The 140,173-nt window shown below is 52.0% G+C and overlaps 5 protein-coding genes and 1 long non-coding RNA gene across 14 annotated transcripts; 1 reads left to right on the top strand and 5 right to left on the bottom strand.

Moving 5' to 3' along the window:
- Nucleotides 1-7,402: 7,402 nt before the first annotated feature.
- IL1F10 (interleukin 1 family member 10) lies at nt 7,403-12,987 on the bottom strand. The gene is made up of 5 exons (XM_037807630.1): nt 12,847-12,987; nt 9,877-9,941; nt 8,314-8,399; nt 7,937-8,064; nt 7,403-7,709 (listed from the first exon to the last, which is right to left on the bottom strand). Exons 1-5 carry the CDS (start codon nt 12,955-12,957, stop codon nt 7,497-7,499), a joined length of 603 nt encoding a protein of 200 aa, XP_037663558.1. The 5' UTR covers nt 12,958-12,987; the 3' UTR covers nt 7,403-7,496.
- A 5,888-nt stretch (nt 12,988-18,875) lies between these two features.
- Nucleotides 18,876-21,867, bottom strand: IL36RN (interleukin 36 receptor antagonist). 9 transcript variants are annotated; one of them, XM_037807200.1, is made up of 5 exons: nt 21,386-21,867; nt 20,518-21,173; nt 20,292-20,377; nt 19,460-19,587; nt 18,876-19,217 (listed from the first exon to the last, which is right to left on the bottom strand). In XM_037807200.1, exons 3-5 carry the CDS (start codon nt 20,374-20,376, stop codon nt 18,993-18,995), a joined length of 438 nt encoding a protein of 145 aa, XP_037663128.1. In that variant the 5' UTR covers nt 20,377; nt 20,518-21,173; nt 21,386-21,867; the 3' UTR covers nt 18,876-18,992. The 9 variants fall into 9 exon arrangements, with proteins under 9 accessions (XP_037663128.1, XP_037663131.1, XP_037663134.1 ...); XM_037807203.1 differs by having other exon boundaries at nt 20,518-20,616; XM_037807206.1 differs by having other exon boundaries at nt 20,518-20,550.
- A 16,635-nt stretch (nt 21,868-38,502) lies between these two features.
- Nucleotides 38,503-44,261, top strand: IL36B (interleukin 36 beta). Its single transcript, XM_037807195.1, has 5 exons — nt 38,503-38,839; nt 39,523-39,604; nt 40,071-40,178; nt 42,579-42,712; nt 43,410-44,261. Exons 1-5 carry the CDS (start codon nt 38,684-38,686, stop codon nt 43,620-43,622), a joined length of 693 nt encoding a protein of 230 aa, XP_037663123.1. The 5' UTR covers nt 38,503-38,683; the 3' UTR covers nt 43,623-44,261.
- A 12,745-nt stretch (nt 44,262-57,006) lies between these two features.
- LOC119512494 (interleukin-36 gamma-like) lies at nt 57,007-97,241 on the bottom strand. The gene is made up of 5 exons (XM_037807196.1): nt 97,155-97,241; nt 62,150-62,217; nt 61,701-61,811; nt 60,959-61,098; nt 57,007-57,562 (listed from the first exon to the last, which is right to left on the bottom strand). The coding sequence occupies exons 1-5, from the start codon at nt 97,157-97,159 to the stop codon at nt 57,353-57,355; spliced, it is 534 nt and encodes a 177-aa protein (XP_037663124.1). The 5' UTR covers nt 97,160-97,241; the 3' UTR covers nt 57,007-57,352.
- Nucleotides 97,242-110,548: 13,307 nt separating this feature from the next.
- Nucleotides 110,549-119,103, bottom strand: IL1B (interleukin 1 beta). The gene is made up of 9 exons (XM_037806877.1): nt 118,991-119,103; nt 117,628-117,744; nt 116,107-116,201; nt 115,616-115,677; nt 115,047-115,098; nt 113,555-113,759; nt 112,976-113,131; nt 111,799-111,929; nt 110,549-111,188 (listed from the first exon to the last, which is right to left on the bottom strand). The coding sequence occupies exons 1-9, from the start codon at nt 119,031-119,033 to the stop codon at nt 110,976-110,978; spliced, it is 1,074 nt and encodes a 357-aa protein (XP_037662805.1). The 5' UTR covers nt 119,034-119,103; the 3' UTR covers nt 110,549-110,975.
- Nucleotides 119,104-119,806: 703 nt separating this feature from the next.
- LOC119512295 lies at nt 119,807-121,986 on the bottom strand. The gene is made up of 4 exons (XR_005212357.1): nt 121,814-121,986; nt 120,863-121,231; nt 120,613-120,765; nt 119,807-119,906 (listed from the first exon to the last, which is right to left on the bottom strand). It is a non-coding gene; the product is annotated as an uncharacterized LOC119512295 (long non-coding RNA).
- Between the last annotated feature and the right edge of the window lie 18,187 nt (nt 121,987-140,173).

Genomic DNA, 140,173 nt, shown 5'->3' with positions numbered 1-140,173 from the left:
GTCCACGACAGAGGACAAGCTGCCCCAAGGACCATGGCAGCAAGAGGGGCCCAGGCTCATGAATGGGGAAGGGGGCGGCTTCAACCGTAAGGCCCCCTCCATGGAACTGTGAGACCCCACCCCACACAGCTCCTGACAGCCCCACACAGCCCTGGGCCCAGCGTTCTGCTCCACGGGCCAAAACCCTAGGTTTTCCAGTCTTCTGCGTGGGGTGGGGGGTGAATCTCAGAGCCAAGCCCCCCTGCATTCCCGGGCCAGGCTCCCACTTCTCTCTCGGGGGTGCATGGGGAAGCAGTGCCTGGAGGAGCTGCCCACCATGAGGGTGATTTTCCGTGACCGTCTATGACTAATGCGCCGAGGCAGAGAATGACACACTGGGCCACAGTTGTGGCGAGAGGTTCTGCACGGGCAAGTTGTGTTTTGATTCTCAACTTCCTGTTTCGGTTATTCTCTTTTTTGTCATGGAAACACACACACACAGCATCGTGCCCCGATTGGGATCCAGCCTCCATGGGGTGACTCATGATTTATCACAGGAGGCTCCATTTTTAACCATGAGGCAAACACATGTCAAAGCTGGGGGTGGAAGCGAGAACCCTGTCTAACTGGCATCAGCGGCAAAGCTGCACTCGGAAGAAATGAAGTTCAGTACACAATGGAGAGCCTCCGACTCCAGCAGCTTCCACACTCTTCAGCTCAGACCCACAATTTCACACCAGCCAGTTTGGGACGGGGGCCCCAGAACCGTCATTTTAAACAAGTGTCTCCGCTGATCCTGGCGTGTCAGGAATCCGAGAGCCGCTGGTGCTGAGGGCAAACTCATACTCAGCCCACCGGGCTTGTGAGGGTGCGCTGTCTGCCACGTGAGCAGCACTTTGGAGCTGCGACGTGAAGGTGCGCACTGGAGACGGTCTCGGACCAGCCCTCGACAACGTGCTTGGCTTCCCCCTCGGGTGGCAGCTCGGGCTCACAGCCACTCAAATCCGTTGACTCAGCTCTCGCTGTGTGTCGGGGCTTTGAAGGGCACGAAGCAGCCGTGAGATGGCGACAGAGGGGAAGGCAAAAGGCAAACCTCACGCACAGCTCCCGGCAGCCAGTCTGAAGCAGGATTCCGCAAACACGTGTGGGCTGTGGGGAGGGAAGACAGAGGAAGGAACGTCAGAAGGGCAGGCGAAGCCCCTTTACATGGAGCTGTTTCCAGGGGAAAACCAGTTCGGGGCCACAAGGGATTTCTCCACTTCAGAACCCATTTCTTGGGTCACAGACCCTTTGCTTTCTCAGATTCCTTCTCCAAAGCGCACAGGACCGTGTCCCTCCAGTCTCCGCGAGCTGCCATCTGTACCTGCCTATGCATCTCCTGGGTGCCCCTGAGCCCGGGGTGCGGCCGTCTCCACTTCCTCTGGGCTTCCCAGTGGGTGTTAAAACCACCAAGCAGGACAAGGAACACCAGGGAGAGCCTGGCCAAGGGGCTCCCCTTGTTCTCAGGAGCACTGAGGGTCCGATCCCCTGTACCAGACAGTCTCGGTAGCTCTCAGGGACTTGCTGAGTAAACCTCGGTGCTCTGAGCGAATGCACGGACTCGCCGGTGAGCAGCTCACGGCCTGCCCAGTCCCTGCCAGAGATCCCCATGACAGTCGCATGACAGGCTGGCCCAGTCAGGGGTGCACCCTGGGCTTGGCACCCTCTTCCTCCCTTGCTGACAGAGACCTGGCCTCAAATTCTTCCCATCACGAAGTCGGATCTTTCTCCATCCTTGCCTTGGACCTGGTGGCCTTGGACTCGCTTTGGCATTAGAATGCAGTGAAAGTGGCTGTGCATGTTCTGGAGCCCCGGCCTCAAGGGTATCACAGTTCTGCCTTCCCTTGCTTGAAATGCTGCCCTAAGGTGGCAACCCAAGGAGGGCACCCCAACCCGACCCGCTGGAGGACGGGGGGCAGCCAGAGCATGGCAGGCACGTGGGTGTGGATGAGGCCGTCTGGAACCCCTGGCCCCACTGACCCTCCAGATGGATAGCGCGAGCCCAGTCCAAGCCAGCACCACCCACAGATTCGTGAGAAGCAGTAAATCAGGACAATAAGTTTCGGGTTGTTTTGTCACACAGCAATAGGTAACTGAGACACCACGTGAAGTATTTCCAACATGGGCTGGGAGCCCCGAGACCCCACCCCACCAGCCCCCCTTTCTCCACCACTCCCACCCACCACCACTCCTGGCCAAATACGGACACAGGTCCAGTGCCCTTCTCCAAACGGTCTGACCCCCAAACAGGACTGCTCAGGAATTCTACTCCAGCTTCCTGGGTCAGACGTCCATGGGGACTGATTATCCAAGTGTTTCCTGAACCACCTTGTGTATTGATTCTTTTATTCATTTGCACGTTACTGAGAGCCTGAGACACGTCATAAGTGGTTTGGCATACCAGTGATATGTAAACAAGCAAAACAGACACAAAACTCTGTCCTGCAGAGTTTGCATTCCAGTGGAGGGAGAGGAAAATAGTACAATAAATTAAAACAACACACTGTGTTGGAATGTGATGGTAGAAGGTTCTGGGGCTGGGGAGGCTTCGTGCTGCAATTTTAAATGGGGCAGCCCGGTCCACCCTCAACAGTTGCTTAAAGGGGGTGAGGAAGTGAGCCTGCCAATGACTGCGGGAAGCACCTTCGAGACAGCAGCCTGGTGCCAAGGCCTGGGGTGGCATCAGGCCTGGAGGGCTTGTGTGTGGAGAACAACGAGGAGGCCAGTGTGACAGTGGGGCCGGGGGCAGGCACGTTGCAAAGTGATCCCAGGTGACCCTTTCCCATGAGCTTGTGAGCTCGCCCTGGAGCCACCCGGCAGGTGTGTAACCAAGCGACACCTCCGTCAGGGGCCCTCCACGGGGACAGCTCACGTGACCACACTGTTTTCCCATCGTGGCTCCTGTGTTCATGTGAAACTTTCCAGTGCAGGGAGCTCACCCTCCCTTGTCCTCCCACCCCCTGGCCAGAGCCGGGAGAAAAGGTCTGAGGGAGCTGGAGGGGACGGTGGGAGGCGACAGTTCACCGCACCTCTGGCTCCGGGGATTTTTATTTTATAAGGTGCATGGGGAGAAGCGACCGGGCCTGCTGTTTTGTTCCTTGGCATACACACACAAAACAAAAAGTGCGCGTGTGTCCCCCTGTCCGGGGTGGCTCCAAACAGAAAAACCTACTCCGACGGCTCAGGGGGCAGGGGTTGCAGTAAGGGTCGGCAGGCTCGGCGGGGTTCTGCTCCCAGCTCTTCCCTGGCCGTCCCGGTTGCTGCCAACCCTCGGCACCCTGCGCTTGTGGACACATCTTCACTCTCCCCCATCACCACGTGGCCCTCATACAAGGACCCAGGCACACTGATTTAGGGCTCTCCTGCCCCAGCGGGACCGTCCTAACCTGCTGTGGGCAAAGACCCTATTTCCAAATAAGGTCACTCAAGGTCAGGGCGTGCAGGTCTTTCGGGGGGTGCAATTCACCCACAGCAGTGCGCTGAGTCCTAGAGAAGGGCGGGGCCCTGTGTCAAGAGATGCCAGGGAGGCTGTCAGAGGAAGGAGCAGCTGGGGGAGTGGTCCTGTGGGTGTCCCGGCGGGTGCGCGTGTCCCGCGCGGTGCGGAGTTCGGGGGTGCGGGGGTTCGGGGGTTCGGGGCGGCGCTGGCCCGGAGGGTGCGCGTGTCCCGCCCGCGCGGAGGGTTAGGCCTGGCGGAAACGCCGCGGCTCTCGGGCGCCACCTGCAGCCTGGCGGCGGCGCTGCAGCCCTTGGCCGCGGGAACGGGCGGGGCCCCCCAACGCGGGGCGAGGTGTGGGGGTCGCTGAGGCTGGGCTTTGCTGTGGCAATGGGCAAACTTTGGGGTCGAATCACTAGTGGGCCCTTTTCAGTTACGCAAATGTAAAACCGGATGGGAAATGTCAAGTGAAACCACAGTGTAAGAATTTAGAGTTAATTTATCAAAAGGAGACAATTGGGGCATGCCCCGTGCCAAGGCAAAAGGGCTCCGGTTTTCCCTAACAAAGTTTTCCCTAACAGGGAGGTTATGTGGTAAATACAGTGAGGTTACACAAGAAAGATGTGATTGGCTAAGCACAAACAATAAGGAAAGCAAGCCTTTCAAGTAAGCCTTTTGCAAACCAACGGAAAGTATTTACCCCCCACAAAAGCTGTAATCCTGGTTTCAGGGAAATCAAGACTCAGGTTCAAAAAATGTCTGAATGTGCGGCAGCTGTGCGTGTGGGGGAGTCCCGGGTAGTCACCTCACAGCTCACCCCGGTGTGTGGGGCGAGTTCAGCACACATGGGGGGCAGCTCTGCCCTGGGCTGACGGGCACGCAGCTCCAGATGCCCGCAGGTGCCTGTGGCAGAAGGTCAGCCGAGCAAGCCAAACCCCAGCTCACGTCCACTTCGTTATGCTCATTTATGAAATGGCTGTTTACATTAGCAGAATGAGGTCCAGGAAAATTCGGTTTCCATTCAAATCCTCTTTGTTTTTACTTTTTCCTCTTTAAACCTGGCTTTAGAATTCCTGGCTTTAGAAAACCCCTGTGGAGTTCTGAGCACGGCGTTTTAAGCTGTCGTTCCTGGGCCTGTAGAGCCGGGCAGCTGGAGGATTGCAAGATGAGGATTTGGGAAAAATGGGAAGTGTCAGCATAGAGTCCTGGCTGAGTGACAGACCCTCTTGGAATACAGACGAGGCCTCCATGAGTCCACCCTGCCCAGGTCTGCAGCTTCTTGTGGACACACACAGCACATGTGCGTGCACGCACGGCACACACACTCATGTGCACACACCTCAACCACACTCGGCTTCCTCCAGGGCCTCTGCTGGGCTACCCTCCTCGGCTCCCTTGCTGGTCCCCTGCAGCCTCTGAGCCTCTTCCTGATCCCCTGGAAGGGGCCTCCTGCCCCCATCCCCGCGCGTCACCTCACCGAGCCCCAGCTGCCTGTTTGCTAGTGTCTGGACCCGCCAGTGCCCTCTGAGATGCTCACAGTGCTGGGGCCTGAGGTGGGTCTTTCCCTGGGTATTTACACAACAAGAGCTTTGGTTGCCTCTTGTGGAGTGAAGCCCTTGGTGTGGGCACCAGGGAGGAGGAGGAATTTAAGGTGCAAGCCTTGGAACCCCTGAAATGCGCCCGTCAGAAGCTCAGGCTCAAATCCGCCATACCAGAGTTCCCATCGTCACTCCTAGCAGGGTCCTTCAGAACCGAACTCGAAGGCTCCGGTGCTGTTGCGTGTCTTCTAGCCACTCCATAGAAACCAGCCAAGCAGTCAGCAAGTGTCTCTGTTAGGGGAAGGACCACATCTTCAAGACTCCATGTCCTCTCCTCTCCTGAGCACCTACGTCCAGGGCTGGCACAGCGTGGACACTCGAGGCGTTTTCACCTCAGAGACCTCGCCCGTGGCCCGTGGACGTGGTTCGGGGAGCTGGGCCAGATGCCAGCAGGGCCAGTTACCCTGAGAGCAGGAGCCAGGCGGCCGCAGGGGCCAGGGCTCAGCCGAGCAGGTGAGGGCAGGTGGGGCGAGGGGAAGGTGAGGCCCAGCCCCACCTGGTGGGTCCAACACTGGTGTCAGGGGTCCTTCTTGGCATGCTGGGAGATTCCGCAGGCCTCACCCATCTTCCCACCCGAATTTTCGGCAACTCCTCAGCCTCAAGCCCTGGGCCTTGGCCGAGCTGATGGCACCCATCCCCGCCGCGCCTCCTTCCACCTTTCTGAGCTGTTCTCCACCTGGAAGGCCCGTGCCCACCTTCTCTGCCTGGAAAGCTCCTACTTTTCCTCTGAGGCCCAGATAAAACCTCCCTCCCTGCCGGGCCCCACCTCCACACAGCTGTGGAGTCTGTCCACACGGCTTCCAGGACACTCCGTCCATTGTCTCCCCAAAGTCCAAACGAACCCAGTGACCCTCTGCTCACTTGTTCAAGATTTTGCTGCCTGTCCAGCGCCTTCCGACTACTAGGAGCTGCTCGGGGCCTGTGGTGCACAGCCGGACGGCGCAAGCCCTCAGAAAGCTCAGTCTCAACAAAACCATCGTAGCAGGTGTGAGTCTCTCTCAAGGCACAGCAGGCCGTGGACAGCAGCGTCGGGGGGAGCCTAAGTATTTAACCCGTGCAGCCGCTGTGTGCCCCTCTGCTTAGAGCCCTCCCTATGCTTCCCTTCACGTTTACAAGAAAATCAAAGCCCTTACTTGGCCTTCAAGGCCCCTGCTGGCCTCTCCGGCCTCCTCCTCGCCCTCCAGCCCGTCCCAGCCCCCGGCCTTCGGGGCGACTGGAACACGCCCAGCAACTTTCTGTCTCGGGCCTGTGCCTCTGCAGTTCCCTGGCCCGGCCTCTTTGTCCTTCAGCCTCCACTCAGGTACAATCTGCTCAGAAAAGCTGCCCTGACCACCTGGCCCGCGAGTACCCACTGCCACCACCCTCTAGCACATTGTCCCTGCTGTGTGTCCATTTGCTGCTCCTGAACCGTAAGCTCCATGGAAGCTTGGTTTTCTTTGCCGTTCTATCCCCAGCTCCTAGAGTAAGAGAGGAATGAAAATTTGTGCAAAGACTTTCGAGTCAGGTGGGCCAGTTTTGTCTTGAGCTCCAACATTTGTAGCCTGTGTGACTTTCAGCAAGTCGCCTCACTTTTCTCAGCTCCAGGTTCCTCACCTAGCACACGAGGGTGAGGACGCACAGCTCACCGGTGACTCTGGGGACGAAGACAGTGGTCAGGACTCAGCACATGGTGGGTGGGTGCTGAGTAGCTGCACACAGGGGACGGGGCCTGCAGCCGGGCTCTCCCCGAGCCCTGATGCCAGGGGCTGCTCCAGCACAAACCCAGCCGCAGCGTCCCCAGGGAGTGGACAGGGACTGGCTCCAGACTCTGAGAACACGTGTCCGTTCCAGCCACAGCTCTCAGCCGAGTCCCAGGCCTGTGTTTCCAGTTACAACAAGTCACCGCAACTCAGAGGTTCCACTGCAACCCCACACACGACAGGCCTGGACAGGCATTGCCCCCCCGGCCGCCCATTCTCCCCCTTCTCCTCCCACATCAAAACCAGCAGCCAGCGTGCGGCACCACCCAGCAGTTAAACGACCGATTCACGGGGAAGCATCTGACAGAAGATCACAAGCTGGAGCTAGAGCTGGAATGGAAAGCAGCCCCAGGCACTGTCTTGGACCAGGAGAGACCAGGCTGCCCGAGACCCTCCTGGCTTTCTAGAGGCTCCAAGGGCCTGGAGGAGGACCGGGCACCAGGCTTCCAGGGAGAACATGCCCAGCTCCTGTCCCTGCTGAAAAAGTCACCGCGAGCACAGCAGCTGACAACACACATTTATTCCCTCAAAGTCCCCTCCGGAGGCCCCTTCGCCCCTTTCCAGGGCCAGCGCATCCTCCCCGTCCTACCAGGACCCCCAGGGGTAACCCAGGGTCTTCTCCGTGTCGCCGGCCTCGGCGTGGTCGCCTCCGTGTGGACCACCCAGCTCTGAGCGGCTCTGGGCACCGGGCGGGACCCTGGCCCTGCCCTACCGACTCTGCTCGAAGTGGAACTCGGTGCAGGCCGAGGGCTCGGGCTCCCAGCTGAGCCGCACGGGCTGGTGGGCCGAGGCCGGGCTGCAGAGGAACCAGCCGGGCCAGGCGGCTGCCTCCAGCCGGAAGGCGCAGCCCGCGCTGCTCTGCAGGAAGGTGAAGCGCTCGGCCTGCTCGCCGCCCCGGTACAGGTCCTCGATGCTCACGTCCTGCAGGGACAGGGCGGGTGGAGCCAGCGGTCAGCCCTCGAGGCCGGGCTGGGCGGCCCTGGCAGGTCTTTCCAGAGGGAGCTGGGGGGTCAGGGCCCCGGTGCTGGGCCCAGAGGGAGACAAGAGGAGCCTGGGCCGGGGAGGTGTGGCCTCGGGGGCGTCTGCAGGTGGACACAGATGGACGCAGAGGGCCCAGGGCACCTGGGGGCCAGGATGGGTTCCCTCACCTCCAGCTGCAGGGAAGGCCCCTCCTCGGTCTCCACGCATGCCAGGCAGCGGCTCCCCCCCTGGACTCCCAGGAGGATGGGGAACTTGGCTCGGTCCAGGGCCCTCTTGGGGAGTACACAGATCTTCTCTAGGAGGGAGAGAGGAGAGAGCCAGGAGATGGGGGGCCTGGGTTTCAGGCTCCAGGTGAGGGGAGACAGGCAGGGGGCCTCAGCCTGTGCCCACCTGCCGGGCCCTTAGATGGACAGGACCTCAGCAGCTCCCGCCCCTCCCTGTCCCTGCAGGTGGCCAGTGCACCTCTGTTAGGGGCAGTGCGGTGAAGCAGAGGCCTGTGCAGGTGGGGATGGGTCAGCCCCAGGGGCTGGGGCCCAGAGCTCACCCGCACAGCCACCGTCGGCTCTGGGGTCTCCCGCCAGGAGCTGGCCATCTCTCGTGTAGAGCGCCTTCTGGTCTGCATCCTTAACTCTGCAATGGAGGGCAGTGCCGACAGCCTGCACCCTGCAGCCCGGGCCCCTCCACCCCACACTCCGAGTCACCAGACGGAGCATCTGGGGGAGTCTCCTCCCTTCTCCGGGTGAGGAGTAGGGGCGCTGCTCCACCCACAGGTCAAGGCCACGTGAACCCAAGGCCAGAGAAGGGCTTCTGGGGTCCTGGGGGCGTGAGGGGAGCCTTCGCCCTGAGGGTAGAGAACGTTTTCCCGGCTGTGCAGACTCTCCCACCCCTTCCCAAGTAATCCCCAGGGAGGCCCAAGTTCTCCGGGAGCCTCATCCAGGTTTTCTGGGCCTGCCTCAATTCTTACAGATGTTTATACTCTTCAGTAAAGGAAATAATTGCATGTATAATGAAATGCAATTTGCTTTTCAGGCAATTTAAAGGCCTTTTATAGAAGAAAATGCACAAAAAGAAAAAAAATAGCTGTGTCGCATTAAGTGTGCCAATGTGGCTCCCACACTCGGGGCGGGGGGCAGGGTGTGGCCTGAGGTGAGCCCGGGGCCCAGAGGTGGGAGGTCATCAGAGGTGATCCGAGCTGGAGCCGGGCCTGCACCCCGTCACCGTGGTTGGCTGCAGCTCCAGCCTCCGCCGGGAAGAGGGCAGGCGCCTGGGGCCTCGACTCTCTCCAGGAGCTCAGTCACCTGCGAGAGCTGAACCTCTGAGCAGACACCACGCCTCCGGGGTTAGCTCTGTCAGTAGCAGCTAATTATAATGCCCTTAGCTAATGACTACCTGTTTAAAGCCGGTTCACCTGTGCAATAAAGACAAAGGTCCGCATTCTCTCTCAAAGCCTGACAGCCACGAGGGCACGTAGGACGAGAAAACTCACCTGCTGGAAGCGGGCGATTGGAAAATGCTGGCAGCATTCTGTTTGGGGACCAGCCCCCAACGTGAGGGCCCCAGACACTGACGTCTGTTTTGCCTCGTGCTTGCTCCAGGACTCCCTGGAGACCCAGCCGGCCCCAGAGGACAAGCTTATCTTATTCATTTTTCCCCACCTCATTCCTCGACGGGCTGAGGACAGCGTCACAGACAATGAGACGGTAAAGTACAAGTAAGGACCCAGATCTCAGATGAGGTAAAACACAAGTGAGGTGAGAAACCCAGGCTGGGTGGGGAGGAGTGCAGACGTCGCCACTTAAAGGTGCGGCCCCGGATAGTCCCTGCTTCCGGCTCCGCCTTTGGGAGTTCGTGACATCGGGGATCCTAGTAACCCCTCTGAGCCTCGTGTCCAGGCCTGGGACGAGGGATGGGAAGGCTCCCCTCGCGGTTTCTCAAGACACAGGTGAGTCTGATGCTCAGGAAGGAGAGCTGTCGCCACCGTGATGATGAAACTTAATTACAGGGACCCAGATTTCCACAGTGAGAAGGAGCCTCATCCCTCTGACTCAGGCTTCCCATGCAACCCCGGGCACCCCTGATGAGAAAGCGGGGACACGGGGAGACTTACATGTAGTATCTTGCCATGGGGAGGGAGCACATTCCTGGTCCTTGCTGAGGGGAAGGAGAGCAGGCCTGTTGGCGAAGGAGGGCAGGTGAGCTCCAGGTGGGTTCCAGATCACCTGGGTCCCACCAGACCACTCATTAGCAATGTGTCTGGGGAATCCAGCAGGGTCTCCCCAGGAAGCCCGGCATCTCCCTCATTTGGAGCCACCAGGAAATGAGGCCAGTTGTCAGGGGTGTATGCCCTGGCGTCAGCTCTGGGAAACTGAGAACAGGTTCCCCCTAATAGCTTGGCCAGAGGCCACTTCCCAGCCTGGCCCAGGGTTACCCCAACCCCAGCAATTGGTTAGATGCTCCGAGCCCAGAGCTGGGGACAGACCTGCTCTGAGGCAGGGTTAGGGTCCCAGGACTGCACTCACTTTAGCATCACAGAGAGGCCATCCAACTCCCCCGTTCTGTTCCAGATGGAAAACAGGACAGGCGTGAGGCACAGGGACTTGGGTTTTTGAGGGTGAGGAATCTAAACCGAAGTCAGTGCCCCATATAAGCCCCAGGCCACAGTTTCACATGACTCTGCCCCTTCCCATTGGATCATCCTGTCCCTGAGCCTGTTGCTAAAGTGACCGCACTCCAGAAGGGCCAGTCTAGAATCTAGAATGGACAAGAGGAGTAAGAAAATAGCCCAGAAAAGTAAAGCGCAGGGATGGCTCGGGTTGAGGTTTTCCAAGGAGATGTGATCCTCACTGAGCACGGAGGGAAAAAAGAAGAGAAAACGTTAAGAAGGCAAAAAACTAGAGGAGAGAAAGAAAGAAGGAGGTGGGAAGAAAAGAGGACAGCTCAGCGGGATGGAGCGCCCAGGACACTTTGGAAGACGGTAGGAGGGGCTGGTTGGCGCCGCGGGCAGGACTCCAGGCTCCACGGCGGGCGCGAGAGGACCCCGGGCCCCGCGGCGGGCACGAGAGGACCCCGGGCTCCGTGTTGGGCGCGAGAGGACCCCGGGCCCCGCGGCGGGCACGAGAGGACCCCGGGCCCCGTGTTGGGCGCGAGAGGACCCCGGGCCCCGCGGCGGGCGCGAGAGGACCCCGGGCCCCGTGGCGGGCGCGAGAGGACCCCGGGCCCGTGGCAGTGGCAGCTGGTGCTGGACCTGCCACCCTGGATGGAGACTCTGCGTCCCTGGCCTTGAGGTGGGCGTGGAAGGGCCAGCAAGAGGGAAGGGTAAAGGGCACCGGTAACAGTGTAAATCGGTGCATTTCTGGATGGACGTTAGTGACGCGACTTGAAAGCCTAAAGCACTGGATTTACTTTGATCCTGTAATTTCACGTGCCATCCTTGTTCTAAGGAAACCTAATGAGCTGCCCAAATATTTAATTATAATTTAATGAGCTGCATCATTTTTTACAAGAGAGGGAAGTAAGAAATAATCTAAATGTCCAATGATAGGCAAATGGTTAAAGAATTATGGCAAATTCAGCAAATAAATTATTTGTACTAAAAAGGATATTGGCAAAGAATATTTTATGACATAAAATTTTTCCAAATATATTAAGTGAAAAAAACGGGATAAATAATATGAGCGTCAGTATTGCGCTTAAATCCCCACGTAAACGGACACGCATCCGTGGAAACAAAGGCCACGGGCTCTGAGCAACATGGTAACGGCAGCCGTCTGTGGCTGGTAGGGCACAAGTGATTTCATTTTCTTTTAACATCTGTGAAAAATCTGTCGCAATGAACATTTCTTCTTCTGTAGTATAAAGAAAGTTTTAATTTTTTAAGTGAAATGTTCAGCTAAAATCATGGGCTCCCAAGAGTTCCTGCCCATCGCAGCGCGGCCCGGGGCTGCAGGCCTGTGGTGAGGACGTGCCCACCGGGCCTGGGCGCCTGAGCCAGCTCAGCTCTCGGCCCTCTCCAGTGAGCAAACGAATCAACTGCTGCTAAAACCCAGGCTCTGACTCCCGAGCTCTAGGGGCCCAGGACTGCATTTCAAAGTGCACCCCAGGGTGCTGGCTCTGGACGGAGCTTCGGTAGCAATTTCCAGAAGAACCGCGGCCTGGGCCCGGGGCAAAGCGGCCTGAAGCCGGCTCCTCCTGGAAACCCTGGGGGCCCTTTGGTGGGGCCTGCCTGGGAGCCCTGCCTGGGGGTGGGCTGCACAGAGCAGGGCAGGGCCCGGGTGGAGCTGTCGGGCAGGGTGGGCTCGAAGCACATTGGAAACATCCCAGCTGACTCCCCTGGGCCCTAGAAGCTTCCATCCTGGGGTAGACAAAACTCCCGGCTTCTACCCCGAAGACCCCACCTGGGCCTGGCAGGATGGTGATGGGGTGAGCCGGAGTGAGGAGCTCCTGGTCATCAGAGCTGGGGTCCTGGTGCCGAGGCCACCCTGCCTTCCCACCTCCCTTCGAGGCCGCTGGCCCTGGCTCCCGCCTCTCCTCACTCCCTGGACCGTCCTGGCCCCGCAGCCCTCAGGTCTCCAGACAGCTCTGGCCTCTCCACACTCCTCGGCTGTCACACTCGTCCGTCCTCTCCCGCTGTCTGCGAGACCAGCATTCACTCCTGAGGGACAAGCCTACAGACTCCTTGGCCCCCTTGACGCGGACCCCCTTCACACCCCGCAAGCCCTCCTCACCAGGCCCTTCGCAGACACCCCCTTCCTCCGAGGTGTCTCCAGCACAGGGGCCCCACGCACGTCTCTCTCCGCATCCCGGGCAGCCGCAGGTCATCGTTCCCCAGCTGCAAGGGGGGTCTTGTTCTGAAGCCTCCCGAGCCCAGACCCAGCCTGTGCCCCTGGTTTCTCCACTTCAGTCCCCCCGGGCTGCACCAGGCCTGGGCCCACACCCCTGCTGCTGTCACCACATCTCCACCCAGCTCGGGGATCGACAGACACCGCCAGGCCCTGGCCTACTTGTGCGACGGCTTCGCACCCCCTGCTGACACTACAGCCCCTTCCAGGCAGCGTGCACCTCTTCTCTTCACACTCACGCGCTCGGAGCTGTCTCTGACGTCCTGCCTTGAAGACCTTCCCTCCCCATCCTCTGGCATCAGGGTCACCGGCACAGCACCGGTGTCTGGTTCTAGCAAATTAATTCTCATCTTGAGTCACGTCGCAGAGACACAGGATTAGGCCCCTGACCGCGATCCTCAGTTCCAACGCCCGTAAAATCACAGGATTAGATTATGGGCTATTAGGTTTCTTTCCAGATCAACATACTGATGACCCATGACTCGGGGTTTGCTGAAGCCCTCCCTTCCTGGTGCGGCTCTACCCCGAGCTCCTGTTAACTTGCGCTGCATTGCTCACTGCTCTCCATGAAAGCTTCTGCTTCCTTGTAGGAGGTGGGGAGACCTGGACGTCGTGAAGCTTGCCGGCAGCTGCCAGTTGTCTCTCTCCAGCCGCCCTCCCTGGCACACTCCCAGCGGGCGTAGAAACAGACGGCGGACTGAGTGGCAAAGCCGGGTGTGGTCCTAACTCTTCCTCCAGTTGCTCTACACCTTGGGGCGCCCCTCTGCTCCCGCGGCCTCCACTTTATCACCGTAGGCAAGGTGAGAGGGCGGGCAAGATTAGCATCTTTCAAAACTTCTGAAGTTTCACAGTGAAATTTTACACCAACTCCTGATACATGAAATGCATAGAGGAGGCCGAGAAGGGTGGAGACCCAGGGCCCTGCCCACAAGCGTTCTCCTTGTCCACTGGAGCGAGCATTTCTAGGGAACCCCAAGTGTTACCAAATACTGTTTGAATATCACTGGTCTAGATGGTTACCTCTGGGATTAATTTCTAAAATCTGTGGTTATAAGTATTTTTAAATCTTTATTTGACTAAACACATAGCTTTTCTTCAAATCCTTCCCACACACCCCTGGACTATTTACCATCCCATTGCTCTCCGCGGAAGGGGTGCCTGGCCTTCTAGAGAGCTTGCCAGGAGGACAGAGTGGGGAGCGTCATTTCAGAAACATCGCCAGAAGGAGAGCAGAGTGAGAGAGAGCACAGCCCACTGACCTGCCGCCGGTGCCTGGGGCCTGCCGCCTGGAGCCTGGGACTGGGTTCTCGGGGCGTCTGCTGCGTTTATGTCGTGAGCCAGGGCGGGTCAGGCCCTCGGAACCTCCGTGATTGGCTCCAGGATGGGGAGGAAGAGCCTGGGATTTCACAATGTCTTCGGCACAGTTTGGGTAATGAGGAGGTGGGACACTAATGAGTATTTGCTGAAGGGGAGTGAGTCCCCCATAAAGCCTTGGCAGAGGCCGGGCACTGGGCCCTTGCAGTAGCTACTGTCATTGACTCTGTTATTGGAGGTTTGGGCAGCAACATAAACAGGGCTGGTGGCTGACATCCCCCAAGGAGCTCCACCCCGGACGTTCAGAAACAGAGGAGGCAAGTGTGTGTCTGAGGAGCCCAAGGTCCAAAAGACCCCTGATCCCTGCAGCCAGGCGCAGCTAGGGAAGCAGAGGGGGAGGGGGAGAGCAGCACGAGCGTGGACCCGCTGGGGAAGATGAGGGGAGTCTCTGCTTTTCTAGGGGTTCCAGTGGTTGGCAGCAGCTTCATGAGGCAGAGCTTCCAAGGAAACCCAGCTGCAGAGGAGCCACTTGCCCCGGTCTACTAAACACACACATCTTGAGACAGCAGCGTGAGCCAGGCAGGGATAAAGAGCACCCAGACCTCTAATTGATATTACTCCACTCAGCCCCTCCACTCCTCCGTCCCTCCACCCATCCATCCATCCAACCATCCCTCCATCCCTCCCCCCATTGTCCATCCATCCATCCATCCAACTATCCACCATCTCTCCATCCCTCCCACCATCATCCCTCCCACCATCATCCCTTCCACCATCATCCCTCCCACCATCATCCCTCCATCCCTCCACCCATCCATCCAACCATCCACCGTCTCTCCATTCCTCCCAGCATCATCCCTCCCACCATCATCCCTCCATCCTTCCACCCATCCATCCATCCACCATCTCTCCATCTCTCCCACCATCAACCCTCCCACCGTCATCCCTTCCACCATCATCTCTCCCACTATCATCCCTTCCACCATCATCCCTCCCACCATCATCCCTCCATCACTCCACCCATCCATCCAACCATCCACCGTCTCTCCATTCCTCCCACCATCATCCCTCCCATCATCCCTCCCACCATCATCCCTCCATCCCTCCACCCATCCATCCAACCATCCACCGTCTCTCCATCCCTCCCACCATCATCCCTCCTGCCATCATCCCTCCATCACTCCACCCATCCATCCAACCATCCACCATCTCTCCATCCCTCCCACCATCATCCCTCCCGCCATCAACCCTCCCATCGTCCCTCCATCCTTCCACCCAACCATCGCTCCATCCCTCTCATCATTCCTCCATCTGTCCATCCATCCGTCCATCTGTTCTTAAGAGGCAGAGAAGCTGACTGTCGTGTTCTCCAGGCAGCGACTGCCTTGCTGCAATTCCCACACCTGGTCATTTTCAAAGCCCCATGACAGGCTCCAGCAGAGGTCAGTCAAAGTCTCACATACCTGCTGAGTGAGAGATGGGAAAGGCTGGTCCCCAGGATTGGACCCAATTTCTGCTTTTTAAGGTCACTGATCTCTCTTCATGCCCTCTCTGGGAAGCTAAAGTGTGCTATGAGACCATTCAGTCACTAAGTTTTGCTGGGCATTCGCACTGATGTGACAAAGACGGGCACTACCTGGGCCCTGTTGTTCTGCACTTTTATGGTCCAGCTGGGGAGCAAGGTCACAAACATGAAAAGATCATAAAGAAGACCAGCTATCAAAGCCTGGGGCCAGGGGCATGTTGGAGGAAATAAATGGCACGAAGCTCCTTGGGTAAAAAGTTCTTGGAATCCAAGGGCCTTAGACATGACACCGTAGTCTCTTTCCAACATGGAGAAGTCTGCTGTGGCCACCCTGGGAAATGGGCTAATCAGGCTCTGCTTCCATACCCCTGGGGCCAAGGACCTCACCACCTCGCCGGAGGCCCTAACCGTGTTTGTGGTCCTCGTGGTTAAAATTTTGGTCACTCGGGAGAAACCGCCTCCATGTAATTTCTATCCATTGGTCCTGGCTGTGCTTTCTAGAATTTCACGAGGCACATAAATTCCGCTCGGCAGGCCCTCCGGTGCCTCGAGGGGGCTCCCTGTGCGCTGCTTCTTCAGGATAAAGACCCTCACCTCTTCCTTCCTGACCTGCTCTTGGCACACTCTCTGCCCTTCAGGACACCCAAGTCCTCAGTGTCTACAACTGCACAAAGCCTGCATGACATGGGTACCACGCTGCTGTAAACAGAGGAGCGCCTGGTGGCTTCCACCAAAACTGCAGAAATCTAAAGCCACCAGGTCTTCTCGACGTGAACAGTTGCAATGTCAGGCTCCCTGCCCATAATTTCGTAAAGGTAGCAGTTTCCATCCCTCCTTATTCTACTGACTTGTGTCATCAGCTCATCCCTGACGAAGGCCTTTCAGTGTATCACCCCACAGTTGATGAAGCAATCGCTTCAGGCTGGAGAAACTCTAATGATGGGTGGAATCTGAGCTGCTCCCTTCAGGGTGGACCTGTTTAGATGGGTGGAAGAGGTGGAGAGAATATTCCAGGGTGGAGAAATCATTTCCACATCCTCGACTCACTGGGTTCCAACTATCTCCCAATAACTACACTAGGTGCTAGGAAACGAAATGATGCAGCCTTGACCTTGAGCTCATCCCAGGGGCACGGACTAAGTCAACTAACTAACGCACAGAGGTGGGCACAAAGCACGGTCAGAGCAGGTGACCAACGGCTCAACTCAGCAAAGGCTTCTCGAGGTGGCATCTTAGCAGGGTCTTTGAGGGTGAGATACTTCTCTAGGTGGAGAGGACAGGAGCAGCACCTGAAGCAGAGGGAGCAGTAGGGACCGTGTCTGGACCTGCAGACAAAGAGAGGGTGCGACTGGGTCTGCAGAAACACAGCCTGGTGCCTGGGTCCGTGTGGTCCGAGCCCGAGAGGCCCGAAAGGAGCCTGCTGCCTGCTGCCCGAGAACCTGAGCCACCTCCCAGCTGGGGCTGCGGGGCCCGCGGCTTGGCCAGCACCTCGCCAGGCCCAAAGCCAGCTCCAAACCTGCCAGTCCAGTCCGCTGGGGCACGTGGAACAGCTAGGGCTCAGACTCGGCTGCTGCTCTCTGCTCCTAGTTTAGACAGAGACCCTGGGTTCACAGTCCTGGTGGGTATGGCTGAAGGGGTCGAGCAAGATCTAAACCTCCTGGGAAGAGAGGACACTCAACAAACTCAATATGATTGGCTTGAAAGGAGAACATTTGATCATCTGAGAAGGGAAACAAAACTCTCGGAGAAAAATGTAATTAAAAAATAAATGAATTTATTGCTCTTTCCTTGCCTATTTTTCTATTGCTGCATAACAAGTGACTTGAAAGCAACAACACTTATTATCGCACATAGTTTCTGAGGGTCGGGAGTGTGGGAGCAGCTCTGCTGGCTGGTTCCGGCTCAGCGTCCCTCGTGAGCCAAGGCCGGAGCCGCAGACCAGGGAACGCTTGAGGAGCTCGAGGGCCTGCTGCCAAGCTGGCTCACGGGGCTGCTCCGGAGGCTTCGTTTCCTCGCCATGGGGTCTCCCCACGGGGTCTCTCCACACACAGCAGCGGGAGGGCAGGACAGAGGCCGCAGTGTCTTCCAGAGCTCGTTCCGGACGTGGCACCCACACTGGCACGGCAAGGGAGGTGCGGGGCCCCCGGCAACCGTCAGGATTCCAGGGGCTGCTGCCGCCCCGGGTCAGAGTGCAAGGCTTCGTCCTGCCCTGGAGGTCCCTCATGCACGAGACTCCACCACCCCAGCCCGCCATGTCCCCTTTCTCAGCGGCCGTGCAGGAGCTCTGCTGACCAGCACGCAGGGCCGATTCAACTTGAACTCTGCTCGGGGAAGTGGAGGCCCAGGTCAATCAGAAACACCGTGCCGCCCCGCTGGCTTTTATATTACACAACAGTCCATCTCCATGGTAGAGAAATTAGAAAATACAGACAAATAAAAGAAAAACACTTCTAATACCACCACCCTGACACTGTTAAAATTTAAACACACCCTTCTGGAAGTTTTTCTATGCAGAACATATAGATAGGTGGTTTTGCTTTGTTTTGTTTTTAAATAAAATGGAATTAAAAGATACATTACGTTATAACCTGCTTTTCTCACTTAATGTGCCATGAGCATCTTTCCATGTGAATACAAAGCAGCACCTTGGATTTTAATTGCATCTCAGGTTTCAACAAAGTGTGACATGCCGTGCTCAGCGTCGTGTCCTGAACTGGAGCAGTTTCCTCCGGGACCACCCCTACACCAAGTCCCTCAGGGACCACCCCCCACGCCCGGGTCCCCTGGGACCACCCCCCACACTCGGGTCCCCTGGGACCATCCCCCCCCCACACTCGGGTCCCCTGGGACCACCCCCCACCCCCGGGTCCCCCTGGGACCACCCCGCACCCCAAGTCCCTCAGGGACCACCCCCCACGCCCAGGTCCCCTGGCACCACCCCCCACACCGAGTCCCTCAGGGACCACCCCCCATGCCCAGGTCCCCTGGGACCACCCCTCACACTCAGGTCCCCTGGGACCACCCCCCACACCGAGTCCCTCAGGGACCACCCCCCCATGCCAGGTCCCTCCGGGACCACCCCCCATGCCCAGGTCCCCCTGGGACCATCCCCCACACTCGGGTCCCCTGGGACCACCCCCCACAGAGTCCCTCAGGGACCTCCCCCCACCCCCGGGTCCCCCGGAACCACCACCCACACCCAGGGCTAGAGGACAGGGCGACCGTCCCCTCTGCAGAAACGGAAAGGCACGTGAGGGAGCAGAATTAGGAGGAAGGGGTGGGGGCCGTGCCAAGGACCGACCCCCTCTCCTCCCCAGAGAAGGACAGAACCCGGGGTGGGGCGCTGGGCCCACAAGGCTCTGCTGGGGTCCAGGGGCGCCCAGCAAGTTGCCCTGAAGCACAAATAATCCCCCAGTGCCCCAACCCTGCCCTCCCTGGAAATCCTTTTGGTAGTCCAGTTCCCCTCGTGTGTTTTCAGATCCCCTCCAACAGGGGAACAGGGACTGAGCCCCAATCTCGGGGACTTTACCAGCCGGGGCCCGCGGCCTAGTCGCAATGCTGGAAGTAGAAGTCGGTGATGGGGGCGTCCCAGCTGCCGGGCTCGGGGGGCCGGCTGAGCCGCAGGGGCTGGTCTGCCTCGGGCGCCGTGGACAGGAACCAGCCCGGGTAGGCGGCCGACTCGAAGCTGGACGTGAGCCCCGTGTCCCGCCGGTAGAAGGTGAAGCGCACCCACTCCCCGGCACTGCGATAGAGCTCCATGATGTCCACGGGCTGCGGGCAGAGGGGCAGGGGGGTCAGGTGGGGCCAGAGGGGGCACGGGGTGCAGAGGGGTGTGTTGGCCAGGGAGGGCGGGGCCTGGGCGGGGCTCTCGGGGAGGGGCGGGGCTGCCGTTAACCCCTTCCCTGCTAGGGCCTTCCCCCCGGGTGGGTGTCTCTGGGCTGGGGCTGCCCTGCACCCGGGCACCAGGGTCTCTAACTCTGGGCAGGTGGGGAGGCCGCCTGGACGGGACTCACCTCCAGCTTCAGGGTCGGCTCCTGGCCCGGCCCACACGACAGGCACCGGCTCCCTCCCTGGACACCCAGGATGACTGGGCAGAGCCTGGCGTCCAGCGCGCGATTGGGCACGACGCTGATCTCCTCGCCTAGAGGAGAGGGGCGTCTGCCTCCAGGCCTGGGGAAGGGTGGTCCCCTGCCAGCTGCACACCCTCCCACCCGGCCCCCTGCTCGGGATGGAAGTGACTCAGCCCCCGGCCCTGCGTGTCCTCTCCAGCCCCCAGCCCCAGGGGAACCCTGACTGCCTCCGCAGCTCCCGTGCCTCTGTCTGCCCCTTGCCTTGGTCACCTCCCTTTAGACTTGTCTGGACACCTTTCTACCCAGTGAGGGTCTTGAAGCCAGAGGAGCGCCTCCTCTCTCTACCCACCCCACCCCCAGCACACACACACACACACACACACACACAGGGCCTGGCATTGTGCCACCAAGGGTGTCTGGGTGATCAGGGGTGCACTGCTCCAGAGAGGAGCTGTGGCGGTGAGGGGGGCAGAGCCGGTCATGAAGGATCCCCAAGAGCAGAGGGGCTGGGGGAGGCGGACACCCCCCACGGGGGAGTAAGAGCCCAGAGAGCCCTCAGCACCGTCTCTCCAAGCCCGCCTGTGATGGGCCTCGGAAGCCCTCACCTTGGGACCGGGTCTCACCTGTGCCGAGGCCCGTGCCCACCCCTCCTCCTGCTCAGACCCGGGTTGGTGAAGCCTCTGGGCCGGCTCAGGCTGGGGGCCCACGGCCAGTGCCACCTAGCACACCCCTAAGCCCTCTCCAGCCCGAGAATGAGGGTCCTGCTTCCACCAACCTTGGATGATCTTCCCCGTGTGCAGCCCTCCGGCCAGAAGCTGGTTGTCCTGCAGGTAAAGCACCTTCAGGGCCGCATCCTTCATCCTGAAACACGGTGGAGACCCCTTGGTCACCCGGCCCCCTCCCTTCGGCTGTGCTACAGGCAGGGGCTGGTGGGCTCAGCGCTGCTGGGGTCCTGCCAGACCAGGGGACCCCACAGACCCCTCCGAGGCTGGGGAGTGCACCTTCACGAGCAGTCTGCTGTGCCAAGCTCCTTCCTTGGGGTGTTAGGAAGAGAAACCGGCCGTGAGTCGGAGCCCGGGGGTCTGGGTGGGCTCCTCCCGCTGCTGAGTCAAGACAGACAGGAGGCTGGTCCCCACGGCCTCAGTACCAAGTTGCTGAGCCAGGGCCGTGGGTAGGATGCGCCAGGCCGGCTCCTCGTTAAAATCTGAATGTCCAATATTCAAGGCAGACTCTCTACTAAGGGAGAGGTTTCCTTAAATTTAAAATTCCTTCATTTTACTTTTCAAAGTATTTCCCCCCTATGATCTCAGCTGGTTTTCTGGCATTGGAGGTGAAAGGTGGATCCTAAAGGGGATTTCCCCAGATGTTTTATGGCAAAAGAAGTGTGTTTAGGGACTGGGTCATGGCTCACTAAGCGATTGGACGATCTTCCTCTCTACCTGAGGAAGCCGCAAGGTCACTGACAGGCTGTTTGACCGTGGTCTCCAGTAAGGGGACATGGAGAGCAGCGATTCCCACGCGGGGACCAGGAGCCCCCGGCCGGGAGACGCTTTGGAAAGGCCGCGCCGGGCAGCGAAGGGCAGGTGCCGGCTCCCTCCACGCCGTGGACCGGCCGCCTGAACTGGGTCTGTCTGCTTGTTCCGACCCCGAGGGCAGCCTGGAGGCGGCGGCAGCCGGGGCCGGCGTCGGGGAGGCGGTGCCGCGGGGCTCCGGGGCAGCCTCTGGCTCCGGCCGCCGCCTGTGGGCCGCCGGGCCTCGGCCCGGCCTGGGCGGCTCGCCCGTCCCCCTGGCGTCCGGGCCCCGCGGCAGGAGCGGGGGTGCCCCGAGGAGCGCCTCCCAGCCGCCCGCAGCCCCCGAGGCGCCGCTCACCGGAAGCGCAGCGCCCCGCTCAGGACCATCCTGGCGCCGCCGCCGCTCCTCGGCTCGGGACGCGGAACCGGGTGCGCAGCCTGCCCCGAGGCCCGGTCCGGCTCGGAACAGCCCGGCCCAGCGGGGAGGGGAAGCCCTGCGCCCCCGGGAGCCTCGGAGGGCCGCGCTCTGGTGCGGAGCCCGCGCAGCCTGCTGCGCCTCCAGGAAGGCGCAGCCCTTTTAACTGCGCATTATCAGGGAGGGGCCCCGAGGGTGTCGCGCCACCCGCAGCCTCCCGGGAGCGCCCGGGAGGCGGGAAACCCCCGAGACGGTCCCTGACAGCAGCCCCGCACCCCGGGGGCTCCCCAGGTCCCCCGGAGCCCGGAGCTCCTGCACCCCCGGGGGCTCCCCAGGTCCCCCGGAGCCCGGAGCTCCTGCACCCCCGGGGGCTCGCAGTCCTGGGGGCAGGTGGACAGCAGCTCAGGAGAGGGGCCTGAGCTTGGCCCCTTCCGTCCCTCCTCCCCCTTCCCTCCCTCCCCTCCCTCACCCCTCACCCCTCACCCTCCCTCCCCTCCTTCCTGCCTTAACCACTTAGGCAGATGCTGGAGGTGGGGTTCTCCTGCCCAGGGGAGGTCGGGCCTACAAGTTCATGTCAGAAAAACCTGAAAATCCAGATTAGCGAAAGGAGAAGCGTGGACACGCGCCTTCAGTGAGTGCAGGACCAGGAAGCCCGCGGCAGCACTGTCCTCTGCGTGTGTCACAGGACCACAGATTTCATCGACTGCATCACAGAAACTATGCTCCTTCCAGTCTGCTCTTCTCACGTGGCAAAACTGCAGAATATCTTCCCATATCAAATACGAATAATGATGCCATAGTTTTGAATTGCTGTATCATCTTTCAGTGTATAGGTGCACGTGATTTACTTACACCAATCAATCATTATTGGTCCTTTATGGTGTTCGTTTTCTTTTTTGCTGTTGGAAACCAGACCATGACAAACATCTCTGCATCAGCACCTTTGCTCGTGTGTGATTATTTCCTTAGGAAATAAAATCCAGCTCATGTTGTCTGTGGTTGATCTTTCTCCAACGCCTAAATGATGAAGTAACTTTTTATTGTGAAACAATTTGTGTAGTTTTAATACCTCCATGTACTCTCTGTGATAGATCCAAATTAATTATAAGTGTCAGCATGTAACAATTTATGTCTTGAATACCATGGAAAGCTATTTATTGTTAAAGTACAAATTTTAAAGAAATGTATTCAGACATAGGAGCTAAAAAGGTCTTAAAGTGTTCAAAAATAAATAAAATAAAATATTGATTTTTTTCAAAGTTTCTAAAATAATCCATTATTCACATAATGCCACAAATGTGATAAACACCTTTCAGAAAACCAAAATTAATGTCAATGCTGCCTTACACAAACCATAATTGACCATAAATTGACCAACTAGAAACAACACTGCAACAGTTGCCAAAAAAACAACCGAAACCAAAACCACTCCCAAAAGAGTTGCCTCATAGGCAAAGTGGTTTTTTCAAAGCAGTCTGATTGAGATATAGTCACATGCCATACAGTCCATCCAAAGTGTACAATCAGTGGCTTTAAGTATAATCAGAGAGTTGTGCATTCATCACCACAATCCATTTTAGAACATTTTCATTACTACAGAAAGAAAAACCCCATACCTCTTAGCAGCCACCTCTCAGGCCCTCTACCCTTCCCCAGCCCTACAGAACCAACTCTATAAATTTATTTATATTTGCACTTTTTATAATGGAGACATACAATATATAGTACTTTATGTCTGGTTTGTTTCACTTTGCGTAATGTGTTTTTTTAATTAAAGAAGTTGCAGGTTTACATAAAAGTCATGTGAAAAATACAACATTCCCGCAAACCTCCCTATTGTTGGCACTTAGTGTGGTATCTTCGCTAGACTTGATGAAAGAATATTAAAATATTACTGTTAACTACAGACCATAGTTTACAGTAGGTGTATTTTCTCATGTATCACCCTATTATTAGCACCTTGTAATACTGTCATGCATTTGTTTTAACTGATGAAAGAACATACTTGTACTATTAACCACAGTCATCATCCACAGCAGCTTCACTGTGTTATAAAGTCCCAGGTTTCACCCTTTAACTTTCCTTCTAGTAACAAACACGACCTAAAACTTTCCCTTTCAACCACATTCACAAACAAATTCAGCACTGCTAATCACACACAATAAAATGCTAGTGTCACCGTTGTCCATTTCCAAACATTTACAATCAACCTAAACAAAAATTCTGCACAAATTAAACATAAGCTCCCCTTTCTCTACCCCCTGGTAACCTATATTCTGGATTTTAACTCTATAAATTTGCTTATTATAATTAGAACAATAATAATTATAATATGAATATCAGCGATGTCATACAACATGTGTCCTTCTGTGTCTGACTCATTTTACTCATTTTACTCAAGGTTCATCCAGGTTTTCATGTGCAGCAGGACTTCATTCCTTCTTACAGCTGAATAATATTCCACAGTGCGTATGTTTCACATTTTGTTTATCCATTCATTGGTTGATGGACACTTGGGCTGTTTCCATTTTTGGTAACTGTGAATAATGCTGCTGTGAACATCAGTGTGCAAATAGCTGTTGGAGTCCCTGCTTTCAATTCTTTTGGGTATATACCTAGTAGCGGGATTGCTGGATTACATGCAATTCTGTACCTAGTTTCCTGAGGACCTGTCCAGCTGTCTTCCAGGAGCATTCCCGGCAGCGGGGAATGAGGGTTCCTGTTTCTCTATATCCCCTCCAGCACTTGCAGTTTTCTGATTTTTTTTATTAGTGGCCATTCTAGTAGGTGTGAAATGATATCTCATTGTGGTTTTGATTTGCATTTCCTTAATAGCTAGTGATCTTGAGCATCTTTTCATTTGCTTTCTAGACATTTGTATTTCCTCTTTGGAAAAATGTCTATACAAGTCTTTTGCCCATTTTTAATTGGATTGTTTCTCTTTTTACTGTTAAGTTGTAGGATTTTTTATATATTCTGGATATTATATCCTTATAGGATACGTGGTTTCCAAATATTGTCTCCCATTGAGTAGTTTGCCTTTTCACTTCCTTGACAAAGCCCTGTAGAGCACAAAGGTTTTTAATTTTGAGAAGGTCCCATTTATTTTTTTCCTTTGTTGCTTGTGCTTTGAGTGTAAAGTCGAAGAAACCATTTGCGGGACACTGATTACGTGCTTCAACTTGGCGGGCCTGGGCTGGGGGACCTGATCAGCCCCTGGGGAGGGTGGTGGGCACGGGCGACAGCGCCCTCCGCAGCCCCCCGGGCCTGGGAAAGTGAGGCCGGAGGCAGGCCCCATTTCCTCACCCAAAATAACACTGTTAGGGGAGGCTTGCCGGAGGGAACCGCCTTTTCCCCACCCCCTTATCTTGCCCGGACACTCCCCGTTGCCAGTGCAACTCCCATCACCACCAGTGCGCATACATTGTTGCCAGACACCGTTACCGGAGCAACTCTCGCCCCTTTTCAATCAACCTCCGCGCCCTCTCAGAACCAATCCAAGCCTTTAACCTCTACAGCTACCCCGCCCTCTAAACGCCCGATATAAGCTTGTACTCTCCCCTAATAAAGCTCTCTCTCTCTTGGTTTCTTCACCCTAAAAAGAAACGTGTCCCGCCTGTTCCTTTCTCGCCGCCCTCCATACTTTGCACGCCACCCCGCTGGGGACCTGGCCAAGTCCCCCGCCTTGCCCTCGCCTCCGGGAAAGAGCCCCCGCCGCCGGTACCCTCCAAGCAATCCTGAGAGCCTAGGATTTAGCAACCGGCCGCCACCCCCCCCCCCCAGACGAATCAACTGCGACCGCAACCATTGCCTACCACAAGATCTTGAAGATGCTTCCCTAAATTTTCTCTTAGGAGTTTTATGGTCCTGGTTCTTATATTTAGGTCTTTGATCTATTTTGAGTTATTTTTTTGTATAAGGTGTGAGATATGGGTCCTCTTTCATTCTTTGGCATATGGATATCCAGTTCTCCCAGCACCATTTATTGAAGAGACTCTTCTGTCCCAGTTGAGTGGACTTTGCAGCCTTATCAAATATCAGTTGGACAAAGATGTGAGGGTCTATTTTTAAACTCTCAGTTTGATTCCATTAGGCTAATGTGTTGGTTTGAAACTGTTATGTACCCCAGGAAAGACTATATTATTCTTTAATGCAATCTTGTGGGGGCAGACTTATTAGTTTTTTGATTAGGGAGGGACCTTTTGATTAGGTTGTTTCCATGGAGATGTGACTCACCCAACTGTAGGTGAGACCTTTTGATTAGATCATTTCCGTGGAGATGTGACCCCACCTTAATTAGGTCACTGGAGTCCTGTAAGAGAGCTAATGGGGAGAAGGAGCACAGGGCAGCTGAGAGAGACATTTTGAGAAGAAACTAAAATATATTATCCAGAATTTGCCCCTGGGAGAAGCTAAGAGTCGATACAGACCCAGATGCTTGGAGATGCAGACAGAGACATTTGGAGATATGATGAAACCCAGAGTTTGCCCCCAGAGAAGCTAAGAGAGTACCCCCCCCCCCAGATGGTTGGAGAGAAATGCCCCAAGAGAACGAAGCAAAGAGCTGAGAGATTCTAAGAGACAGAAGCCCAGAGACATTTTGGAGAAAGCCATTTTGAAACCAGAACCCAGGAGCCAAAGGACCAGCAGACACCAGCCACGTGCCTTAGCAGCTGACAGAGGTGTTCCAGATGCCATCAGCCTTTCTTCAGTGAAGGCATCTCTTGTTGTTGCCTTAGTTTGGACACTTTTATTATCTTAGAACTATAAATTTGTAACCAAACAAAACTTCTTCATAAAAGCCGATCCATTTATGGTATTTTGCATAATGGCAGCTCTAGCAAACCAGAAGAGTTAATGTATCTATCTTTATGCCAGTATCATGCTGTTATGACCACTGTAGCTTTGTAATATGCTTCAAAGTCAGGAAGTGTGAATCCTCCAACTTTCTTCTTCTTTTTCAAGGTGTTTTTGGCTACTTGGGGCCCCTTACTCTTCCAAGTAAATTTGATAATTGGCTTTTCCATTTGTGCAAAGTAAGCTTTGGAAATCTTGATTGGGATTGCATTGAACCTGTAAATCAATTTGGGTAGAATTAATATCTTAATGATATTTAGCCTTCCTATTTGTGAACATGGAATGTCCTTCCATTTATTTAGATCTTCTTTGACTTTAGCGATCATTCTGAATAAGGTCCTTTACAACCTTCACTAAATTTATTCCTAGATATTGGATTCTTTTAGTTGCTATTGTAAATGGAACTTTTTTCTTGATTTCCTCCTCAGATTGATCATTACTACTGTATAGAAACACTACTGATTTGTGGGTGTTGATCTTGTACCCCACGACTTTGCTGAACCCATTTTTTAGTGCTAGCAACTTTGCTGTAGATTTTTCAGGACTTTCTAATTATAGGATCATGTCATCTGCAAATAGTGAAAGTTTCACTTCTTCTTTTCTGATTTGTATGCTTTTTATTTCTTTTTCTTGCCTAATTGTTCTAGCTAGAACTTCTAGCACAATTTGAATAACAGTGATGACAGTGGGTAACCTTCTCTTGTTTCCAATCTAAGAGGGAAGGCTTTCAGTCTTTCACCATTGAGTACAATGTTAGCTAGGGGTTTTTCATATATGCCTTTTATCATGTTGAGGAAGTTTCCTTCTATTCCTGTTTTCTATTACTGTTATCAAGAAAGGATGCTGGATCTAGTCAAATGCCTTTTCTGTGTCAGTTGAGATGATTATATGGTTTTCCCCTTTGATTTGTTAATGTGTGGTATTACATTAATTGATTTTCTTGTGTTGAACCACCCTTGCATACCTGGGATAAAACCCACTTTCTCATGGTGTATAATTCTTTTAATGTACTGTTGGATTTGATTTGCAAGTATTTTGTTGAGGATTTTTGCATCTATATTCATTAGAGAAATTGGTCTGTAATTTTCTTTTCTTGTATTATCTTTATCTGGCTTTCATGTTAGGATTATGTTGGCTTCACATAATTAATTAGGTAGTATTCCCTCCTCTTCAATTTTTCAGAAGAGTTTGAGCAGGATTGGTATTAATTCTTCTTGGAATGATTAGTAGAGTTCACCTGGAAGCCAACTAGTCCTGGGCTTTTCTTTGTCAGGAGGTTTTTAATGACTGATTCAATCTCTGTACTTGCAATTGATTTGTTAAGCTCTTCTATTTCACCTAGAGCCAGTATAGGTTGTTCCTCTATTTCTAGGAATTTGTCCATTTAATCTAATTTGTCTAATTTGTTAGCATACAGTTGTTTACAGTATCTTATGTTTCTTTTTATTTCTGTGGGGTCAGTAGTATTGTCTCCCTCTCATTTATGATTTTATTTTTTTGTGTCTTCTCTCTTTTTTCTTTGTCAATCTATCTAAGGGTTTTTCAGTTTTATTGATCTTCTCAAAAAAAACAACTTTTGGTTTTGTTAATTCTCTCTATTATTTTTATTCTCACTTTCATTTATTTCTCCTCTAATCTTTGTTATTTCTTTCCTTCTTGCTTTGGGATTAGTTTGCTGTTTTGTTTGTTTGTTTGTTTGTTTGTTTCTTTGTTTGTTTCCAGTTCTTCCAGGTGTACAATCAGGTCTTTGATTTTATCTCTTCCTTCTTTTTTAATGTAGGTGTTTAGGCTATAAATTTCCCTCTCAGCACTGCTTTCACTGCATCCCATAAGCTTTGATATGTTGTGTTCCTATTTTCATTCATCTCAGTTAAGAGCAGGGAACCAGTGTTCCAATTCTGCCAACCAAAAGCGGAGATCAGTGCTTGGCCATGCCCCTCTCTTCCTGTCCTGGGGAGGAGGGCTTCCACGTCCCTTTCCACTGCAGCTGTCAGCCAGGGGCCAGACTCGAGACAGCTCACCTTGAGAGGTGGGGATGGGTGTGGGCGAGCGAGTTACTCACAGGTCTTTACTGCAGTTTCTCGGCCTCTGCCTCCTGCTCGTCCCTGCTTGCCGTACAGTTTCCTTCTGGTCTCCAGAACCCCAAAACAGTTGTTTCTGACAGTTCCTGTCCACGAGCTGTTTTTGGAGGAAAAGTGAGTCCTGGAGCTCCCTACTCCGCCATCTTCCCACGTCTCTCCTAGAAAAAGACATCTCTCCTTTTCTTTGGTTTTAAGCAAAGCATCTTTCATTTGCAGAAACTGCTGGAGTGAATATTGTTTCACCTCATAAATCTAAAATACGACCTCCCCCAGGCTACCTTCCCTGGCCCCCTGATCCCAGCAGTCACCCACAGTTACTCTGCTTCGGAGCCCCACAACACTCCACATTCTACATAATAGAGTTGGGGTGAGCTTGCTGAGGGCATGAGGGGGTGGACATGGAGAACGGACAGATGGACACATGAATGCACTAAGAAGATGAAAGCGAGAAAAGTAAAACAAGCTCTTGTAAAGAGAAACTCCCTAAACTTGAAAATAAGACAAAATGATGGCTTTATGTGCTTTCAATGTCATATAGGAACATTGTCAAACAGGCCCCACAACACTTATTTAATTCTCCAGAGAAAGTACCTTTGTTTGACTTCCTAATTACTATTGATTAGGTCCCAGACTCTGTGATGTTAGATGTGAACTAAGAGAATATCCATAAACTACAAATTATTTATGATGTATAGAAAAGATAGCCCCAAGGGGTGCAATTTTATTGCATAGAAATCCATTGAGTAGGTTTTTTTGTCTGACTTAGTTAATCCATTTCAGCATTTCTTTCCTAACTGACCATATAGATTTCTGTACCCTGAATTACCCTGTGAATCAGCTTTATTATTTTGCTGGTTCTCTCATTTAAAAATAACAGCACATCTTTGAGATGCACACACTTGTGTTTGTATGAAAGTCATGTTTTGAACTTTTTGAAAGTTGAACTTTGGCACTACCTTTGGACAATATTATTTTGCCCCAAACTCTCACACCAGTGTGGTGGTTATAAACCAAATTCTTCGGTGCCCCATCCTTTAATTCCCATCCGCTTGAGTGTGGACTGGACGTGGTGGTCGCTTCAGTGGCTGTGCTGTGTGGGAGTCCGAGACGGTGGGTCAGCACTGAGACGGGCCGTCAGAAGCATCGCAGCTTCCCCCTGCTGCCTGTAGAGCACTAGCTCCGGGGAGCAGCTGCCACGCCGTGAGGACACGAAGCAGCCGCAGGTGAGGATGGGAGGCTTCCTGTGCAGTCACGAAGAGGTACGTCCCCGGTCCCAGCCAAGTCACCCCAGGGCGGCAGCCTGGCTGACGTCATGACCGACATGGAACGAGAAACTCTGGCCCAGACCTCCCTGCTAGGCCACTTTCAGTATCCTGATTCTCAGAACCTGCGTGAAATAAATGTTGATTGTTTTAAGCTGACAGGTTCTGGTTAATTTGCTATTCAGTAACAGATGACTCATACACATTCTTGTCAGGATTGGTGGTTTCCACTCCTGCTGTTTCTCCATCTCCACAGTCTTCAGCGGATATTTTCCCTTCTTAGAAACATCTTAATTCTTCATGGAGTTTTAGCCCAGGTTGGTGCCCAGAAGCTGTCAGAGGGGCTCTGCTCGCCATGGTGTGTGTCTCCGCTTGGGAGGGCATCAGGGCTGCTGGAGGTGGGTGTGGCTTCTGCTCTTGCTGGAGAGATGCGGGCTCAACAGTGCGAAGGGCACGTCCATGCGAACGGGCAAACACTCAAACTGTTTATCACAATAAAATCATAATTTTTATAAGGGAGATGAATTTAATAATAATTAAAATAAACAATATTCATTCACTGTCCCTTATGTCCCTGGAACCATGTTCAGTGATTTGCCTGAAATTTTTCTGCAACTCTGCAGCTGGATATGAGCCAGAGGCGTGTTTCACTGCTGCCATTACTTGATCCCTGGCTGCCTCCAGGGCTGTGCGCCGGGGGAAGGGCCCGTGCACGGGCCTGGGACTGGGGAGGGTGTGTGGGCACCCCACAGGTGTGTGTCACACCCAGAGGCAGTTTCTCCTGCTGAGTCACCACGGGTGGGGCCAAATCCACCGGCAACCTCTTACCTTGAGGTGCTGGTGAGACCCTCCAGAGCCGCCCAGACACCTCCCTTATCCGTGCCTCCGTGGCCTCCAGAAGCTGGAGGACTTGCCTCCCGTGGACTGTGGGGTTTTGGCTGGGCCGGACCCCTGTGCCCCATGCCGCAGAGCTTGAGCCAGATTCTGGGGCTGGACGTAACATTGGAAATAAGCCAAACATGGAAGGGAAGAGCTCACGTGGGCTCTGGGCTGCCCCTGCTCCCTGCTGGGCTCACCGTGTGGCTGTGACCTCAGGAGAGACGGAAACACAACCGGGCTGGGTCGGGCTGCACGTGGACGCCCCACTTCCGGACACCCAGGGAACAGTCCATGCACAGCCCTTCCCCTCTCTCTGTGTCTTTATACGAGATTTGGGCAGCTCACCCCAGCGCGAGCAGCCACTGCAGGGCGTAGCCAGGGGATCTGCCAGGCGCTCTGCAGGGGCTGCTCGGGGCCGGGGGCTCGGGGTCACTGCCTTCTGGCGCTCTCTTCAAGATTACAGACTATTTCCTTTTCTTTATTAATCTCAATTTATCATAAAGATAGTAAAGCTCATCATAAAAATTGAAAAGCCTATGTAGCAGAGTATTCAGTGATGAAAACTTATTTTACTTCATCTTACCTTATTATGTTTTATTTTATTTCATTTTATTGAGTAAAAGAAACTGCCACTGACAAGTTGGCAACCACTCTTGCTTGTGATGATGAGAAAACTGAGTAACCCTACAGTTTTCTGGATTTCGTTGTTGTTCTGCTTTATTTTAATGCTTAAAGAACCGTTTGACCATTTTTCAGTTGGGTTTTAAAACCATGTTTTGGAAGAAGAGTGCTAGTTTCTAAAAAAGCTTATTTGGCATGACAGATGGTGCCTCTTCTAGTTCCTTTGTTTTTCCAGATGAATTTTAGAATAATTTGTTGCCGGGGAGGGATGGACAAATTTGAAGAGGGGATAGGAAGTCTTCTGAAAGGAAAAAACAACATTTTATTAGAGCAAAACTTAAGGATTTAGGGCAGCTAGCAAAAGCACCACAGCCTCAGGACCTAGAATGTCTTGAGGGTTGGGGCTGGTTCCAGCCTAGCACCACCACTTCCCTCACCTCTGCTGTCACCACCATCTCCTCACCATCACCACCTCCTCACCATCACCACCACCTCCTCACCATCATTATCACCAACTCCACAACTACCTCCTGCATCATCACCACCATCACCACTATTCTAGTTTGCTAATGCTGCTGGGATGCAAACACCAGAGACGGATTGACTTTTATAAAAGGGGGGTTATTTGGTTACACAGTTACAGTCTTAATGCCATAAAGTGTCTGAGGTATCATATCAGCAATTGGGTACCTTCACTGGAGGATGGCCAATGGCGTCCGGAAAACCTCTGTTAGCTGGGAAGGCGCGTGGCTGGCGTCTGCTCCAAAGTTCTGGTTTCAAAATGGCTTTCTCCCAGGACGTTCCTCTCTAGGCTGCAGTTCCTCAAAAATGTCACTCTTAGTTGCACTTGGGGCATTTGTCCTCTCTCAGCTTCTCCGGAGCAAGAGTCTGCTTTCAACGGCCGTCTTCAAACTGTCTCTCATCTGCAGCTCCTGTGCTTTCTTCAAAGTGTCCCTCTTGGCTATTGCTCCTCTTCAAAACATCACTCACAGCTGCACTGAGTTCCCGCTGCCCATCAGCTCATTTATATGGCTCCATTGATCAAGGCCCACCTTAAATGGGTGGGGCCACACCTCCATGGAAATTATCTCATCAGAGTTATCACCTACAGTTGGGTGGGGCACATCTCCAAAGAAACACTCAAAGAAATCTAATCAAAACTGATAACGTTTGCCCACACAAGATTACATCAAAGGTAATGGCGTTTGGGGGACACAGTATATTCAAACTGGCACAACCACCACCATCACCATCACTACCTCCTCACCATCATCACCACCTCCTCACCATCACCATCTCCTCACATCACCACCACCTCCTCACCATCATCATCACCTCCTCACTGTCATCATCACCAACTCCTCAACTACCTCCTCCATCACCATCACACCATGTCTACTAACACTGTCTCCACCATCACCACCAATACAACTAGAGCCTTCACCATAAACACCATCACCACATCCTCCATCATCATCACCACCACCTCCTCACCGTCATCACCACCACCTCCACGACTACCTCCTCCATCATCGCCACCATAACCACCACCATCACCATCACCACATCCTCCACCATCATCATCACCTCCTCCACAACTACTTCCTGCATCATCGCCACCATCACCACCATCATCACGATCACCCCTTCATCCACCATCACTCTCATCACCACAGCCACTGCTGCCACCACCACCACCATCATCATCATCATCACCATCTCCATCATCCTTGTTGTGGCCTTCCTCCTCCTCATTGTCATCATTAATAAGAATAATAAGCTAGCATCTTTAACTACAAATTCAATTTCTTTCACAAACGACTATTTAGGTAATCTATTTCTTCTCATGTAATTTTTGCTGTTTGTCTTACAAAAAAATTGATCCATTTTATCAAAGTTGTCAAATTTATGGTCACAGAATCCTTTCTAGTATTTCCTTATTGTCCTTCCAAAGCATGTGGCATCAGTAGTGAAGTTCCCTCTTTCATTTCTGATATTGGTAATTTGTCTTCTCTTTCTCGGTCAGTCTAGCTAGGGCTTTCTCAACTTCAAAGAACCAGCTTTTAGCTTCATTGATCTATTTGTTTCATGTTTTCAATTTCATTATTTTCTTCTCTAATCTTTTTAATTTCCTTCCCTCTGTTTTGAGTTTATTCTGCTCTTTTTTGCTAGTTTCTTGAGGTGGAAACCTAGATTTTTTATTTCAGAGCTTTATTCTTTTCTAACATAAGCATGTAACACTATGAATTTCCCCCTATGAAAGATTTGGCCGCATCCCACAAGTTTAGATATGCTGGATGGTGGCGGTTGTTCTTCTTGTTTTTTAACTTTCATTTAATTAAAACCATTTTTAAAGTTCTCTAGAGACTTCCTCTTTGACTCATGGATTATTTAGAAGTGTATTATTTAGTTCCAAATATTTGGAGTCTTTCCAGAGGTTGTTTTGTTATTGATTTCCGGTTAATTCATTTGTGGTCTGAGAACACACATTATATAATTTCTATTCTTTAATTTGTTGAGGTTTGTTTTATGGCCCAGAACATGACTTATTTTGGTGAACGTTCCGTGCACACTGAAGAAGAAATGGCTTTCTGCTGTTGTTGGGTGGAGAGGTTTATAAATTTTATTGGCCCAGGCTGGTTGTTAGTGTTGGTAGCACCTGCTACATAGTCTTCCTGATTCTCCATCAGCTTCTTCTATCAACTGGAAAGAGAAGTGTTGGATCTCCAGCTGCAATTGTAGATATCTCTAGTTATCCTTTCAGTTACATCAGTTTTTATTTCACAGTTTTTGGAGCTCTGCTCCTAGGAATCCACACATTTAGGAGCGTTACACCTCAGAAAATTGACCCTTTATCATTATGTAATGTCCCCCTTTATCTGTGATAATAATCTGTGTTCTGAAGTCTGCTTTGTCTGATAGTAATAGAGCTATCCAGCTTCCTTTTGATTGGTATATCTTTCTTCATCATTTTACTTTCAAACTATCTATGAATTCATATTTAAAAAGGGTTTCTTATGGAGAGCATAAAATTAGGTCTTGATTTCCCATCTGCGGGATACTGATTACGTGCTTCGACTTGGCGGGCCTGGGCTGGGGGACCTGATCAGCCCCTGGGGAGGGTGGTGGGCACGGGCGACAGCGCCCTCCACAGCCCCCCAGGCCTGAGAAAGTGAGGCCGGAGGCAGGCCCCATTTCCTCACCCAAAATACCACCATTAGGGGAGGCTTGCCGGAGGGAACCGCCTTTTCCCCACCCCCTTATCTTGCCCGCACACCCCCCGTTGCCAGAGCAACTCCCGCCACCACCAGTGCGCATACACTGTTGCCAGACACCGTTGCCAGAGCAACTCCCGCCCCTTTTCAAACAACCTCCACGCCCTCTTAGAACCAATCCTAACCTCCGCACCCTCTCAGAACCAATCCTAGCCTTTATCCCCTCAGCATTGGCTTGTAACAACCCCCGCCCTCTATGCCAGCCTATATAACCTGTGCTCACCCCTAATAAACGCTCTTGGCTTTACCCTCCTGAAAAAAGCGTCCCGCCTGTTCCTTTCTCGCCGCCCTCCATACCTTGCACGCCACCGCCAGGGACCTGGCCAAGTCCCCCGCCTCGCCCTCGCCTCCGGGAAAGAGCCCCCGCCGCCAGTACCCTCCGAGCAACGCCGAGAGCCGAGGGTTCAGCAACCGGCCGCCATCCCCCCAGACGAGTTAACTGCGACCGCACCCATCTGATCTGACAATATCTGTCTTTTACCTGGTGTGTTTGCAGCACTCACACGTATAGTGATTGTTTGAATCACTGGACACACATCTTTCTAGCTGTTTTCATTTCTTACTTCTCTTCTTTGGCTCTTTTTTCCTTCTTTTTTGTCTTCTCTAGTGTTAATTGAGAAGTTTTTATGATTATTGTATGTCTTTGATTGAGTTAGTATTTATACATTAACAATGTTTATTGATTGCCCTGGGATTTACGATACACTCCCTTAATGAATGAGGGCTTACAGCACTTTAAGTGGAACCCTAACCCTTGTAACTGTAAGCGAGGAAAGAACTATCACCCCCGTGGGGAAAGCCCACAGCTCAGTCCCAGGCGGTCTCCGGGTACAAGCTGGGGCTTCATAACGTTAAAGAGGGGTCCCTGAAGATAACTCTCAACCCGGGTATCTGCCCAACCCAGACCTAGCACGCGGGGGCTGCTTGCTCTCGGGGAAACCCCTCACCGGTCTCCGTGGCAGCTTTCCCGCAATTGTGACCCGCAAAGTGAACTGGAGAAGAAATGCAGAGTCACTCACACAACTCAGTACCAGCCACCCACTCTCTTCAGTGGCTGTGGCTCTCATCAAAGAGGCACATAAGATTTAGTGCAAGGTTTTTGTAAGAATTTAAGGCCAAATGTCGAAAAGGTACTTAATGTGTTGAAATAAATATGAAATACAAAGACAGCCACAGACTGCAGAAAAATCCCATTATTCCTGTGATGATTCAAAGACCAGGCAAACATAGGAAACACGGCCAGCAGGTCTCCCAGGTTCACTGTCCGCGCTCTTCCGGAGACCACAAACACTGAAGACATCTTGCTCGGGCTCGGTCTGGGGGGTCCGCAGGCCCGTGGACATGGAGGACACGCAGCCTCGCGGACGCGGAGACCCCAGAGGCCGCCATCTGCGGTCTTGGAAACACGGACACCGGGCTCCCGTCGCGGACACACGGACACCGGGCTCCCGTCGCGGACACACGGACGCCGGGCGCGCGTCGCGGACAGACGGACACCGGGCTCCCGTCGCGGACAGGGCGGACGGAGACGACACTCGGTTCCCCGGGAGCCCGCGGGAGGCTCCCACCGCCGTCGGAGGGAGGCCGCGTCTCTGCAGTGGCTTCTGCTGGTTGCCGAGAGCTGAGCGCACTCCCCGCGCCGACGCACCGGGGAAGCGCAGCTGTCCGCGGAGGCACCAGTCGCGGGGGCGGTGGGCGCGGGGCTGAGTCAGCGGGTCGGGCCGGGCCGGGCCGGGCTGCGCTCGCCGAACAGGGAGGGACGGCGGTTCCGGCTTGGAGAAAGCAGGACGAGGGCTCGGGACGGATCCGAGCTTCCTCATCCCGAGCCCCGGGGCTCTGAGAGCGGGACTCGGCCCCGGCGCCCGCGGCGGTTCCGCTTCCTCCGGGGAGGCGCCCAGGCCGTCCTCGACCCGCGCCCGAGCCCAGGGCTGGCGGCAGAGCCACGGCCCTCGGCTGCGCTCCTCGGGTGTTTGTGTCCCCTCTGGGAGTGGACTGCGAACGTGCCAAGCTCTATACCTTGGATGAACCATTCTGGGTTCCCCTCAGCCCTTACAGGGACTCAGCCCCCATCTTGGTTAAAAAAAAAAAAAAGCAAGACATTTTCAGATGAGTAAAACAGGTGCACAGTATCAAAGCATTTTAATTGCTGTAAATCCGCCATGTAGTATGTGCGTACTGCCTTAGAAGTCAGATGGAATCAAATACGTCTGCACCCCCACCCGGAGGCCAGCGCCCCCTCTGCGGCCGGACCCTCGGGCTGCGACAGCGTCTCCTGCACTGCCCGCTGAGTCGGCCCCCATCCCCAAGCCCCGGGCTGCTTTCTTCTTGGTTTATGAAAGACACTCAGATAATCTGGGAATAGGCATCCACTATTTTCCTTCCTTTTTTTTCTTTCTCTACAATTACTGCTGTAGATTTGGCTCCACGCACTCGCCTTTCTCACTCGGCTTCCTTCCCTGGCAACATCCCAGTCAGGGAGTCATAACTGTGGGCCGTGTCACCAGGATGAGAGTTGCTCAGAATTGGGGAGGGGTCGTCCTTGGCCCTGAGGGGGCTGTTCCCCTGCTTTTTCCAGCCCTAGTGCCCAGATGTGGGGGCAGAGAACAAGCAGGAAAGACACAGGCTTCAGGTGTACGGCAGGCAGGGGAGAGCCCATTCCCTGGCCCAGGGGGGTGTGGGTTCACTGGGGAGAGTGACCAGAAGCACCCCCAGCCCAGTCCCATTGCTTAGCCCCTCACAGGGGCCTGGAGCATTCACCGGCTCAAACTCTCCAGGGCTGGGTGTGCTCTCCCTTGACCCACTGATCCGGTGAACCACCTCCGTCTTCCTCGTATGCACTCAGGAGAGCTCCTGGGTTCTCGTGCACAGCCCTAAGTTTCTTGCAGTTCTAGGCTGGAGTGGGAGCTGCTGCTGGGAATGTCACCCCACAGTCCTCCAGGCCCGGCTGGTGAGGAGCTCCAGAGACTCTCCTCCTTTGTGTCCAGAACACCCCTCATTCCAGGGGCCCCATCGGGCTTCCCCAGAGCTGCCCTGGCAGTGGGGCCTGGCTGAGCCGCCCAGCTGGCAGCCCCTTCCGGAGCACGTTGGCCTGGTTCTTCTTTGGCATGCTCCCCACTGGTCCCCTGGCCCCATGGACCGGTGTTCTGGGCAGGGGGACAATAAAAAAAAAGCCAGCAGCTCACGACGACGGAGACACATTTGAGTGAGGACTCTTGAGACAGGGCCATCAGAGAAGCCCTCGTTTGGAAGTCCGCTTGGGAACAAGGATCTGGAGAAAGCGAGGAGTGGAGCACGTGCCATCCGGGGTGGCAGGCAAGGGTCCCAGGTGGGCGAGAGGCCCAGCAGCGGGAGGGGGAGGCAGGCAGGGCTGACACGGGGCCCGTGCAGCCCTTGGCAGGGGGTGCTTGCTCTTTTCTGGGTGAGAAGAGGGGCTGCTGGATGGCTCAAGCAGAGAGCGAGACGCCCAAATCGGCGTCCGTGGTCCTGCTCACCACTGGCTGGACACGAAGCTCCAGACGTATAGGACCCAGAGCAGGGACTCCAGGTGGGGGCGACTGGGCTCCCCCAGGGACAGGCGATGGTGGGCTGTGGAGAGCAGGAGCACAGCCAGTTGTCGGGGGCTCGGGGAAGCAAATTTGGGCACAGAATGAGTAGAATTTCTTAACATTCAGGACTGAGCACAACACCAGGTTTCAAAGGTAGCAGTTTCCCTCTGCTGCAGCGTGGGGGCCAAGTCCAGCCCCAGCTCAGGGTTCAGGGGCCTCAGGTCCACTCGACTGTCCCCTGCAGAGACGGAGGCGCCGACGTCACAGCGAAACCCACAGCTCCCGCGTGTCCCAGCCACGCAGGCTGCAAGCGCGTCGCCCGGCGGCCTGAGCAGACAGACGCCTTCTACCTGGGCAACGTCCTACCTGCCGTGGGCTGTGGGTAACATTTCTCATGTGGTCTGTTTTCTCACATGCGAAATAAGGACTACGGGTCCACAAAGGATTGTTGTGAGGGTTAAACAATTACTCGTGCCCTTCAAACTTTCCCGGCCACAGAATAGCCTTTCACCATTCGTACGTGAACGGGGTGCACTGGGGCGTAGCGCCCCGAAGGAGGCCTGTGTCTGCCCAGGCCGGGGCAGGGCTGTGGCACCACGTGGGTGGGTGAGTCACAGAGCCGGGAAGCTCTGCCTGCAACTCGGCGTCCGGACCCAGCGTTTCCTCGTGGCTGTCCCCTGACGCTGCTCTGCCCTGGGGTGGGGGACGACTCGGCACAGGCATGACCGGTCTGGGTTCTGAGAAGCATGGGCAGGCCCCTGGGCCAGAACCCGCCGGAATCTCCTCCCTCCTCCTTCATAAATGGCCGGGTCGGCCGCAGCCCTCGGGTACCTGGAGCCTCTGTGGGACCCCAGGACAGGAGTGCCATTGGGTTCAGGTAACAGCCACTGCCCAGAGCCACACGGGAGGCCTTCCTTCCACACCTGGCCCCAGGTGGGGTGTGAGGGGTGTGGGGGCTGCTTCCCCCCTTGTGGGGTGACTGTGGGGCCAGGCACCCGGGCTCCTGCGGTGGGGCGGGGTGAGCAGGGTTCTCACTGTAGAGTTTGTGATCTTCTTGGCAACCATCCAGGGCCCTAACCAGAAGAGGGGCAGACATCTCCCGACAGTCAGAAACCTCATGGATAGCGTGTGCAGAGCTCTGAACTGCCTCTTGGAGGGGGCACGTGGGAGGACGGGGGTCAGAAGGGCAGGTTTACTGCAGGTATTTGGAGACTGGGTTTGAAGCTGGGATTGGTGATGACTCAGGGTGCGCTGGGGGAAATGGAGACAGAGGCACACTCCCTGCCCCTCCTCTGACCCAGAGGTCTCTGCACCAGGGGGTCCTCGTGATGCCCTGGGACCCCAGCAGTCCCTGATGCAAAGGTGGCGGGAAAGCTGAGCACAGTGCAGCCTCCAGTGGGGCTGAGGAGCCACTGGGCACTTTCCGGCCTCAGAACCTGTGCTTCCCGTCACATCTGGCCTGGGTCTTGGGGTAACAGCCACTGAAGAATCTGTAGCAAACATCTAGTGGGAGGGGAGAGAAATGGATAACCCGTTTTCCCCCTCCCCACGCATGACCAGCTGCTGACAGCGCCCTCTCCACCGTCTGATCCGCTCGCCCTCTCCATGGAAGGACCCGACACTGACACGGCAACCCACCAGTGTAAGTGGTGATGGGCTCCCACAGCTTCACCAAACGCAGTAGAAGCTAGAGGCCCCCGTGGCTGCACGGGTACACGCGCGGTCGCTCTTGCTAAAACACTCAGGTCATTTAGCTATTTTTTATTATCTGTATTTTTAATTATCTGTATTTGAATTTTCATAAACAGATTGAAGAAAACAATAGTTTACTGATAATCAATGTAACTACCTAGTGAGTTTATCAGTCAGGAGAAAGAAGTCACTGATGCCCCTAGAAAAAAGGAAACCTAAATTGCTGTTCGGGCCATGAATGCACCCCATCCTTCCACAGTCTTTGCCCCACAGGCAGCCCCTGTGTTAGCTCATCTCCCGTTTTCCTTACATCCACCCTTTCGACCCGGCCGCCTTCCTCCAGACTTCCACTTGCACCTGAGGCCGGAGGTTGATAGCATCCTCACGTGTGTTTTGTCCACTCTCGTTACCCACAGCAATGCCATTGCCCAGGGTGTTCGGCGTTCGCGACACTCTGCAGATGGTTTGGGTCCTGAAGGGAGAGTCCCTGGTCACTGCCCCGCTCAGCAGCAACGTCCAGCCTGGTGAGTGACAGTCAATGGCATTGCTGCCCCTGAAGGGACACCTGCTCCTCGAGGACGGGTGGAGCCACCGAGCCCTGGGCTGGGTCTCTCCCATTCGTGGGCACCTCCCCAGTGTCCACAGGAGGGACACGAGGGGGCACAGTGGTTCCCTCCAAAAACGAGAACCCGGACCCAGAAATGAGGGTGTGAGGGGCCGGCAGCTCCCCTCACCTAGGCAGAGCACCTCAGAGAAGAGGACTGCCCATTCAGGCAGCACCGGATTTCCTCCTGGAGTTTCTCTCCTCTGAATTCCTGTCATCACCGTCCGTCTCCTCAGATGGAAACTCCCTCCTCTGCCCCCCACGACCCCCCAGCCTGGGATCCTGGGACCCTCCCTGCTAAGGAAAGGGCAGTGTTCCTTCCTTCCATGCGTGTCGGTCCTTTCACCTTCCCCTTCCACCTCTGGTGTGTTCCTCTCCTCTGCATTTTCCACCTTTCGCTGTCTATATCCCTTTCTATCGCCAATATGCTAATCTAAAATTTCCCACCATAAATAATCCCTCTTTCGATGCCCACATTCTACTCTCACTGCTGCTGTATTTCCCGGCTACAATCACCGCTAAACCTCACGCAAAGCCTCCTCCACTTCTCCTATTCAGCTCACGCGCCAAATAATCTGACTTCTAGACGCCTTTAACCCTGTGAAGCTCCTTGTTCCGAGAGCATCCGTGACCTTCAAATAGACACATCCACAGGACGCGCCTCTGTCCTCATTCACTTCATCCGTCAACAGGGGTCAGCACAATCGACAACGGTTTCCTTCTTGAAATGCTCTCCTTCTTCCATAAGAACATGTTCTTGTGGTCGCTCTCCTGTCACATTCTCCTACTGACTGGCTCTGTTACACCCCCAGGTGCGGGGGAGCCTCGAGCTCCGTCTGCGGTCCTTACACAACCCCCAGGAGCTGCGCTCTTGGAGCACGTCAGCTCCATGCTCTGACTCTGCCGTTTGTGCTTGCAGCCTCGCTCTCCTTCTGAAAACTTACCCACCTGCTCGCAGCTTCCTCACGGACACCTGGAATTTAATGTATCCTCTGCGCAGCTACTGCGTTGTCCCTTCAGACCTGCTGACGGACCCACTGTCCGTCTGTTTGCTCGAGCCAGAAACACGGGAGATGTGCTTGGTCCTCCTTCCCTCAGTCTCCAAAATATGTCCCAAAATATGCTTTTTCCGAGAGAATAGCACCTCCCGCCTGGCTTCCTCTTTGCCCGCTCTCCCCTTCGGCCGGGCCGCCTGCCGTCCGTGCTCCGCGGAACGTCGAGGGTCCTCAGCAGTTTCGGTGGGCATCTTTCCCACGGGGGTGGGAGTGGGCGGGCACCTCGGTTCACCATCTTCTTCCAAAGCTTGAATTTGCCAGCTTTTCCCATGTGGGGTCTTCGTGTAAGACCGTCCCTCTTCTGTAACATGCTCCCTCCAAACCTTCTCTCCCACCTTGTTTCCATTTCTTCACATAACTTTAAGATCTTGGTTTGAATTGCACCTCTACAGGGATGTCTTTCTTGATCCCTGTATGTAAAATGGTTTTGTCTATTACCGCCTTGGGCCTTTAGTCATTTCCTCACAAAAGTTTATTGCAATTCACTGTGGTTCTGGTCATTTCTCTGTTTACATGTTTTCATTTCAATTCCCACTAGAGTGTGAGTTCTGTGGGGCAGTGACGTCTCTCTTGTCCTCAACTAAACTTCCAGGCTCCCATAAATAGCTGTGGGTACCTGAATTCCCTCTCTCCCTAGAAGAACAGATGTGAAACACACAGCATCCTGGGAAGCACCTGCTAAATTAGCTGGAGATTGCATTCAGCTGATAGTGACCACTGAGAATTAAACAAGATGAAAGTTTCTTTCTCACGTAAAAGCATCCCAAGGAGGAGACTGAGCTCGTGCTGCATCTCCACGATGCTACCCAAGGCCAGGCTCCCAGCAGCTTGCTTCCTGAACCTCAAGGTCACCCCAAACACAACCTAGTGTTTGAGACTGACTATCAGAGGAGACAGTATCTGAAAGAGGCTTTCCCATTGAGGCAACTATTTTAAGCTTCCTTGGAGTTCTCAAAACACATATCTCGTGGGCCACCCCTTAGGCAGAAGCCAAACTCAGCTACACGGATGGTTGCGAAATTCAGTCTATTCTGAGTGGCAATGTGCCCAGGTGACCACTGGGGTTCTGACATCAGAGAAGAATGAGGAAACAGGTTTCAAGATGGTGACAAAGTTCTCTGCATGTGGCCAGTGGGTGCGGACGAGGTGGGGGACGCGGGACACTCAGCATCCCCGTGGTTGAAGGAGCGGCTTAGCGTCGGCCACTGAGGCCTGCCTGCGCTTTAGAGCCTGACACCTGTTTCCATTTTCCCTTTTGCTTCCAGTCAGCCTTGCAGTATTACCCTGCACAGGACTCCCAGATAAAGAAAAAGGTAACCTGGTCTACCTGGGGATCCATGGCACACACCTCTCCCTGTGCTGCGCAGAAACGCAGGGCCAGCCTGCTCTGCAGGTAAAGGTGAGTGGTTGTGCAGCCGGGAAGGGCCCTGAGCAATGGCCTTATTATCTCATTTAATGTATTACTGAATAAGTAATACTTTAGCATTCCTGGATCATGCACTGTAAGAAATGAAACCAGACCTGGCTAATACCCAAATCCATGTCTTTGGAATGGGAATAATGCTTGTTTTAATGTCAGCACGTGCATCCTCTGAATGCCACGGGACAGACCCACGGGTATGTGTCGGAAAAGCCAAGGAATGGTAGTTTTTTCCATTCTCAGTCTTGAGTAATCTCCCAGAAATCCTCGGCAATGACATAATGCTCCCGCGTAAGCAGAAGCCACCAGCCGGGCTGGGGCGACAAGTGGGGGGCCGTCGTCAGCTCATCAGCTGGGCTTCTCAGGTCCCACGGGGGGGCCGTGTGCTCACAAGTAGGAGCTGCACTTACGATGCTACCCGCCTGCTCTGGGGGAGCTTCAACACATAGTCACGTAGAGATTGTGATTCCGGTGGGACTGGCCTGAACCTGCAGATCGAGACCCACCAAGAGTCCCCGGGGGATAGAGAGGCCTGTGAATTCCCTTATGTCGTGGGGCCCCGGGGTGGGGCCAGCCCGTGACCTGGGCCCGAAGCCGCCCCAGCCCAGCCCCCAGTGCTGTCAGCTCAGCTCCGCCCCCCACCCTCCCCTCTAACAACCCTCTTCCTCGTGCCCAGGAGCAGGAGGTGATGGGCCTCTACCAGATGAACACGGCCCAGAAGCCCTTTCTCTTTTTCCACCACAAGGAGGGCTCCACCTCCTCGTTTGAGTCCTTCTCCTTCCCCGGCTGGTTCATAGGCTCCCCCTCCAAGGAAGGACACCCCATCACCCTCACGCAGGAGAGGGGCAAAGCTGACAACACCGACTTCCATCTGCACCCCGAGGACTAAGTCAGCCTGGGCTAGGGCTGGCGGATCCCAGGACCGAGGACGGAGCGTCCGAGAGCCTCCGGTCACCTCGGCCCCGCACCGCCTTCCTCGCGGCTCAGCCCGCCGCTGCCCCCCAAGAGTCCGGCCTCCAGACTCCAGTCCTGCTCTGCGCCCCCACCCACCCGTCATCGCGGGAAACCCAAGAGGCAGTTTTCACTCCTTCCCGATTTTATCCACTCGGCTCTTAAGTTCAGCTCATTCAACCCCCAAATGCGTCACAAACACGACCCCCTCCTCCGGTCCTTCTGCCGACACCTGCCCGGGAGTCGTGGTCTCCAAACCCTCCTGCCCGGGGAGCAGTCGTGGAACAGCCCAGTGCGTGTCATCCACACGTGGGTGCTGTGCAGTTACGTGCATTTCATTATAAACACGATGTACACCCCAAAGGTGAACTGTAAAGGATGAGATGGCGGTGAAATAAATGTCTTTAAATATCTGGATAATCAGGATGGATTCAAAACATCATTAACTAATATCTTGAGACACAACATATGCTTTAACCACACGTCAAAGACTCTAACAAGTCTGGATTTCCCAACCAGCGTCTCAGAACTGATTCTCTCATCCTTACTTTTGCTATAATATGTGGCTGGAAGTAGAAGTGTCAGTTAAACCGTTTTCCTGTTTTATTAAGTTTTTCTGTTGTTTCGTCATGTACTAAATTTCGTAATGTTTCTTTATGGGGTTGATTTTAAGCCAGTGTCCATTTGGCAGGGGTTGCTTTAGCTGACCTCATAGTGTAATCTGCAAGTCCCCCTGCCCCATCACATGGAGACACAGAGCACCACGGTGCTCAGACACGTGCGGTGCGTGTGCGGCTCTCTTCCATCGGGAGGCCTTGCCCTCTTTGCACAAGAAAGCAAGGCAGCAGGCCTTTCGACGGCTGCCCACTGCTAAGAAAGTTCAAAATTTCTCAAGCGACCATAATCTGTCCTAAAACTGACCCTCAGTTCCCCAGGCACTGCTCCGTAACCCTCACACCCTGTCGGCCCAACTTCCAGTCCAGCCGTGGCCGTGAGACCTGCTGCAGGGTGTCCAGCTGCCCCTGGGGCTCCTCTCACAGACCTCAGAGGGGCCCTTGTGGGAAACTGCACAGCCCTGGGAGGGAGGTGGACACTTGTCCAGCGGGTGATAGCAGAGGGGGGAGGAGAGAGAGCCGTGCTGGGGTGCGCTCTCCGAGGGTCCCCAGAGGCCCGCAGGGTGCAGGCCCACTTGCCCAGCAGGGCTGAGCTCAGGTTTCCTCGGAACGGCTCTCCCTCTTCCCACAGCTCCCTGACTCCCTGGGATCACGCCCCTTCAGTCCTGCCCACAGACCACACTCAGGCAGTTGTGTAGGACACGCTGGTGAATGCCCCCTTAGAAACAGCAAAGAGTGGGCAGAGCCAACTCTCTCAAAGCCCAGGAAGATGGGCGACACCAAAGAACAACTCAACCTCTGCTGCATCAAAAAATAAAACTTTAAAAACTGGAAATGGTAGGACAGAGACCAACATACAGGCCTGGGGTCCTCCACCAGGCTCAGGTCTGAGGGCCGTTTGTGTGGCTCGCGGGGGCTCGTGGGTGGCTTGCGGGGGCTCGGAGGGGTGGTGTGTGGGGGCTCGTGCCCATTCAAGCACACATTCCTGTGCCGGTGGCTCAGCACCGCTGTGCATTCCCCATGTGGTCCCTGGTCACTGGTGCATCTAAATGAAAGCATCCAGCGGCCATGGGCATCGACCCCACCTGGACATACCTGGGCCTGAAGTTACCAGGGGCAGAAAAGGGGAGCTATGGAGCAGACTCAGGGCATAGAGCTTGGGGGCAAGGGTGGACCAGAGTGTGGGAGCTGAGCCAGGAGCTAAACCCGGGGCCTGGGAGGAGAAGCCAGAGCAGGGAAGACCTTTCTTGGAGGGGAAACAGTGGCACATATGGGGGAACTCCTGGAAATTTCTGCAGACACCCAGGCTGAGACCCGAGAAGAACGGAAAGGTCCAGCGCGGCCAGCCCCACGGGCTCAGAGCGAGTGGGCAGGCACTGGGGGGTTCTCCCAGGCACGGCCAAGCGACATGAACTTTAGGCAACAGGGAGACCCTGACTTCCAGAGCTAGCACATGAAAATAATCATCTTCCCAGACTTCAGGAAAAGAGCACAGGAAGAGATGGGCTGTCCAAAGGAAGAAAATAAACCAACAGGAAGCACAGGCATCGGAAAGACTAGGCTTTCCTAAATGAGCTCAGTGAGCCAAAGGAAAACACGGACACGGAGCTAAAGGAAAGCAAGAGGATGGCAACAGACAAGAGGAGCTGGAAATTTTTAAAAGGAACTAGACAGAACTTTGGAAGATAAAAACACAGCAACGAGGTTTTAGAAATAACTAGGGGCATTAAACAGCAGATCTGAACAGGCAGAAGAATCAGCAAAGTAGAAGACAACATAATTGAAATCATTCAGCTTGAAAAACAGATAGAAAAAAGAATAAAACAATGTGAGGAGAGCCTTAAAATATCCCCCAAATAATCTAACCACTAGGAAATTTAGACATGTTCTGCATGAACATAATAAAATAGCCACAAACATAGACTAAAGGGAAATGAATGACAGTTAAAACACTTCGTATCCAAAATGCAGGACTATCCGAAGAGGAAAAGAAAACATGTTCGTTAGAAAACCAAAAGAGAGACTGAAAGTAAAACATCTTGAACAGCTTTTCTGCAGAAACTGTGCGGGCTGTGTTCGAAGCGGCAGATCCCTCCCGCCCTGCACCAGGAGACCCCGAGCCCGGCTGCTCCCAGGTGGCCCCTCGGCGGTTACCTGGGGAGCTGGCTCCGCTCTGGAAAGTGCTCCGGGCAGCCCAGGTCCCTAAGGAAGTCCCCCCCCCCCCCCAGGGAGAGTGACCCGCTGTCCCCCAGGCAGCCCAGGTCCCTAAGGAAGTTCCTCCCCCAGGGAGAGTGACCCGCAGCTCTGCGGGAAGCTGAGCCGGGAGCCCCAGGGCCTGCTGTCCCTGGGCAGGGAGGCGTCTGTCCCACAGGACGCCAGCCCGGGCTGGCAGGAGGGGTCAGGCTGGCGGGGAGGGGGCTGGGACCCTGGGAGTCTCCAAAAATGCCACAGAAAGTAGGAAATCACAGCAGGGCTCCAGGCTAAGTATCTTAGGAGTCACCATGTCACAGGCAATAGCTCCGCCTGAGAGTCTCGGGAAAGGGCCCTCGCGTCACCAGAAGGCAGGGGAGGATGTGCCTCTGGGGAGACGCGCTCTCGGGAAGGGGCCGTGCCCCATGCGGGGTGAGCCTGCTGGGGGGGGAGCTGGCAGCAGCGATCTTTGCCGTGTCCCCGCGTTCCGCCCTGAAACGACACGGAGCGCAGCCCTGAAACGACACGGAGCGCAGCCCTGAAACGACACGGAGCGCACTGCTCTCTGCGAGGCGCCCACGGGGGAGCGGCCTGGGAAACCCGCCGAGAGGGACCCACTTCCCCGGCCGCGCTCCCGTTCTCCTTAGAGATGAGGCTTCACGTCAGCTGCCTTAGGAACTGAGAAACTCTTGGATAAACGTGAGGAATCTGTGTTGTCCCCACGATACTCCAGTGAAGTCATTCCATTCACAGCAGAGTAGCAGCAGATGAAAATTCTATTCCAAACATTTCGTTGTTCCTGAGACCTAGTGATTTGAGGCCAGAGCTTCATAAACAGCCGTTGTTTTTAAGTCCGGGCAGGGAGGGAGGGGAAGCTGCAGGACTTGCCTCTCCCTTGGTCCCATGTTCCCGTCCAGTCTGTGGCCTCAGCAGAGCAGGAGGAAGACGCAGCAGCGAGCAGCGGAGCCGGAGCACCAGGCCCTGGGCCTAGGAGAGCCGCCACCTCCTCTCGTTTGGGACATTGTCAACACAGGGCTTTCTTTCCTTTCCTTTAATCAGCTCCGTGGTCACGCAGAGGCCCTCGGTGGCTCCGGATCCACTCTGGCCTGTGCCCCGCTTGCGCACAGTGGGGCAGCAGGTGTCCCTGGAGTGGAGCCCATAGCAGCCCCCTCCTCGTCTGGCCAAGATTTTACTGCTTTCTCCCCGTCTGACCTGGTTTCCACTTTGGAAAATCAGGAGCACCTGTGACAACGGTCCCTTTGGTGACTGGGTCAGCCAGACAGCATTCGTCTCAGACAACGTCCCCACGCCAGGCTGGGCTCAGTGCAGAAGAGCCAAGCCACGGAGGGTGCCGTGGGTTTCGCGCGGTCCTGGGTATGTGGAGCAGACAGACTCAAAGGTGGGGTTTCTGTTGCGCCGGCGGTGGTGGGAGAGAAGAGGCTTCATGGGTGCGGTTTGGTGGTACGAGCCCATTAGGCTCAACATTCGCCACACTGACGTCCGTGCCCCAGAGAGCCGTCGCCGTCCGTTGCAGCCGGCCGGAGAGCTGTCTTGTGCTGTGGAACCACACATCCTAAGGCCCAGATACCTCTGCAACGTTGACAGCCTGGCTGGAAACCACGCATTTCGATGGCTCTGAATGTGACATCCTAAGGAAGTTGCCGGCATGAAAGATTTTGAGGCTACAAAGCACTGGGTTAGCCATTACCTATTGCTTAGAAATGGAGAAACCTGAAGTGTATCTGAGTAAGGGTTATAATGAGTTTTGAATTAAAGCTACGGTTGTTTTACGTCAGGTTTCTGCAGCCCTGGCACTCACTGTTGACATCTGGGGCTGGTAACTTGGCTGTGCGGCTCCTCGGCAGAGCCCCTGACCTCTTGCCGCCAGATTCCAGCAGCACCTTCCACTCACTTCCGAGCTGTGACAACCAAAGGTGTCCCCAGATGTCACCAGATGTCGGGGCGGGGGGTGAGGTGGAAGAAATCCAGAAAATTCCTGCTTTATGTCATGTCAAAAATTACTGAGTCTCTGTCTGGGCAAACTAAAAAGGGCTAAGATGGAGAACTGGTTTGTTATCCTCCCATAACTTACCGTATTTTTTTAATATAGAAAGCTGACAGTATAGAAGTGTTTGCTACAGAGAATTGTTTGTACTTAAAATTGAAAACCATTTTTTGTCAAAAAATGTTTTAATATGCTCATCCACCCTGTGATGTGTCTTACCCAGCACATCTATGAGTGAGTTAGGTCAGTTTCAAAATAGCCCCTACAATTTTTTCTTATTGTTTCACGATACATATGGCCCAAAAAGAACCAAAACCAAATATGCATGAGACTAATAAATCACGTGTTTTTAAGACTTTCTAAAATCTAGAGTTTCCGTCCAAGGAGCCCTTTGTAAATTAAACGGGCTCTGCTCCCTGCTCAGACGTTGGCAAGATTCTGGCTTCCAGCACTTACCGTGAGCTGTGTTGACTTCAGCCCCAGACAAACGGCCCCTTGTCCGTCTCAAGCTCCAGTGAAGGCGTCTACACAGGGAACTCCAGCCAAAAACGCACAAAAATCAAGCCAGAATGGAAAAGACTCAAAACCATAAACATCAAGATCAAAAAACAAGAAAAAACTCCTAAAACCCTGAAGAACCTAGTTCTGTAGAAGACATTGAAACAAAAATGCAAGCAAGGATAGAAAAAGGTGGTTCTTTTCCCAAAGTGGAACCAAATTCATCAATTACGTGAGGAATCGCTTCCAGACGAGTAACCAGGAGGAGATCAAGGTCTCTGGGATCTAACACCATGCACACTTAAAACCAAGCAGAGGGTGGTGTTCCATCTTTAGAACTAAACAGTGTTAGATCCCAGAAGAAACTAACAGGTAGAAGGAGTTTCTAACCCAGGGGCCCCGCAGCTTATCTCACAGAAAACAGGCGCCCCATGAACTAAAGAACGAGGCTGTTCAAGGCTGTTCAAGGCCGTTCCAGTGACCCTCAAAGGCGGGTAAGGCAAAGTCAGAGACGCCCATAAAATAAACAACCAAAAAGGCCTGCTCTCCCCAGTTAGATAATGCAGCTGCTTTCCTAAAAAGAATATTGTCTCAGAATTCTACCAACCAATCAGCCCAAAACTAGATAAGCACTCGCCCAATCGAGACACAGAACATCCCAGCAGACACCCAACCCAATGTGGGCTCCTTTTGTCGTTAAAGAATGCTGCTCTCAGATAGAGAGCGGGAGCCATTACCTTTTTCTTCTTTTCTGCTGGCTCCCACCTGTTTTCTTCCTCTAATGAATCTTAAACTTCATACTTAAACTTTGACTCGCTGCATTGTGTGGATTCTTGAACGGCTCCGAACATAACACATGGAACTTGCAATAGGACACAGTAGTAGGAGTCACCGGAGAGCAAGGAGAGAGGAGTCTTCTCACCACCTGACGGAAACCGAAACACAAGCCAAGGAGCCCCGAGGCTGTCTGACGGCCAGCACCCAGAGACCGCGGCCCTGGGGGGAAAGCGAGCGGCCAAGAGCTCAGGTGAGACACCTTGCAGCCTTGAAACTGTGAGCCAACAACCCCCTTCGCTTACGCCGGCCCAGGTGCGGCACGTGTCCTTTGCTGACGTGGCACACACCCGTGGCAGGACTGGGTCACACCAGCCTGAAACGAAGGTGGTCACGGCTCCAGGCTGACTGGGCAGGGGATGGCAAACCAACAGGGCGCAGACCTGCCGGTCTCCAGGACCATGGCGTGAGCCGTCGTGCAAACGGGAGCAGGGGACGTGAAGAAAAGAAGGCGCCACTGGAAGGCGTGGCCACGGCCAGGCCCCACGAGGACCTGAACCTTGGGCACACAGCAGGAGTGAGCCAGGTTGGGTCTAGCCAGCGCCTCTAACACACCAGAGAGGAGAAAGCCTCTGCAGACGACGGCAGAACCACCCAAAGTCTTCTCAAGGGCGGCAAGCCAGGAGGAGTCAAAAATGACCAGATACACAAGCAAAAAACTCACATGAACATGATCCCAACAAAGCAAAACAAATAAATACAACAAGTTAGCAGAAACACAGCTACACAGACTTCAGATCTTGCGATTACTATATGTGGAACTTAAACTGTTCTAACCACCTTTGAGAAACGAATGACAATCACGAAAATATTTTCTTAGAGCAGCAAACTATGAAAAGTGACAAATTTGAAAAACAGCCAAACAGAACTTCTAGAAATGGAAAATACAATAAATAAAAGAAACCAATAGCGGTATTTGGCAGCAGACTGGATACAGTAGAAGAGAAAAACTAGTAAATTGGAAAATAAACGGGAAGAATACAGCACAGACCCAGAAAAGATGGAAAACACGTGTGAGGGTGTCAGGCATGTGAGGAGGGAACTGAGAAGCTCTAGGTGAAGAACAGGGAAACGGGTCTGAGGCATTACTTCAAGCAAGAACAGCTAGGGATTTCCTCAAAACCGACAAAGACACCAATTCACAGATTTAAGAAACACAGCAAATCCCAGGTAAGATAAAAAGAAATCCACATCTGGACACATCCAAATGGAACTGCATAAAGCCAAGGTCAAAGATGAAATAGTAAAACCAAAAGAAAATAAGACATCAGCGCCCCCCCCAAAGAAATAAAAATAATTTAAAAATTTTTTTAAAAATCACCTTCAAGGGAGCGAGAGACTCAGAGTTGACTTCTCAACAGCAAAAGCCAGAGGCAGTGGCGTGGTAGCCCGGACAGCCAGTGGAAATCCGTACGTCTTACTCCTCCACAGAGTAAAAGCAAATGACAGACAGACGGAAGCGGAGAGTGTGTCCTCAGAGGGGCCTGCGGCGGGCAGGAGGGAGGTGCGTTCGCAGCGGGATGCGTGGGCTTTTCCAGACACAGCTGTTGGCGTGTTCTGTGCCCAGCGGAGGCTGAGCCTCGACTCTGAGAGGCCAAAGCACAACCCACCAGGAGAACCCATCAGACCTGAGCTCTCCCAGGCATCAAGCTGTCAAGTCGGACAGACCAACAGCTCATTGCAGGACAGAAATGGCACGTCTAGAATTGAGCCCAAGGAGTGCCTGAGGGACGCGCAGGCTGCACGGTGAGACCCCGACCCCAGGCCCCCACGTCACCCACCGCAGATGCACCGGTGCTTTCCTCTCGCACACCTTTGACGTGAGGTTCCACGTGAACGGCCCAAGCTTGGATCACACGGGGGTCGTCCCATAAGAGGGTGCAAGATAAAAATGTGGGGCAGTTGAATGGCAGCCACACTTGGAGGTGACCTTGAGAGACACTACGGAGAGAAAATCTTTCATGGGTGGAGCTGAGAGTGGTGCAACTGGTCTTTCTGTTTGTGTGGGAAGAAAAAGGCCAAAGGAGGTAAAACATCTAGATTCTTGGGTGGTGGCCAATGGCCAGGAGCCAGCAAGGAAAGGGCACATACAAGAGGCCTGTGGATGGACATATGGGAAAGCGACAGCCACAGACAAAATGCCCCTGCCGGTGGAGGCTGCTCAGCCTTTGTCCTCAGCCGCCCCACTGCTGTTTGGGCACATGAGCAAGTCGCCGTGGCAGCAGAGATGGGGCTGGACACAAGGCAAACAGAATGTGCTCCCTCCTACCAAAGATGAAACCTGACAGCCCCAGAGCCCAGGGCTGAGCCTCCGAAGGTGACCGACGGACCGTGGGGGGCAGGGGATGCTTGTCCTCATGGGGACGCATGCTCCAGGCCTGGGATTGCTTTGCCTGATCCACAGTGTTTCCCCAGCTTGATTAATCACCACACTCCTAGGTCCCAACCCGAAGCCTAGTAAGTTGGACATTCAAGGGAAGGGAATGTAATTTGCTGTCTTTTGTGCACACCCCAGGTGATTCTGACTTACAGTCCAGCTCCTGTGAGATTCTATAATGGTATCTGGGTGGCCTGGGTGGCCCCGCCCTGGGGGTCGTCTGCCCAGGAGTGCCCTGGGGCCAGCCGCTGGCACAGTGCCGGGCAGAAGGGGGCAAGCTACCCGTGCTGCGCACAGTCAGCTCACTCTGGGCACTGTTGCAATGTCTCCGACTGCGTTCCATAATATCCCGGCTCCAGGAGTCAGAAAGCAAGAGTGTCGTTACCTCCAGCGTCACCCTCAGCAGCCACGTCCACTCCATGCACCTCCCTTTCCTCGCCCGTAAAATAGGGAGGCTGAAGGGGAGGACGTCGTAGAGAAAAGTCATCCCAAACTGAGAAAAGACAGACTATTGGGTACCTCTTCGAATCATCCACACCAGCGTCTCCGGGGCCTATGGGAGGGCCACCCCATTCTCTGTCGACATGTGACTGTCAATGCATAGAAAACAGACAAAGAGCCCAGGATTTTGGTCCAGTAGAGACACAAATGACAGCTGCCTGGTAGAAGGGATGTCTAAAACTGATAATTCACGGAACAGAAGTAAAAGCATTTACCTAGACACACGGAGGGAAAAAGAAAAGTAGCTAAAAGATAGAAGTAGTTGTCTTGTGGAAATAAGACTGGGACAGGAGAATGTTGGATTTTATTGTTTGTTTGCTTTCTGGGTTTTTTTTTTCCCTTTATTAGAGAAGTCGTGGGTTTACAGAACAATCATGCACAAAATACAAGATTCCCGTACGCCGCTATGATGGCTTGAAGCGGTGCATACCCCAGAAAAGATCAGTTCTTTTCATCCATCCAGTGGGTGTAGAGTTTTGTGGGTGGAGCCTTTTGATCCTCTTACTGTTGTCCTTCATAAGAGGACGAAAGGCAGAAAAAAGCCCGGAGAAGCCGAAAAAGAAGCTGCCGGAGAAGCCAGAAGCAATGGCCCCCGGGAGAGCAGGCCCGGCAGACGCCGCCGTGTGCCTCGCTGCCCGAGAGAGGAGCCCACGCTCGCTGGCAGCCGGTCTTCGGAGTCCAGATGTCGTCCTGCAGATGCCTTAACTTGGACATTTTCATGGCCTCAGAACTGCCAACTTGTAAGTTCAATCCCCACTGTAAAAGCCAACCCACCTCTGGTATCTTGCATTTCATCAGCTTTAGCAAACCAAAGCAGCCACCCATAATTAATACCTTGCATGGGTGTGGAACATTTGTTACAATTGATGAAAGCATATGTTTATAATTGTCCTATTAATTAAAGTCCATGGCTTATCTTAGGGTTCACTGTGTTTGGACAGTTCCATGGATTTTTTAAAATATTTATCCTGGTAACATATATACAACCTAAAATTTCCCCTTTTAACCACATTCAAACATATAATTCAGTGCTGTTTGTTAGGTTCACAACATTGTGCCATCGTCTCCACCATCCATCAGCAAACCACTCCCATCATCCCAAGTAGAAGCTCCGTACGTTTTAAGCCTTAGCTCCCTATTCCCTCTCCCCATCCCATTCCCTGGTAACTTATGTTCTAAATTCTGACTCAGGGAATTTGCTTGTGCTAAATATTTCATATTAGTGAGACCATGTAACATTTGTCCTTTGGAATCTTGGCTTATTTCACTCAACATGATGTCTTCAGGTTCATCCACGTTGTCGCGTATATCAGAACTTATTCCTTTTTACAGCTGTGTGTGTGTACCACATTTTGTTTATCCATTAATTGACTGATAGGCACTTGGGTTGCTTCATCATTTGGCAATTGTGAATAATGCCACTATGAACATCAGTGTGCAAATATCCTTTCGAGTCCTTGCTTCCAATTCTTTTGGGTATATACCTAGTAGCAGAATTGTGGGGTCATATGAATTCTATACTTAGCTTCCTGAGGAACCGCCAAACTGCCTTCTGCAGCAGCCGCACCATTTCACGCTCCCACCAGCAGTGAGTGAGTGTCCGTGTTTCTCCACATCCTCTCCAACACTTGTTATTTTCCGTGTTTGTAAAAGCAGCCGTTCTAGTGGGTGTGAAATGGTATCTCATTATGGCTTTGATTTGCATTGCCGTGATGACTAATGAGAGTTTTGTTTTTACCCTAGGCATATATTATTTTGATAAGAATCTTTTGAAAAACTTTAAAAAGTCTAAGAAATACAAAGCAATCTTTAATTGATGTGAGGAATTACTAATTATAACCCTTGTTCACGGCCCCGGAGCACCACCCACTGTCTGTGGGCAATGGGACAGGGACAATGGGACAGCTTGGGAAGCCGCCGCTGCATTCAGCATCCTGGTGCCAGGAGGTATTAGCTCCAAAGCAGGGCCACAGAGCAACATCCCTCTCGGCTTTCCTTCCCTGCAGTTGTGCTCCCCCACAGCAAGGTTTGGGAGAGCTCCTGGGGCCATTACTCACCCCTGGAATCCAGAGGACCCTCTCTGGGCTTCAGGCCCTCTACGGCAACCAGGTGCCAAAGGTCAAAAGGAACCAAATTCTCCAAGCATGTTGGCCTGGAGCTCATGCTACTCAGGTGCACGAGCATTTGATACAGCAGATGTGTGAAAACCAGGTGTGGAACAGGCCAATCTCCCAAAAACGCAGGTGTACAGACTCGGAGGCTCCCCCTGGTTTCCCAGCCCTGGCTACTGTGGGTTCCCAACGCCAGGTGAGAGCCAGGGGTGTTCTCTGGGTTCCACAGGTGCTCCGTGAGATTATGACTTGACACTTTCATTTTGATTACACACTAAGTGCATAAAAGACCACGTCCTCCAGATGACCACCTCGCCCCCAAGGCCAACCACACGGCGTCAGAGCTCGGATGTGCCGGCTGAGTGGAGCGAGGAGGGGAAAGCTGTGGAGACGGGAGAGCTCAGACCCACAACAGGGCACAACAAAGGCGTTGCCAGGCTCCCAGCTGTCTCCCTAACCACCTGCCGCTGTTTATTAGCAGTGACAATGCTAGTGTATATTCAACGGATGCATCCGCTTAGATTCCCATTTTAATGCTGATTTTAGTTAAAATGCAGTGCTAAAATTATATTCAATTGAAGAAGGAAACCTTAAAGAATTGAGGACATTTAATTAAATCAGTATTTGTGGATTGCTTATTGGTGCTCTTAGTGAAGTATGTCATCTGATTGCCTAAAGTAGAAAACAAATTTCAAGTTACTAGTGCCATTTTGAGAATACACCCAAGCAAACAGGCATTTATTACATCAAAGTCAAAATAGAGAAATCTACTATATACAGAACCAGATCTGAGCTACATCTTTCTACAATTACACCCCAAATCAGTTACATCATTTCATCAGAATACATCATCTGAAGCACAGCCGGTGGGAAAACAAGACTCTCCATTCCAAAAAATGCAACTTGGAGTGGTTTCTAAAGGGAATGTGCAAATGGTGGGTGTGTGTAAAAGACAAGGACCAGAGGAAGCAGACGAAGGCAAAGCTGTGAGACTGCAAAGAGAGTTTTCAGAGTCTGCTCTCTAACACACAGGTTCCCTGCCCTGAGTCCTCACCTCTGACAAAGCCCCTTCACCCCCAGCTGGGCCCCCGCCCCAGGTTCAGCATCATGATGCCCTCATTCAACTACTTTGCTAGTTTCAGTTTACTCTGCTTCCTTTTATTTCATGTCACACTTGTTTTAGCTTGATTACTGCATAAACACATGAAGGTTACAGTTGGCTCTAGTTTATGCATTAGAAGGGGGAAACATAATTCAATTTAGCACAAGAATTATTTTCCTTTAAAAGCTCTCACTACTACCCCACCTCGATGGTTGCTAACATGACCACAAACATAGGGGACTGGTGGTTTGATGGGTTGAGCCCTCTACCATAGGATTTACCCTTGGGAACACGGTTGCTGCAAAGGAGAGGCTAGGCCTCCCTATGGTTGTGCCTAAGAGCCTCCTCCCGAATGCCTCTTTGTTGCTCAGATGTGGCCCTCTCTCTCTAGCTAAGCCAACTTGAAAGGTGAAATCACTGCCCTCCCCACTACGTGGGATCAGACACCCAGGGGAGTGAATCTCCCTGGCAACGTGGAATATGACTCCCGGGGAGGAATGTAGACCTGGCATCGTGGGACGGAGAACATCTTCTTGACCAAAAGGGGGATGTGAAAGGAAATGAAATAAGCTTCAGTGGCAGAGAGATTCTGAAAGGAGCTGAGAGGTCACTCTGGTGGACACTCTTACGCACACTTTAGACAACCCTTTTTAGGTTCTAAAGAATTGGGGTAGCTGGTGTTGGATACCTGAAACTATCAAACTACAACCCAGAACCCATGAATCTCGAAGACAATTGTATAAAAATGTAGCTTATGAGGGATGACAATAGGATTGGGAAAGCCATAAAGACCACACTCCACTTTGCCTAGTTTATGGATGGATGAGTAGAAAAATAGGGGAAGGAAACAAACAGACAAACAGACAAAGGTACCCAGTGTTCTTTTTTACTTCAATTGTTCTTTTTCACTTTAATTATTATTCTTGTTATTTTTGTGTGTGTGCTAATGAAGGTGTCAGGGATTGATTTAGGTGATGAATGTACAACTATGTAATGGTACTGTGAACAATCGAATGTACAATTTGTTTTGTATGACTGTGTGGCATGTGAATATATCTCAATAAAATGAAGATAAAAAAAAAAAGCTCTCACTAAATTATACACATTGAAGGACACGGCAGCATATAAAGATGATGGGATTTAATCCAAACGGTGAAGGAGACAAGACAGAACAGAAACAAACTCAGCTCCACGCAGTCCGACAACCTCGGGTGGCCTTGAGGAGCTCTGAGCTGAGCCCCGTCCAGGCACCTCACGGGCTCGGCCGCTCGGCTCGAGGGAGAGCCATGGATCCCCCATCCCCACGGCCGCTCTTTAGGTAACATGAAGGCGCTGCGTCTCCTCAGCTCTGCTCGCCTCGAGGCACTGGTATGAAAGCAACACTGAGAAAATTTAAGACAAAATCCTTTAACCAGACTGCCTCTGCCGCCCTGAGTTCAAGCCTTTATCTCCAAGTCGAAGGCAGTGTTGAACTTGGTCCCCAGCTCCGAAGTGAGCAGCAGGGGCTGGTCTCTCTCCGAGGAGGCGATAAACCAGCCGGGGAAGGCCACGGACTCGAAGGTGGAGGCCCTGCCAGGCCTGCTGTGGTAGAAGAGGAAGGGCTTCACCGGCTCGGCACGGTGGTACAGATCCATTATCTTCTGCTCCTGGACAGTGAGAGAGAAAACCCAGGAGAAGCAGAAACTGAGGTGTTCAAAGTTACTTGCCTGTATAAAACCAGCACATGTTCCAAAGCTCAAGAAAACCTTATCCATATATTAGAACAGGACTACAAAAACACAGTTCAAAGGAGTCGCAGAGACAGACTGACAAATAAAAAAGAAGAATATGCAAATAACTAAAGTCAGGATGAAAGAGGGGACATTACCACTGACCCCAATGATATGAAAGGATTATAGGTGGATATATGAACAACTGTATGCCAATAAATCAGATCACCTAGATGAAATGGACCAAGTACCCGAAACACACAAACTATCCACACTGACTCAGGAAGAAACAGAACATCTCAACAGATTGAATCAGTATTAAAAAAATTTTTTTTAATTAAAAAAATTTTAAAACCTCCCAACAAAGAAAAGTCTAGGACCAGATAGGACAAAATTCAGCATCCCTTCCTGATTAAAAAAAAATTCAGAAAACTAGGAGTAGAAGGAAATATACTTAGCATGATAAAGGGCATATATGAAAAACCTACAGTTAACATCCTACTCAATGGTGAAAGAATAAAAGCCTCCCCTCTAAAATCTGGAACAAGACAAGGATGCCCACTGTAACCACTGTTACTCAACACTGTACTAGAAGTTCTAGCCAGAGCAATTAGGCAAGAAAAAGAAATAAAAAGCACCCAAATAGGAAAGGAAGAAGTAAAACTTTCCCTGTTTGCAGATGATAAGATCCCATACATAGAGAATTCTGAAAAATCTACAACAAAGCTACTAGAGCTAAATGAATGCAGCAAAGTGGCAAGGTACATGATCAATAAGTAAAAGTTATTGGTGTTTCTATACACTAGTAATGAACAATCCAAAGAGGAAATCAAGAAAAAAATCTCCATTTAGAATAGCAACTAAAATAATAAAATACCTAGGAATAAATTTAACCAAGGATGTAAAGGACCTGTACACAGAAAATTACACAACATTGCTGAAAGAAATCAAAGACCTAAGTAAATGGATTTAAAGACTAAATATTGTTAAGATATCAATTCTACCCAAAGCAATACACAGATCCAATGCAATTCCAATCAAAATTCCAACCAACATTCCAACAGACTTCTTTCCAGAAATGGAAAAGTCAATCATCAAATTCATATGCAAGAGGACCCAAAATAGCCAACACCATCTTGCAAAAGAATGAAGTTGAGGACTCACACTTCCTGATTTCAGGACTTATTACAAAACTACAGTAATCAAAACAACATGGTAAAGGGGTAGTTTTGGGTGAAGATGGGTTGTTTCAGTTTTTTTTACTTTTATTTTTGTGGGTTTTTTTGGAGAAATGAAAATGTTCAAAAATTTTGGTGATGATGCACAACTATATGATGATACTGTGAACAACTGATTGCACACTTTGGTTGATTGTACAGCATGTGACTATATCTCAATAAAATTTCAAGGAAAAAAAAAAACATGGTACTGGCACAAGGATAGACATACAGACCAAAGGAACCAAATTGAGAGTTCAGAAATAAATGCTTCCACCTTTGGCCATTTGATCTTTGACAAAGATGCCAAGTCTGCTTGGGGAAAGAGTTGTTTCTTCAGTAAATGGTGCTGAGAGAGCTGGAAATCATATGCAGAAGAATGAAGGTGGAACCCTACCTCACACCATACACAAAAATTAACTCAAAATGGATCAAAGAGCTAAATATAAGAACCAAAAATATAAAACCCCTAGAAGAAAACATAGGGAAGCATCTCCAGGACTTTGCATTAGGTGATGGTTTCTTATGCTTCACAACACAGGCATGAACAACAAAAGAAAAGACAGATAAATGGGATAATTAAAATGTAAAACTTTATCAGGGACTTCATCAAGAAAGTAAAAAGACAACCTACAGAATGGGAAAAAATAGTTGGAAACCATATATCTGATAAGGGTTTAACACCCAGCACATATAAAGAAATACTACAACTCAACAACAAAAAGACAAGCAACCCAATTTAAAAATGGGCAAAACTTGAATAGACATTTCTCCAAAGAAGATATGCAAATGGCCAATAAATACGTGAAAAGATACACAACATCATAGCCACCAAGGAAATGCAATCAGAACCACGAGATACCATTTCACACCCACTAGAACGGCTACTATTAAAATAACAGAGAATAACAAGTGTTGGAGATGATGTGGAGAAACAGGAACCACATTCGCTGCTGATGAGAATGAAATGGTGCAGCCACTGCGGGAGACAGTCTGGTGGTTCCTCAGAAAGTGAAGAACAGAATCACCATATGACCTGGCAATCCCACTTCTATGTGTCTTCCTGAAAGAATTGAAAGCAGGGACTCTAACTGATATTTGTACACTGATGTTCACTGATTATTCACAATGGAAAATGCCAAAAGATGGAAGCAACCCAAGTGTCCATGAACAGATGAAGGAATCAACAAAATGTGGTCCATGCACACAACGGAATATCATTCAGTTGTGAAACGGAATGAAGTTCTGACACATGCGGCAACATGGATGACGATAAGACCCAAACTCCTTGAAAGCCCGCGGGTCTCCATCAACAGGTCTTGGGAACTGGACGCTCTAACCTCCTACCACCGCCTGCTCGCTCTGCTCCTCTCGTCCTGCTTTCCCTCGGAGCCCGCGGTGTCCCTGCCGAGGGCCCTGCGCGTGCTCCACTGCACCTGCGGTTTCCCGCGGCTGATCCTGCCCATTACTGGGGTCTCGGCTCAAACGTCCCCTCTGCCAAGAGGCTTCACTGGGGTCAGTCTCCTTCTGACACCCAAAGACCCTCTGATTTACCAAGAAAGCTGCTTCCAACTGTGCCCCAAATGGGCCTCAAAGCAGCACCCCACCCCTGCCCCCCAGCAGCTCATCACGGAGTTGTTTTCCACATTAGCACCAATCACTTTCTGAATTAGCATATTTATCTCCCAACTATATAATTACTGTTAGATTTGTGCAATGCTCTGTTCCTCAACACATAGAAGAGCCCCTGGCATTCTACTCAACAAACATTTGTTGACTAATAAATGAAAGAACATCGTCTTATTTCGAACTCCAACACCTCCGCCCCCTCCTCACTGTCAACTGCCTCCCCACTGGGAAGGTGAAGCAACTAGAAGAGAACGTCCGTGGGACGCACGCGCCCAGCTGAGCGGCTCCTGCACCAGCCGCGCTTCGGTCCCCGAGAGGACATAGCCGCTCCCACCTAGAGCCCGTCTCTCCACCTGGGGGGCAGGTGGGGCCGCTCGGAGCTTGGGATAAATATGCTGAGGAAAACAAGCATATTTCTAAAAGAAGATTTGCCACTCAATAAGCATCCTGTAAACTCAATTGTCATTTTTTAGTTTTTCTTGCTCACCTTCAGCTGCAACAAGTGCTGTCCTCCGGCGTCCTCACAACACAGACACATTTCCGGACTCTCTATTCCCAAATAAATGGGGACCCCTTTGCCTTGCTCGAGAGACTGCGGGTACTTGCACGGCAGAATCACGACCGTCGCTGCCAACACAAGGAGAGTGGGGTCAGTCTCCTTCTGATGCCCGAGGACCCTCTGATTTACCAAGAAAGCCGCTTCCAACTGAGGCCAAAAGAGATCTTCCAAGTGTGGTCCCTGCTGCCCAGGCCCCAGCAAACAGCCCCCCACCATATTCATTCATTCATTCATTCATTCGTTCGTTCATTCGCACCATGTGCCAATCACTGTCTTAGAGAACGGAGCAAACGTAAAGCGCTCAGCGGATGGCGTCTCTGCCCCAGGGTTTCCAGACCTGGAGGTGGGACGCTCCCGCCCAGGTGGCCCCCAACCCCTGGCTGAACCCTGTCCATTAGCAAGTCCTGCCTCCTGGGTGCTGAAATCTGCCTTCCTGGGGTACCCACCCTGCCCCCAGCCAGGATGGCCTTCCAGCGCTGAGAGAGCTCTTTCTCCCCAGGGCTCTTCACCCTCCATGATTTCTTTAGGTGAAGACCAACTCTCCCTCATTTCTGTTCCCAGATGGTGGGGAACATTGCCCAGGCCAGGGGGGCCCATCGCAGAGCCCCTTCCACCAAGGCTGGGTGCTGGCACCTGGCCCAGGAGGGGCAGCCGCCGGACGTGCACTCACCTGCAGCCTTGTTGTCACTCCGAGGGATGGCCACGAGCGTCTTACCCTGGAGGGCCCACACCTGCTGGTTCTGGTCTGAGATCTCTCCAAAGTTGGGCTGATCTGCCACCGCTTAAACAGAAAGGCTAACTAAGATTTGGGATGATCCGAGCTGTTTCCCTACCCCGGGAGAGAAAGCACCTTCAGGAAGGCAGGTCCGGCTCAGCCCTGAAGCTCGGCAGCCCAGGCCTCCCTCCACAAAGCCATGGGCCACGGCGGGAGCACAGGGCTCAGGGCATGACCTGCCCCAGTGGGGACATGTGTGATCAGGCCTTTTGGTGGCCTCTTCCGGCCTGGCCCCGGGTGAGCTTTGGTGGGGAGAAGGAATCGGACTCCAAATGCAGAGTCCGGGGTATGCGGAGCTCCAGGAGGGAACAACCACACCGCGGGGAGGGGGGCATCCCACACACCAAGGTCACTGTGTTGGCGGTGCCGGTTGAGATCAGGGGTGTCTTTCATGGCAGGGCTGCTTCGGCACCTGTGGGGACACGGGCGGGAGAGACGGGCCTCAGGAGAGTCCAGGGCTTCCCGGACACCGGCTCCTAAGGCTGCTTTCTTGACAGGGGGCGGACAGCCTGCCCCGAAAGGAAGTCAGAAGCCCTGAGCCCTCCTGGGACAGAACCCCGGGGCAGCCTCAAGGAGGACAGAGCAGGTAGAGCTTCCCTCTGCCCTGGGGTCCAGCCGAGGACAGCATCTCCCAGAGGCCAGGCATGACCTTTGACCTAAATGCCCTGACCCCCTGATGCCTCCTCCTCCCTGCAGCCCCCAACCACCCCCCCCCCCCGTCAGCAGCTGCTTCTGCCGGGTCCCACCAGCTCCCACTGAGAGGCCGTCGGGGTGGCCCGTCCTCCCGCGGAGCCCCGAAGCATGGCACAGAGGGGCAGCTCTCCCGGGAGGGCTCCCCAGCGGACAGCCGCACAGGACAAGGAAGGACCTTCGTGAACGTCCAGGGGACAGAACCGTGGCTCCAGCAGCTCCCAGTTGCTCTGTCAGAACGTGGGGCATTTATCTGCAGAGCACAGAGGGAGGCTCCCACTTCTTTGCTGGGTGTGACACCAAGTGACCTGAAAAGAAGCCAGTCCCGCCTGCCGGGAGGTCCTGTGCGGCTCGGGTGGGGAAGTCACAGCATCAGCACCCACGTGGCATAGCCAGCTCCCTGCAATGCACGGGCTGGGCCAAGTGTCACAAGAGCCACAAGGAAACGGAGATGATGACAGGTTTCTCAGAAAAGGGAGATTGAGGGACTTCCCCGGAGCTCCGTTCCCGGCCTGGGGCTCCACCGGGAATGCCAAGCCCTTCCGACCAGGGCTCCTGGGGCTGGAAGCCTTACCTCTACCGTCAGGCTGGGGAGGTCTCTAAGAGCAAAATGAGAGGTGTGCTCAGGATTCCGGCACCCACCAGCCCCACCCGGCGGCCCCTGGATGGAGGGTGAGGCCCGGAAACTTCCCCACCCTTCACTCTTTCAGCCATTTCCTCGGGGAACCACTGGAACCAGCTGTCACCCCTTAACTGAGGCCCCCAAAATTCAGAGGGCTCCAGAACTGCCTGCACATTCAAGAAAGAGGAAGGGGTTTCTCCAAGCCCCGGACCCCGGCAATGCAGGGTACGCGGTAGGCACTCAGTAAATGGTAGTGGTTATTTTTTCATATCGCTTTTGTTGTACCCCATCCCATCTGTGGTAGTCCGGCGTAAAAGGGTGTTAGGGGCATAAGTTAACTTCACTGACATGAGTGGACAGAATTTCCAGAGACAAACCGGAAATACCTACGGCTTCATTTTCCTCTGTCCAGCTGCGAAAAGAAGAAAGGACTAGCAGTCCTCTGTGCGCACCGCCAGGAGCCGTCTGTGCGCGCCGCCCGGAGCAGGCCGGCTGTGCGCCCTTCCCGGAGCTGTCTGTGCACGCCGCCCGGAGCCGTCTGTGCGCCCTTCCCGGAGGTGTCTGTGCGCCCTTCCCGGAGCCGTCTGTGCGCGCCGCCCGGAGCAGGCCGTCTGTGCGCCCTTCCCGGAGCCGTCTGTGCACGCCGCCCAGAGCCGTCTGTGCACCCTTCCCGGAGCCGTCTGTGCGCCCTTCCCGGAGGGGTCTGTGCGCCCTTCCCGGAGCTGTCTGTGCGCGCCGCCCGGAGCAGGCCGTCTGTGCGCGCCCCCAGGAGCCGTCTTCCCAGCCCCTCACAGTCTCCCTTGTAGACCCCGCGTATCCTTTTTGGCCTTTGGAGCAACATCCCTTCCTGTTGAGCCCCAAACCCGTCGCTTTGGCTTCCAGTTTCTCTGCTGCCCCAGAAGCGAGTGCCTGCCGTGAGGAAGTCGGCGCCGTCTCTCCCGCGTCCCCACTACCTGCAGCGGGCCCCTCCGTCAGGCGCCGCCAGCTCATCCCCATCCATGGGAAGCTCCCTGCAAAAGAGCCGCGAACTCCCCCCCCCCCACCTCCGGCCTGGAGAGCAGAACCCACCCCAGGACTGCAAACAGAGGGCACTGAATTAGCTGATGACACATGTGGAAGCATCTCACAGAGAAGAAAATACAAATGTCCGATAAATGTAAGTAATTACAATTAACCACACTAGTAATTAGCAAAATGCAAATCAAAGTGATAATGAGATGTGGTTTCCACCCATTAAGTAGATGGCAGGTGATGGTCTGAGGAAACAGGTTCACGTATGCTGTAGCTGCCTGTGAGAGTCAGCTCGGCGACTTCGGAAAGCAATCTTGCATGAGCTCTTCAAAGTGTAAATGTGTGGGCCCCTTGACCCAGCAACTCTGCTTTCAAGAATCCAGCCATTACCTTGCCTTCGGCTTTAAAGACTGAGAAATCCAATCCAAAACAGCTAAAACAATAAAAGTATTTCCTGGGTCGCATAATTGGAAGACCTGAAGCAGCACAGGATTGGGGTCTCTGAGCTGATGTCCTCTGATGCCAGCAAGGGCCCGGATTCTTTGTCTCTCTCTGAGCTGACATGCTCATTAAAACAACAGGTCTGCGTGCCTGTCCCAGACGATCCCACTGCTCTCGGTCATTTACATCTCGCAGAAGAAAGAGAACGCCCCTGCATGTCGGGAGCCAAATCGCCACATCCTAAACCTGATGGCAAAGCCTCAGGTTCAACAGAAAACATTACTGTGGATGTGCCGCACAGCGGCGGGCGTGGCCCCTCGACGGATCCTGGCAAAGCCTACCACCGATGGACTATTGCAATGCTGATTCTTTTAATCTTTGTGCTTCTGCTTTCTCTTTTTCTTTGCTAACGTTATTATTTAGGATATACTCTGGATAATAACCAAAGATATGACAAAGTGTTGGGCACCTTCCAATGATTTTACCTTTCGATGAATCCCCTCCTCCACCTATGAGAAAGCAGCCACCCCGTTTAGCCGCCTGAAGCCCCCTTGCCCCTTTCCAGACATCCTCCTTTACACAAGTTCCTCCTTTGACATCCAAAAGTATTCCACTGAGAAAGTGATTAGAAGGCCAAAGCAGAAGCAATGTAAACCACGTAATTCATCACCCAGTTCCTTAACAGGCCCCGTTGTTTGCTGAGGTTACAACTGAATCAGGGTCAACACGCTCCACTACTGCCTTATGGCTGGCCTCGGGCAACCAGAACATACAAGAAATTCTTTGGGCACCCACCCCACGGGCTTATGGTACGAGAGTAGTTCCTCGTATGAGCCCACAGCTAATTTACTTTAGGTACAAAAACAAGCCCTTCTAAATAATTAAAATAGCCAAAACAGAGATCATTACTGAGAACAAGGAAGAATATTATGAGAAACTTGGAAGGTCTGCACCGGAATAGAGTTGTCTTAACATAGGGATGAAAACACACACTGCTCGGTCCCCCCGCCCTGCTCGGACCCCAATGTCCCCTGGAATTGAGTAACAATGGTTTTGTGATTTATATGCTGTGCTTGCCAGCTCTCACCCGCGTGATCCAGGTGCAGAGCTTATGTAACTTTGAGCTATAAAAGAAAATCACTTTTTCATTAAAATTGTCGGAGCCCTGAGCTTCGTCCCAGACACTTTGCGTGTCTGTCTCCTTCCTTGCTGCGCCGACGCCAACCCCCACTTTAGGACCCTGTCATGTTTGCTGAGGCAGAACCTCGGCACCTGCACGGCTTCCAACGCCTTTCCTGGAAGTCTGCCTGGGCCAACCTGGAGCCGAGCTGGGCCAGTCGGTGGGACAAGGAGCAGGAGGCACGTCCGCAGCTGGCGATTCGAGGCCAGCCTAACAGGAACTCCCCCAGAGGTGTACGCAGAGGCCGGGGCCTGCCTGGAGCGGTCACTCTGGGCACATCTCACCAGCCTGGGCCTGGGGGACAGGAGGAGGGAACGGCCACCAGATCCCAATGGAGAGAGCGCGGTGAATGGGCAGCCTGCGGTGACCCAGAGGGGGAAACCAGGGAGGAAATCCCGACCACCTGTTTCATTTCTGGAGACCCTGCCGTGGATGAGCTCAGAGGCTGTGCCCACTCCGTTCAGTGACCTCAGGGCCAGAGACCCCCCACCATCTCCACCTGCATTGGGCGCTACCAGCAGCTCTCCCGGGGTCCTGGCATCCCGGCGCCCCTCCCCAGTGCGTTTCCACCTTGACGGCAGTGGCTCCAGCCTTGGCCAGAGAAGAAAGTCCCTCCGTCTGTAACCCAACCCCGATCAGTTAAAGCAGAACCATGGGGGCAGATCAGCAAGCTGTGAAGCCCTGAGCATGAAAACTGTCACCCGACATTGGCCAGGAGCATGCCCGTGTTTGAGCCCCCCGATCACAGACCTCCCCAAATCTCGGCTTCATCAGTCAGCCCAGCAGGCGGTGACATCACACCCGTGCTCATCTCCTCAAGTCCTCAATGTCTCCTCCCATCACACCACGCAGCCCAGTCAACCCCTGGATTCCATCCTCCTCGGCTCACATTTAGGGTTCACTCCCATGAGCCACCAGATTCCCACCAATGGCTCCTGGACGCCGTGTTCAGCCCTCGTCCTTCAGGGCCCTGCTCTGCTCTCCAGTCAGGGCCGGGGGCGATGGGCCCTGGTCCGGAGCGGCCACAGAGAGGCCCCTGTACAGCCAGCCCCATGTGTGGCAGGGAGGCCCATGTCTGGTCCCAGGACACCGCCCCTTCCCGAAGGAGCCCTCAGCTCGGCAGACAGCACTCGAGCCTGCAGCGTCACCAGGGCCCCGGCTGGGTCTCGGCCGTTTTAAGGTAGGACACGCAGGACTTCTTCGGCCGTTAGGATTGCCCGCTCGCTCTCCGTCTTTCCGTCTGCTGCTTTCAAAGGCCGTCGGAAGAAGCCAGAGGACACCACCCTCTGCCAAACCACCACTGCCTGCAAAGCACTGACTTCCTGACTCCTTGTCACCCCCGTGAGGGGTGACTTCCTGGGTGACCAAAGCACCTCTGCATGTTCAGGCATAAAAAATGCCACATTCACTGACTTATCTAAATGAAACTATGCAAATAATTGACTCATCCAAATCAATGCCAACCACCATACCTTGATGTCGTCCACCCCTCCTGGGATTGGGGAGATGCCGCTTCCCTGGGGCTGGGGCCTGGGGCAGGGCCGTCCGTGGTGGCCAGCGGCCTCCGCGCCTTCTCGCACTCGGCGCTGCTGTGCGGGCACGAGCATCCGCACGCCCGGGCAGAGACGGCCTCACCTCCTCTCTCCGGGCCGCAGGTGCGCCCTGTGCCCCTCACCTTTCCCCACCACGCTCAACACGAGAAAATGAGCTGCAAATATGGCGCTCGGGGACGTGAGGGCGTCTGCGTAAGCTTCGTGAGAAAGGCATTGCTTTTCTATATTACACAATATTCTAAAGGTAAATACAAAGTAGTATCAGAAGCATTAAATATCTAATCTGTATAAATTTTCCAAACAAAATAATTTCAAAATTTTTGGTAAGAAACTTGAGCTTGCTTCTATTTACTGTAATTTTTATGACTAAATTTCCTTAAACGTCTTCTGATTTTTAATGCTTTTTATTTATTTATTTACTTTCATCCTGAGTTTGTTTACTTTGCCATTCACCCCTGTTGTCATCTCTTTGTCTCACCGTCTCTTGCTGTTTTCTTGTCATCCTGCTCAGACATTATCTCTTCATTGTTTTATTATTATTATTATTTTAGTCCAAGGCAAAAGGTTTGGTCAAAAATTTTATGTGGCCAGTGGCAACATTTTTGGGAGGGTGGATGCATGTTCTATGTGTGATGGTGGGTTTTTATGCTTATTTTCTACGTTTTTCCTTCAGTACCCTGTATTGGGAAAGTGCTGGTTACTTTTTCTTGTTTATTATTGAATGAGTTGCATTTTCTTGGGCCGGTTATATCTGGGGAGAGTTCCAGTCACTTTGGCTTCACCGTGAGTCTCCAGGAAGCTTGGCTACCTCCGCTCCGGCGCATGAACTGTTCTGGGAAGGCTGAGCTGCGAGCCGCACTCACCCCTGTTCACAGTGCATTTGTTGCAAACCAAAGATAATGATTTTTGTTTCATGATGATCCAGTCAAGAAAAAATAATGTTTTTGCTGACCCTTCTAGTCAGACCTTCCTTCTGTCGTCTTCACTTCCTCTTGGGCCACCATCCTGGTGTAAATGTGGGGCGAGCCGAGGCTCCCCCTCCTTGCAGTCATGGGCCCTGCTGCAGCCACGTGGGCCTGTGTGCACTCGCTCCTCCACTCACTCGGAAGGACACAGTGGTCAGTTGTTAGAGTCTTACCCATGCTCTTGTCCAAGGCACTGAAAATTGTTGGCATCTTATTTATTCAGCTCTAAACTGTGAGGTTTTGGAGTTTCTAGTTTACATCTAACCTGGCACTCAGGCATACCTGACCAAATAGTAGAAGGATGCGTCCATTTGAGCTTATTTTCAGGAAAGAAGTCAGTCTAAGAGGCTTGGAGAGATTAACTCAGTAGCACTAGCAAAGTTTTTGGAGTATAGAAGTGATTTTGAGCACTCTGTAGTTTGGTCACTTAGATTTGCCTCTGGGCCTGCACCCATTGGACTCATGTTAAAGTCAATGACAAAAAAGGCGGGAATCATTAGGAAAAAAGCCTTTTATCCAAATGCTATATTTGATATTAGGGCACTACAACACTACAGAAAGAACAGAGATTTAAAAACAGTAAGAATATAGTGAAAAACTTCCCTCAAAAATATGAAAGCCTAGATGAAATTAGTAAGTTCACAGAAAATAAAATTCAGAAAAGGCAAAAGAAGAAACAGAAAATTTGAATAAACCAATAAGCATCATAGAAATTGCAATGTCATTCTAGAACCTTCTTTTCCCAAAGTCCTAGACTCAGATAATTTTAGGATTAAATCTTACCTTGCTGTCAAAGAACAGTTAATTCCTATCTTGTACAAATTGTTCCAGAAAATTTTTAAAAAGAACAAAAGTTGCTCAACTCACTTTATGAGAATAGTGTAATTTTGATTCCATAATCAGATAATAATAACAAAATAAATTATGATCCTGTTTCACTATGGATGCCAATGAAAAAACCTAACAATACATTAAAAAATACTTTATGGTCAGGTAGGGCTTATCCAGGGTGCAAAGAAGGTTCAACATCAGAAAATCTCTCTCTCTCTCTTAACTAAATTCAAAAAGTATAGGGTTATCGTAGTAGATGCAGGAAAAGCATTTAATAGTCAACACATTTCTGATTTTTAAAAATTTTTACAAAAACTAGGACTAGTAGGAAGGTACTTCCTTGACCTGTGGAAGCCTAAATATCTCAAATCTGTGTATGCCGGTTTGCATATTTACGTCCCCCAGAAAAAACCCGTATTCTTTAATGCATTCTTGTGGGAGCAGACATATTAGTATGGATTGGGTTGGAACCTAGTTGTTCAGTGTCCTTGGAGATGTGACCCCCCAACTGTGGGTGATGACTCTGATTGGGTAATGTCCATGGAGGTGTGGCCCCGCCCATTCAGCGTGGGCCTTGTTTAGTTCACTGGAGCACTAGATAAGCTCAGACAGGAGCTCATAGCTAGCTGTAGCTGCAACAGACATTTTGAAGAAGTCCACTGAAAGCTGATGCAGACATTTTGGAGAACGCTATTTTGAAACACAACCTAAGAGCAAGCAGACACCAGCCACATGCCTTCCCAGCTAACAGAGGTTTTCCAGATGCCAATGGCCTTTCTCCAGTGAAGGTTCCCTTTGTCGACAGATACTTTATGGCCTTAAGACTATAACTGTGTAACCAGATAAACCCCCTTTATAAAAGCCAATCCATTTCTGGTGTTTTGCAATCTGGCAGCATTAGCAAACTAGAACAGTATATCAAACATAAAACCTAATAGAAAAATTTTAAAATCATTATGTTTAGAATCAGTAACAAGATGAAAGTGCCCACTACTATTTAACATTATAGTGGAGTTTCTGGTCAATATTTTAGAATAAGACGAATTGAGAGATGTAAGCACAGGAAACAAAGATATAAAATTGTCATTATTTGCAGGTGGTACGATCATAGACTAAGATAGATCAATAAAAATTTATTAAAACTAATAAGGGTTAAGCAAGTTTGTTAGATTTGAAATAATTTAGAAAAATTAACATTTCTCTGTAGCAATAACCAACTAGAATATATGATCAAAAAATACCACTCACAATAGCAATAAATATTTCAAATATCTAGGAATTAACAACCAAAAACATGCAAGCCCATGTGGAAAAAAATTTTTTAATCTAATAAAGGATCTAGAAGAGAATCTGAATGCATGGAGAGAGCTGCATTCTTCTGAATTAGACAGCAATATCAGCAAGTAGCCAAATGGCCCCAAAATTAGTTTATAAATTCATTGTAATTCCAGTTGTAGTTTTTGAGAAACTTAATAACCCTACTCTAAAGGTCTACAAATACTTAAGTCAACTTTGAAAAGGAAAAGTAAGTAGAATATGTAATTTAATTAAATCAATTCATTAAGGGGGAACTATTGACCTTTAGGGCTTCAGAATATCTTTTTTTTTTCCAAATTTTTTTCAAAACATTGTCCAAAATGCTACTGCATTTATATCTTGTGAATATTATGTAAATTCAATTGTTGAATAAACTAAATATGTTTACCACATTCTAAATTTATTGAATATTTTATGTGATTTGTTTTGAAATACCTTTAAAGATAAAGATAACCTAAGTTTTAGGAATTAATTCTCCAAAGCCATAAAGGCCTTTGTATACTTGAAATAAATTCACTCTTTTATGGATATTCCTTTTCTGGCCAGCATAATGAATAGCTTGATTAAAGCTAGAAAGTCTCAGATGCACAAGACAAACATTGCTTTTTCCCTAACAAAACAAAAGACACAAAAAAGAAACTAAAAGTTTAAATCACTGATTAGCCAATATATTGAAGATTATCTCAATTTAGATTTGGCTGCCTCAATAATTTTTCCCTTCTTTGTGCATGGAAAAATTATCACCTGAAGCAACAGTGTCGAGGAAACTACTCTAGCAGTTTACCATAATGTATTCATTTTACTTCTTCAAATATTTTATTTTGGAGTAACTATAGACTTACAGAAAAGATGCAAAAATAATACAGAGAGTTCACAGATACCACTCATCCAGAGCCTCCTAATGTTAAAAATTTACATAACCACAGCACAATGATTGAATCCATTAAATTAATGCTGGCACAGTACCGTTCCAGTGTCTTAGAATGAGCCTAGAGCGAGGACAGGCAGAACTCAAACTCACTCCCCCACCTACAGCACCTGGAGAACAGGCGGAAACTGTCCAAAGCAGCAGCTCGGGGCTCAGGGAAGGACCATGGCAACATGTAAGGGAGAGCTGGACGAGAAAGCAGAGAAACCGTGACTGGGGAAACAGGGTGAGTGGACCCAATCATGCCAGCCCCAAGGTCAGTGGATGTGCACCGGCCTGCATCTTGCTGGTCGGCAAAGCATGGTGCAGTCCTGGTCAGCTGCTGGCCAGTGAATTAACCCTCTCGTGCCTGCAGCCTAGAGTCTTTCCATACGGGAGCCCAGGAGCCAGCAGATCCATTACATCCACATACAGAGATTCAACCATGGCTCCCAGTGCCCACTGCATACCCAAGGCTTGAACAGCCCTGCTCTAGCAGCTCACTGGAGAGAGTGACCCTCTGGTGCCTGCAGACGTGAAGCAGAACTTGACCTGTCCAGACCCTGCCCAGTGTCCACTGTGGTCACGGAGATGCAGGGCTGTGGGGAAGAGGTGGCCCAAGAGTGCCATCTGCTGGGAAGGCAAGGAAAGTACAGTCTGGCACGCTGCTTTCCAGCCCACCCCCTAAGAGCCTTCCAAAAGGGGTTGCACCCCTTGCGTGAGACCCAAGCCCTGGATTGGCTGGGACATAAATACCTTCAATGTAAATGCAAGCAACAACAAAATCTTAGACAAGAGAGGGAAACCAACTTTCAAAATAATCTTACCAAGCTAATCAGATGCCCAAAAGCCAGCAAAAAAATCACAAGGCACATCAAGAAGTGTGAAAATATGGTCAAACCAAACAATCAAATCAAAAAGTTGGAGAACAGAATTTGGAACAACTAATCAAAGGTGTTCCAAAAAATCTCCTAAATAACTTCAATGAGATGGTTAAAGAGGTAAAATATAGCAAGAAGACACTAGAAGAACATAAAGAAGAATTGGAAAGAATAAATAGAAAAATAGCAGATCTTATGGAAATGAAAGATACTTTAGATGAAATTAAAAATATACTAGAGACACACAAGAGCAGATGTGAAGAGACAGAAGAAAGGATCAGTGAGCTAGAGGACAGACAACCGAATTCGAATGCACAAAAGAACAAATGCAGAAAAAATGGAAAAATTTGAATGGGATCTCAAGGAAATGACTGACAATGCAAAGCAAACAAACATATAAATCATAGATGTCCCAGAAGGTGAAGAGAAGGGTAAAGGGCCAGGAAGAATATTTGAGGAGATAAATGCAGAAATTTTCCTAACCCTTATAAAAGACACAAATAGGCAATCAAAGAAGCCCAACATACTCCAAATAGAATAAATCTGAATAGACTCTCCAAGACACATACTAATCAGACTGTCAAATGCCAAAGAGAAAGAATCCTGAAAGCAGCAAGAGAAAAGCGATTCACCACATGCAAGGCTAAGTGCTGACTACTCTTCAGGCACCACAGAGGTGAGAAGGCAGTGGCACAATATATTTAAGATTCTGAAAGAGAAATTCAGCCAAGAATTCTTTATCCTGCAAAGCTGTCTTCAAAAGTGAGGGAGAGTTTTAAATATTCACAAATAAGCAAAAGCTGAGAGAATTCGTTAACAAGAGACCTGCCCTGCAAGAAATACTAAAGGGAGCTCTGCTGGCTGAAAAAAAAAGACAGAAGAGAGAGGCTTGGAGGAGAGTATTGAAATGATTAGAAGTAAGGGTAACTAAAAGGATAAAAAGAGAGAAAAGTAATAGATCTGACAAACAAAAGCCAAAGGATAAAATGGTTGAAGAGTGGTTTTTACAGTAATAATATTAAATCTTAATGGATTAAACTCCCCAATCAAAAGACACAGATTGGCAGAATGGATTTTAAAAATATGATTCATCTATATGCTGTTTACAACAGACTCATTTTAGATCCAAAGATATAATTAGGTTGAAAGTGAATCTATGGAAAAAGATATTCCATGCAAGCAATAACACCCCCCCCCAAAAAAAAAGCTGGGTGGCTATACTAATGTCACACAAAATAGACTTTAAATGCAAAAATGTTATAAGTGACAAAGAAGGACACTACATATTAATAAAAGGGGCAATTCACCAAGAAGAAATAACAATCATAAGTATAAAGTAAATGAGGCAAACACTGGCAAAATCGAAAGGAGTAATAGACATCTCTACAATAATAGTGGGAGAGTTCAAACACCACTCTCTTCAATAGATAGAACATCTAGACAGAGGATCCATAAGGAAATAGAGACTCTAAATAATATAAATTTAAATACACCTAACAGACATATATAAATTGTTTCACCCCAAAACAGCAGGATATACATACTTCTCAAGTGCTCATGGAATATTCTCCAGGATAGACCATATGCTGGTATACAAAACAGGTTTTAATAAATTTTAAAAGATTGAAATTATTCAAAGCACTCTCTCTGATCATAATGCTATGAAGCTAGAAATCAATAACCACTGGACAACCAGAAATTTCACAAACATATGAAGGTTAGACAACATGCCCTTAAACAATCATTGGTCAAAGAAGAAATTGCAAGAGAAATCAGTAAATATCTCTAGATGAATGAAAATGATAGCACCATGTATCAAAACTTACGGGATGCAGCAAAGGCAGTGCTGAGAGGGAAATTTATAACCCTAAATGCCTATAATAAAAATGAGGAAACAGCTAAAACCAAAGACCTAACTGAACAACTGAAGAAGTTAGACCCAAAGCAAGCAGAAGGAGAGAAATAACAAAGGTTAGGGTAGAAATAAATGAAATGGAGAATAAATACAATAGAGAGAATCAATAAAACTAAAAGTTGATTCTTTGAGAAGATCCATAAGATTGACAAACCCTTAAGTAGACTGACAAAGTAAAAAAGAGAGATGAAAACAAACAAAATCAGAAATGAGAAGGAGTCATTACCATGGATCCCAAAGAAATAAAATTTATAAGAGGAAACCATGGATAACTATATGCCAACAAACTAGACAAACTAGATGAAATGGGCATTTTCTTAGAAACACACTAAAAACCTCTACTGATTCAAGAAGAGATAAAGACCTCAACAAAGTAAAGCGATTGAAATAGTCATCAAAAACCTCCCAACAAAGAAAAGCCCAGGACCAGATGGCTTCATAGGTGAACTCACCAACCATTCCAAGAAGAATTAGTAACAACCCTGCTCAAATGCTCCCAAAAAACTGAAGAAGAGGGAACCCTACTGAACTCACTCTGAAGCCAACATCACCCTAATACCAAGGCCAGATACAGATACCACAAGAAAAGAAAATGACAAACTTTTGCCTGCTGACGTTAGCACCCACTGATGGATCTTTCCTGCCACAGTGATTAACGTGGTATTTGCCTAATGGTGATTTTGGACTTCCCTAGTTCCTTTTACATTCAATAATTGGAATTCTTCTGCAAGAAAAAGCTGCTCTTTCTTCCCATATTTTTTTTATTTCTATCAGCAGAGACTCATGACTATTTATTTTATTCTATGGGTTATAATATATCACTCCATTTTAATTTTAAGTATTAAGGAAAGATTACAATTTTTTAAAGTGATTGAACTACAAAATATGTCATTTCTTTTTTGAGACTGGTTACCATATTACCAAATTGAGCTAGGACATCGGTTGCAAGTGCCACAACTAACTGTCCAAGGCAGCGTTGCTGGTTCACCAGCCTGTGTGAACCCACAAAGCTGAGGAGAGAAAAGCGGCTGCTTTGCCACAGTGCCCTGTACATTGTCCTGTCAGACAGAAACTGGGGTATGCTTGGTCCCCATATCAGGTGGAAAATGGGGTGTGTGCCTGGTCCCCACCATCACTCAAGCAGAAACGCAGGAGACAAGAGGCAGCCCCTTTGCTGGGGTCCTATTGCTAGCAGGGAAGCCGTCCACAGGTCACTGTCCTTTCCCGTGCCTCGGATTCTCTTTCGGTAATTGAGGAACGGGAGGAGCTCATCTTTAGTTGCTAGAGCTCCAGCTGTCAGTGCTGCTAACGGGCTATCCCAGCCAGGTTCCAACTCTGTTACTGCCACACTGGTTTAGTCTTCATCACCTGGGAGGGGTGGCACCATCAGTGCCCATCACCCCATTTTACTATCGACGCAGTCACCGCCCACTGTACTTAGCCACTGTATCCAGCATTACTTTGGTTTCTGCTGCTGTAATACTACATAAACAAACCCAAACTCTTAGGAACTTACAACAGTTGTTAATCTCACTCAGGTTTCCGTGTAAGCTGCAGTTCCACTGATCTCATCTGGGCTTGTCTGGACTCAGCTGGCCTCCAGGCTTTGCATCAGATTCCGTGGAAACCATCTGCACTCCAGGGCTCCGGCTGAGGGTGCGATCTGGGGGCATTCTCTTCTTGAGGCCGAGGGCAAAAGTCCCAAGGGGGCCAGATAAACTCACTGCACCTCTTAAGTGCTCAGATAAGATGCGCAGTCCCTTCTGCCCACATTCCATTGGCCAAAAAAGTCACATGCCCAAGCCTCATGGCAGCAGGGCAAGGAACTTCACCCACCCACAGGGAAGTGGAGCCATGGATGGGCCAGGAGAGAAGGAAGCAACACGGGCCACCCCATCCCTACCCTCCTTACACACCACTCCTTCCCCAGGGGGCACAGTGGTGAAGAATACTGGGGTTCACCAGGAGCCACCTGACACCCTTGTAAGCCTGTGTAGATTCATGCAGATACAAAAGGGGGATGTAGCTGGAGACCCAGACTAAGTCTAACCTGAGAGTCAGGTATTCCTGGACCCGTCTGGCCCAGTTGTCAGTGCACTCACTGGAGTCAAGAAAGCTTCTAGAAGAAACACCACCCTCAGGGAAGGCAAATCAAAGCTTGGTGTGCTTGACCCAGGGAGAGCATCTTCCCTGTTAGGTGGGAGTTTGAGGTGATGCCTGTGGCTCAGATCTGTCTCCTGGAGCAGCTCACACCAGACCCCTCAAGCCCCCCACTGACTTCACCCGTAGGGCCACCCTGCAGCTCTGGAGGATGCACGTGCCTCAGCCCCGGAGGCTGTCAAATGAGGACAGCTCTTCACAAGGGACTGAAAGGTGACCCCATTGTACCCACAGGCTGCTGAGACCTGAAATGGAATCCCAACGTCCACTCGGAATCCTGGGATCCAAGCACAGTGTGCACCTGCCCGTGGACCAATGAGTATCTCTGGGGTTCCACCCGGGTGACGTGTAGGCAACACAGCCACACTATTGGGAGACAGAAGCAGAGGGCAGGTAGAGACCCCCGGCCTGGGAGCTTCCAATGGACCATGGCCAGCCTGAAGACCCTACAGGTGCATCAGAGTCCTTGGAAGACGTTCAGGAAGAAAAACAAAGGAGTTTGTGTGCGTGCTCAATGTTTGTCTGAGCCTCTACCTTAGACACTAAATTCCCGAAAGAACCAGAGAGTCAGAGGCAATGTCAGAACGACCCTGGGCAGTGGGACAACTGGTTGACCTGGTGTGAAAAACATGCAGGGTGCCAAGCAAGGGCTGTCGTTTCAGTGAGGATTAGGGGCAAGAGGGTGAGCCCATGACTGTTCTGGTCAACAGAATATGGCAGATTGATGCTACGCTTGGGTGCTGTCCCATGCACTGTAGGACATTTGTCACACTAGATGCCCAGGCTGATGGTATGAGGAAAACCACAGCCCCTCCTCCTACAATACAGCACACACACGTACAAAAGCACACGTAGGATTTCAGAGGGTGCACATACACCACGAAACTCAGACGAAGAACAACTGGTCTATGGGCTTCAAAACTGGAGATGCCCCCGGCATTCGCTCTGGGTGGCATGGCCCGACTGGGGGGCTTCTAGAGAACGTGCGGGTGGAGGCAAGGAGGGAGGGACAGGCCTGGGGTGAGGGCACAGCCGGCCCAGCCCAGCCCCACCCAGCCACGGTCAAGAGCGACCAGCCTCCTGCAGCCCAGCTCGGCTCTGCCCTCCCCAGGGCTCCCGGCTGCAGGGTCCGCTCATGGCCCCTCCGCCCTGACCTGGGCCTCGGCACGCTGGGGGTCTCACCCAGCCCCCAGCTTCACGAGCCATCGTTAGCCAGCAAGTTCTGCGTTTCCAGCTCTGGCCCTCACAATTCCCGAGAGATCCAGGCTCATTTATCGAATCACCAACTTGGCATTGGCACGTGCACAGCTAAGAGGTGCCTCCAACTCCAGGGGGTCAGAACCGAACTCCGGACTCTGCAGCCCAAACCAGCGTCCTCCCCGTCTTCACCTGCAGGAACTGGCACCCCGAACCTGTCCCTCGCGTCGGGGGTTCCAGGCGGGAGCTGCTTCAAGTCTTCCGTTTTCCAAACCCCTTTCACAGCGTAGAATGATGAGCGGACAGAGGGCAGCACGGGGAACAGAGGGGCAGAATCAGGCAGCTGGATCGGTTCTTTCCCTCCAGCTGGACCGGAGCCAGTCCTCAGCCCCAAGCAAAACAAGAGCGGTGGTCTCGGGGCGACCCTGCGGAGCGCAGCATCTGTGGAGAGGGCCTTCAACCGGGTGGGCTCAGAGAGAAATCACCAGCTGACGCCTGGGGCTTCCTGGTGCAGCGCTGGGGCAAGTTGTTGAGGCGCGTAGTAGAAGCCAAATCGACAATTAACCGACGGCAGGCCTGAGCGCGCCAGCGCCCGTCTGGAGGCTGTCAAACAGCAGGGCCCACGGCAGCTGGGCAGAACCTCACTCTGCGGACGCCCCCCTGAGGATTTGCAGACCAAGTCCAAACACTCACAAACATGCAAATCAGGGCAGAAAAGAAATTGTGAAAAAGCCTAGAAGACAATGGGGACTTGCAGGTGGTGGGATTTTATTTTTTTCCTTCTAGGCTTCTATGTTTCCAAGTTTCTCAATTGCTTTTAAAGTAAATGGAGGAAACAAGCGTGATATTTAACAGAAATCAATTTCATAAAGACGGAGGGGAAGCCGTCAAGGTATTTTACCAGATACTTGGCTTCCCCGAAATCCGTACTTACGGAAGATGTAGTAACGAGACCAAAACAACACACTTTGTTGCAAAATCACAGAAACCCATTTCACATCCCCCTCAGCCCCCAGGCCAGCGTCACACCTGAAAACACGTGTTGAGGTTGACTGTGTGTCACACATCACAATGATGCGGCAGGAAAGACAAACCAACCCCCTCCGTTTAAGCGCAGTCCTGGGGACCCCGAGGGCTGAGGGGCAGGCGGGGCAGCGGCAGTGACCACAGCTTCGTAAGTGGCATTTCAACTACGCTCCCCGTTTGCAAAGCATTTTCTCACACCTTAGCTCGTCCCGTAAGGAGGCAGGACGGGGGCTATTATATCTGACAAAGGTCATGTATCGGAAATATATAAAGAATAAAGAATAAATGTGGAACTCTTTCAACTCAATGATAAGACAACCAAATTTTATAAATGGGCTAAAGACAACAGACACTTGGCAAAGAAAGATGTATGGATGATCAATAAGCTCACAAATATTGTTCAACACTGTTAGTCAGTGGGGAAAAGCAAATTAAAAGCACAATGAGACGCCACTATACACCCATTTCAATGTTGAAAATTAAACAAAATTAAAAGTATTGGCAGAGCCGTGGACCAACTGGAATGCTCGTTCCCTGCTGTGGGAGTATAAAATGACACACCCAAGGTGAGCTGTCTGGCAGTTTCTTATGAAGTTGAACATACACTTACCTTTTGACCCAGCAATTCCATTCCTGGCTACTTAACCAAGAGAAATGAAAACAGACGTCCACACAAAGACTTGTATGTGCATGTTCCTAGCAGCTTATTCATAATTGTCAAAAACCAGAAACAAATCCAATGTCTGTCAGCCGACAGATAGACACCCAAACAGTGGGCTGTCCGCACAGTGGAAACCGCTTAGCAATAGAAAGGACCCACCACTGACGAGCACAGCATGCGAGCAGAAGAAACCAGATGTGAGACTACACGACGTGATTCCGTTTACACGGACTTCTGGAGGGGCCAAAGGCAGTGACAGAGCTGCTGGGACACATGCAGCCTGGGGGGAGTTTGGGGGTGATGAGGATGGAGTGTGAGTTCTGCAGCCTGAGCATATGTCAGAACACGGAGCTGTGCCCCTAAACGGGTGCTTCTTTTGTATGCAAGTTGTGCATCAATGACATTGATTTTAAAAGGAAATAAAATTATTAACTATGACTCCATTTAGGCAAAGTGTGTATATATATACAACCAAGTAGTGTCTGCTTGTGCACATCCGTGCAAAGGAAAGGGCACGGGCGCCGACCGTGCAGTGGGTGAGGAGGGTGTGATGGGGCCTTAGACCTTCTGCAAACTCTGGCTGCTCAAGTATTGTGAGAAACAACTCCGAGGAAGGAAGAGATGCGACCTGAGCGACTTCCCCAGGAAGCCCCGTGGGAAGCGGGAACTCCAGCCCGAGCTGCCTAACCCCACGTGTGGGGGTGCCCCACGACCTAACGGGGTGCTGAAAGGAAGGCCTTGCCTGGCGTCTGAGGTAAGAGACGGGGGACAGCACGCACAGCCACGTCCGGGTGGGTGTCGGAGAGCCCCTGACTCCGCAAGTGGAACATTCGATGCCGTGGTTTCCGGTTTCAACGGTTAAATATTCGTCTGATTCTGACTCCTCAGAGTGGGGACAGAGCCCCCATGTCCTTCCCCTCTCGCTTAGCACAGGCCTCTCGGCTCTCCCTTCCCACCTGGGGTGGTTCTCGGAGAGCTTTAGAATTGCTAGAATCTAGACGCCCCAAATCCTGCATTTTACCCCCAAAATATGAATCGCAGCAAAGCTCCCTTGAGCCACCTTTTAATAAGCAGAGGCCGGGCACATCTGAAAACGCGCCTTCAGTTCTGGAAGAGGGTTGGCACACGGGCACTATCTGTGTGAACAATGAATCAACATGGAGCTGAAACCCAAAAAATGCTGAATTTCCCTTCCAGCACCTCCGTTTTGGTTTGGCTTGTTTTCCCCTTTTCTGTTTCTTTCTCTGAGTCTAGTTTAGTTTTGACGAAGCGTGTAACAGACCCTAGGCTGTGCGACTCACCACCAAGGGTGCGCTGTGGGCGCGCGGCCACCGGGTGGCGGAGCCTCGCGGCCCCAGGACCGGCTCTGCCAAAGCCCCGGAACCTGCCGGTTTAGCACACCTGAGGAGGAAGCAGGTGAACTCATTTTTAAAGGGATTTCCAACTTTTCTGCAACCTGAGGCCCTGAATGCAGACGCTCCCCAGCAACGCAGCCGCTGCAGCCCTGGGAGCCTTGCTCCACCCTGCGTGCCCGCCCGCGTCCTCAAATCCTGAGCTGAGGGGCATCTCGCTCTCCTCTTGACCACGGGATCCATAGGACGGATTTGGCCTGGACCTGGACGGGTGGATGGCAAAGCCCGATCCATTTAGAAATCTGAGTGCAGACGGACTCGTACGTCACTGCCGGAGCTCGAGGATGCCACAAGCTGTCGAGAGAGCGAGGGCGGCCGAGGCCCGCGGTGCAGACACAGAGCAGTTTCCCGGGGCCAGGAGGGTCCAAGGAGCCTCCGGAAGTTGCCGTATTCCGGGTCTCAACCCTCAGAGAGGCCCAGGGCCCAACGGCTGGTGGCCAGCCGGAGACCAGGGGGCCGAGGGCACCTTATAAAGTGCCCAGCCCCCCGAGGCCCCCCGGGACCAGCTCCCCAGCCCCTGAGGCCCCCCAGGACCGGCTCCCCAGCCCCCCAAGGTCCCCTGGGACCCGGCTCCCCAGCCCCTCAAGGCCCCCGCAGACCTGGCTCCCCAGCCCCCCGAGGTCCCCCTGAACCTGGCTCCCCAGCCCCCCAAGACCCCTGCAGACCTGGCTCCCCAGCCCCCCGAGGTCCCCACAGACCTGGCTCCCCAGCCCCCAAGGCCCCCGCGGACCCGCTGCCACCCCCCACTTCTCAGGTCCCCAAGGCAGGGCCACCCTGACGTGGCTGTTTCAACCTAAAACGACTGTGGAGTCACTGACCTGTCGGAGTGTCCTGGAAAGAGGCTGGGTTACATTCCCAATGCAACACAGAACACAGGCTTCACGCAGGGATTGGGGTGAGTTTTAGAACAGTGGGGGCTGTGTCATGGGCCCCTGGCCCAAGTGAAACGCGGTCATGGCCGGAACCGGGTTCTGACCTTGGACGTGGCGGTTCCTGTTTCTGCCTGGCCCAGGCCTCGGGGTCCGGGCACTTTATAAGGTCCCGTCCCTGTGGGGCAGGGGCTGCACCCCGTGGTGAACGGGAGGAAAACGGGACTCAGACCCACAACGGCCCCACAGCCGCTCAGCCGGGCTGGAGCTGGAGCTCAAGCCCCAGCCGACCCCTAGAGCCCTCCGTCCATTTCACACTGGCACTTCCATGTTTACAATTTTTAACTTTCCTAAATCAAAAAACAACAATGATTTAAGCACAGCCACCAGCATCTGCCCAACTTCTTGCTGATGCTCGATGCCCCGTGCCAGGGCCAACTCTGACTTCTTTGGAGCTCACCTCAGCGTTGACACCCGACAACCACCTTCCAGAAAAGTTCTCTTTTCTGTATTTCTAGACCCTGCTGTCCAGTCAGCAGCCATGAGATCTGAAATGTGCCGATACCCTCCTGATTTCAAAGGTGTGGTGTAATAGAAGGGAGTAAAATATCTCATTAATGAAATTATTGATTATGTGTGCCAATGAAAATATTTTGGATATATCAGGTTGTGTAAAATACACTATTGAATTTTACCTATTTCGTTTTATTTTTATAATGTGGATACTGGAACATTTAAAATTCCATGTGTGGCTCGCATTTGTGGCTCACATTGCTCTAGAAAATAATCTGCTGCTTACGCTTCCCCGATCCCTCACGGATCACTCTCCAGTGTGTAGAAAGACCGTGGTTCCTTTCGGGGTGTTTTTGTGTTTCCCCTTATGCTTTAGAGAAGTGCCGCTGTCAGCAGCGCCCGAGGTCAATGCTGAGAAGGGTGCGCAGCTGTGGGAGCCTCTGTGGGCAGGAGGCACGTGCCCAGGTGCGGGCCTGGGCGGCGCCCGGAGCCCCTGAGTGGTCACCCCTGCGAAGGGGACCGAGCAGCATCCGCGGCGGGCGGAACCCAGCAGGCGTGACGCGGCTGTCGAGGGCATCTCTCGATGGTGTCCAGCTCCCCACGGCCGCTGTCGTCGCGGCTCACCGTGTGGGGCGACAGCTCGGGACGTGTGGCTTCAGCACGGCACCCCCATCCGCAGGCGTCCAGCCAAAAGGCCAAGGCTGCCGAGCGGGCAAAGGGGTGGCCCCGCTGCCAGGCACTTCCTCCCAACCCCGCCAAGTCGTCCCCTCCATCAGGTGCTGCCCTGGCCCACTGGGGTCACCCGAGGCCCCTCCCGATACTAAATCCTGTATTTTTGCTACTTCAGAAATACCTACTTTTTAGTAATTGGAATAATCAAGTAATTCTATTTTCTTAGGTTCAAAACTAGCTTCAGAGGCAGGGCAAGATGGCGGACTGGTGAGCTGTATGTTTTAGTTACTCCTCCAGGAAAGTAGGTAGAAAGCCAGGAACTGCGTGGACTGGACACCACAGAGCAATCTGACTTTGGGCATACTTCATACAACACTCATGAAAACGTGGAACTGCTGAGATCAGCAAAATCTGTAAGTTTTTGCGGCCAGGGGACCCGCGCCCCTCCCTCCCAGGCTCAGTCCCGGGGGAGGAGGGGCTGTCAGCTCCGGGAAGGGGAAGGGAGAACTGCAGTGGCAGCCCTTATCGGAAACTCATTCTACTGATCCAAACTCCAACCATAGATAGACTGAGACCAGACACCAGAGAATCTGAGAGCAGCCAGCCCAGCAGAGAGGAGACAGGCATAGCAAAAAAAACAACACGAAAAACTCCAAAATAAAAGCAGAGGATTTTTGGAGTTCTGGTGAACACAGAAAGGGGAAGGGCAGAGCTCAGCCCCAGCTCAGGCCCTGAGGCACATATGCAAATCCCGAAGAAAAGCTGATCTCTCTGCCTTGTGGACCTTTCCTTAATGGCCCTGGTTGCTTTGTCTATTAGCATTTCAATAACCCATTAGATCTCCGAGGAGGGCCCTTTTTTTTTCTTTTTTTTTTTTCATCCTTTTTTTCTTTTTCTAAAACAATTACTCTAAGAAGCCCAATACAGAAAGCCTCAAAGACTTGCAATTTGGGCAGGTCAAGACAAGAGCAGAACTAAGAGAGCTCTGAGACAAAAGGCAATAATCCAGTGGCTGAGAAAATTCACTGAACACCACAACTTCCCAAGAAAAGGGGGGTGTCCGCTCACAGCCATCATCCTGGTAGACAGGAAACACTCCTGCCCATCGCCAGCCCCAGAGCCCAGAGCTGCTCCAGACAACCCAGTGTGACAGAAGCGCTTCAAATAACAGGCACACACCACAAAACTGGGCGTGGACATTAGCCTTCCCTGCACCCTCAGCTGGTTGTCCCAGAGTTGGGAAGGTGGAGCAGTGTGAATTAACAAAGCCCCATTCAGCCATCATTTCAGCAGACTGGGAGCCTCCCTACACAGCCCAGCAGCCCAGAACCGCCCTGGGGGGACGGCACTCACCTGTGACATAGCACAGTCATCCCTCAACAGAGGACCAGGGGGTGCACGGCCTGGAAGAGGGACCCACTCGCAACTCTCAGGAGCCATACGCCAATACCAAGGACTTGTGGGTCAGTGGCAGAGACAAACTGTGGCAGGACTGAACTGAAGGATTAGACTATTGCAGCAGCTTTAAAACTCCAGGATCACCAGGGAGATTTGATTGTTAGAGCCACCCCCACTCCCTGACCGCCCAGAAACACGCCCCATATACAGGGCAGGCAACACCAACTACACACACAAGCTTGGTACACCAATTGGGCCCCACAAGACTCACTCCCCCACTCACCACAAAGGCAAAACAGGGGAGAACTGGCTTGTGGAGAACAGGTGGCTCGTGGACGCCACCTGCTGGTTAGTTAGAGAAAGTGTACTCCACGAAGCTGTAGATCTGATAAATTAGAGATAAGGACTTCAATTGGTCTACAAATCCTAAAAGAACCCTATCAAGTTCAGCAAATGCCAAGAGGCCAAAAACAACAGAAAATTCTAAAGCATATGAAAAAACCAGATGATATGGATATCCCAAGCCCAAGCACCCAAATCAAAAGATCAGAAGAGACACAGCACCTAGAGCAGCTACTCAAAGAACTAAAGATGAACAATGAGACCATAGTACGGGATACAAAGGAGATCAAGAAGACCCTAGAAGAGCATAAAGAAGACATTGCAAGACTAAATAAAAAAATGGATGATCTTATGGAAATTAAAGAAACTGTTGACCAAATTAAAAAGATTCTGGACACTTATAGTACAAGACTAGAGGAAGTTGAACAACGAATCAGTGACCTGGAAGATGACAGAATGGAAAATGAAAGCATAAAAGAAAGAATGGGGAAAAAAATTGAAAAAATCGAAATGGACCTCAGGAATATGATAGATAATATGAAACGTCCGAACATAAGACTCATTGGTGTCCCAGAAGGGGAAGAAAAGGGTAAAGGTCTAGGAAGAGTATTCAAAGAAATTGTTGGGGAAAACTTCCCAAATCTTCTAAACAACATAAATACACAAATCATAAATGCTCAGCAAACTCCAAATAGAATAAATCCAAATAAACCCACTCTGAGACATATACTGATCACACTGTCAAACACAGAAGAGAAGGAGCAAGTTCTGAAAGCAGCAAGAGAAAAGCAATTCACCACATACAAAGGAACAGCATAAGACTAAGTAGTGACTACTCAGCAGCCACCATGGAGGCAAGAAGGCAGTGGCACAATATATTTAAAATTCTGAGTGAGAAAAATTTCCAGCCAAGAATACTTTATCCAGCAAAGCTCTCCTTCAAATTTGAGGGAGAGCTTAAATTTTTCACAAACAAATGCTGAGAGAATTCGCTAGCAAGAGACCTGCCCTAATGGAGATACTCAAGGGAGCCCTACAGACAGAGAAACAAAGAAAGGACAGAGAGACTTGGAGAAAGGTTCAGTACTAAAGAGATTCGGTATGGGTACAATAAAGGATATTAATAGACAGAGGGGAAAAATATGACAAACATAAACCAAAAGATAAGATGGCTGATTCAAGAAATGCCTTCACGGTTATAACGTTGAATGTAAATGGATTAAACTCCCCAATTAAAAGATATAGATTCGAGGAATGGATCAAAAAAAATGAACCATCAATATGTTGCATACAAGAGACTCATCTTAGACACAGGGACACAAAGAAACTGAAAGTGAAAGGATGGAAAAAAATATTTCATGCAAGCTACAGCCAAAAGAAAGCAGGTGTAGCAATATTAATCTCAGATAAAATAGACTTCAAATGCAGGGATGTTTTGAGAGACAGAGAAGGCCACTACATACTAATAAAAGGGGCAATTCAGCAAGAAGAAATAACAATCGTAAATGTCTATGCACCCAATCAAGGTGCCACAAAATACATGAGAGAAACACTGGCAAAACTAAAGGAAGCAATTGATGTTTCCACAATAATTGTGGGAGACTTGAACACATCACTGTCTCCTATAGATAGATCAACCAGACAGAAGACCAATAAGGAAATTGAAAACCTAAACAATCTGATAAATGAATTAGATTTAACAGACATATACAGGACATTACATCCCAAATCACCAGGATACACATACTTTTCTAGTGCTCATGGAACTTTCTCCAGAATAGATCATATGCTAGGACATAAAACAAGCCTCAATAAATTTAAAAAGATTGATATTATTCAAAGCACATTCTCTGACCACAATGGAATACAATTAGAAGTCAATAACCATCAGAGACTTAGAAAATTCACAAATACCTGGAGGTTAAACAACACACTCCTAAACAATCACTGGGTTAAAGAAGAAATAGCAAGAGAAATTGCTAAATATATAGAGATGAATGAAAATGAGAACACAACATACCAAAACCTTTTTGCTGGGATGCAGCAAAAGCAGTGCTAAGGGGGAAATTTATAGCACTAAACGCATATATTAAAAAGGAAGAAAGAGCCAAAATCAAAGAACTAATGGATCAACTGAAGAAGCTAGAAAATGAACAGCAAACCAGTCCTAAACCAAGTAGAATAAAAGAATTAACAAGGATTAAAGCAGAAATAAATGACATAGAGAACAAAAAAACAATAGAGAGGATAAACATCACCAAAAGTTGGTTCTTTGAGAAGATCAACAAGATTGACAAGCCCCTAGCTAGACTGACAAAATCAAAAAGAGAGAAGACCCATATAAACAAAATAATGAATGAAAAAAGTGACATAACTGCAGATCCTGAAGAAATTAAAAAAATTATAAGAGGATATTATGAACAACTGTATGGCAACAAAATGGATAATGTAGAAGAAATGGACAATTTCCTGGAAACATATGAACAACCTAGACTGACCAGAGAAGAAATAGAAGACCTCAACCAACCCATCACAAGCAAAGAGATCCAATCAGTCATCAAAAATCTTCCCACAAATAAATGCCCAGGGCCAGATGGCTTCACAGGGGAATTCTACCAAACTTTCCAGAAAGAACTGACACCAATCTTACTCAAACTCTTTCAAAACATTGAAGAAAATGGAACACTACCTAACTCATTTTATGAAGCTAACATCAATCTAATACCAAAACCAGGCAAAGATGCTACAAAAAAGGAAAACTACCGGCCAATCTCCCTAATGAATATAGATGCAAAAATCCTCAACAAAATACTTTCAAATCGAATCCAAAGACACATTAAAAAAATCATACACCATGACCAAGTGGGGTTCATTCCAGGCATGCAAGGATGGTTCAACATAAGAAAATCAATCAATGTATTACAACATATTAACAAGTCAAAAGGGAAAAATCAATTGATCATCTCAATAGATGCTGAAAAAGCATTTGACAAAATCCAACATCCGTTTTTGATAAAAACACTTCAAAAGGTAGGAATTGAAGGAAACTTCCTCAACATGATAAAGAGCATATATGAAAAACCCACAGCCAGCATAGTACTCAATGGTGAGAGACTGAAAGCCTTCCCTCTAAGATCAGGAACAAGACAAGGATGCCCACTGTCACCACTGTTATTCAACATTGTGCTGGAAGTGCTAGCCAGGGCAATCCGGCAAGACAAAGAAATAAAAGGCATCCAAATTGGAAAAGAAGAAGTAAAACTGTCATTGTTTGCAGATGATATGATCTTATATCTAGAAAATCCTGAGAAATCGACGATACAGCTACTAGAGCTAATAAACAAATTTAGCAAAGTAGCAGGATACAAGATTAATGCACATAAGTCAGTAATGTTTCTATATGCTAGAAATGAACAAACTGAAGAGACACTCAAGAAAAAGATACCATTTTCAATAGCAACTAAAAAAATCAAGTACCTAGGAATAAACTTAACCAAAGATGTAAAAGACCTATACAAAGAAAACTACATAACTCTACTAAAAGAAATAGAAGGGGACCTTAAAAGATGGAAAAATATTCCATGTTCATGGATAGGAAGGCTAAATGTCATTAAGATGTCAATTCTACCCAAACTCATCTACAGATTCAATGCAATCCCAATCAAAATTCCAACAACCTACTTTTCAGACTTGGAAAAGCTAGTTATCAAATTTATTTGGAAAGGGAAGATGCCTCGAATTGCTAAAGACACGCTAAAAAAGAAAAACGAAGTGGGAGGACTTACACTCCCTGACTTTGAAGCTTATTATAAAGCCACAGTTGCCAAAACAGCATGGTACTGGCACAAAGATAGACATATAGATCAATGGAATAGAATTGAGAATTCAGAGATAGACCCTCAGATCTATGGCCGACTGATCTTTGATAAGGCCCCCAAAGTCACTGAACTGAGTCATAATGGTCTTTTCAACAAATGGGGCTGGGAGAGTTGGATATCCATATCCAAAAGAATGAAAGAGGACCCCTACCTCACCCCCTACACAAAAATTAACTCAAAATGGACCAAAGATCTCAATATAAAAGAAAGTACCATAAAACTCCTAGAAGATAATGTAGGAAAACATCTTCAAGACCTTGTATTAGGCGGCCACTTCCTAGACTTTACACCCAAAGCACAAGCAACAAAAGAGAAAATAGATAAATGGGAACTCCTCAAGCTTAGAAGTTTCTGCACCTCAAAGGAATTTCTCAAAAAGGTAAAGAGGCAGCCAACTCAATGGGAAAAAATTTTTGGAAACCATGTATCTGACAAAAGACTGATATCTTGCATATATAAAGAAATCCTACAACTCAATGACAATAGTACAGACAGCCCAATTATAAAATGGGCAAAAGATATGAAAAGACAGTTCTCTGAAGAGGAAATACAAATGGCCAAGAAACACATGAAAAAATGTTCAGCTTCACTAGCTATTAGAGAGATGCAAATTAAGACCACAATGAGATACCATCTAACACCGGTTAGAATGGCTGCCATTAAACAAACAGGAAACTACAAATGCTGGAGGGGATGTGGAGAAATTGGAACTCTTATTCATTGTTGGTGGGACTGTATAATGGTTCAGCCACTCTGGAAGTCAGTCTGGCAGTTCCTTAGAAAACTAGATATAGAGTTACCATTCGATCCAGCGATTGCACTTCTCGGTATATACCCGGAAGGTCGGAAAGCAGTGACACGAACAGATATCTGCACGCCAATGTTCATAGCAGCATTATTCACAATTGCCAAAAGATGGAAACAACCCAAATGTCCTTCAACAGATGAGTGGATAAATAAAATGTGGTATATACACACGATGGAATACTACGCGGCAGTAAGAAGGAACGATCTCGTGAAACATATGACAATATGGATGAACCTTGAAGACATAATGCTGAGCGAAATAAGCCAGGCACAAAAAGAGAAATATTATATGCTACCACTAATGTGAACTTTGAAAAATGTAAAACAAATGGTTTATAATGTAGAATGTAGGGGAACTAGCAATAGATAGCAATTAAGGAAGGGGGAACAATAATCCAAGAAGAACAGATAAGCTATTTAACGTTCTGGGGATGCCCAGGAATGACTATGGTCTGTTAATTTCTGATGGATATAGTAGGAATAAGTTCACAGAAATGTTGCTATATTATGTAACTTTCTTGGGGTAAAGTAGGAACATGTTGGAAGTTAAGCAGTTATCTTAGGTTACTTGTCTTTTTCTTACTCCCTTGTTATGGTCTCTTTGAAATGTTCTTTTATTGTATGTTTGTTTTCTTTTTAACTTTTTTTTCATACAGTTGATTTAAAAAAGACGGGAAAGTTAAAAAAAAAAAAAAAAAAGAAAAACAAGGAAAAAAAAAAGATGTAGTGCCCCCTTGAGGATCCTGTGGAGAATGCAGGGGTATTGGCCTACCCCACCTCCATGGCTGCTAACATGACCACAGACATAGTGGACTGGTGGTTTGGTGGGTTGAGCCCTCTACCATAGGTTTTACCCTTGGGAAGACGGTTGCTGCAGAGGAGAGGCTAGGCTTCCCTATAATTGTGCCTAAGAGCCTCCTCCCGAGTGCCTCTTTGTTGCTCAGATGTGGCCCTCTCTCTCTGGCTAAGCCAACTTGAAAGGTGAAATCACTGCCCTCCCCCCCACGTGGGATCAGACACCCAGGGGAGTGAATCTCCCTGGCAACGTGGAATATGACTCCCGGGGAGGAATGTAGACTTGGCATCGTGGGACGGAGAACATCTTCTTGACCAAAAGGGGGATGTGAAAGGAAATGAAATAAGCTTCAGTGGCAGAGAGATTCCAAAAGGAGCCGAGAGGTCACTCTGGTGGGCACTCTTACGCACACTTTAGACAACCCTTTTTAGGTTCCAAAGAATTGGGGTAGCTGGTGGTGGATACCTGAAACTATCAAACTACAACCCAGAACCCATGAATCTCGAAGACAGTTGTATAAAAATGTAGCTTATGAGGGGTGACAATGGGATTGGGAAAGCCATAAGGACCACACTCCACTTTGTCTAGTTTATGGATGGATGAGTAGAAAAATAGGGGAAGGAAACAAACAGACAAAGGTACCCAGTGTTCTTTTTTACTTCAATTGCTCTTTTTCACTCTAATTATTATTCTTGTTATTTTTGTGTGTGTGCTAATGAAGGTGTCAGGGATTGATTTAGGTGATGAATGTACAACTATGTAATGGTACTGTGAACAATCGAAAGTACGATTTGTTTTGTATGACTGCGTGGTATGTGAATATATCTCAATAAAATGAAGATTAAAAAAAAAAAAAAAAAAAAAAAACTAGCTTCAATGCTAGCCCCAGAAATACCTAAATAAATCAAATCATATCAACAATAAAATACATGTCGTACATGTTTTGAATGTTGAAACGTCTATCTTAGCAACATTAAAAAACCCACACCAAGCTGCAAGCACCCGCTCGTCTCTGAACAAACAAGCCCCCTGCCCGCCGTGCCCAGCAGGATGTGGTGATTCCCAGGGTAGGCAGGACTCCCCCACAGCCCCCCAGTCTCAGCTTCCTGCGGGTCGTTCCCAGGGAAATGGGGAAATCGGAGGAGGCAGCAAAGTCCGGTGCTGCCTCTGCCCCAGGAAACATGGGGGACCAAGGCCTTGGCCCAGAGACCCTCGGACGTCGACAGCCAGGGGCCCGGCCTTCCCTCACTTTGCCCTAAGCTCCTGAGCCCTCGCTGTGGGGCCTGCCCCTGCCCCCCGCCCGCCGCCCACCCACACACTGCCCCCCCATCAGCACAGGTTCCTCAACAACCCCCCCCCCAGTCCAGCTTGCGCCAACTGAAGGCCACAGGCCCCAGCCCTGGGTCATGGGAAAGGGGTTTCCACAAAGTGAAGCAGGTGGCTCAAGGCAAGGAGCGCATGGCACACAGGCCGAGTCGGGTCTCTGCTCCGGCTGGTGGTCTGGGCCCCCTTGGCAGGGCCCCCAGAGACTGCCACTCAGCCTCCCTCCCCCGCCCCGTGCCCAGCAAATGGGACATAAAAGGCCCTCCCCTATCCCAAGGGAAAGGCTGTTAGGGTAACACACGGCATTGTTGGCTCGCTCAGGTGGCCTCCGCGCCTTGCCGGGGTCTGGGGGCTCCACTGGCCGAAGCAGAGGGTGGAGGACCCCTCAGGGTCGGAGAGCATCGGGGGGCGAGGGGCCGCTGCCTGGCCTGGAGGCCCAGCCTCGGGATCACAGGCCTTTCTCGTCACGTGCCAAGGACAGACGCCATCTCACAGGACAGAAGGACAGGGCCTTGGGGAAAGGGGTCACACCTGCCCGCACGTGCTGCTGGGCTGGCGAGTGTGCGGACGCCTCCCTGGCCAGCTCGCGCTTTCCCGGCCCCGACTGAGCAGGGAGTGGACGCTGGCCACAGAGGCTAAGGGCTCCTGGGTCAGCTGCTCCCTCACCTGATCGATCGAGGTCCCTGGCTGAGATGCCTCGGAAAAGCAAAAGCGTCTCTAGAGCTGTCTGCACGTCTGCCCTCCCGCCACGCTGTCTGTCTGCTGTCTGTCTGCTGCCTGCTGCCAGCTTTCTCCTGGCAAGACTCAGACTTGCCTTGTCTCGCCTGATGGGCTGACCGCATGGTCCCCCGTCCTCACCTGCCGTGGACGGGGCCGAGGCCCAGGAGCCCGCGTCTGTGAGGTCCAGGAGGAGTCACAGGACCAGAAGCCCGGCCCGGCTCCGACCCCTAGGGGTGTTCCGGTCACTTCTCCATGCTCACCTCCGCTGCCAGCCCCTCCGGCAGGACCGCCTGTGACTGTGAGCCCCCCGGCCACTGTTCCAGAGCCAGCCCCAAGGCTGAGGGAGCGTCCCATCCAGCTCGGCCACGGGGCAAGGAGCCCCAGCCAGGCTCCTCTCCAGACTCTGGGGCCACAAAAGTCCTTCCTTCCTCAGAGGCCCTGGGGCCGGCGTCCTTGGCAGACCCTTCCGGCAGCCGAGGACCACCAGGTGGGCTCCTGCAGACCCCACACCAGCATTCTCCTCACAGACCCCAGGGTCTGAGCAGCCATGAGCCCACAAATCAGCAAGATGGTGCACCACAAACGGAAGAGAAAAGGACCCACACAACTCCCGATGGTGTAACATCTGAGCTGCGGCAGCCGGCAGAGCGGAGACGGAGCGTTTCATTCGCACGCTGAGCTTGCACACTGGTGGCTTTCATGGCCTAAGAATGGAAAATTTTTTTGAAACTGATTTTAAAAAATAGTTATTGGAATGTCGATATTATACATCCAAGTTAAATATCCTGAAATTCCAGTTGCAGCACAAAAATAATCTTTTGTCAGCTAGGCTTTAACTTTCTGCGTAAAGTACAGCCGAGAAGCCTAGAGTCGCCTCAGTCCCAGGCCAGGACTTGCCCTCTCGAGCCGCGCTCGGCTCTGCTGGGCCCCGAAGAGTCCGCGGCGCCGACTTAGGGACGCAGGCACCCACGGCCGCCACAGCCGCGCCCTCCCCTTGCAGGCGCCTCCGTCCACTCCTCGGCCTCCCCTCCTCTCCCAGCGCCCCACGTGCACCTGGCCCCGGCTCCAGAACCTGGGGGTGTCCGCCCGCTTCCTCCAGAATCTCACCATCCCATCCGCGGGGGAGGAAGGGGCGCGCTGCGGTCAGGGGCCCGGCCCGAGGGCGCGGCTGTGTCCGGGTTCCTGGGAAAACCAGACGAACGTGGAGAAAGCAGAGCAGACGCTCGAGGTCAGACGTGTGTCCAGGCGAGAGGAGACGGAGCAGCCCCTGGGTCAAGCAAGGCCCCCATCTTCCTGGCCGTCTTCCCTGCACCAAAGTGCTTTGAAACAATCAGTTAAACCCTCAGGGTCAGAAGTGACCTCTCGGCCCACCCCACCCGCCGGCCCCACCACCTGGAGGGCACAGGGCAGCTGCCCCGCCACTCGGGCCAGTCGGGAATTAGGAGACAGGGACCCCCGTGGCCGCAACCACCCCAGCCCCCTCGGTTTTCCGGAGGCCCAGGTCAAGAACGTGGAGTGTTTTCCCCGAGAACACACTCCCAGCTGGCTCAGAGGCAGATCACCTGCCTTTTCCCTTCCCACCCGCCCCCCGCCCACCGGCGTCCCGGTCCAGTCAGCGCTTCCCCTCCAATAAAACGTCAGCACCGTCGAGGGAAGTAAGGCCCTCAGCCAGCCCTGCCTTCCTCGCGCGCACCAGGACGGACGGCCTGGCCCGGGGACCCGGGTGGGCTGCGGGACCCTGCAGCATGGACCCGAGGGGGGAGCAGACGGCCCGGCCCGTGGTCACCCCTGAGCTCCAAGGAAGCTGTGCTGGTGTGACAGGTCACGGGGCCAGCCCAGGGGCTCCCCCCAAGGCCCCCCTAACTCCCCCTGCGCTGCTTTCCTTCAGCGACCCAGGCTCTGAACGTCCCGGGGCCACCTCCGCACCCTCCTTTCAGATCCCCCCAGGCTCTGCCCGCCGGTGACCCTTGGTGGGGACGGAGTCTTCTCTTTTGGTTGGTCGGGTTTAAATTTGGGTTCAAAGATCCCCCGGAGGCACATTCCTTAGGGAACAAATTACAGCAGTCTTGGTCGGCACCACACGCGAGGCCCGTGCAGAGACTCCCCAACTGCACAGTCTGCGCGGCCAACCCTTCCTCCCTCCACAGGTAAGACCTGCTCCAGGTGTGGGACAGGTGCATCCCGCCTGGCGAGCGTCCTGAAGGCGGGTTCAGTCCCAGTTCCCACTGACGTGGGGCCGTGCTGCCGATGGCTTCCTGGGAGGCGGACTTGGAAACCTCCCGCTCCAACCGTGGGCTTCTCCGCGGATCCTTGTGGATCCGTCACTTTTTGCTTTATGCATTTTTGTGTGTTATTAGTGTACATGTTCAGAATTTTTATCGTTGTGGTTAATCAATGACTTTACCAATGAGTGACCCTATTTGTCTCCAGTGATGCGTGTCATAACACTCATTTCTTCTGTCATTAGTCAACAGCTTGATCTTATTTAGACATGGCCTAATACATAGTCTTTTCATCATTTTGTGGCCAGCCTTTCCATAGCTTTATGTTGAGTGTGTCTATTGCAAAGTGCAGCTCCAGTTTCTTTAATCCACTATGACAATCTTTGTCTTTTAACTAATAAGTTTAGTTCGCTTACTTTGATTGTGATTTTTGACATATTTAGGTTAATTTCTATGATCTTATTTCATGGGATTTGTGAACTTTTTGGGTTTTTTTTTTCCCCCTTCCTACCATTTCTTGGGTGGCTTGAGTTGCTCTGTTTTCCATTCCATGATTCACTTACTAGTTTGGGGATTGTACAATTTATCTGTTATTTTCATGCTTTCCCCCAGAACTTTTAAGTTCGTATCTAAATTGACACAATATTTTCCCCTCCTCCCAAACAATAAAGAACCTCCAAGAACCTTCCAATCTTGGGCTGATAAAGAAGGAAGAAAATTCAGTCAAAAGTTTGATTATTTACATTCTTTCTCAGTCAGAACCAACAATAAGTAGACTTGTTAGGCATTTAATCTCTTTCAAAATACCAAGGAAGTTTAGACACGTGGGAGGATCAACTATAGTTTCTTGGAAACTCCTTAAGTCATTCTTTATGTACAAAGTGTTGACACAAATTACCACTATGACTGGGAGGTGGGAAATTTAGTTTTGGTTTCTCATTTTGTTTTCTCTGTATTTGTGTTGTGACCTTAGCCAAGTCAATCACTTTATTTGTATAATTCCCACACTGTTTTGCAAGAGTGTTTAAAGGATTATGTGAAGTAATAAAAGGTTAGAATGCAAAACAAACAGAAAGCCTACCTGCACCACAATCTCTCCCCTCCTCGGGGCTGCTATTTCTCAGGAGGGTAGTTCCTTCTTCATTTTTCTGGCCTACAAATCAGCTGTGTTACTGCCGTTTCAGACAGCCAGTGGTTGTGCAGCTCCATACAAACCGTGGCCGTCCCCTTTGCCCACCGTTCCTTCCCCCGACCGTGTGCCCTGGGCCGTCTGCCCCTCCGAGGTGCGGTGTCCGCTGCAGGCGTGAGCTCGTCACCACCGTCCGTGCGTGGGTTCTTGTTCCTGATAGTTCTTGAAAGATGTTTCTACAGCTCTAAGCCACCCGTATTGCTCTCAGCACTATGAAAATATTATTGCACTGTTTTTTTTGGCTTCCACTACCGGTTTTGGCAAATCTGCTGTCACTCTAATTGTGGTTCCTTTGTAGCAAACTAACCTCTCTCTGCAACTCCAGTGCTCCTCCCCTGAGGAGTAATGTCCTCATTGCATCTGGACTCTAATTGTGCCTCTGATCAGCCCAGCCACATGTCTTACAAATACTTTTGTATAAAACTAATCTATCCAGGGTGTTCAATTGTCTTTTACCAGGAGAAATTTCTCTGTACATTTTTATGTTTTAACCTGGGCATCTGGCTGACCCCTGTTCCCACTTCTCTGCTGAGACTGCTTTGTGAAAGTCTCCTAATCTCGTCCGAGGGACTCAGCCCGCCTGGCCCAGCCCCTGCAGCACTGGGGCGCCCCCCACCCCACCTGCACTTCCTCCTCTCTCCCGGCCTCTGAGTCACGAATATCCCTGGGTGTTTCCTGGGCCACTGGCCCTCGGCCTCCTTAGCTGACAGCTCTCACCCTGCACATCCTCGGATGTTGATTGTGTAAGACATCTTCCTTTTGAACCCCCAGATCCTCTCCTCACCCTTCTCCGCCCTGCTCTGGCCGGGCCCCAGGACGTTGCCTGACGCGTCTGCTGCATCCCTCATGGTCTGACTCAGTCGCCGGAGGGACAGGCAGGGCTGCAGGGCAGGGGCGTGAGCAGCGTTTCCTGCACGGCCTCCGGCTGGCTCCTGCAGCCTGGGCCCTCCACGCAGCTGCCCGCCCGGAGGTCTGGGAAGAGCAGCGGCCACCACCAGAGGCTTCTCCAGCCAGGTTTGCCGTTCTCCTTCCTGGGCCCCGCATGGACACGTTCAACCACCCAGCCGAGAGCTCTACCTGGAAATCCCAAAGGCATTCCAAACAGATATCCAAAATTCAACTCATCCACTCCTCTCGCGGCCCGCCTGCAGAACCAACGAGCCAGGCCGGTCATCTCCTGGGCCTCAGTGGGTCCCTGACAGGACTCGGGGTCACTCCCTCGCCAGCACCCACACCCACACCAAGTCCGACCTGACTCTCCACTGGAAATCTCCCCACTCTAGCCCTCCGCTCCAGCCCCACCTCTGCGGCCGCACTTCGGGGCCCCTCACATCCCCTCCGGACTCCCCACGCGGGTCTCCCTGCCAGACTCCTGCCCCTTCTCCACCGCGCTGCGAGAACAGACTTGATAAAATGCAGATCTGAGTCTGTCGCTCAGCGCCCCGTTGGGCCTCGGGGAGTCTCCTTTGCCTCAGACACAGGTCCTTCCTACCCGGTCCCTGCCTCCACTCCCACCCTCCTTTCCATCGCTTCCCGGCACAGACCCCACCGGACACCGGCTGTCCCGGAACCCCTCCCCATCCACCAGCCTCTCCGCCTCGAGGACCCCGCATAGGCAGCAGCTGCTCACGAGCGCTCCCCAGGGCCCACACCCCTCGCCAGCCTTCCTCTTGGCCCCGCACGCACCTCCATCACTCTACCACAGTGATTAACTTTTTTATCTGTCTTCCACCAAAAAATGAGCTGCTTGCGCTCAGACATGAGGCCGTACTCAACTTCACATTTCCAATACTTGTCTGAGGTCAGGAAAGCCCACCCTCTGCTCTTGGTTCACAGCCCAGTCTCTCCTACCCCATCCTGCGTCGTGGACCAGCCGGGCTCCGCACAAACAGCACCCGCTGCAGATCACCTGCCTGTCACTTCCCCTTTCCTCTACACCGAGCTCCAGGGAGACCAGAGGTGGAGGAACTAGCTCTCACCATCACCCGGGCCCACCCCTTCCGGGAAATGGCTCAGTCCTCCTCGCCGTTAGACGAGCCAACGTTTTTAAACAATCCAGACTATTTTGTAACAAAACTAGCAGCTTTGGAAAGAGTCAAGCCATAACAGGCTACGGTCTGCTCTCCCCAGCTATAGGCCTCTCAGCTTACCCAGCCAACTGTCCACCTGAATGTGGGAAAGCTTCCTCCTGAAAAAATGCAAACTGAACTATCAACACTTGTTTAAGTCCATTTGTAAGTGTCGAGATTAGTTGGCCCAGTCTCCTGATGGATAAATGATTTCCAACAGGGTAAGAAGAATATTTTATCCCATCCAACATCTTAGTAAACTACGCCTTAATCACCTGATCTCACTTTGGGGGACAAACTGAGTTCATATCCTCCTAGAGGAGACAGAAAGGTAAGCTTTTTTCTACATATAGATGATACAAGTGTAATGTCACTATCTAGGAGAGGCTTTAAAAAAACAAGTGACCATGTTTAATTATTGCCAGAAATAATAGCTTCAAAGTAACTCTCCTAAAACCTAAGCCATCATTTATGAGGATATCCCCAACATTCAGTCAGCCTACACGTAAGTTAAATCTCCAAGAATGTTAAATATTAGAGTCTGTGTCAACAAATTCCTGTCCTCTGTTCCCTTCGTAGGAGGTAAATCCTAACTTGGGTCACCAGCGCGGCCATAAGTGACCGGCAGCAAGTTCAGGATAAGGTTCACCTGAGCGTGACGAGAGCCGCTCTCGTACGTCATCCTGAAAGTGGACGGCTTTGTTTTCCACCTTCCCGTGCTCTTTTTCAACACCCGGGGAGACGGTTTCAGGCTCTTTTGCGTGGCACAGCCCTGCCTGTGATCCCCCCACCCTGGTTACACAGGCAAAGAAGAATGCGGTGAGCCAGGAGCCACTTCCACGTAGACTACACCCATTTGGATGAAATTCAAGTTAAGTCAATAACCGGCATTAAGCACTTGAGATCCATCTTCTAGTTTGTTAATTCTTTCTTCAGCTGTTTATCCCATCCACTAAGTTATTGATTTCAACAACTGTATTTTTTATTTTAGGAGACCTATTTGCTTCTTTTTCAAACCTGCCTGCTTTTATTTTTAATCCCATCTTTCATTTCCTTAAACCTTTCCTACACCTTACATCCAGCACCTCCCCTAACCCAGTGCGTGACTGTACCTGTATTTCCTCATCCGCAAGTGGGGATGATTATCTGCCTCCCTCCCAGCATTGTGGTAAGGACGGAATGAGCTACTGTGTGTGTGCCACACAGTGTCCCACCAGGGATTCCAATCAGAGAGGACATTACCGGAAGAGCCGGAGGAGCAAAAGGGAGGAAGGTGGTGAGCCCCAGAGATGAAGGGCTGCAAAAGCTGCCCCTGCAGGACCCAGGCGCCCCTGAGCCGGCCCTGCTCTGCCCCCTCCTTCAGGGACTCGTCAGCCAAATGCCAGCCCTGTCACTGCCCTGCCTCTACCACTGCCCCTTCTGCTGTGCTGCGGAGGCTCTGCCGGGAGAGGAGCCACCGCTCCCTTCCTCCCACGCTTCGGGCTGGCCAGGTTAGAAGGGCGCAAAAGGGCACGTGTGCAGTGGAGCCAACTTCTGGCCCGATGTGCCCAGGGCTGATGATCAGACACGTGGCGAGTTCGATGCGAGTCCTTGCTAGTGTGGCAGTGATGTTCTGATTCAGGAACCCCAGCAGCCGAGGTCCTGGTGGGTCCCCACGGTGCTCGTTCGTTGGTTCTCCCTCGGGTGACTCACGGTTGTTGCTCTGTGCTGTGGTGATGTTTGCTTGTGAGCGCGTACGTGACTGATCTGAGTCTGTGGGACTGTAACCTGTGGGTAGAGTGGGGAGCTTGCCTCCAGAGAGGGCTGTGCTTGCTTCTGCCGGGAGGCTGGGGGTGCCACCCCTGGACTCACTTCGGTACCTTCAGGGGCCCCAGGTTGAGGCAGACCCCTCAGGTTCAGGCTCCCACTCTCCCAGGGGCCCGTCGCTTGGGGGCTCCATCAGTTGTGCTGCCAACGGAGCCACTTTCCTTGGCAGAGGGGGTGGGGAGAGGCACAGAGAAGGGCTCGGAGATGCACTCTCCTTACGAGAGTCCAGAGCTGTGTTTAAAAGTCTGCTTCAGGGAGAGCTATTTGCTTTAAGGCAGGGGTCCCCACGGAGCCCCTCCTCAGCCAAATTACCAGAAGTAGAAATCTGTATTTATTCAGTAGACAATGGGGAGCCATGGAATGATGAAAACAATCTGGATGTTAGAAATCAAACCAACCATAAAGCAATATTATTCTTAATTTAGCTTCCCATGCCTCTTAGTACTAGAAACTTCAGAAACATAGTCCTGGAAAGATGTGTCGATGGCCAGCAAGCATTCAGATTTTCTAGAAAAATCCAAATTTCAAATTTTTAGTCTCATGGTTCTCATCTTTACATACTTATCAGAAACCTTATTCTAATTTGAGCTTGCCCAAATATGATCACCAAATATAAATATGGCCTTCACCATGAATTTGAAAATTGGCATTCCAGTTTATCCCCCAGCCCTCGTGAACCTCGTTAGGTTAGCGATTCCCTGACAGTTCAGCGGAAACGAGGACACCTGGGCAGGCAACGCCACCGGCTTCAGCTGAGCCACGTGCAGACCCAGCTCCAGGCGACGCGGGACCCTCTCGCCCCAGCCAGGAGGAGGCGGCGCCTGGAGAAGAGCCCGATTCAGTGGGCCTGGCTCAGGGCCAGGCTCCCCGGCACACCCCAAATTCCTGTTGTTTTGGAAAACTGAGTTACCTTTCACGAAGAATAACACCCGAATGCGAGAGAATAATTAAAGCTGGGTGTTCAGAAACCACCAGCTCTGTACAGACACTGTCAGTCTGTCGACTAGTGAAGCCTGTCGTTAGGCAGGTAAAGAAAGAGGACGCGTCCTGGGACACGGACACAGAATGCCTGAGGCTGGGGTGTGTGTTTAACTTCACCCCGTCGTTCTGGGCACATCTAAAGCCTGCGGACTCACCGGTGGTCCTGGTGAAGGTGGCTGGGCCATTGGGAGGGTCCGGCAGGGGCGGGGCTGTTTCAGAGGCAGCAGAACCCCGGACAGGCCGTGGGGGGCTGGGGAGCTCTGGGTTTCCCCTGAGCTCTGGGCAGGGTGACGCCAGTTAGTGGGGACTGGGAGACTGGGGGGACCCTGGGCAGGTTGGAGAGTTCTGTTCAGGAGACGCTGAGCCGCAGGTGCTGCTGGGAGAGCCAGGTGGCATCAGGTGTTGACATCAGGTGTGCAGTTAGGGTGTGAGCCTGGAGCATGTCCTGGGCCCCCCACTAGCACTGTCCCAAATAACTCCTGATGGTTACCATATGGACTATACACCACATTATACAGTAAAATATAATACCATATATTACCATAAAGCCCCACAGATGGCTTCTAAAGCCCTAACAGGCCCGGCACATGGAAGGGCCCGAGCGCTCTCTGTGAAAGCTCCCTGGCCCCCAGCGCACTGCCCTCCCCTCTTCACAGGGATCACCCCTCCTTGTGCTGAGCAAGCCCAAACCTGCTGAGCCACATCTGTTCCCTTAACCCCCGTGTTACTTTATTCCCCCCCAAGCCAGTAGCTCTCAGCCCTGACTGCCCGTGGGAGTCACCTGAGGCCGGACGTGCCTCAGACAGGCCAGAGAATCTGTCTTCTGGGAGGGGCGCAGGCCGTGCTCGTTTACCGTTCCCGTGCTTCCCTAGCGGACCGAATGGAAAACACCCTCCCGTCCATCCCCCTCCCCTCAGCAGGGCACCACCTGCTCCCCCAAGCCCCAGACCCCTTGCTCCTGCCCGTCATTCATTCCCCCAGACTCCTTGTTCCTTTCCCATCATTCATTCCCCTGGCCTCCTTGCTCCTGCCCGTCATTCATTCCCTGGCCCCTTTGCTCCCCCCCATCATTCGTTCTCCTGGCAGTGCCAGTTGTGCACATGGCCTGGGGTCAATGGAAAACAATCCTGCACCCTGCCCACGAAGCCTGCTGCAGCACGGCAGGTAGGTGATTAATACATTAAACACAGAAAGGTGAAGGGCAAAACTCTATAACTTTAAGAAACAAAAGTAGTATATTTTTGAGACTTTGGGCAGGGAAGAATTTCTTAAACAAGACACCAAAAACATAAACCGTAAGTGAAAATTTGGTAAATTTAACCTCATTAAAATGTTATACTTTTTCATTAAAAGACATCAATTGTGAAAAGATGAGACACAAACTGGGATACAATATTTGCAACATTTACATCTCACGAAGGGTTACATTCAGAATAAATAAAGAACCTTAAAAATAAATAAGAAAAAAGGGTTTGGGCATCTCGTAAAAGAGTAAGTACAAATGGTCAATGATCATGGCTAACAAACACTTGAAAAGATGCTCAACCTCATTAGAAATTAGAGAAATGGAAATTAAAGCCACAATAAGATGCCATTTTACACCAAATCGATTGTCAAAATTCTGGGAGTCTGGGTGCACCCAGTGTTGCCGAGAACGTGGGGACCGTGGGTTTTGGGTGGTGGCCGTGTCGATGGGAACTGGGAGGTTGTAATGAAGTTGACGAGGCGCGGATTGTGGGAAGGCGGCGCAGTGGGGAGCTCCAGGACTCGGACCCCTCACCAGCACAACCATTAAACATGCAGGCGCTGTCTCCATCAACGATTCTGGAATTCCAGGGCCCAGGGAAGGGCAGGAGCAGGAGGCCAGGACGGTGCCGTAGAGACGAGTAAATGCCCCCGCGTGGCAGGCAGTGGCCTCCCCAAGCTTCACGGCCTCAGGGAGGGCGGCCTCTGGCGTGAGCTGGCACCAGAGAGGAACAGAAACCCCCTTCCCCGGGAGCCGGGGGTGGGCGGGGGCGCTGGCGGGCCCTGAGGGTGGCGGCTGTTCCAAACCCCCTCGGACGCAGCAGGTGGTGCAGACATGTCAGTCGCGCACTTCTCACTTCTCGCCTCTCGGAGCTGCAGGGGACGGGCAGGGCAGATGTCGCTGGGACGGTGCAGCTTGGGGAGCCAAGGAGGAAGCTCGGGCGCCCTTCCCGGCCCCCTCAGGCTCCCCCAGGCAGTGGGGAGCTGGGCAGTGCTCCCTTTGGGTGTCTCTGGCCTTGTTCCATCTGGGAAAGGCTGACGGGAAATCCTCTCCTGTGTGCCCCCAATCCCAGAATTTCCCTCCAGCAGACGCAGCTTGAGACGACTCAAGTACGAGAAGCAGTTGAAGAGGTGGCCGGGGCGAAGGCTCACTGCAGAGGGAGAGCCGCCGAGAGAGAAGCTGGGCCCCCGGGAAGCCGAGGGGGGACTCGAACTCCCATCTACAGGAGCTGCCGAGGCCCCAGAAAGCACGAGCCCAGGACGACACGGACTGGAGAGACGGGGGCCTGCGCTCAGCTCGCGCCTCGGGCGGCCCGTCCAGCGAGGAGGGCTGAGTCTGAAGGACAGACCAGCCGATGCGAAGCCAACTCGCAAGGATGGCGGACGGTGTTTCTTCGCTTCGATCTCCTTGGTCTTGTTAGCTCCTGACACTCAAGAGAATCTGTCATGTCACCCGTGGTTACAAACTCTAGAAGGTGGGATCTCAGGGAATAAATCCCAGAGGTAACATTTTAAAATATTAAAATGTAATGTGCAGAATAAAAGAGTGTAAGACAAACAGAGAAACAGGAAATGATGGCCCATCCAAAGGAGCAAGATAAAAATCCAGAAAATATCATTGACGTATACCGGACTGTGGACATACTGGACAAAGACCTTAAAAAAGTGTAAATGCTTTGAGCCAGAAACTAGAATAGAGGTTACCAGGGGCCGGGGTGAGAGTGAGGAGGGGTCCACTGAGACCTTGGGAGACCCCGATGCCAGGCGTTTTTAGCTGTGATTTTGTTTCACAAGAAAGCCCTCTGGGCATCTTTCAAATGTCACTGTTAACCAAAGTATCTACATAGAAATAGATACAGATACAGAAATTATAGATAAAGATATATAGATATAGATAAAGACATAAAGACATGGAAATTAGATATAGATATAGATACAGAAATTATTGATATATATATAGATAAAAATATAGAAATAGATATAGATGTAGATATAGATATAGAAATTACAGATATAGATATATAGTGAAATCGATATAGATATAGTTATAGAAATTATTGATAGATATAGATATAGATAAAATTATAGAAATAGATATAGATGTAGATATAGATATAGAAATTATAGATACAGATATATAGATAAAGATATAGATAAAAATAAAGATATGGAAATTAGATATAGATATAGAAATTATTGATAGATATAGATATAGAAATAGATATAGATGTAGATATAGATATAGAAATTATTGATAGATATACATATAGATATAAAGATATACATATAGAAATTAGATATAGATATAGACATAGAAATAGATATAGAAATTATAGATATAGATATATAGATATAGAAACAGATAAAGATATAGATAAAGATATAGAAATTATAGATATAGATATAGATATAGATATAGATATAGATATAGATATAGATATAGATATAGATATAGATTCAGTCCATGCTTTACCTTTTTACTGGAACTTCAACCACATTCCAACTTTACTTCGCTGGACTCCCCACCCCCAACCCAACTCCTAGGGTTTTTTTTTTACTAGAGAAGTTGTGGGTTTGCAGAACAATCATGCATAAAATACAGGATTCCCATACATCATACCATCCCCAAAAGCTTGCACTGTTGTGGAATATTTGTTACAATTGATGATGGCACATTTTTATAATTGTATTACAATTAACCAATTTTTATCTTAACTGCTTTCATTCAGCTTTTTCTACCTGTTCCAGTTTGCTAAAGCTCATTACACAAAATACCAGAAATGGATTGGCTTTTATAAAGGGGATTTATTAGGTTAAAAATTTATAGTTCTAAGGCCATAAAAGTGTCCAAACTAAGGCATGGTATCCTCTTTCTTTACTGAAGAAAGGCCAATGGCGTCTGGAACACTCTGTCAGCTGGGAAGGCACGTGGCTGGCATCTGCTGGTCCTTTACTCCTGGGTTCTGGTTTCAAAATGGCTTTCTCCAAAATGTCTCTGAGCTTCTATCTCCCTTAGCTTCTCTCTCTCGGCTCCTGTGCCTCCTTGTTTGTTCTCCCAGGGCATTTCTCTCTAAGTATCTGGGGGTCCTCTCTTAGCTTCTCCAGGGCAAACTCTGGGCTTCATCTCTTAGCTTAGCATCTCCAAATGTCCTTCTGTCTGCATCTCCAAGCATCTGGGTCTGTGTTGGCTCTCAGGTCTTTTAGCAAACTCTGGAGTACGTATCTTAGCTTCTCGTCAAGGACCCCAGTGATCTAATTAAGACCCACCCTGAGGGTAGAGGCCACACTTCCATGGAAATAATTCAGTCAAAGGTCTTGCCCACAGTTGGGTGGGTCACATCTCCATGGAGACATTCAATCAAAAGTTTCCACCCAACAAGACTGGATTAAAAGATCATGGTTCTTCTGGGGTCCACCACAGTTTCAAACTGGCACAGCATCTAATCGAAGTAAATAAAATTTTTCACCACCTCTCTGGATTATAGTTGATTTCTTTCTTTGCTTTATTGGAGTCAACTCCCTGCCTGCCTGATTATTTTATGTTTGCCTGTGTCTATAATTCTAAACTCATTAGATTGATTAACTGTGCTTTAAAATCTCCAGATTCCTGAGGGGTTGGACGTTTATATTCCCTCCGTCCCCCAACCCTCCCACCATCCCACTGCCCACAACTGCCATCTGATAAGGAGGCAGCACACGGACCCTCTAGAGAAGCCAGCAGGAGCGGGAACGGGCTGGAGGCAAAGCACAGCCACCTTGGGATCTTGGCGGAGGTCGGCTGCGGAGCATTTGCCGGCGGCTGGGGCAGCTCGGGCTGTTGGCCCTGAGAGGAGGATCGGGGCAGCGGGGACCCTCTCAGGGAGCCAGGAGACGCCGGTCTGTACAGGTGCAGCGACCCCAGGGCCCTCTCGGCCACGGTCACGGAGCTCACCCAGGAGCCCCTCACCCAGAACACACGGGTCTGAACTCCAGTCCTGAGAATCACTGTCCCGCTGTCACGCGCGCCACGCACTCCCTTGTCACCCCCCTGGCCTCCGCCCTCCCGCCTGGCTCTCCCCTTCTGCTGACGGCGCCCCTGAACCTGCAGACGCCCTCGGGCAGCTGCCAGAGGGGTACGTCCCCCTCCCCTCGCCCAGGCCCAGCAGGCCACCCAAGCCGCCCCGGGACCTCGCCCCTCGCGGCCGCCTTCCTGGGGCTTCCCCGACGGTGCGGCGCGCGCCCCGCTGTGTTCCAGGCGGCGGCGGGGTCACCCGAGCCCCAGGACGCTGGACACGCGCATCACCCCGGGCCCCCCAGGACGCTGGACGCACGCATCACCCCGGGCCCCCCAGGCGCCCCCGCTCCAGGCCCCGGGGGACTCAGGGGTCTCTTCACTTCCAGCAACAGGGAAGGAGGTCCACGTTGTGGGCTAATAAATCACTGAAAATAACTTTTGATGATGAATGTCTGTGACTTTCACAAGCAACTCAGAAGGATTTCAAAGAATCAAATGGCCTCACTGTGCAAAAATTCTTTTCATTCCCAGCCACTTACTGTCTCCACGTACAAGTGTCCTCAGCATCGCGTGGAGAACACCCACCAGGAAGCAAGTCAAGGGTGAGCTCCCATCCCGGTTGTGAGTAACAGATAAATATGGGGAGTAAGTTTAAAAGTCCTTTCCATTAAGCTGTATTGCTAATAAAATCAACATTTGTAGTCTAGTTATTTTTATATGTTTATGTTATCTTGACCAGCTATGTACTACTAATAATTAGAACGGTCACTCAATTCAGACTTTTTTCTGACCTTAGCATCTTCTGGTCACGTGGTTGGCCTCTCTGCCAAATTAAATTCTGATCGAACACATATTTTTATCTTTGTAAAGATGTCACAGCATGATCAATAAAATGCTTTTAAGCATAATATATATTACATTAGTATAAAATTTCATGGGGAGAATGAGTAGAAATATCAGGTCAAGAAAAAGGACTTGTAAATTTTCTGACTGTCAGTGAATTTCTTCACGTAATTTTCAGGTGGACGGCCGCAGCAAAGTGTAACTACAGTTCTGGAATTTCGTTGGGTGCATTTACAAAGGTGATAGAGCAGTTTTATTTTAAAATGTCAATATTTACAATGTTCTGGAAACAGTAACATTGCAACTAATCGTTTAAAATTGTGATGAAAACTTCAGGTATTAACCTAAACTTTGATTTGCCTTAAAGGCAACATGTAAGCCACAGTTTTGCAAGATCGATGCCTGCAAAGGCTTCCTGGGGCGGAAGGGACTGGCTGCCCTGCCAGGGAGGCCCCGTGAGCAGGGCCCACCCCGAGGTCCGGCCCCCACTTCCCCGGCTGCTCCCACGCTCGGCTTCCCTCCAGGTGATAACGCAGGGGCCTGACGCCTTTATTGTAAAACCAAACCCTGCCATGTGGCATACCCCTCTGCGTACCTGGATTCCAGGTGCGGCTTCCAGGTGACCTGCAGCTTCAGGAAGCCCAGCAGGTGCCTGGGACCCCTCGGCCCACACATGCCCCCTGGGTCCCGTTCGGCAGGCAGATGAAGGATTTCTTGCCCTTTTGTCTCTGAGAGCTAGAGGGGTGGGTACAGGGGGCAGTGGGGAGGGGCTGGAAAGGAGAGGCAGGAGCTGGGTACAGCGCACACCCCGGGCCCCTGAGGGCCCCCTGCCCAAGCACAGGCCTCATCTGCACCCTCTGTTCACCACGAGACCCCTCCCCACACCCTCCACCTGCCCTTGACCCGCCCCGCCTCCCTCAGGCTGCCTGGCTCTCTGGCTTTCAGGGAGGGATCAAATGTCTTTCTCATGACTCTCTGTGCCAACAAACAATCATGCTTATGCACATAAGAAAAGCAGTGCTTCCCGACTCCCCAGGGAGAAGATCTTCCAACTTGCTTCCCACTGCCGACTATGCCCCACACCCCACAGGCCTCACCCAGCCCCTCGGTGTCCTTGCCCTGGGTTCCCATCCAGCCTGCTGTGTGCAGGTAGCTCAGCAAGGCTGGTCCGGGCACAAGCAATGGAGTGGGGAGGGGGTCTGGGCAGAGGGCCTCTGAGTAGACGGCACAGCAGCTCTGCTCCCTCTCCCAGTGCCCGACCCCCGGGAATGGCCCGTCACCGAGTCTGAGACTTCAGTCACTAAGCTCCGGCCCCTCAAGGTCCGCTGGGAGCTGCGGGGTGCGGTGTGGGGTCTGCTGGACCTCGGGCGCCAGGGGCTTCTGGTGGCATTGTGTGCACTTGGTGGAGCTGGGGGAGGGTCCCATGGGAGGATCCCACCCGTTTCGGAAACAGGCCCTTTCTCTCTTCCAGGCCAAGGGGGCCTGATGCAGAGAAAGGTGCCCCCGGGGAGAGAACTTGGCCCCAAATCAGGAGCAGAACACCCTCGAAGGATCAGAATGCAGACTGAAAAAAAAAAACAAAACATCGTGTAAGCAATTCCTGAATACATTCTCATAGAGTCATCTGGTGAACAGCCTTCCCGCGCTCTCTGCATCACCTTCCCTCGGAAACTGCAGGTCCCACGTGGTGGACACACAGTCTTTTTCTGTTAAATAAATGGCTCATTCTACACTTATTTTTCCCCCAATCTTGCCTTTTTCTCAATGATTTTCATAGATATCTTTCTATTTCCGTACTACCTCTTCTTTCTTTTTAACGTACCATGATTTACTTAATCTTTTCTCTACCAATAGACATGTAGGTTGTTTCCAGTGTACTTTGTTACATTTTGTAAACAGTGCTTCAGAAATGTACTAGAACTTGACTGCTTTGCATATATTATATTGTTTTTTGAGGGAAGACACCAAATAGTGGAATTCCTAAATCATAGGAAAAGTTAACAAAATTAAAAATGAGGCCCTGCCACATTGCTCTGCGATGTGGCTCTGCGTGGGCTCCACGGCCCCTTGCGAGGCGAGCTCCTCAGCGCACCCTCCCTGGGTGGGCGAGGGGCAGACCCTGCTGAGCCCCGTCATGTGCAGGGGTGGGCCAGGTGGGCCTGCTCCCCACAGCCCCCTCCTCACTCCGAGTCCTGGAGCTGCCCGGTTGCAGGGTCTCGCCCTTCGGCCTTAGCCGGGAGAGCTGTGAGGAGTGGGGGGTCCGGCGAGCACTTGGCACGGGCACGTTCCTCACCATTCTCTCTCTCTCAGTGGTGATTTTATCCCAAATAAGCAACGCACTTTTTTTTAACAAAAGTCTTTCAAAACTTGTAACCCGTTTATTTCTGAATAGGTGATACATTCACGATTCAAAAATCGAACTATGTTAGAAAGCATCCGGAGGCTTGCTGCAGCCCTGTGCCGACAGCCCTGTTCTCTGTCCCCTGCAAACCTTCATTAACTTCTCACGTATCCTCCAGGAACGTTCATACAAGCCCACTGGGATGTACGGCCTTATTTTTTTCTGCCCTTTCTACATAAAAGTTAGCTCTTTATAAATACTGCTCTGATCTCACTCTCTTTTAGTTATCAGTGTGTCTTGGAAAACACTGCGTATCGGTGCAGCACGTGTCCTCATTCGTTTTAGTAGCTGTGAAGTATTCCATTGTATGTGTGTCCCACAGTTAATTAATCCAGTTAGCCAGTGTACTAGTCAGGGTTCTCCAGGGAAACAGAACCAGCAGGAGACGGCTATAAACACAAGATTTATGAAAGTGTCTCACACAACTGCGGGGACTCACGGGGCCACATTCCACAGGGCAGGCCACAAACTCCCCGGGAGAGGCTGGCTGGCTGAAAAAGAGAAATTCCGTAGGGCAGGCTGCCAGCTGGCACTCCGATGAGTGTCTTCTGTGAACTCCCCGGGAGAGGCTGGCTGCAGAAGTGGAAGTTCTCTCTTCTCCCTTAAAAGTCTTCAACTGATTGGATTAAATCCAGCTGCCTGCATCCTCTCATTGTGGAAGACACGCCCTTTGTTGATGTCATCAGGCACAGCTGCAGCCAATTGACTGATGATTTAATAAACCCGCCTTCTGGTTTATTAACAGCCATAAATGTCCTCGCAGTAACGGTTAGGCCAGTGCTTGCTTGACCAGACACCTGGGCACCGTCACCTGGCCAAGCTGACACGTGCACTAACCTCGCAGCCTGGTTTCATTGATGGACACTTGGGTCATTTCCAATCTTTGCTCTTACAAATGATGTGCAATGAATAATTTTGACCATGGTAATTCACGCTCTGTATGTCCACCTGAAGGATAAATCCTCAGAAGTGCATTCCCAAAGGGAAAGTGCCTTTGTCATTTCCATAGTTATTATCATATTTCCCTCTGTAAGGGTTGTACCAATTTAAACCATTTGTGATGTTTAAGGTGGGGGGGCTCCCCACAGTCATGCCAACAGGATACATTGTTAAACTTTGGGTTTCGGCCAACCTGATCGGATCTCAAGGTGCTTCCGTTTGACCTTTCCTGTTCTGATGATGTAGGGAGGTTTTGCTCTAAGACCTCCTGGTGTTTCTTTGTCTGAGGATGGCCTGCTCCCATCTCCTGCTTGTTGCTGTGTTGGGCTTTCATTCTCGTTTTTTCCTAATGTTGTGAGGGAGGTCTTTATTTATAAAGAAAACTGTCCCTTTATCTGGGGTGTGCATTACAGATCTCTTTTCCCTGAGTTGTTTTGAGGTTTTGACTTTGCTTCTGGTGGTTTTTCAGGGCTGAACATGTGCTTCCTGTGTCTCCCGTTCACGTGCCCCTGCGCCTTGGTTCAGGCCGGTTGCTCTGCCTGAAACGGCCTCTCCTTCCTTCTCCCCCTGAGGACCACCCTCTCCACTGCAGACCCTGTCCCTGGGACCCACCTCAGGCTGTGTCCCTGCTCGCACCCTGCTCCCGTCGGACTCGCCTGGGCCTCGGCTTGTCCTGCTGCCCGTCCGCCTCCCCGCCCAGCTGGGAGCTTGTTGCCGTCCTGGTTTTGGGCCTCAGCCCCAGCACATGGCAGAGTCCCCACAGCTGCCACCCAACCCTGCTGATCCGGTTTCCCAGGGAAGCTTGTGCCCGAATGTCCTTTTGTTGAAAGACAGAAGTGAAGGGGAAAAATCAGTGGTCTTTGCAGCACTCGGCAGTGAGGGGCAGGCTCTGAGCCCCCCAGGAGAACCTCAGAGCCCCTTCTACCCTTCTGGGTCAAAGCCAAGAAAACAATTAGGCAGAAGAAAATTAGTTTTCATTGAAATTTATTTCAGAACCATTGAAGCAGTGTGATAGTATGTCCCCATTCATAAATATCCCCATTTAAATAACCTGAGCTTATAGTTTCAGCCTCAGTAAAAGGGCTTTAAATAAAGGCTGCGTGTAGTCCAGACTAGATCGGTTCTGTGGGTGCTGAAGACTGGGCTCCTTCACAGACAGACGCTGCTGCCTCTAGACTCCCCATTCAATAAATAAATAAATAGTTGAGTGGACACTCTCCAGCAGCTAGGGCACAGGGCAGAGGGTTTCTTGGAATCGGATGTGCAATCGCTGCTGTCGGCGGCTTCGGGCTGGGCCCGGGGCGGGGACGGTGACGGAGCTGGACCGTGTGAGGCACAGGCCGCACCGAGCTCCGGGCCCCGCTGCCAGCCCAGGCGGGCGCCGCCCCTGCGTGCTAGGGCGAGACGACCTCCATGGTGAAGTCCACAATGTCGCGGCCGCCCTTGGTGCTGCCCAGGAAGACGGGGGCCTCCTCCTCCTGAGAGGTGCTGATGTACCAGCTGGGGAACTCGGCAGACTCGAACTCCACCTTGTCCCTGATCTCCAGCTTGTTGAAGACGAATCGCTTTTCCATCTTCTTTTTCGGGTAATTTTTGGGATCTACTGTCTGGAGCAAAATAGAAACAAGACACTTTTTGTGGAGGAAGGGACGGGGCCCGGTGAAGTGCTCCCTGGGGTGGCTGGAGAGGGACGCGATGGGCAGGGCTGGGCTCCTGGGCTTTCTTTGTGACCCCAACTTCCTGGGGTCGCGGGAGGAGCCCTGGAATCTTCCAGGACTGAGTCCCAAACGCCAGGGAGGGTCTTGTGGGTGCGACTCAAGGAAAGAAAGTGGAAACTAGCTTAACGCTCTGAGTAAGCCTCGTTTCCAGGGACGATTGTCAAATCGTTCCTTATGGCCCTGGCTAGAGTGACGACAACTCGGTCCCTTTGGTTAATTCCCTGAAGTACCATCAGTGGGAGCAGACCCAGCGACAGGTAATCCGTCCCCCTAACCCTGCTGGTAACAAGGGCTTGGCCGCACAGCGAGATGATTTTATTTTCTAGAGCTAGAGTGGAGGTTGCATTTAGCAACTGTGTTCAATTAACGTGCATTCATGTGATTGTCGAGCAGACCTGCTCCCAGCTTTTCTGGGGGGTAGAAGCTGGCTGTCTTGGAAGTAAATGATGCCTGGGGGTGCTTGAGAGGGGGTACCCAGAAGCACCAGCCCCCGACTCACCTCCAGCTGCAGGGTGGGCTTGCCGTCCCTCATCACGCAGGACAGGTACAGGTTCTTTTCCTTGATGCCCAAGGCCACAGGTATCTTCTCGCCACTCGCTTCTCCTTGCACAAAGCTCATGCAGAACAGCACTGGAGGAAGAAGACAGGCCTTGCGTTCAGGGGCCTCCGTGCAGGGGCCGAGCACAGGACAGCGGAGCATGCTCTGAGGGGCCCACACAGAGGGTGGCTTCTGCGGACAATAGCGGGTCGGGGTCGGGGTCAGGTCTCCCTGAGGGAGGCCGGAGGGCGTCTCGGAGCCCTGCAGCAGTGGCCGTGGAGAGTTAAGGGAGGCCTGAGGTCAGCTGCTGCAAGAAGGGGCCATCCTGTCGCTGCGGACCAGTGAGTGCCCAGCACGTGAGCAGAAAAATTGGACCCACATTGAAGAGGAGAAAAGAGGTGGAGCTGCGCTCCTGAAAGAAAGCCGTTCCGCAGCTGGTTCCAGAACACCAAGCAGCGGGTGGGGGCTGTGGGGAAGGACACGGAGGAGGCGGAGGCCCTGTTGGGTGAAGTGGCTCCCAACACAGACCCCGCTTTGCACTCTCTTAGTCAGAGCTGCAGCAGTTGGAGACCCCAAGGCCTGGTTCTAGTGAAACAGGATTGTCCGGCCCCGGCTACAGGCTGGAAGCTTCCGAGGAGAGGGTTACTGCAGCAGGGGCTGCCCCTCACACCTGTCTCGGCCCCAGCCTTGCTGGGGAGTGGAGGCCAGTGGCCCAGCGCCAGGCACGTCCCCACGGCTCCAGCTCACAGACCTGAAGCAGCTCCCCGTTGCAGCGGAGACAGAACTCCAGCTGCCCACAGGATTTCCCAACAAGGAGCCACCCGGTGGTGGCGGGCAGGGTCCCAGGGGCAGGGACGGGGCTGGGAGCAGGATAACACTTTATCTCTTTGCCTTCCAGTTTCAGCCTCAACCCAGGAAGGACGAACCCACAGGCAGTTCAGCCACATCCATCAAACGGCTGCACACAGTGTGGAAACCACACAACTGCTCGGGACCCGCCGGAGCAGTGTCCCCTCTGGGTCACACTCCCACTGAGAGGACAGTGTGCTCAGGGACCAGCCCGGCTTTGCGGCTAGGACCCCGACAGACAGCCCGCCCTCCGTGTGGCACTTTGTTGGAAGGGGGGCAGCCACGTTACCTTGGCGGTTGACGTTGTCCCCGTTGAGGTGCAGCGCCCGCAGCTCGCTCGGGCCCGACAGCACCAGGCACTTCTGCTCTATGTCCCGGAGCCGGCAGTTCAGGGACCGGAGGGGCGCGTCGCACACGTACGCGTCACCCCACGTGCTGATGGGCTCTGAACGGGGAGCAGGACGTCAGGGACGAGGCAAGGCCACAGCGGCCGGGGCAGCCAGGCCCTATGACACCAGGGGAGAGAGCCGGGGAGGGTGGGAACCTGCGCCTGGCCCCGTAAGATGCGGGTCCGAGTTTGGGCTTGGCTGCCCGCGGTGGTAAAGGAGCCAGAACCCCGGCCGGCGGGGACGGCGAGACCCTCCGGACACACGGCGAGGAGAGCCCAGCGTGGCTGCACGGGGGGCGGGTGTGAGTCACAGGGCCCTTTTCCAAGACTAGTTGCAATGAGAGACAGTTGCTTTGGCCTCTGGGCCCCTCTGTTCCCTGCTTCTACCGCGGAAGGGCGGCGTCGGGGGAGCTTGGCTGACCGCTACGCTATCGGCTAGAGGAGACCCCCGCCCGCCCTCGGCCCTCGGCCCTGAAGAACCTTCTTCAAAGATGCAGCTGAGGAGAGCAGTGAGGTCCCGGTCCTGGAAGGCCGGCACGCAGGGAACCAGCACCTCCTTCAGCTTCTCCAGGGCCACGACGACGGACACGACCTGCCGGAGGCTCCTGCTGTTGGCCTCGTGGGAGAACTGGAGCCGGACGCCTCCAGCCCCCAGGTGACAGAGATCCAGGTCTTGGAACCAGGGCTGTGGGGAGCCAGGGGAGCGAGGGTCAGCGCGGTCAGGCCTGGAGGTCCCGTTCGGCTCGGAGGGAACCCGCCTCCCCTGCCGGCCACTGGCTCCGAGGGCTCGAGGCGGCTGGAGACAGACTGAGCCGCATTGCAGGCGTCCCCAGGCCCTCCCGGCTTCCTTTCAGATGAAACCCCACACCTGTGTCATCTTTCCTGCATGTGCCCTGCCCACACCGTGCAGTTTTACACCTCCTTGCTCTTCATTTCCTTTTGTGTCCCCAGCACTACGCAGTTAACGTCGATGAGGACGGTGAGCCTAACACTTTCCATTTGTCTCGGCTTATTCGACACATTTCCAAGGGCTCTAAACAAGCCTCTCCCATTATCTAGAGAAACTCGAGGCACGATGACGGTTTTGAAGCTTGAAGCACAGGGCGACGCGGCCGCAAGGCCAGCCCTGCCTGAGAGGACCCTGCCCCGGCCGAGGAGGAGAGAGCTGGGGGCTGACGGGCCCGAGGGCCGCCCGGGGCTGGGCTGAGCGTCAGGGGCCAAGGGCTGGATTAGGAGGTGCAGGGAGGCTGCTCGGAACCAACAAACCTCCGAGCAGGCAGCTGCCCATGAACCTGCACCCCTGACCTCGCGGGGCTGGTGGAGAAGTTACCAGGCTTTCTAAAAAGGGAAGGGCCATTTGAGGAGTTGGCATGGCTCTCTGCAGAGGGGACCCCTCGCCAGAAAAAGGCCCGTTTGCTGGGGTCGATGTAGCTACCATTAAAATTATTTTAGAACTGAAGTCTGCCAAAGGACACCGGGAGCTCAGAGCAGCTCGTTCACGCCTCTTCTTTTGCAGATGAGGCCCAAAGAGGTGAAATGACTTGTCCCAGGACAGACAGCAGTTTTCTTCTACTCCCAGCTCATCTGTCTTGTCATAAGCTCCACCCGGAGAGCAAACAAGCTTTCTCCCTCAAGGGGGAGGACACACGTTCATCGTCACGGTCGTGTTCTCCAGGTTTCACTTGGACTCGAGGGACTCCTGAGGGCTGAGCCCCCTTCCTCAAGGGAGGATGGGATTTCCAACGAGCCAGGACAGCTGGCCCTCACTCCCCAGCACCCACTCACCCACCTGCCCGGGCACCAGCACCAGCCTCGCAGCTGTGCAGGGGTGGATCGGCATGCACCCGTCCCACGGGAAGAGGCGACCGTCCTTCCATCACAAAACCACACAGCCATATGGCCCGGAGCCCTGGGCTCTGGTTTCCCCCAGGCCCACCGCCACCCTGGATTGGGAGCCAGCCCTGAGCCTCACCTTTGTCTGTTTGGGTCCATCCACCTCAAAGAAAAGGTCATCCTCGTTGCCACTGAAATGAAAACAGAGAGATTGCTCAACTATGCCTCCCAAACAGCTTTGTTTTCCCTTCACTGTTAGTAGGAAACAGTAAACAGCACGTCCCTCACAGCTGCCCGAGAGCTGCCGGCAAGCTCCGTGGTGATGTGTGTGGAGCAGTGTAGGAGGAAGATTCTGGGCTAGGGCAGGCGCCCTGGGCGCCCGCTGGATGCTGAGGCTCAATCTCCAGCCCGGAAGAGCCTTTCCGACCCTGAGCTGCCCTCTCACCCAAGCCAAGCTCTGCATAGGGGTGTCCAGTGTCATGCACCTGGAATTTTTCCTTCCTGTTTCCAGGAAGCCCCTATGGCAACAACGTCTGGGAGGCCTAAGGGTCCACGGCTGGACTTGCAGTGGGAAATGAATCCTCAGACCAGGTTGACTTGCAACCCTGCTTGCCACTGGTTCCGAAGAAAGAGGTGGTCCTCAAGCCCAGCTGGAACCCCATTGGACAGGGAGCCCGTCTCCCGCCCCAGTCCCAGCCTTCCACTGACCTGAAGTAGTCCATCATCTCACTGGCTGGTTCGGGCACTGCGGCCATGGCTGCTTCTGAAATCTGTGGAAACAGGGAGAAAAGAGTGACCACTTGCTGTTGCAGACCCCACGAGGCTTGCCTTCCTACTTGTTTCCCGCGGGACCCAGGATGTGGCAGGCAAAGAAACCATCGGGATGGATGAGTGAGTGCATGAACGAGCTGCCTTCTGGGTGTCGAGGAAAGCATCTACTGGATGAAACTCAAAGCGGGAGTGTACATGTTAGGAGAAGCAACCAGAGACTTGGAGCGGAGGCCTTGGCCCTTCGCTCTCAGGTGCCAGGTGCTCGGTAAGTGCTAGTCATTCCCAAAAATAGTTCCCAAGGCATTGCATTGCAGCACACCTGGCAGTTCTGCAAAAAGCCCAGCCCTTAGCCCAAGACAGAGAGACAGAGAAGGAGAGAGACAGTCCCTTGGGACTTGGACAGCAGGAAGAGTTCATTAAAGTCTTACCTGAGCAAGGAAAGCTGGCTGGAGAGAATGTGGAGCACCCACTGTGCCTCGAAACGATTTGGTGTCTGCCAAGTTCACCCTCGCTGTTTTAAGGCCTGGAAAAGCAGAAGTGGAGCACTGAGAAATTTCCCCTTTGGTTAACTGATTTCACAACCAAGTAAAGAAAAGATTGGTGGGAACTTCTGGGGCAGGGGGCTGGTACACTGAAATAATCTCTAATACTTGGAAAGCCGAGGGCTAGCAAATTATGACATATTCTGCCAATGTGTCATCAATGCAAATATACATTGTTTTTCTGACAATGATTGTGTAGATGAAGTCAATATTAAAATACCGGATTTTCCCAGATTAGAAGGATGTCTTCTTTGACGATCTCTGGGATGACATGGAGACGCACGCACACTCAGTCTCCTTGCACACAAGTTTAGGTGCTTCTCACTTGGAGACGCACAGGTGGGTGTGATGTGGGGCAGTGGCCCACCCAGTCTGCGGAGAAGGCCACGTCTGCTGCCTCCGGAGCTCCAGGACAGTTGCCTGAGCATCCGGGGAGACACGCGACCTCTCCTGGAGGGCGGGGCCACCTCGGACACCTGTGGCAGGTGCTCTGGCCGAGCTCACAGCGAAGCCGCGTCAGTGTCTGACCAACAGGGAAACAGTCTGCGTTTCCAAGTCTAGGTTAGGCTGTATTTTGAAATGATGGTGTGTAAGTCAAGCTTCCATGGCCAGATTCCCTTTTTAAAATGCAGAGGAGACACATTTCCTCCCTATCTACCTAAAGAAGTACGTTAACTCTGAAACACGAAGTATTGCTTTTATAAAAGAACATCCAGCTGACACTGCATCTCTTAGCAACTCCAAGAGTCACCAGTCTCTACCCCAGAGGCCAGGAGAGGGCCAGCCCCCAGGTACTGCCCCCGGGCACTGCCTCTGAGTACTGCAACTGGTCCCTGCCCCTGGATACTGCCCCGGGCACTGCACCTAAGTACTGCCCTGGGTACTGCCTCTGAGTACTACAGCCAGGTCCTGTGCCCGTGTACTGAACCTGAGTACAGCACCTGATACTGCACCAAGTGCCTGCCCCTGGATACTGCTCTGGGTACTGCACCTAAGTACTGCCCCGGGTACTGCCCCGGGCACTGCACCTAAGTACTGCCCCGGGTACTGCCTCTGAGTACTACAGCCAGGTCCTGTGCCCGTGTACTGAACCTGAGTACAGCACCTGATACTGCACCAAGTGCCTGCCCCTGGATACTGCTCTGGGTACTGCACCTAAGTACTGCCCTGGGTACTGCCCCTGGGTACTGCACCTAAGTACTGCCCCGGATACTGCCCCGGGCACTGCCTCTGAGTACTGCACCTGGTCTCTGCCCCTGGGTACCGCACCCGGTTACTGTACCTAAGTACTGCACCTGAGTACTGCCCCTGGATACTGCCCCTGGGTGGACCCTCATGTTTGAGGAGCAAATGAGCCACCAGACCATGAATGGTGCGTGGAGGTGCCCTCCCAGTCCCTTGGCACACCTGTAGTAACGCACTGCGTGAAGCCTTGGCCGCTCCTGGCTCCCCAGAGGGCTGTGAAACTCCTTCCGAGGGGAGCCGAACGCTGCGCCTGGCTGTAGCCCAACAAAGCTTTGCTGCCTGAGTGAGTGAGAGAGTTCATTCAACCTTGGCCAGCGAAAAGCCACTGCCACATGCCTGCCATGCCGGGCACTGTGCCCGTCCCACATTGCCAAAGGGAGAGAACCCAGATCCGACAGGTGGGAGTATCCCAGGCACGAGGGAAATGGGCAGCCTGTGGGCACCTCCCAAGCAGCCCTCTGCATCTGCCTTTGGCCTCCCAACACCTTGGCATCAGGAAGGCAGATACAAGAGTTCCATCTTTGGCGAGTTTTCTGCTCCCTGGGGACTCTGACAGCTGTGCGCTGTTCAGTGCGTCCATCTCGTAGGAGTTTGGTAAGGAACAGATGGTTCCCAGCTTTGAGCCCCCAGGAATGCCTGGTCCTGCCAGGCTGGGCCATGACACAGCCGTCCCAGCCCGGAGAGCCCACCTGGGCAGCTGCAGGATGCCGTCCCTGAGCCCCACGGGAGGACACTACTCTGCCCAGTGTCCCGTGGTCTGAGGCCTCTGCCAGCCGGGAGCACACAGAGACTCTCGGGCTGATGTGATTAGAAGCTGGGGGAGGGTTAGTGACAGGAGGGAGGTGTGCAGGGCACAGAGCATCGGCTCCGGGTGATCCCATCTGTTTCTGGGACTTGGGCAGGTCAGGAACCGTGAGCTACCTCCATTCCCTCAGCTGCTAACCATAGCATTCTGGGACCTCCACATCTCCCAGCTGGAAGGAGCCGGATGATAAAGATGGAGACACTTGAATCATCAAATGAGGACAGGAGAGGGAGAAACCAAGGCCAGAGGAGGTGAAAGGTCGTGGTTAGTACCCATTTGCATGAGCTCACAATTCTTTCTGCCCGAGGGAAATTTTGGAGCCGTGGGGCAATGCCCCTTGACGTAGCCGTCGCTACGGTTCTGCCACTTCTCATCCTAGCCCTATGGCTCGGCCACAAAACCTGGCCACCATCCCCTTCCTTTTCAGGAAGCGAAACCACTTGCGTGTCAAACAGGCAGGTTGCACAATGTGTGCATCAAACCCATCTTCCCAAGGAGGCCAGCTGGGCACAGAACCTCCTTCTGGTCCGCAGCCAGCGCACAACGCTCACTACAGAAATAGTAAAAGCCGGGGGAGGGCGTGGAGCAGTGACGACGTGGGGCACTGACACGGAGCCAAGAAGGTGGAACGAGCACAAGTGAGGCAGGGCAAAGCCAGCGTCCACAGGGGCCCCAGATTCAGGGGCTTTTTGGCTCTGGAGTTACTCAAGACCTTCTCACCACAAGTTCTCCCAGAAAACGGCAGGTCGCTCCTCCAAGCCATGGGGCTGGCACCCACTCAGGCTGCAGGTGCCTGGGCCTCGCCTTACATCAGGTCCGGTCTGGACTTCCGGCCTTGCCGCAGGGGTCGTGGATCATTTTGAACGAGAAGACAAGTAAAATAGTCAGATCAGCTCTTGCATCATTGTGTGTGAATACTCGTTTCTGCTCTCTGCAAGGGGCCTGCTCCTCCCCTGCTCACCTTCTTGTTCAGAGAAGAACTGAACAGTGACCGTCTCTACCGTTTTCCTCCAGCCGTCTCCGTCTGGGCCTTCAGCCCTGGCGCTGTTCTTAGGCATCGCCATCTTCCTTCCGTCCTTTCCATGGGTCCTTCTGGAATCCGAGAGCCAGTGTCCTCTGTCTCTGTGGACGCTTGGCTCCTTCTCTGACCTCCGGGCACCCCTCCTCTCCTGGGAGGGAGGAGGATGCAGAGGACACGCTGCTTTCCGCCCCGGTCAGAACCAGGCAGCTGAGCCACCCAAGCAGGGGGTGGGTCGGGTGGGCTCGAGGCCCAGGTCTGTGGACCCTGGGGGCTCTCGCTCCTCCACCTCCCAAGGCCACTGGAAACTTGTCTCTGCCTTTGGATTTGGTGGGAAGATGCCCTGGGAGGGCGTGGGAGCTGCCAGGGCCTCCCTGCTCCGCCTGCACCTGGGAGCGAGCGGGAGTGCAGGCCGGGCAGCGAGGGGGCTGCGGGGTCAGGGCAGGCCCCATCTTAGGAAGAGGGGAGGGGAGGGCAGGGGAGGCAAGGAACAAGGCTGCCCTTGTATGAGCACCTACTAAGTGCCGGGTACTTTTTCCTCCTTGTCTCGTGTAGTCTCCACAGGAACCTTTCAGGAAGGTCACATTCGCCCGGTTCCCTCTTATGGGGAAACTGAGGCTGGGAGAGGTAATTTATCTAAATCCACACTACTAGTAAATGCCACACAGTTTCCTCCCACATCCTGTCTGCGCAGTGCCCACCTGCGGACCCCTTCTCAGTGATGCAATTACATTCTAAACGACGACTCGGTGGGGTCACAGATCACCACTTGGCCCCTAAATGTTCCCACCTCGTCTTTTTAAGGTTTGGGTGAACTCTGATCTCTTGGCCCATGTGCCTCTCCTGGCTGAGAGATGCGGTGTGAACTTGGCTCTGTCCCCTCCTCTCAGGTGTGAACTTGCCCCGTCCCCTCCTCTCAGGTGTGAACTTGCCCCTGTCCCCTCCTCTCAGGTGTGAACGTGGCTCTGTCCCCTCCTCTCAGGTGTGAACTTGCCCCGTCCCCTCCTCTCAGGTGTGAACTTGCCCCGTCCCCTCCTCTCAGGTGTGAACTTGCCCCTGTCCCCTCCTCTCAGGTGTGAACTTGCCCCGTCCCCTCCTCTCAGGTGTGAACCTGCCCCGTCCCCTCCTCTCAGGTGTGAACTTGCCTCGTCCCCTCCTCTCAGGTGTGAACTTTCCCCGTACCCCCCTCTCAGGTGTGAACGTGGCTCTGTCCCCTCCTCTCAGGTGTGAACTTGCCCTGTCCCTTCCTCTCAGGAGAGGAGTTTCCAAGTTTTCTCTCTTCCCCTTTCCTGTGTCTCTTCCTTATACCTCTTTACTTCCTCACCTGTAGCCGCAGCTCCTTTCTGGACCTCCTTTTGTCCGTCTCATTTTCCTTAGGACATTGTTATAGGACTCTCAAGAAAAATCCCTGTGGGGTTTCCATCCTTGGAATGGTAGCGCTTTTGTGTTTTAAATGGTGCTAAGATCAACTTTCCTCCTAAAATTGGAGATAAATGTTGGTCATGCCTGTGTCCTGCTCCCAGTTATTGTGTAATCAAAGGTGATTTGGCCACTTCCTTCCAGGGCTTGCTAACCTCAGTCACTTCCTCCTTGTTGGCTGGAATCGAGTTTTCTCTCCTCCAGGAGAGGAAGTTCTCAGCAAGGCCAGCTGGGATTTGCTGGGTGCCTGGTAAAGGTCTACGACTCAGACCCCGAAGTCCGTCTCCCCCGCTTGTTAGAGGACAGACTGAGGAGGTCCGACTGCACAAAGGGGTTTTAAGAATTCTGGCACAATTTCAGAACCTGTGGATGAACTGCCCAGAACGTGCCACCCTGACAGCAAAGGGCTGGAAAATCTGCACCATTCTGTAAGGAATCCGTGAGACGACCCCACAGGGTCCATCTTTCAAAACAGGACTTCACAAGGAGTGATAATTCCCGAAAGGATGTATCAAAGTTAACCGCTGTGAACAAGGAAAAATTTATATATTAAAACTAGGAGTGATTTTAAAATGTCTTTCTTAGGCTTTTTTTTAATATACACTCTCATTTTCAAAGTTTCAAATAATACAAAAGTATTTAAAGTAAAAACTAAAAGCCCTCCGTCCCCCGTCCCACTGCACCTCTCTGTTGGACAAGCCATTCAACCAGAAAGTGCTCCCCGTTGCCGCCAGGCCCCGGCTCCCCCACCCAGTGTCCACCACCACGCTGATCCAGGCCCCTCTGCATCCCCCTGCTGTGCTCGCAGCCCAGCCCCTTCCCTCTGGAAACCCGACTGGCCGGCTCACAGCTGGTGTGCACTTGATCCCCGTCCTCTGATCCTCCAACCGCAGCCCCGGGCTCTCCCTGGACAGCAAACCCAGGGACATCGAGCCCTTGCTCAGAGCCCGCTGCAGCTCCCCATCCCCCTGGACACGTCCCAGCCCCTGCACAGAGGCCCCCAGCCCCCGAGGAGCCCCGGCCACCCTATCCAAGCCCGTGTGCAGGGTCCTGCCGGCTGCATCCCTCACACCACCGTGTCCGTGGTCAGTCCGTCCCCACCTCACCTCCCCGCGAGGAGCCCCCACTCCCCAAGCTGAGCTCTGCGGTCTCCGGCACCCTCCGCAGCCCTCCTCGCTGTGCTGCTTTGCTTGGCTCCTCCCTGCTGCCTCTCGGGGCCGGGATGGGGCCTCAGAGGCCCGGCATATGGTGGGGTACCGGCGTCTCCCCACGGGAAGTGGCTCCTGGGGAAGGAAGCAGCTGGATGAGGGGCGGCACTCACCGGGAGCCGGCGTCCAGCTCGGGAAGCGGCTGCTCTGTGTCCGGAGGAGGAAGGCCCGGGTCTGAGCTGACAGGCACAAGGCAGCACTGACCTCTCCCACCCGAGGCCCAGTGCGTCCACCTGCCCTTCCAGGGCTTGGACCCCTTATGAGGTGTTCGGGCAGCGGGAGACGACAGGGCCATCACTACGCCCAGGAAGGGCTGTGCTCCCCGCCCGGATCCTGTGGGAGACGAGTCTCGGGAAAGCCGCTCCCCGTCCCACGGACACAGGGCCAAGGTGTTTCCTGGAGCACCTGCGGGAGGGGCGTGAGGATACACGTGTGCACGGAAGGGGAACAACGCTATCGCCACGTGGGGCTTTTAAACACCCACAACTCAAGGCAGAAGCGGGCATGGGCCACGGTGGAGACAAGGCCCGTCGGGGGGCAGCTGGCTGCACTGGCAGGACCACGCTGGGCAGAGGGAGAGACGGGCCCAGCCCTCTGCGGGCTGAGGGTGCCCCAGGCCACACACTGGGCCACTTTAGGGGTTCGAGGGCTCTTGTGGAGAGGCTTTGACTGCAAATCAGAGCTGAGAACCTGAGGGTGTCGGGAAAGAGGCCGGAGCAAGGTCCAGGTCCGCAGGTGGTGTCACTGAAGCTCAGATACCTAGAAAGTGCTGCATGCCCACTGTCACCGTCGGCTCAGACCCACCAGCCCCTGGGGGTGGGCAGCTGGGACGGGAGCGGGGCCCTGGTGGGGGTCAAGCCACGTGGCAGCCGGAGGGGCAGGGGCAGCAGGACGGGGCACCACGTGCCCAGCAGGGCAACCACTCATGAGGGGCCCTGAGGGTGGTCCTGGGGGTCTCTGCTGCCAGGCGCGAGGCATGGTGCGGTCGCTGCCCTGAGCAGGTGAAGGCCACTGCGGCCGCCCACGGAGCTGGTCAGCGGGAGGGTCCCAGGGCTCTGGGGAGTCACGGGGACACTGTGGCAGCATCTCTGTGCCGTGGTTGTGCTTCAAGCAGGAGCAGCCCTGAGCGGGACCTGCTCCACCAGCCCCCTCGTCGGCCAGGGACAGCGGGGAGGGGTCGCACGGAGCAGCAGATGCAGGAGGAAGGGCGATGGGTCTCTCTCGAGGCGTCGGGAGTTAACGGGGCTTAGGGTTAGGGTTAGGGCTTAGGGTTAGGGTTAGGCATAGGGTTAGGGTTAGGGCTAGGGTTAGGGTTAGGGTTAGGGTTAGGGCTAGGGTTAGGGTTAGGGCTAGGGTTAGGGTTAGGGTTAGGGTTAGGGTTAGGGTTAGGGTTAGGGTTATGGTTAGGGTTAGGGTTAGGGTTAGGGTTAGGGTTAGGGTTAGGGTTAGGGTTAGGGCTAGGGTTAGGGTTAGGGTTAGGGTTAGGGTTAGGGTTAGGGTTAGGGTTAGGGTTAGGGCTAGGGTTAGGATTAGGGTTAGGGCTAGGGTTAGGGTTAGGGTTAGGGTTAAGGCTAGGGCTGGCTTGGGCAGACCCTGACCATGGTTCCAAGACACCTTTAATGTAGGGTACAGCGCCGACAGTCTCTAAGCTGGCTGCAGCTGCCCCCCGTCGTGGGCCCTGCCCTTTGGCCCCATGCCCAGCACACAGGCCTTCTCCTGACCCTCAACGTTTCCACCCTGCTCCTGTCGGGGGCCTTGTGCTTGCTTGGTGTGTCCTCATCTCATGAGGGTCTCCCCACAGCCCCCAACCCTGGCCCCACCCTCTGCTCTGACTCCTCTGCGGCACGATACCGTGTGGACTTTCCTCTCGCTCTCTAAAACGTGTGACACCTGTTTGCTTTCTCCTTCCAGGCCCTCCACCAGCCTGTGGGCTCATCAGAGCAGGGCCCCGATGTCCTCTCCAGGCCGCGTCCTCAGGCCGGGGCCGGCAATGACCACGACCGTGAGGCCACGGATCACCCAGGCCGGCTCCCGGCCGCCTCTGCCTGCTGGGCCCTGCTGGCTCCTCCCTGAGGCTCTACTCGCCGAAGCTTCTCGGAGTCACGGAGCTCAGGGCCCTCGGGTGGAGGATGGGCTCCCGCCCTCTCTTCCTCCGCTCGGGAGCTGCTCCTGTAGTTGCTTCAACCAGAGCCCGACCCCACGGGCTGAAAGGCCTTGCCCAGGGCTGCGCAGCAGGACGGGCCGATCCACCCCCCGTGCGGGCGCCTGGCCCTGGCTGGAGCTGCTGCACCCGCAGGGGGTGTTCAGACAGGCCGAGGCACTCCTGGGGAGCCCCAGCTCTCTGCAACCACAGCGTCAGCCCACACGCTCAGCGGACTCGCTGGGCCTGTCCCAGGCTTCGCTGACAAGGGGCTAGGCTGGCACAGGCAGAGACGGGTCCAAGGGGAACAAGCCCTGAGGCTGCCTCCAAACCTGTGTCACCCTCGCTGGTTTAGCATCAGTTGTCTGGTTGTCAGATCACTTAACTCTCGGACCTCCAGGAATTAGCCGGCCTTGGTGAAATTCAGCACGTTCCTTTGGCCCCCTCTTTCCGAGGGTTGATTTTACAGGAGACTAAATCTAAAGTACCAAGGGTGCAATAAGATTCAGGCTCACTTTGTCCCAGGGTCAATTTCTACCAGAAAGAAAACAATCCTAAACACAAAATGAAAACCAACCAGCTTTAACAGTGGGAATTTATTAGCTTACAAGCTTACGTTTTTAGTCTGAGAATGTCAGATCCAGGCATCTCAGGCCATGCTTTCCCCCCTGAAAACCAGCTGCCGGCGATCAGGGCTCCTCCGCCATGTCTCCCTTCTCTGCAGGTTTCCAGCTTTCAGCTTCTTGCTTCCCGTGTGATCTCTCTTGGCATTCACCCCGTTTATAAGGGACTCCAGGACTGCAGGCCCCGCCTCACACCCACAGGAGTGGATTAGCTTTAAGAACGTGATTTTCTGGGACACGCACAGCTCCCTACCACCGTGCAACCCTTCAGCAAGCCCAGAGGAAAACCACCCCCTGTTCTCCAGGGTGGCTGCTGCGGCTTGTCTTGAGGGTGCCTTGGGAACGTGCCTTGTCCTGCCTGGCAGCAGCAGCTCTACTTCTGCCCTGATGCGGCAGTGGACCACCTGGCTGAAGGGGGCACACAGCGGGCAGAGTGGGAAGACCGGAGCAGAATCTGCAGCTCTGCCCTCCTAGCTGTGGTGTCCCCAGGAGTTGCTCAACTCCGCAGCCCGATGTCCTCCAGTTTCAAACAAGGACGGGAGGCTGGGCACCTCTCGGGAGAGCTCTACTTCTGCAATCTCGCAGGCACACATCCTGCCTCCGACCACAGCCTGTCACGCCCGTGTTCTTGAAGCACCAGCTACTTGCCTTTTCTGGAACTCTCACCCACAGACACCCTTCCTCTCTAGGTGCCCTTCCTTGGGCACCCACTGGGTTTCAATGCTCCATCTCTCCTACCGCCGTCTTGCTGGCTCCTCAGCAACCTTCCTCCTTTTCCTTCCGTTGTGCTCACTGGACGAAACCTCAGGCCCGGACATGCTGACACTCGGCTTCCTCCGCATCGCCTCCGGGGCTGCCCGGGGCTGCGGGAGAAAAAGCCCAGAGGCCCGGACAGGCACCACCACGATACCAGCTACATCACCACAGAGCTGCCCTGCTGACCCCAGTCCTCAAGACTCCCCAGTCTGCGGTCACGGCAACGATCCAAAGAACTGCCATTGACCTCAAATCCTGACCCCACCACTGTCCCCACACTCAGCACCTGACAACAGACGCCTCCTAGGAGGGGCCTCCGCCTCCCCACATCTACCAGGGCCGAGGAAGAGGCTCTGTGTCCCAGTCAACTTGCCCTTCCTCTGGCCCTGCACGTGCTGACGTGGCCTGTTTGCTCTCCTCTCTCTCTCTCTCTCTCTCACTTGCTCTCATCTTCACCTTCTCCACTGTCTCCTTCTCATCAACCTCTCAAATATTGCTGGTCTAAAACTCAACCCAACCCAACAACAAAGACCATACCCTCTGTCTTCTGCTTTGTCTTTGTCTCCCAATCCTCAGCCCTCAACAGTTTTGTTTCTACTCCCACTACCCCATTGAAACTTCTCTCACGACATCCCCTGGACCTCCTTGTCCCACAGGCAACAGATACTTTTCAGCCTTTTTTTTTTCCACTCTGTTTCACAGCAGCATTTCATACCGCTGACCATTTTCTTTCCTCTTGAATGACACCCCTCCTGTCCCAGCTTCTGCATTCCACAGTGGTTTTCCTTTGGCCGCTCCTTTCCCAGCCCTCTACAGTCTCCTCTGTCCATCCATTAACTATTCCAGGCTGCACGTAATGCCCACTCCCTGCCCTGCCCTTTGGATCCTGGCCCATGAATGGCCTCCCCACCCACCGACCTGAGCGTCGCCTTGAGTCCCACCCCTCACCCACCCCTCTCCCCCCAGGTCCAATCCATCACCGCACCTAGCTCCTTCCACCTGCCTCATGTCTCTGTGAATTTATGTGTCTTCTGCCACAGTCTGCCCCATCCAGACAACCGACTCTCAGTGCCCTCCCCGGTGGTATCTGTGCTCCAACCAATTACCCACCCCAACCAGGGTTACATTTCCAACCCAGAGACGGTCGCGTCGAGCGGGAGCCTGGGTGGGGCCCGGCCCACGGCAGGTGCTCGCGCCTTTGTGCTGAATGAGTGAATGAGGGAGTGAGGGAACGAACATTATGCCCCTTACTCAAGACCTTTCAGAGTCTAAACCCCCTGAGACGGTTCTGAGGGCTCACAGCCTTCATCTGCGTGCCCCTCTCTTTGGCCTTGGATACGCCTTGCTCATCGTCCCCCCGGACACCCTCCCCCTTCAGGGGGGAGCTGCCCCTCATCCCTCTCGTCTCGGCGCCCATGGGGTTTCCTGCCCCACCTGCCACGTGGTCCTAGGCCACTTCCTGCTCCTCCTGTGGCACACTCATTACTTTTTATGAGTTTCGAGTTTTATTTTTTTTTATTTTATTAGAGAAGTCATGTGTTTACAGAAAAACAGTGCATAAAATACAGGATTCCGATATATCACCTTGTTATTAACACTCTGAGTTGGTGTGGTATATTCGTTACAATTCATGAAAGCATATTTTTATAATTGTACTTTGGCCTAGAGTTTAACTTAGGGTTCACTATGTTGCGCAGTTCCATGGATTTTCTTAAATATTTATTCTGGTAACATATATACAAGCCTAAAATTTCCCCTTTTAACTATATCCAAACAAATAATTCAGTGCTGTTAATTCAGTTCACAATTTTGTGCCACCATCGGCAACATCGATTACCAAACTTTCCTGTTGTCCCAAATGGAAACGCTGCACATTTTAAGCCTTAACTCCCTATTCCCACCCCATTCCCTGGTAACCTATACTCTAAATTCTGAGTTTATGAGTCTGATTATGCTAGTTATTTCTTATCAGTGAGATCATACAATATTTGTCCCTTTGTGTCCAGCATGATGTCTTCAAAGTTCATCCATGTTGTCACATGTATCAGAACTTCATTCCTTTTTAGGGCTGAATAATATTCCATGGTATGTATATGCCACATTTTGTTTTTCCACTCCCCAGTTGATGGACACAGGTTGCTTCCATCTTTTGGCAATTGTGATAATGCTGCTATGAACTTTGGTGTGCAAATATACGTTTGAGCCCCTGCTCTCTGTTCTTTGGGGTGTATACCCGGTACTGGGACACCGGGTCATGTGCTAATTGTATATCTAACTTCCTGAGGAATTGCCCAGCTGTCTCCACAGCGGCTGCACCATTCCCCATTCCCACCGGCAGGGAATGAGAGTTCCTGTTTCTCCACCTCCTCTCCAGCACTGGTAATTCTCCCTTGTTTGAATAGTTTCCGTTCTAGTGGATGTGAAACGGTGTCTCATTGTGGTCTTGATTTGCATTTCCCTGATGGCTCATGATGCTGAACATCCTTTCGTGTGCTCTTTGGCCATTTGCATATTTTCTTTCAAGAAATGTCTATACAAGTCTTTTGACCATTTTTAAACTGGGTTGATTCTTCTTATGTTGTTGAGTTATAGGATTTCTTTATATATTCTGGATATTAAATCCTTATCAGACATGTGGTTTCCGAAATTTTTTTTTGTATTTAACTTTGTTCTTATTCCAGCATTCTTAATTCCACTGACTATATCTATATATCCATGGTTAACTGTATCTATATATCTCTCAGTTTCTCACATCCTCGTTTGAACCAGCTTTGCCCTTATGCTGGTTCTCTCAGTAATGAGTTACATAAATTTTTGGCACAAGCTACTATATATTTTTAAGACAGTTACATTTTTAGCTTCTTAAAAATTACACTTTTACAACTTCTACATCAATAAATTTTCCTGTTCCTTTGAAACCCAACTCACTGGGATTAGCCTGGCCTGTCCTGAGTCTGAGACGCCTGGAGCTAAACGTGACGTGGACAGCATGACAGGCCGGGAGCACAGAGGAAGTGCGGGAAACGGGATTTCCAGGGCACCCCAAACTCCACGCGCCCTGCCTGTCTGACCCCACCCGAGAGGTCTGTGGGTACAGGGAGGGGCTGTTGCCTCCACTCCTTCTACTCCCCAAATCCTGAGTCATGCCAAATGCAATAAAATTTGAATAGAAGAGTGCGATTTGGCAATAGGTATGTGAAGTCCTAAATGCAAGTGCCTCACCTTTGGTCCAGAAATTCTACAATTCCACCTGTAAGAAACCGAGGGGTGTGCAGCAAGCTTTACTTGCTGTGCGGATGTTTGCCAGAGCAGGACATTCGACAAATGGGAAAAAATTACACAACCTGACGGACAGCTATGCGGCCCCGAAAACCGCCCTGAAGGTGGAGCTCCAGGGAGTAGGCCCGTAGGAAGTTCTCCACCAACTGCTGTAAAACAATTGCACCGGCAGGAAGCGCCTGAGTCAGTGATTGCGAAACTCCGGAGTCTTTGGACACTGCGCAGCATCCAAGGAAGAGCTGGAAGAAGGTGCTGCTGAGCTGCAGAGCCAGCGAAGCCACCCCCTGCAGCGGCTGCCCCCCACCCGCCTCAGGGCAGGCAGCAGTGGGGTCCGCAGCCCGGGCTCCTGGCGCCGCTGGCTGGGGCAGGGTGGGCCGTGAGGACCGAGTCCTCCAACTCCAGGCTTGTGTGGACCATCACGGACCACCGGGGGCAGCTCGAGGGCGGCCACTGCTCCAGCCCTCAGGCCCAAGCAGCAGGGACGGCCCGGAGGGGGCCTTCCTCGGCTCTGGGAAAGACAGTCCGAGGGCTGCAGCAGGGGCGAGGGCTGAGTGAAGGCCTCACGGCCACGGGACAGCTCCAGGCGCCCCCACCGCCCCCAGCCCGAGCGGCTGCAGCCAGGCTGCCTTCCGGAGCCCGAGCTGGCAATCAAGGGCGCGGGACACGTGCGGGAGACTGGTTCCTGCTGCGGTGCCACCGCCCGCGTGACCGCCCGGGTTCACTCTGCCCCAGAGCCCTGCCTCCGCCCCTCGGGAATTCCCTGCACCGGAGTTTACAATGTTTGACCTCTCGTATCTAAGGCTGGAGGTGGAATATTCGTGAAACCTCCCTGGCAAGAGGAAAAGGCAACCCTGAGACATTCACGGAAAGAGGAGGTGGGTGTCCCCGCGAGGCTCCCTCGGCCAGCACCTTCCAGCAGCGCCGAGACCCCGCCCTGGGGACGTCGCAACTGCGCCTCGGAGACCGGGCCTGGCTCACGGCCTGGGCTGCCCGCCCGCCCGCGTCCTAAGACAGGGAATGAGGGGCCCCTTGGCCGACTGGACCCGCTCACCAGCCTCCCGGGCTCTCCTTACAGGGAGGAACTTCCCACCTGTCGGCGCCTCCTCACCTGCGGGCTGACACCTTCTCCTGCTGAGAAGCATCCCCAAAGCAGCCCCGAGGCCGAGCGAGAGACACCAGAGGGAGCCCTGCAGGGGGGCAGGCTGACCTGGGGGAAGTCCAAGCAAGAAAAGGCTTTATTTTCCCCTGGCAGCTCCTTCACACTGTTGGAAAATTCCAGGCCTTTCCAAACAGCACATTGAACAAGCTTTTTGTGCAGACTTCCTGGTGGCCAGAATAACACACTGTAGCCACTGCACCTGCCCCAAACCCCCGTCCCCAGCTGGAAGCATTCCAGTCTTTAGAAAGGCACAGACCCCACTACTCACTTTTCCAGGGGCTCTGCGCCATCCCTCTCAAATCCCACCCCGACAGGCCCCAGATCCCATCGCCACTTGACCCATCAGCCACACCCCTGCCCATCACGACCAACTGGCCGCCCCGCGTAGCTGGACATGAGCCCAGCTCTCCCTTTGTCTCGGGTGGGCTGAAGCTTTACTTCGGACCCCGCCATGCTGGTGGCACGGTCCTTTCCAGCCCCCGCCCGGCTGCTCGAATAAAACCTTCCTGCCTGGAGTCCTTCGGTCTCCGTGCCCTCTGTGACTGCACCCCGAGATTTCTAACACACACATGCCCTGGGGTCCGCCCCTCTCTGCTCGGTGGCATCTAAACTTGCTGTGGACGGCGTCATATGCGAAGTCCCAGACTCCAGACGAAGACGCGGAGAAGGCGGCCGCTGGGGTGGTCCCGCGGCGCAGGCTGGGGAGAGCGGAGGGGCGCCCCCTCACACCCTCCTCTGAATTCAGTCACAGCCGCAGTTCAAGCGTTCCCAGCCTCCCACGGGAGCTGTTTTTGGCAAAAACATTTTTTGAAAGCTGGAAAGGAGTTGGGCGAGTAGTAACTGATCCCCAGCAGGCCCGCCTGGGTAAAAGAAGGAAGGTGTTCGAAAGTTGATTAAGGAATGGTTAGAGATAGAAACATGCACAACTGAATAATTCCATTTATATAAAACTCTAGAAAATGTAAACTAATCTGTGGTGACAGATGTCAGATCAGTGGCTGCTTGGGGAGGGGAGAGAAGAAGAAGGAATTCGAGAGGCCTGGGAAGCTTCTGAGGGTGATGAATATTTTCACCATCTCCAGTGTAGTGATGGTTTCACAGGGATGTGTCAAAACATATCAGCTGTACAATTTAAACATGTGCAGTTTATCATATGGCAGTTTTACCTCAATAAAACCAGTTGTTGTTTTTGTTTGTTTGTTTGTTTTAATGCTGGAAGAGCTGTGGGGAAGTTCTCACTGGGTGCTAATTGATTCAGCCTTTTTTGGAGAAAAATACAATAATAATTTAATACCTGGGTAATAACAGGAAAAAGAATGGTTAGATCCCCAGATCACCTTTTGCATCCTAACAGAAGACTGGAAATTTATTCCGTAACAGGTATAAATGAGTGTCCTTGAACGTGTGAACTTGGGAAGAAGCGCTAAAAACAAGGTGCTGCACGAAAGCGCGCGGTGGTGACGAGGATACCAAGCCTTGCAGAAGGCAGCAGCCAGACCAGAGGGCTAGGGCTAGGGCTAGGACTAGGGTTAGGGCTAGGGTTAGGGTCAGGGTCAGGGTCAGGGTCAGGGTCAGGGTTAGGGCTAGGGCTAGGGTTAGGGTTAGGGTTAGGGTTAGGGCTAAGCTCAGGTTTAGGGTTAGGGTTAGGGTTAGGGCTAGGGCTAGGGTTAGGGCTAGGGTTAGGGTTAGGGTTAGGGCTAAGCTCAGGTTTAGGGTTAGGGTTAGGGTTAGGGCTAGGGTTAGGGTTAGGGTTAGGGCTAAGCTTAGGTTTAGTGTTAGGGTTTGGGCTAGGATTAGGGTTAGGGTTTGGGAATCGGCCCAACGATTTAGGGTTAGGGTTAGGGTTAGGGCTAAGGTTAGGGTTAGGGTTAGGATTAGGGTTAGGGTTAGGGTTAGGGTTAGGGTAGGGTTAGGGTTAGGATAGGGTTAGGGTTAGGGTTAGGGCTAAGGTTAGGGTTAGGGTTAGGGTTAGGACTAGGAATAGGGTTAGGGTTAGGGTTAGGGTTAGGGCTAAGCTTAGGTTTAGTGTTAGGGTTTGGGCTAGGATTAGGATTAGGGTTTGGGAATCAGCCCAACGGTTTAGGGTTAGGGTTAGGGTTAGGGCTAAGGTTAGGTTTAGGGTTAGGGTTAGGGTTAGGACTAGGAATAGGGTTAGGGTCTGGGAATCGGCCCAACGGCCTGCCACTTCACCCCACAGCAGAGGTCACAGCCAGCACATCCCACTCAGAGCCTCCAGTCGGTGTTGGAGCTGCCCACCCTCAAATGTAAGCAGAAAAGCCTAGAATTACTAAACAGGTGCAGAAAGCTTCTAACAAGATGGAGATCAAAGCAAATTAATCAAAAAGATCAGGGGGAAGGAAAGAGACTATTCAAAGAGAAGGGGCAAAAAACCCTATTATGAATATCCTCAGAGTTGTGAGATAGTAGAACCTCAAAACAAGAACAGAATACTATGGGGGGGGCAGGGTGCAGAAAATTCAAAGAAAAAAGACACATGATAAAAGAAATGAAATGTTGATAGAAGAGTTGGGAGGTAAAATTGAGGAAATCTCCCAGAAAGTAAAGCAAAAGTATAAAGACTTGGAAAATCAGACAGAATCACAAGACTCTTATAGGACAGATCCAGGAGGTTCGGCAGCTGAAAAAAAAAAGAGGAAACAGCAGAGGGAAGGAAATAATCAATTAAAGGTTTCAGAACTTGAAAGACACGAGTTTCCAGATTGAAATGGTCCATTGAGTGCCCAGCATAAAGAGTGAAAAAAGGCCCACATCACAAAATCTCAGAACACTGTGGATAAAGAGAGTCCAACAGTTTTCCAGAGAGAAAATAACAGTCACATGGGAGTTGGAATAATATCAGAGTCTCAGCAGCAATCCTGGGGGAGAGAAGAAAGCAGAGTGAATCCTTCAATACCAGAAGGAAAGTTATTGCCAGCTCCTGTTCAGTCTGAATGCCCAGTCTGTGGGGAGAGCCCGTTTACACCAGGGCCTTTGGAGGGGCCAGAATTTAGGTGTGAACTTGTTTGTGGGTAGGACCTTGGGAAATCCTGCTCAGCTGAGGCTGTATCGAATGAGGACAGGCCTCACGCCGGATGACGGGATCCGTCTGAGCAGAGGAAACCCGGACACGGCGGTTGGTAGAAGCCTGAAGTCCGCGGAAGCCAGAGGAGCACACGGACGGCCTGCCGGGAGGACGAGCCTGCCGATGCCGAGGCCGGATGTTGGACTCCAGCCTCCCAGGCTGTGAGACAGGGAACTCCTGTCGTCCGAGCCGAGCAGGCTGCGGCGTTTGTCACAGCAGCCCTGACACAGGACTCCGGCCCAGACCCCGGACCCAGACCTGCAACCAAACGTCAGGAAGAGCAAAGGCGTTTTCAGACAAGCAACTTCTTTACAAATTTGCTTCATACACATTCTTTTCCAAGAATCTGCATTTCCCAAGAGACGCAAGTCTTCCACAGAGGAAATATAAATGAGGGAGTCAAACAGGACAGGAGTGCGTGGGAAACAAGCAGCAGGAGAGGCAGGAAGGAGCTTCCGGGAAGGCGACGTGCACAGCAGCCAAGGGGCCAGAAAGCGCCAGGGAGGAATTTTTCCTAAGACAGAGAGAAATTGCCTAAAGCAGCCAAATAACTTAAAAGGAGGCACAGTCGATTAGTGGGAAATCCAGAGGTCTTAATTAAATCACTGAGGCCCTATAAGTGCTCAGACGGAGCTCGCTGCTGCAGCTGAGACAGACAGTTTGAAAACAGCCATTAAAAGCTGACGCTGGCATTTTGGAGGACGCCATCTTGAAACGCAACCTGGGAGCAAGCAGACGCCAGCCACGTGCCTTCCCAGCTAACAGAGGTTTTCCGGACACCATTGGCCATCCTCCAGTGAAGGTACTCGATTACTGATGTGTTACCTTGGACACTTTATGGTCCTAAAACTGTAAATTTGTAACTTAATAAACCCCCTTTATAAAAGCCAATCCATTTCTGGTATTTTGCATCATGTCAGCATTAGCAAACGGGAACAGATTTTGGTACCAGAGGAGTGGGGTGCTGCTGAGTTTGCAAATACCAAACATACTGGAACGGCTTTTTAAATGGATAAGGGGAAGATTCTGGAAGAATTGTGAGGAGCTTGATAGAAAAGGCCTAAACTGCTTTGAAGAGACTGTTTGTGGAAATATGGACTCTAAAGATACTTCTGATGAGGCCTTGAGCAGAAATGATGAATGTGTTGTTGCCAACTGGAAGAGGCGATCCTTGTTTTAAAGTGGCAGAGAATTTGGCAAAATTGTGTCCTGGTGTTGGATGGAAGACAGAATTTGAAAGTGACGAGTTGGGTACTTAGCGGAGGAGATCTCCAGACTACATGTGGAGGAGGTAGCCCGGCTTCTCCTTGCAGCTTATAGTAAAATGCAACAGAACAGAGATAAGCTGAGGGATAAACCCTTGGGTACAAAGAAACCAGAAACTGATAGTTTGGAAAATTCTGGGTTTCCAGAAAGTGAGATCCCAGAAGCTACAGCCCCATGTGAGGATTTAACTAAACATGGAACCCGACTGCCATTTCAGTACAAGCCAGGATTGGAGATGGAGTTATCCAGAAAGGATTTGTGGAAACTCCTGTTGTCTGATGGTTTTGAACCCTGTGTGCTTCTTGTGAAGCCAATGAGATTTTTTGCGAGATCTGTATGGACAGAACCACTGCCAGTCTGGACTGGAAGGAATGGAAAAGGAACAAATTGAAGGAAAAATTTCTTCAAAGACAGAGCACGGAGGTTGAGGCCTGGAGTCAAGAGGTCTTGGGCAGGGAGAGGGGAGTGGCCCGTGCACGTGGAAAGGGTGAGTTTGCCTCAGAGGCAGAGGATGGGCCTTCCGCCTCGATGCTCAGGAAGAGTTCTGCCACCCCAGGCCCCAGAGAGGGTGGAGCACATTCCCCAGGGATTGGGGAGAGCCTGGCTGCCACCCCACTGCTCTGAAGGGGTTGAGCCTGTGTCCAGAAATGGAAGAGAGTCCGGGTGCCACCCAGGTGTTTGAGGAGGGTGGAGCCGAGAAGGTGGTCTCCCCAGTGTGTGGATATGTTGGAGAGAAAAGGGCTGCTGCAAACGCCCTTGGAAAGGGTTGGATTCCTGCTCTCTCAAGTCCCAAGGATACAACATCATTCTGTAGTGACTCTCAGACTTTGAAATCTAATGGAGTTTTCCCTGCATGTTTTAGGAACTGTTTTGTTCCCATGAACCGTTTTCTTTTCAGTTTCTCCCTATGGCAATGGGAACATTTACCCTATGACTGCCCCTCCTTTGTATATTGGAAGCAGATAGCTTGTTCTGAGTTACACAGGTCCACAGCCAGAGGGAATTTTTCATTAGGACAGACCATACCTGTAACTGATTGTGCTGGTTTGGATGTATTATGTCTCCCAAAACTCCATGTTTTTCAATGCAATCTTGTGGGGGCAGACGTTTTAGTGTTGATTAAGTTGGAACCTTTGGATTAGGTTGTTTCCATGGAGATGTGACCCACCCAACTATGAGTGACACCTTTGGTGAGGGTGTGACCTCTGATTGAATGTTTCCATGGAGGTGTGGCCCCGCCCATTCAGCCTGGGCCTTGATTAGTTCACTGGAGTCTTATAAAAGCTCACAAATAGGAGGATTTCAGAGCTGCAGCTTAGAGAGACATTTTCAAGACGGCCGTTGAAAGCTGACATTTTGGAGAAAGCCATTTTGAAACACAACCTTGGAGCAAAGGAAGAAGACACCAGCCACGTGCCTTCCCAGACAACAGAGGTGTTCCAGACGCCATTGGCCATTCTTCAGCGAAGGTTCCCTGTTGTTGGCGCCTTGGCTTGGACACTTTTATGGCCTTAAGACTGTAACTTTGTAACCAAATAAACCCCCTTTATAAAAGCCAATCCCTTTCTAGTGTTTTGCATAATGGCAGCATTAGGAAACTGGAACACTGATTTTGATGAGATCTTGTACTTAACTATTGTTACTGAAATGATTTAAGTTTTTTTGATATTGTGATGGAATGAATGTATTTTGTATATGGAAAGATCATGTCATTTCGGGGTCCAGGGGGTGGAATGTGTCTCTCTAAGCTGCAGTAACTGAGCTCCTTCTGTCTGAGCACTTACAGGAATCCAGTGATTTAATTAAGACTCTGCCAAATGGGCAAGGCCATGCATCCATGGAAATAATCTAATCACAGTATTACTCACGTTGGGAGGATCACACCTCCATGGAAACAACCTAATCCAAAGATTCCAACCTAATCAACACTAATACAAGACCCTTCCCGGAGGGAATCGAGACCCCTCCCAGAGGGAATCGATACACTTCCCAGAGGGATCCGAGACCCTTCCCAGAGGGAATCGAGACCCTTCCTGGAGTGAAGTGTGTGAAGCACGCACAGCCCCGGGCAGCCCCTGTGAGCAGTGCCCCCAGTGCAAGGAGCCCCCTCCTGGTCCCGGTCCAGTGGGGCGTCTGCAGCTATGGGGGCGGCTCTCAGCAACGCAGGGGTCATGCCGTGAGGTCCAAGTTTCCGTGTCCAGGCAGGAAGCTTGGAGTTCTTGGCCAGAAGTGGACAGGAGCCACAGAAACTGGAATTATTACTGTTACCACAATTTCTTCCCATCCTTATAATTGTGAAACCCAGAAAGTGGGGGTTTTTGTCTCTTTTTGTGTTTCTGTGTGTAGACTTTAACAGCTTTATTGAGGTATAATTAACATACAATAAACTGCACGAACATAAAGTATTCAATTTGATCATTTTAGTAAATGCATACTCCAGTGAAACTATCACCCCAACCCAGAGAATGAACTCATGCATCACACCAAAAGTTTCCTCCTGCCCTTTTGTAAGCCCTCCCCACCCGCCTGGGCCCCCCCGCCGTAGTCAACCAGTGAGGCTTTCTGTCCCTATGGGTGAGTTTGCGTTTTCTAGTTTTATAGAAGTAGACTCATACGTGCATACTCTTCTATGTCTAGCTCCTTTCTGCACAATTATTTTGAGATCCATCCATGCTGTCCTGTGTATCTACAGTCCACTCCTTTTGATGGCTGAGTAGAGTCAAGTTCCACATTGCGGTTGTCCTGGTACAGATGTTCCTATGTCCCTGGTGCGGATGTCCCTATGTCCCTGGTGCGGATGTCCATATGTCCCTGGTGAGGATGTCCCTGGTGAGGATGTCCCTGGTGAGGACGTCCCTGGTGAGGACATCCCTTGCGCAGATGTCCCTATGTCCCTGGTGCGGATGTCCCTGGTGAGGATGTTCCTGTGTCCCTGGTGAGGATGTCCCTGGTGAGGATGTCTCTGGTGCAGATGTCCCTGGTGAGGATGTCCACGGTGCGGATGTCCCTGGTGAGGATGTTCCTATGTCCCTGGTGAGGATGTCCCTGGTGAGGATGTCTCTGGTGCGGATGTCCCTGGTGAGGATGTCCACGGTGCGGATGTCCCTGGTGAGGATGTTCCTATGTCCCTGGTGAGGATGTCCCTGGTAAGGATGTCTCTGGTGCGGATGTCCCTGGTGAGGATGTCCACGGTGCGGATGTCCCTGGTGAGGATGTTCCTATGTCCCTGGTGAGGATGTCCCTGGTAAGGATGTCTCTGGTGCGGATGTCCCTGGTGAGGATGTCCACGGTGCGGATGTCCCTGGTGAGGATGTTCCTATGTCCCTGGTGAGGATGTCCCTGGTAAGGATGTCTCTGGTGCGGATGTCCCTGGTGAGGATGTCCACGGTGCGGATGTCCCTGGTGAGGATGTTCCTATGTCCCTGGTGAGGTTGTCCCTGGTACAGCTGTCCCTATGTTCCTGGTACAGATGTTCCTATGTCCCTGGCATGGATGTCCCTATGTCCCTGGTGAGGTTGTCCCTGGTACAGATGTCCCTATGTCCCTGGTGAGGATGTTCCTGTGTCCCTGGTGTGGATGTCCCTGGTGAGGATGTCCCTACGTCCCTGGTGAGGATGTTCCTGTGTCCCTGGTGAGGACGTCCCTGGTGAGGATGTTCCTGTGTCCCTGGTGAGGATGTCTCTGGTGCGGATGTCCCTGGTGAGGATGTCCACGGTGCAGATGTCCCTGGTGAGGATGTTCCTATGTCCCTGGTGAGGATGTCCCTGGTGAGGATGTCTCTGGTGCGGATGTCCCTGGTGAGGATGTTCCTATGTCCCTGGTGAGGATGTCTCTGGTGCGGATGTCCCTGGTGAGGATGTCCACGGTGCGGATGTCCCTGGTGAGGATGTCCCTATGTCCCTGGTGAGGTTGTCCCTGGTACAGCTGTCCCTATGTCCCTGGTACAGATGTCCCTATGTCCCTGGTGAGGATGTTCCTGTGTCCCTGGTGAGGATGTCCCTGGTGAGGATGTCCCTACGTCTCTGGTGAGGATGTTCCTGTGTCCCTGGTGAGGATGTTCCTGTGTCCCTGGTGAGGACGTCCCTGGTGAGGATGTTCCTGTGTCCCTGGTGAGGATGTCCCTGGTACAGATGTTCCTATGTCCCTGGTGTGGATGTCCCTATGTCCCTGGTGAGGTTGTCCCTGGTACAGATGTCCCTATGCCCCTGGCGCGGATGTCCCTATGTCCCTGGCATGGATGTCCCTAGTGAGGATGTCCCTGGTGAGGATGTCCACGGTGCGGATGTCCCTGGTGAGGATGTCCCTATGTCCCCTGGTGAGGATGTCCCTATGTCCCTGATGAGGATGTCCCTATGTCCCTGGTGAGGACGTCCCTGGTAAGGATGTCCCTGGTGAGGATGTCTGTGGGGAGGTTGTCCCCCTGTGATGTCCCCAGGGCAGATGTGGGAAATTTGTTGGTGGTATTTGGGTTGTGTCAACTTTTAACAATGTGCCGGTTTGGATGGATTATGTCCCCCAAAACCCCATGTTCTTTGATAAAATCTTGTGAGGGCAGACATATTAGTGTTGATTAGGTTGGAGTCTTTGGATTAGGTTATTTCTATGGAGCTATGACCCTTCCAATTCTTGGTGATAACTTTGATTAGATTATTTCCATGGAGGTGTGGCCTTGCCCATTCAGCATGGGCCTTAATTAGTTTACTGAGCCCTATAAGAGCTCAGACAGAAGGAGCTCAGTGATGCTGCAGCTGAGACAGACATTTTGGAGACAGCCATTGAAAGCAGACTTTTGCTAACACTTCGGAGGTGCTAGCCTAGAGTTTGCCCCAGAGAAGCTAAAAGAGGAAAAAACACCCCAAAAGCAACATTTTGAAGAACGCACAGGAGCTGAGAGAGGAGCTGGAATGCAACTCGAGATCAGAAGACACCAGCCACGTGCCTTCCCAGCTAACAGAGGTTTTCCAGATGCCATTGGCCTTCCTTTGCTGAAGGTATACTTGTATTGATGCCTTAATTTGGACATTTTCATGGCCTTCAGACTGTAGCTTTGTAACGAAATAAACCCCCTTTATAAAAGCCAATCCATCTCTGGTGTTTTGCATAACGGCAGCTCTAGCAAACCGGAACAAACAGTGACAAAGCCGCCATGAGCACTCCTGGGCAGATGTTGGCGTAAACATGTGCTTTCATGTCTTCGGGGTAAATAAATAAATACTTGGGAACGGAATGGCTGGGCCTTATGGTATGCATGTGTTTAACTTTTTCAGAAACTGTCAAATTGTTTCTCAAAGTGGTTTTACCATTTTATGTTCCCACCAGCAGTGTCCGAAAGTTCTAGCTCTCTCACATCCTCACCAACACTTGGCACGTTTGGTCTTTTCAGTTGCAGACATTCTAATTGGTGTGTTGGAGCCACAAAGAGTCTTGAGTTACATTTGCATCCTCTTGGGCTCCCAAAACAGTGCTCTGCATGGAAGAAATACTCGTTCCTTGATTAGTCAGTCATTTACCATAAACCGAATCAGCTACAAGTGGGTAGTTCCACTGGGTTCAGCTCTGCCTGATCAAAGGGTACAGAGGGCAGAGCACGGGATAAGTCAAGTGGCGACTTGGACTCTGATTCTGGTTACCACCTATTAAAACACTAGTTAAATGACCACAGGCATCTTGCTTAACTCCCAAGGGCTCGATTTTCTATCTGTGAAGTGGGAGCACTGGAAGAGCTGAGTTGCCAAGGTTCATGGAAGCTCAAATTGCCCAGACTGGTGAGGAAGGTCTTGCTTTAATGCACTGTAGAAATTTCATTTCTATGAGAGAAGCAAATTTCCAAGTATTTTCAGGATTACATCAGACGCATAGGAGGGGAATTTGAATATTTTTGAGTCTTACTATTTACCAGGAAATTCATATTCCATGTAAATTTCCCAGCTCTCTCTTAAGGAAAGCGTAGCTG

Source organism: Choloepus didactylus, chromosome 17 (genome assembly GCF_015220235.1).
Source record: "Choloepus didactylus isolate mChoDid1 chromosome 17, mChoDid1.pri, whole genome shotgun sequence".
In the NCBI taxonomy this organism is placed as follows: domain Eukaryota; kingdom Metazoa; phylum Chordata; class Mammalia; order Pilosa; family Megalonychidae; genus Choloepus; species Choloepus didactylus.
The sequence above is the reverse complement of the archived record's forward strand: the minus strand, read 5'-3'. Positions and strand labels throughout refer to the sequence as shown.

Bases quoted from the DNA above. Each gene is read 5' to 3' on its own strand.
- IL1F10 (XM_037807630.1), bottom strand. From the start codon at position 12,957: ATGAGAATTAATTTGCTAGAACCAGACACCGGTGCTGTGCCGGTGACC. The intron at 8,065-8,313 runs GTGAGCTCTGGG...TCTCCCTCCTAG, and splicing joins AGCCGACGGTGGCTGTGCGG to AGAAGATCTGTGTACTCCCC. The intron at 7,710-7,936 runs GTGAGGGAACCC...CTGTCCCTGCAG, and splicing joins GGCCTTCCCTGCAGCTGGAG to GACGTGAGCATCGAGGACCT.
- IL36RN (XM_037807198.1), bottom strand. From the start codon at position 21,414: ATGGTCCTGAGCGGGGCGCTGCGCTTCCG. The intron at 20,378-21,385 runs GTGAGCGGCGCC...ACCGTGTTTCAG, and splicing joins AGCGGGGCGCTGCGCTTCCG to GATGAAGGATGCGGCCCTGA. The intron at 19,588-20,291 runs GTTGGTGGAAGC...CCTCTCCTCTAG, and splicing joins CACGGGGAAGATCATCCAAG to GCGAGGAGATCAGCGTCGTG.
- IL36B (XM_037807195.1), top strand. From the start codon at position 38,684: ATGACCGGTCTGGGTTCTGAGAAGCATGGGCAGGCCCCTGGGCCAGAA. The intron at 38,840-39,522 runs GTAACAGCCACT...ACGCATGACCAG, and splicing joins AGGAGTGCCATTGGGTTCAG to CTGCTGACAGCGCCCTCTCC. The intron at 42,713-43,409 runs GTGAGTGGTTGT...CCTCGTGCCCAG, and splicing joins AGCCTGCTCTGCAGGTAAAG to GAGCAGGAGGTGATGGGCCT.
- LOC119512494 (XM_037807196.1), bottom strand. The intron at 61,812-62,149 runs GTGTGTGGGATG...TTTCTGTTTAAG, and splicing joins CCGCCAACACAGTGACCTTG to CGGTGGCAGATCAGCCCAAC. The intron at 61,099-61,700 runs GTGAGTGCACGT...TTGTGTTGGCAG, and splicing joins GAGTGACAACAAGGCTGCAG to CGACGGTCGTGATTCTGCCG.
- IL1B (XM_037806877.1), bottom strand. From the start codon at position 119,033: ATGGCTTGGAGGAGCGACCTGCCGTTTTCTGGGAGAACTTGTG. The intron at 116,202-117,627 runs GTGTGCCAAGGG...CTGCTTTTCCAG, and splicing joins CACGCAGTGCGTTACTACAG to GCCTTAAAACAGCGAGGGTG. The intron at 111,189-111,798 runs GTGAGTCGGGGG...ATTTTGCTCCAG, and splicing joins AGCCCACCCTGCAGCTGGAG to ACAGTAGATCCCAAAAATTA.